At 39.4% G+C, this 123,507-nt stretch overlaps 3 protein-coding genes across 6 annotated transcripts; 2 read left to right on the forward strand and 1 right to left on the reverse strand.

The window, feature by feature from the left end:
* Positions 1–1,608: 1,608 nt before the first annotated feature.
* LOC124070394 (roundabout homolog 1-like) lies at positions 1,609–86,194 on the reverse strand. Of its 4 annotated transcripts, XM_046410271.1 has the most exons (33): positions 86,009–86,194; positions 81,199–81,341; positions 76,429–76,544; positions 74,774–74,866; positions 52,751–53,077; positions 21,647–21,804; positions 18,236–18,356; positions 17,356–17,494; positions 17,127–17,254; positions 14,793–14,801; positions 14,379–14,503; positions 14,109–14,277; positions 11,416–11,621; positions 11,232–11,313; positions 10,979–11,147; positions 10,702–10,868; positions 10,467–10,588; positions 9,609–9,843; positions 9,270–9,391; positions 8,926–9,097; positions 8,488–8,685; positions 7,736–7,762; positions 6,874–6,913; positions 6,515–6,669; positions 5,990–6,355; positions 5,793–5,912; positions 5,564–5,699; positions 4,804–4,956; positions 4,252–4,712; positions 3,562–3,702; positions 3,259–3,480; positions 3,025–3,179; positions 1,609–2,877 (listed from the first exon to the last, which is right to left on the reverse strand). In XM_046410271.1, the coding sequence occupies exons 3-33, from the start codon at positions 76,517–76,519 to the stop codon at positions 2,863–2,865; spliced, it is 4,824 nt and encodes a 1,607-aa protein (XP_046266227.1). In that variant the 5' UTR covers positions 76,520–76,544; positions 81,199–81,341; positions 86,009–86,194; the 3' UTR covers positions 1,609–2,862. The 4 variants fall into 4 exon arrangements, with proteins under 4 accessions (XP_046266227.1, XP_046266228.1, XP_046266231.1 ...); XM_046410272.1 differs by lacking the exon at positions 14,793–14,801; XM_046410275.1 differs by lacking the exons at positions 74,774–74,866; positions 76,429–76,544; positions 81,199–81,341; positions 86,009–86,194 and adding exons at positions 70,430–70,617; positions 70,908–71,105 and having other exon boundaries at positions 1,610–2,877.
* Positions 86,195–86,308: 114 nt separating this feature from the next.
* On the forward strand, positions 86,309–92,863 carry LOC124070395 (protein phosphatase 1D-like). Its single transcript, XM_046410276.1, has 7 exons — positions 86,309–86,963; positions 88,288–88,516; positions 88,704–88,828; positions 88,917–89,098; positions 89,258–89,485; positions 89,862–89,949; positions 90,900–92,863. The coding sequence occupies exons 1-6, from the start codon at positions 86,447–86,449 to the stop codon at positions 89,943–89,945; spliced, it is 1,365 nt and encodes a 454-aa protein (XP_046266232.1). The 5' UTR covers positions 86,309–86,446; the 3' UTR covers positions 89,946–89,949; positions 90,900–92,863.
* Positions 92,864–108,397: 15,534 nt separating this feature from the next.
* LOC124071248 (T-box transcription factor TBX2b-like) lies at positions 108,398–113,595 on the forward strand. The gene is made up of 7 exons (XM_046411756.1): positions 108,398–108,864; positions 110,496–110,763; positions 110,980–111,126; positions 111,359–111,435; positions 111,517–111,677; positions 111,988–112,532; positions 113,034–113,595. Exons 1-7 carry the CDS (start codon positions 108,518–108,520, stop codon positions 113,388–113,390), a joined length of 1,902 nt encoding a protein of 633 aa, XP_046267712.1. The 5' UTR covers positions 108,398–108,517; the 3' UTR covers positions 113,391–113,595.
* The last annotated feature ends 9,912 nt before the right edge of the window (positions 113,596–123,507 follow it).

The following is a 123,507-nucleotide window of genomic DNA, read 5'->3' on the forward strand; positions in this document are numbered from 1 at the left end:
TTTTCAATATCGAGGTGCTAACTATGTCTGCTGTTTGGTGCTTGGCAGGTATAGCATACGGTGGGTTTTAGGGTTTTTGATGAAGATGAGAGTAGTCTAAGTAAACTAAACAACTTAAACAGCAATGTTGCAGGCTAAACAACCAAAACAAAGAGATAATAGAGCCTATATGCCTTTCTAGAGTTTTTGGGAATTTGTTAACTTGTGTATTTCTTTACTAAAAGCAAGCCTTTCACATACAAGTAGTCATGTGACCCATTTATAATCATCATCAGATAAAGCTAGCTGGTAAAATTAACATGAATTATCAATATTCTAATAGTTTTTCATTAAAATCTGAAACAAGTCAAACTAGAAACATAATTTTCATGGGACAAATAGCTACAAAAGTCAAATTTCAAGGTGTCAGGTTAAGGACAAAATGAACATTCTCTAACTAACCACTTTTTAAGGGAATCAGAGTCATTCTTGAGTTTGTCTTCTCAGGCAGTCACTGTCACTGTGACTCCACTGAAGGACACTGACGTAAAACAATCTGACATCAAGGACCACAGAGGCCAAAGCACACAGTCGCCTCGTTGATCACTGCCGAGTGGACTTTGTTCAACCTCGTTAATAAATAACAATGAGTTTTGTATAATTATAAAATCGCTATAATTATTTGTGGATGATGCATCACTTACTTCGAATCCCACCTGACACTTGCACACACACACACACACACACTCACTGTGAAAGACATGTGTGAAAGACTTTGTTTGAACAGCGCACAGCTGCTCTGTTGATGAACGTTCACAAGTGAGGTTAATTAAACAGCATGTCTCATCTCATCCTTGGTTTTCTTTTCTTCTGTCTTCTTCATTACCTCACAACCACAGAATTGAATGAGTTTACCCATGGGACAAACTGAAAAACTTTGCAAAACCTGGTGACAGTTCGGGAACAAATCAGGAACTGAACCAAATCTATTCAATGAGATTTTGTCACAGGGTCCCCCATCAAATAAGAATTTTGCTTTAAGATGTTTTATTATGCGTTGTAAGTGTATGACACCAGTGACCAAAATGGCTATATATGATGGATGGAATTACAGTGAAAATAAATTATTCCTCTTTTTGCCCAGGGAACCCATGTGGTTCCACCACTCTAAAATATGCAAATCTGCAAATAAAATCACTGTACGTCTGAATGCAGTTCCAAAAGTATTAGAATCATGTGAAAATACGTGTGTACCTGAAGTATCAGCATTACCTCTTAATCATCACTTATGATGCAGTGGTGCTGGAGAGGTTTCATCAGAAAAACAATGAAAACATTGTGGGTTTAATAACTGTCAGTGTTTCTGTGCTTCATATGAATTCAGAAAAAAGTACCGGGAAAGTGTGATGATGAAATACTCATCATATTTTTTTAGGTTTAGTTTTGCCAAAGTTCCAACTTGAAAAACCAGCTTTTATCAAGCCATTTGCATTTTTCATGGTCTTTGGTTGGCACCGCGGCTGTGAAGATTTTCAGTCGGTTTGATTATTTGTCAGTGTGGTTATTTGTGGTTGAAAATCAGTGTTTCATTTTAAACTGCACAGACGATAGGCAATAAATCATTATGTGAAAAGAGCAAGGAAAAAGATTGTGTGTTGTTGTTGCTTAGGGAACAGCAATATTTATTTAAACAGAGTATTTAAAGTGACATATTAGTTCCAAACATAACTTACAGAATAGGGCTGGGCAATATGACCAAAATGTAACCATAAATTTTATGTATGTATACATATATATGTATATATTCATACATTGGTGTACTATTCACTTTTTTTGTGCTAGCTTTGGACTTTGGGCAGATTGGCTGGCTGAACTTCAGAGTAGATGGTTATTGTAGGTATTCTCCGTTTAATTACATTCAGAGATTATTTATTGAAAATTGTGCCACGGGTGAATGTAGCTCTGTAAGAGATAATGACTAATTTGATAAATTAAGTGTATTGTCCAGCCTTACTCCTGAAGTTATGGCCAAGGTCAAGGGGAACACAGGACTAAATGAAATGGACTCTATGTAGAAAACAAGAAATGGAACCAGTCCATGAGTAGGTTTCATCATCCCAAAGGGAAAGCAGTAAAGATGTTCTGGAAAACCTCTCAAAGGTGAATCTGCATGCAATTCTCTCAGTACACAAAAGATAGTTCAAATTTGGATGAAAGCAGCTCGAATGTACACAACTAAATTCACAATCACAATTAACAATCATTTTCTCAGCCAGAAGTGAACTGCTGACATGAATAACAAGACTCCAAAGACTGATTTCCTTCAGACTGAAATTCATAAAATAATGACTTAGAATAAAATTAAGTGATTGTGCTTTTATAACCAAAGTAGGACAAATAATACAAAGACAAGATGTACATCACTTATAAAACATTAACACTGTTATATAAAATTTGAATCTGAAGCACTTCTGTGGCAGTAAACAATTTCAAGAATTTACAAGATGGCTGGTAATGACTGAATAACAATTACAGTAAAATAAGACAATTGACAAGCAAATATCATGTATGGACCACATCAAGCAGTCCTCATGGACAATATTTGTGTAGACACTCACGACCACCATAAAATGTGCATTCATCTTAGCAACCAGCAGTTCAGGCCCCTGGCAGCTGTTCACCCAAAAAGCAAACAATAAACAGTGCATCAAATTGAAGCACAGATTTAAACATGAGAGCACGTTTTTCTTTTTTCCAACACCTAATGAGAATTTAAAGTAGAAAACAATAGCATGTGTTGTGCAGTCTTTTTCCATATCATAAGTGTCATAGTCCTTCGTCTGAAGTAACTGTAGAAAGTTCCTTTTGTGCGCGCATTGCCTCTTAACTTTTCAGGAACTGTGAAAACAAAATAGTGTCATGTTTCTTTCTTTGCATTTAATGTACCTAAACTGTGACAGATGATAATAATGACAAACATATTTTGGCAAAAGAAACTGGCATTAAATGACTAACTGAGGATCTAGATTCCTGATTTGGATTTACCTCTTCCACCTGTCCTGTGGGTGCCGCCTGTCCTCTCTGTTTGGTCCTTGAGTCGCCACATGACATAAAGCTGGATGAATTAGCTCCATCGGCATCCCTCTGAGCTTGACCTGACGGGAAAGAGGGACGACTGTACAGGAAGATGTCCCCAGATTCTGAAAACACAAAGAAAGAAAACATTTCAGCTAGCTAGTTGCTCAGTCAGGTATCAAAGACTTGTGAACTATAACCCACCTGAGTGCTGTCGGCTTTTGCTGCTTCCTCTTGCACCTAGTGGAGTCTTGTGCTTGTCCTGGCTCTCTCTCTGCTCACTCGCAGCCTCCTTGATCCTGTGAGTCCCAGTGCTGCCTCGTCGACCTCTGGCCTCCCCAGAGCCCATCCGAGGCAGAGTGGCCCCTCTCACTTTGTAATCACCAGGGGACATCTGGCTGGAGAAACTCCGCGGCATGCAAGAGTCTGGGGACACAGTAGAGATCCAAATGTGAGTGTCATTAGAGGCAACCAGATACCCAATCTCATTCTTGGTTCAGTCTTTACCATCATTGAAGACATCTTTGGGTTGGTAGCCCTGTTCACCAGACTGGTTCTGTTTATGCCTCCTGGGCCTTTTGTGTGTAATTGCAGGACTCATGTTGCTGTCTGTGGACATGGGGCTGCTGGGTCGCTGATGCCGCCGGCCTGAAATCATCACAGAGATGAGATTATGGATTACTTTTGAATTATTCATTACAACTAAACTGACAAATATTATCTTTTAATTTAATAGTTATCAAGGTTCTTGGTATCATGGCTGATTTGAGAAGCCCATGGAAAGCAATCTTTTTTCAAACCTTTGGTTGATAGTGTATGGGGACACTAAATAAATATCATACGTCATTTTTGCCTTAATAAAATAGAACATTGATCAAGTTCTGGAAATACAAGTTGATTTTGCTTTAGGGGAATTTTTACACCTTTACTGGAATGAGGTGAAGAGGGAGATAGAGAGGCATGCCATGCAATAATTGTCAAGAGATTTTACTCAGACCCAAACGTGTCAGTCTCATGTTGTGCTACAGTAAGAGTTAAGGAATCACCATTTATTGCAGTCCATCCAGTAAAGTAGCTTGTAGTAGTCTTGATATTTCAGTCTGACCAAATGACAGAACTTCACTGCCATCCCTACACTGGTGTAGCTTATGTATCAATGTAGAAAATCAAACCCTTCTTCCCCAGAATCTTTCTTACCTGAATCCTCTGGGTATCTGCACATGCGCAGGCCTACAATATCCCGCGAAGAGGCTACTGCCTGGTTGAAATCTCCATCTGTAAAGAAGGATCCTTCCGAGGTGCTGACAACACTGGACCTGCCTGATGAGATGTTGTCCTCAGATGCTGAGCCCCAGCTGTTAACCATGGACCCCGTGACTGATCTGTCCAGATCCCCAGTGCTGGAGGCTGGCGTCTGCTCCAGCCCATGGAAGAGCAGCTTGTGTGAAGAGGGGTGGTGCAGCTGGTGTTTTTGCTTTTGTCGGTTGCATTGTTGGCTGTAGTGACTTTCAGCAAGCTCTGCATCTGTCTCCTCCTCGGCCTCCTCGTCGTCCTCCTCCTCTTCCTCCTCTTCCTGCCCATCAGTGTCCATGCAGAGAGGTATAGAACTGTAGGTGTGTGTTGGTGAAAGAGGACGAGGGTGGCTGGTGATGTGTTGGCTGGAAAATGCAATAAAAAAAATTGTCTAGTCCAAAGAAAATCATTTGAAAAATGGTTGAATGCAGTGTCAGGAAGGTTTAATCTGCTTACCTCAGGTGCTCGGCTCCATCTTGCAGGCCATTGCTCACGTCTCCCTGCGGTGGTGTGATCAGTGGGTGGCTAGAAGACACTTCAGTAGGGGGAGAGACTGCCCCTCTAACTGGTGGAGTAGGGCAGCCTTCTATTCTCTCCTCTGGATCAAAACTGATAAGAAAAAGACAATTGACATGAAATAATGACAGGAATGAGGGTCACTGCCCATTAGACCTCGATGCAAATCCTTCTGCCCTCCATCGAATCACAGATCTCTCATAGTAAAACCTACAAAGATGACCAATGAGCTTTCAGCGCCATATTTGTTTTTCATCTCTTAAATATGCTCCTTTCTGTTCTGTTCATTGCACATTTCATTAAGCAATCAATTACATACAACCTGTTATCATAGTACACTGACTGCCTTAAAAATCTAACTTGTATAAATATGCTGGTGTGCTAGCAGAGGGTTTGCAGGTAACAGCAGCATACCCCATATTAAGCCAATTTAGTTTAATATGGCATAAGAAACAACACAATACATGGTAGCTGTAATTTAACATGACACTGTCAGCAATATTGATCATTTTATGTACTGGATAGACAGTCGAGAAGAAATAAATCATGAATTTGGTACCCATTTTAGGCCATTTTGAGGTACACATGTGCAGCTATTTTTTCAAGCTCCAACTTCAGCACCACCAACTGGAGCTGTACATGCATGTGTATTAGCGTGTGCTGTACAGAAGTACAGCAAACCGTGTCTTCTTCCGCGTACCTCCTTTCCGTGGGTCGGCTATACTGATCGCAGTCACAGTTACTAGCATGTGGAGGAGACAGGGCTTCTCCCCAGGTCACTGCATTATGTTTTGGGATCTTTGGGAGTCGTGTTCCCTTCTTTTGATTTTGACTCCCTGAGCAATGAGAAGAAAACATCAAGGTAAAAACAGACTTATGTCTCGCATCATTAAATCTCACCGCTGCGTGGTGTAGCAGTTTGGCCTTACCTGAGGTGCTGTTGCTGCCTCTGTCTGAACTGTAGTGTGAGCCTCCTGTGCTGTGATCATGGGTTTGGTTGTAAGGGATAGTTTTAGGATGGATCATTCCTTCACTTCCTTGCACATGATCTGAAAACAAAGAAGCATGCAAATTTACTACATCTTTCTTATTTTAATGTAAATTATGAATTTCAACCAATTTTTACCTTTATTTAGCATGTTTTGCTCAATTATGTTGTACTGCATCTGTGCTGCCATCTCCTTTGGTATTGGAGGCAGGTTGGGGGGCTGTTTCCAGCAGGACATGTCCAGAGGCTCTGCTATAGTGCCACCAGTGGCTGCCTTATTCTTAATGCTGGCCTGAATGAGCTGTGTGGTGGCATATGGGATGGGTTCATATGTGGCGGATGAATCTCCGCCTGAACTTGCATAGCACAGGTTGGAGTTAGTGAACATTTTGATCTCACTGAGCTTGTTGGAGACATTAATGTCGCTGTAAATGGCTGTCTCAGAACCAAGCTGTCCCCCCTGTTTGTTTTCTGGATGGTTTCCATAGTTGGCTATACAGTCAGCTGAGGGGAACATGAAACACAGCACATCAGAGCAAAAAAACACAAATCACTAAGCTTCAGCATTGCTGGAAACTGTTTCATTTTTATCAGACACACGCTATATATGTCCAAAGCTGCTACATTATTCGAACTATGACATAAAGTCAGCAGTGCACTAACCTGGTCGGCTGTATGTTGTCATGTTACTGTCACTGGTGCCGTTGCCGTTATTGCAGCAGTTGATACTACAGTCCTTGTGATTGGCACATGCATTTGGCCAATTGTCTGGTAGCCACAGCTGGTTCAGAGGTTCACCCATACTGAGAAGGCCAGGTCTGCAACAAGGAGGACCACAGAGCTGTCAGTCAAAATCTGCTGTTCTCATATGTCTCTGATGAAAGAGCATGGGGTAGATTCATGAGGTATATATGAGGATATTGTTTAGAGCAGGGAGACACCTCCCCCTAGTGTTTCCACAATGTGAGTACGCTTCTCCTATTAGTCTTTATATAACACAAAGGAACAAAAATATCACTCACCTGCCAGCACTGCACACAGACTCGCCTCTTTGATACGCGACTGCAGAGAGGAACAGAAAAGCATTAAAGCTTGATGAGCTGTCAGAAAGAGGAAGCGCCAAAAGCTGAGGGAAAACCATGAAAGGCAGACACACATTCTAAGCAGATCTCTTAAGTCAAGTCTCGACTGACTTCAATACGTTTCCATCGATGGGGCACAAAGTCTGACTCTAAGGTTTAATGTGCATGAAGACAACACAAATAATTGCCTGTGCCTTTACTCATCTCAGCATAATTACAGACTGTTGAGACAGTTTCTCCTCCACCACCAGTAAAACATCAAATAAATTTGTCAGTAGAATACTTTCCACATTTTCCTTATTTAATTAAACAGACCTAAGTTGGGGAACAGGAGGGCTTGCAACACTCTCAGCATATAAATGTTTATTCAAAAACACAATGCTGCTTTATTAAAATCGGCAAATTCATTTCAGTTTCATTCAACAAATATATATTTACATGCCTATTTCAAATCACGCCCTGCAGTTTGATTTTAACATTGATTTAAGAAGATTATAATAATTTTCAGCTCATATTCTTGATATCTATATTATTTCAGTTCATTTCAGTTTTGTTTGTTGTAGTCTGCATTTATGTGTTTGTAAATGTTCTTTTAGAGAGAGATACCAACTGTTTCCATAGCTTTCCTATACTAAATATAAAAAATGTAATTGCACACAGGGATTCTTGACAGTCTTTCAAAAATCTGGGATGCAATTTCATCTTGGAATGTTTTAACTAAATAGTACAAAACAACTTTAATAATTTACTAGCCAAATACATAAAATATCAAACAACCACATATGAATCATACCATACATACCTGTAGGTGTGAATGTAAATGATGGGACTGTACAGAAAGACAAAGACAGGGAAGGAAAGTGAGATGAGCAAAGTGAAATAATTCTGATAAACTTTACAATCATAGTTGCTACTGTGTGTGCTTTTCACACTATGAGTTTTTGACATGTCTATGCATAAACTCTCTGCTGTGTGATGGACATCTTTTCGTGCGAAAAACTGATGTGTGCAAACATTTAAATAACCACATGCCATCTGCCTTACTGCTGCCTCTTTCACTCTGACATGAGTGTCCAGGTGGAGGTTAATGGGGGTGACAGACAACCAGAGAGAGAGGGGGGAAAATAACAGCAATGTTGCAGCAGACATGGTAATGGCAGGTTGACAGGTTTGTGCCTGTAAGAACTGTGCTGTGTAGAGGAAATAACACCCTACAAATGAGCGACTAAAGGTCAGCCTTTGACTGTCTGCATCGACGCAAATGCAAATTTGTTTCTGAGGAGTTTGTGTCAAAGGAAGATTAGACCAGAGTATTTTTCACCCTTTGATGTGACATGCTTATCACCTTCAGAAAATATTCCTGATCATCACTGAGATGAAGACTGAAATTCTCTTTAGTGTGGTGGCAACATGTCATGTTTGATCCCATCTATAATCATAATGACCTTCAAATTTACTCACAAAAATATATGTGTGGCCTGTGTGGTTAGCATCTTGAACATACATCTGTCTATCTACCTCTCTAAAATACAGAGACAACAGAGAAACACACACCCTTACGGATACCAGTGTATGTGCTGCTGAGGCCACTTCTCTTCTTGCGGTGACGGTACAGCCACACACTGAATATCATAAGGACCAACCAGCAGGTGGCGCCAATGCCAGCAATAAATGCCGGTTGCCTCACCACATCTGTGATCTGAGACAAAGTGTCTCTTTCTTCACTGATATCCATCATTTGGCCTGTTGAGTCTAGACAGTAAAAAAGACAGAAATGTATCACATGTGCATGAAAACAACAGCAATGATGGGCAGAAAGCCAAAGATTTCAGTGTGTACAAAAATGCTGATGTAGAAGCAAATGTACAAAATCATTGTTACATACTATGTGACAAGCACAATATGATGCTTTAATATTGAACACCATATTGAGTAAAAAAAAAGGCTAAGAAACATTATAGAAATTTTGTGATTCACCACCAGAACTCTCACCTAACTGAAAGAAGGTGACATCACTCTTGACCCCAGGTCCAGCACCATTGCTGGCTGCAACCTCTACACTGTAGCGAATTCCTGGAGCCAGACTGGGAATGAGCACAGAGAAGGTAGAGCCGTCGACCGACTGGTTTACATGGTACCGACTCTCATTACCCAGGCACCAGATCTGTCAAAAAAAGGTAAAAACAAAATGAGATACAGTAATTGCCTGAGGGGCATGTCTGACAAAACAAGAGGCGCCATCACAAAGCCCCACAAAGATGCCATTTATATTTTAATTGGGGTACACATGTTTCAGAAGATGACCACAGAAGAAGGTGGGAGCCTTCTTTTAGTACCTTGTACTCCTGGATGACTCCAGCCTCTTCCCGTTCTGGAGGGGGTTTCCAAGCAACAAGAATGGCGGTCCCATTGGCATCACTCTTTGTCACTGTAACACCCTGGGGTGCTCTACTAGGGGCTAAGACAATGAAGCATACAGTTAACCACACAGATATAAACACAATCTCAGGTATGGTCTCCATCTCCAACAGCATTGCACACGAGAAATGTAAATTGTATCAATATCCAAATACACAACAATTGGAAGAAAAAGACAGCGTTTCAGCAAAGTAATTCAGTTCCTCTCACCTATCTATAAATACATCCCATACAGTAGATAGTATAGTTTCAGTCACCTTCTTCCAACGTCCGGACCACCTTCACCTCACTGTCAGCTCCCTGGAACTCATCAAAGAAGGGGCGCACTTTGAACTCGTAGATGGATCCTCTCTTCAGCTGACCAATCACCACCCCGACCTCTCGTGGGGCGTGTATCTCCATGACATTCCACTGCCCCTCTGGCTGGCCGTGCTCAGCAGACACCCTGTAAAGCACCTTGTAACCCTGGATGTATGGTGAATGTTGCTCGACCTAGTGGAAATGCGCAGAAAAATGCCATAACATATGAAAGTGAGAGTTTTTGTAATCACGAACAGCTAAACGTCACTTTTTGAATCGGAGAAATGTGTGTATGCACTGTAGTTATTGTTGCTGGAACGCAAGTAAAGTCGACCTTCACAGTAACACCTGTATGTGAGCTAAAACAATATATACAGCTCAGAGCCTCATGTTGTGCTTGACTGAACATCCTGCAGGAATGATCTATTAAAACTCAGTTAATTCTTTTAGCCTTTAAAACCACATGGAATTTCAGTATGAAATAAAGCTGCTCTTCACTTTCACATAAGACAGTTTCAACCTAGATAATATGTTTGCTCTTTCATCAGAGTTCAACTTCATGTTGCTTGGAAGAATGAGGGAAAATATATCAGAAGGTTAAAGTCAGCTATTTAATAATTGCCAATAAAAAAACTCTTCTAGCTCCATTTCTTTCTCTTTCTTTCTATTCATAAACCCTGGGCTTTTATATCATTTGTCAATGATGATGTGTGTTTACTAGTAAAATTTGACCTTTTCCCATATTTACCCTAATTCTGACACAGAGCACAAAATGTTGACCATGACAGTCATCATGCGATGGTCAGTCCCCTTACCATCCACTGCACCCTGACAGCAGATGATGAAAGTACGGTTGGTGTGTGCAGGTGGATAACCACATCTCCCAGCTCCCTCTGGATGTGACGGTGATCCACTCCTTGCATGGTGGAAGTGCTGTCTGTGGATTGAAAAATGTAAAATAACAGCACTGATGCAGCTTGTCTGCAGTTTAAATGATATCTAAAGCAGTAAAGCTTTAAAAAAGGAAAAAAAACAAGCACCCACACTGACCCTGTGTTCTGACAGAATCGGAGATCGGACTAGGGTCACTGAGGCCATAAGCATTCACACCTCTGACCATGAACAGGTAGACAGTAGCAGGCTTCAGGTTCCTCAAGACAAAGTTCTGTGTCTTTATATTCTCAGCTAAGGTCACCCATCTGCTGCCTAATGTATAACTGCAAGGAGAGGTGGAGAAATGACAGCGCACATAAAATGGGGCATTTTGCCAGATGATAGATGTAATATTTAGTAAGTAGCTAGAACACGTTGGATACATGTGTCTAACCTGAATGCCTCAATTAGGTAGGATGTAGGTGTTGTGCCATCATTGGGGTTCAATCTCCATGAAAGAGTGACAGAGGTACGGCCGATGTCAGTCACCTCAGGTTTAGATGGAGCACTGGGAATCAGGTTAGGGTCTACAGGGTGACTGGACTGAACAACAACTCCAAACTCTGCCACAGAGATACCAAGAAATTCAGTAACACAAGTCTCCTCAGCATGTATTAATAACCTTTGTCTCAATTTGTGTAACCTACCCTCCACCTGTAGGTACGCTGTCCAGGAGGCCTCTCCATTGGGGTTAGACGCCACACAAGTGTAGAAGCCAGTGTCTCCCAGCTGAGGAGGGGAAGTACAGTGACAGACATTAATGGGCTTCCCTGACTCAGCGCAGTTGTATTAACTGCTAATTACAAACTGCTGTATTACTTCATCTCCCACCTTAGCGTAGCGAATCTCCAGTGATCCTGTGTCTGTTATAGAAAGGCGGGAGTCCACAGGAGACAACACCACACCATCCTTCTTCCAGTGGACTGTGGGGGGTGGAGAGCCAGTCGTCTGACAACCCAGGACCACTGTGCTGTCCACAGGCACAGTCTGATTGAGTGGACCCTGCCTAATCACAGGAGGAGGGTGGTCTGATCCAGCTAATAGATGAAAGAGAGAGAGGGTAAAATTAAGACAGGGAAAGACTAATAATGTTTTAAGTAGACTATCTGGTATTATGAGCAGACTATGCAGTGTGTTCACACTGGAAACTTCACAAAACAAAGCATGCTGAATATGACCAGAATGCATTTTAGAATTGCTTTTGAGTATGCTGATGGATGCCACAATGCAACACACAGCAGGATAAGAGCCAAACCCCTTCGAGAGATTACTGAAATAACTTTCAGTAAATGAAAAAAGCGGCAAAACAAAATTGAAAGTAGTTTGTATTTGTATTTGTGAAGCTTTCAAATTTAAGAATAGTGATGATGTCAAACAATCCAACATTGTCTGTGATAAATGTAGATAAAAATTTTCATTGGAAAACCTGCATAGCAACAACTAATGTTTTCATGGGAACTAATTTTTTTTAGTATAAATGAAATGAAGAGATCACTGTTTACTTTAAACACAAAGTCTTCGTATCGTACAATGAACAATTGCTTTTTAAATTGGTTTGCTGACAAAAACAATTCCAGCCAAAACAGGTCTCAGGTTTTTGTGGTCATGTTTCAGCAACTAAAAGCATCTGTTACAGATGGAGAAACATCGTGGTCATTTTAAGTACAACATGGGTAAAGTACGGTTTAATTTAAGCACCAAAAACACTCGGTGTCCACTGCACAAAGTTACAGAAAGATCACAGTCTCTGGTTCTGTGTTTGTGTTTTTTATGCCTAGAACAGAGGAAACAGGGTTTCTAATTGAAGTCCACCACAGGACTGTGGTTGAGGAGGAGTGTCTACCATCACCGGTTCCATTCTGGCTGGTGACCTTGGCACCTTTGCTGCATGCCATCGCTACTATCACTACTGAATGATGATAACATACAAAAATAAATAAATAAACTGTAAACAGTATATGAAGAAACTGGAAATTGGGAAATGATGATCACAAAAGATCAAATTTATGAGGAGACAGAAAATAAAAGTAAGAAAGATGAAAGTAGAGAAAATGAACATGAAATACTGCCAAAAAAAAAGAAAGACAGATAAGATGTGAAAGATATTGAGAGGCAAATTGGCAAAGCTGAACAATAGGTTTATGTGGCTGTGCAGGCAGTGAAGGAAAAAGAAATCAACTTTTCCCCTCCAGCGGAGAGCAACTAATCGTTCACTCGGCAGAAGGTTCTGCTGGAGTTGACTCCAATCACAACGGCAAAGCCCAACTAATAACAATCCCACTTAGATAACAGAGCTCTCTTTTCTCTCTCTCTCCCTGTCCCTCTCTCTCTCTCTCTTACATTTTAAAACCCAGTGGATGGGGGTAGGCCTTCTGGATAAATAAAAAAAATAGCCCCTTACAAAAAAAAAGGGGGGGCGGGGGGGTAGGTGATGGAAACTGCTGGAGGTAATATGGACTGGTTATTTCCATACAAATGCACCACTCCAAATGGGGAAGAGAGGAGTGTAGTGGGATGGAGAAAATTTAGGGGGAGGGGAGAGTAGAGAGAAACAGGTATTCACGAGAGTGCAGTGCCATAGACCAGTGAAAAGAGTTACATAAAACATGACCCCACCTTTTCTATTTCCATTACCTGTGATAGATTTTTCACTGAGTGAGTGCCTCAGGTGGCGGCAGAGCACAAATTATCATTTACAACCAGGAGGGCTGCACTGAACTCACTGTGTAGATGTAGTAAATCTATTTAATCCTAAAGCAAGTATCTTCATTCATTTAATATATGTACATGGTGTAAAGTTGCACAGACACATGTATTCATAATGATACAGGTCATTTAATTGGGAGCTTGCCGACTTTGCTCGCAGTGTCTAATTACTGCTATGGGCCTCCAAGCACATTTAAATTGCTTTTTTTTGTCCAAATAATTAACAGTTATTTTATCAAGTAGGATTTGGATGGCAGTTCCTCTGACCACGTTCCACATACAAGTGCATAAAAAAACACATCATATGTCAATCCTGCAGTCAATTCACAGCACAGTAGAGTAGAATAGAGCACAGATGGTGTTGTATTAATGGAAGCTAGAGGTACAGTGGATGAAGATTTATTTATTTATTTATTTCTTATTGGCTTTCCCCTAGCCCCCCTACTTAGAATGTTAGATATTATTAAACCATTAGTATTTTTAGAGGCAAGAAAGATCAGACCAGATATTCTTTACACACTATCACCATGGAAACCAAGCCCAACATGGAACAACATCTCCTGAAATCCCTTCCCTCCTAAAATCTCTCCCCTGACAGTTAGTAACCAAGGCCAGCTGCCACGCCTATAAGGGAGAGCAGCTCTCACTATTCTGCAACCAAGGCAAATTTGTAGCTCAACACACCTGCTCAACAAAGGAAAAATGCATCAGCAAAGCAGAAAGCTTAGCCAAAAGATAAAACACTCAAGCTAGAAATGGGCAAAATAAAAGCCCCCCGCCGCCCAATCAGCCCTTGATCACTCGTTGTGTTTACGCACAGTCTGTGACCTCCAGCAGAGCTTTGGTGATAACACTGCCTGCGATGTTGAGAGCCTGGCAGCTGTATAAGCCACCATCAGAGCGCTGAACATCTGTAATGGTCAAACTGCCCATCTGGGAGACAGAAAGACGTCGAGGGTGTGGAGGCTGGTAGGAGAAAAGGAGACTCTGGAGGGGAGACGGAGAACACAGAGTTAGAAACCCATTCGCTGGCCTTATTTACACTGAGTAGTGATTTAGTGTGATGACAGACTGAGGGTCACTCTCACCTCACTGCCCTCCTTCTGCCAAAAGATAGCAGGCTGTGGATTACCAGTGGCCTCACACTGGAAGGTGACCATCCTGCCCAGTGCCACCACCTGGTTCCTGGGGCGTATGGCAAATGCTGGGGGCACTGCAGAGGAAGAGCGGCCCTAATTACATGGCAGCCTGATACATTTCATCATTCCAAGGTTTAAATCACCTCAGTATAAAAAAAACTATGTGCATGTGTAGCAAGAAACATTCATTATTTACCTTTTTTTAGACAAAAAAAAAACAGTTAATTTCTATTGATTTATCAACACATAAATAAATTACATACTGTATTGGTGGATGGATTTACAGTGGCAGATAGGACAATAACAGTAGCTCATGATTTCCTTTTGCTGTCTGATGGTGGATGAGGGATGATGACAACTTACCAGTATTGACTACAAGGGAAAAGACACAAAAAAGAGCAGTGTAATGAGTAATAAAGACACATATAGGGATATGGAACTACAATGACAACCACAACAGTACTGCCATATGCTTGAATGAATGAGCACAACAGAATTAGTATGAAAGAACAGTAGACAGTCAGTAATTTATATGTTTCCAAGTACATAATTCAAGGATTCAAGGAACTTTATTGTCATACCAGCTCACATTCACATGTTTATGGTACGAAATTAGGACTCAGGTCCCGGGAGCAATAAGTAGAATATAAAAATATAAAAATGCGAGGTAAAAAGTCAAATAAAATAGAAATATAAGCTAAATAAAATTAGAATATAAAAAGAATATAAAACTAAATATTTAAATAAGCTAAACATTTAAATAAAGAAGCCCGTTTTAGCATATAGCAGCATAAATATGCATGTGTAAGTGTGTGCAAGTATGAGGTAGTCCAGAAAGTAGTCCTTAACATTGCACTTGTGGTATTGCACTTGTAGGATAAAGAAGTAGGATAATATTCATTATGATTGGGGGGGTAGAATATTTTTACATAGTTTCCTTTATTTTTATGATATTTCACCTATAAACTTGTGTTTAAAAGAATATGCAAGCTCCCTTTATGACTCTGTTTATGTATTTAATATGATTAGATAAATCTGATGTCCTCCTGGAGAAGTATGGTTAATGTAGATGATTAACTCTTTCATATACTTCCATACATTGTAAGTACATGAAAGGTTATTTAAAAAAGCTTAGCTATAAAAGGATAAGGCATGTTTTTTAGTCCCTATTAAACTCAGCAGACTAGACGACTGTGGGGTATGCAAAGTACATGTAATTGCTTACTTAAGTTATGAGGCAAGCCAGCCTTCAGGGGTATATGGACAAAGATAAAATAATCGCCTCATGACTACATAAACCTGTGGGGTGTAAAGAAGGATCTGTCCATTGTGAATTTGTATAGAAGGTAGAAGGTGGAGCTGCTGGTGCCGTGCAGGCATCTGCTCTGCTCAGTGTAACTACACAAACAAGCACACATTTTAAGATGGGAACTACTGTACACTTTGACATCTGCAAACTAGATTTACAGTGAAATGAATGGTTAGCTAACCAGCTGGTTTTGGAACTACTGTGAGGAGATGACAGCAGTTATTTCTCAACATTTCTGTATTCATGTCTTTTAAAAAGAAAAAGAAACACAGTAAAACACACAATTGTGTAGAAAAGCTAAGTTGAAGCACTCCACTTGAAAATATTTCTGTACAGACAACTTCATCTGAGTTATCATACAGTTTCTCCAGAGTTCATGTAATATTAATAGTATATTCGAACTCATACTTAGGGCCGGTACAAACTTTAATTCCTTGGCCTATGTGGGTTTCAAACTGTTTAATATCAACCAAACATTCCAACTCGGTAAAATGAATGTATATGAATGAATATGTGGCGTCTTTTGTTAACAGAGTATTATTTTTCAATTTAGTTATGAGACACACTGAGATAGCCTTCCAAAATTATAACTTATACTCATCTGTCAGTTATCCCTGCCCTTCTCCAGTCCCTGCCCAAATTAGCTATGGTCCCCCTTGATGCTTATTTTCTCAGGTTTTTGGAGAGAGAGAAACACGATGTAATTGGAACCATGTTATTTCCCAGCATGCAACCAGCTCTGCCTTATCTTTAATTAAGTCTTACTGTCCTCACAGTCCATGTCACCTACTGTGCCACTGCTGTGTGTGTATATGCATGTGTGATATATACATATATAAATATATAGTGTGTGTGACGATAAGATGTTTTACCACTCATTTCCTGCAACTGGTCTAAGGAACTAAAGGGTGTTGTTGTGCCAGGAGAGCCCAGAAAAAATGAATCCATTTTCTGTGGTCATGTAAACATTTACTTTGCATGCTCTTCTCAGTTTATACAGGACATTACTTCTACACTGTGCTGTAAACAAAATGCTTCATTCTCCTATATTGCTTGTTATTTAGAACTGGATCCTGTTGCAGACATTATAAGACCTAAACCTACAGTGAAAAGAGGAAAAAAGACAGGCACACAAAAATCTGAGTGATGATTGTTCCTGTCTGTACTATCTTGAGAGCAACAGCAGCCTGAGGCACAATAATGAAAACTAGATTTGGGAAAAAAGGCAAGGTAAAAGTCACTGCCTGCTAATTTGTGACACTACCAGACAGGATTAGTTCTCCAATTAAGCTAGAGCCAGGAAAATTTGAGGTTCTGAAAAAAAGAGACGAGAAGATACGAGAAGGTGGTGAAATCACATGTGAGGGATGGGTTGGGGTTGTACTGACCGTGTACAGTGAGCGTGGCAGATGCTTCAGACTTTCCAACCATGTTCTCCACCACACACGTATAGGAGCCCTCATCTGAAGAGGTCACTTGGCGAACAATCAAGGTATGGTCCTCTAGGATTTCAAACCTGTAGGCAGGATGGACACACACAATCAAGAGATGAAAGAAAAAGTTGAAATACTGTTTTTGAATGGTAGATGATGTGTATAGAGGGCCTTTGTGCATTACCTGCCCTTAGGCAGGTCAGAATCATCTCTCCTCCAGCGGACAGTGGGAACGGGGTCTCCTTGAACCAGACAGTGGAACTCCACGCTCTCGTCTGCCAACACCACAACACTGCTCGGCCGCTTCACGAAGGTCGGGCGCTCTGGACGGGCAGCACAGGAGCAACAAACAACAACATCAATACACCTACATTCCTCCGCTTCTCATGGATGACATTATTTACCATTGTTTGGAAAAAAAAAAAGAAAAAAAAGTAAATTTTTTAACTCTACCTTTGGGTAGTTACAGCAGCCTGTTCCAAGTGCAGTAATGGATTATTTATTCTCTTATGATTAGATTTTTCTTAAATCTCAATTACTGTGCATATGACGATTATCATAAATTTTGGAAATTCTATATTCCATTGATAATCATATCTTAAAGTAATTTATTATGTACAACCTGTTGAAAAACATCCAGCAAGATTATTCTTGTAACCTTAAATGGTTCTCGTAGAACCATATACACTATACCACATCAACCAAGGTCATCTAACCATGTGATGATAAGAGCTCTATTCCGGTGGGAAATGTTACATGGGGGATGGAGGAGAGAGGCGAAACAAGCATTTGGAGAGAGGGTGTTGGACGTAGCTCTCAAACTCTTGTACGGAAAGGGATTGAGGGGTATGTGATGGTAGATGTAGCAGTAGATGTTCAGATGTGCTTGGTGGGAAACCTCTCCAAAACTGACAGATGGTAAATGGGGTCATTATACCCCAAAGACAAAGACTTCACAGAGCAGACTGGCAAACTAGACCACAGTAAACTGAGAACTGAAAATGCGAAATAACGTTGAAGTGCTTCAACATTGCGAAATACAATAACAAAGCAGCAAATGTTACCTAGCACAGTGAGCTCAGCGATCTCGCTCTCCCTCTCTCCCACCATGTTCGTTCCAACGCAGATGTATTTCCCTGCATCGCTCTTCCTGGTGTTAGTGATCATCAGCTTGCCACTGCGAATCTAAAAGACAGCACAAAAACTATTTGCACAAAACTGTATCATTCATAAGAGTGCTGTGTTTGCGACTTCCATGATGCATATTATTATAATATGGCGATAATTTGTACACACATTTAAGTTTTGTCTCTGGATGTGATAGCTTTAGTGCACTTTGCAACCCACATACAGTATAATCACATCTTTGGTTCTCATATTTTTTTTTAAAATACACATTTTTATTTATTTAATGGCATGTCAGTAAGTAGTGTTCTGTGTGCTAGTGTGCATCTGTATGCATCTCTTTACCTAAGGAACCAAATTTGCACTGCCTTTCAAGCTACACAGAAGGTCATCCATTGTGAAATTACATAATTCATATCTAGTCTTACATTAGCACAGAACCCTGGGAACAAAGACACTGCCTCTTTGTAGAGACCTTCCTCAGATGTTCAGTCAGCCTACTTTGCCTTTCCCAAACTTTCTCTATAGATATCTGCACGCACATGCACACACACAGGCTCACTCCCACACACAACAAAGAGGTGGAAGATATATGCACCCCATACTGTTTTCCTCCTTTTCATTACCTCTCCACCATACGCCCCCACAGGTCCCGTAGCTGTCTTTATGGTGCTTTGAGTGTGAGGTGCTGTACAGATAGTCTGCAGCTCCCCATTGTGAGAGGTGATACCAGGGCAGTGTTGACCAGATATGAACTGCTGCTTTGGTAGAGGAATGCTGATTTGAAGACCTCAAAACAAACACACGACCATTCGGCACACCCAGACATCTGAAACATTCCTCCAGGCATCAACTTCAATTAAACTGTCGGCCTCTTTAGTATGTAGTAAGTTTTTTTCCGACTCACACTAAGCAGTCGAATGAATCTATTCATACATGCCACAGACACACAGCCTGTAATAGCACAGTCCAGTTATTTCTTAACAGAGGTCAGAGGTCAAGGCTGCCTACAGTGCTGTGCCCATGCAGCAGGGATTCAGCTTCATGCTACACAGCACCTGGCGTGGTGAACACTCTGCTTTTACCAGCTTACAGAGGGAATGCAACACTAAACTGATGCTGCAGGGATGAAACCAACAGTCTTTCATTTATTAGTCATCTTCCTCCAGGCTAAACCTTCCATCACAAACATGTCATAGTGCACACCAAATAAATAACAACCAAGAGTGGCCAAGCTATAGTTGACATTCCAAATCTGTTGCAAATTATGTGGTTTTAAGAGGAAGATCTAACAAACTGTGGTGTGACTTGTGGTTGTATGTGCTTTTCATAGACAATGCCAACTGTTCGCATTCAAAAGAAGCAAGTGATGCGCTGGTATTGCAAATTCAGCCATTCCTGTCAGCATTCAATATATTAGCTCTCAATTTGCAGACTCATATTACAGTCAATGCTAAATGTTGTATATATGAAAAAAACATAATTGCATGATTGCATACAGGAAAGGGGTGTTTATGCTGCCTTGAATGAGCCATGAACGACATCTGTCATCATTGTTGAAATATAGCAGCAAACACAGGCTGCATGGTTTGGAAGACAGTGAAGATACAGACAGCATTATATTGGACCACAACAAATGTAATGTAATTTAGTTATTTGTACATAACAGATAAAGAGAACTGTATGAAGTTAAAAAAATTACTTGAATGTCAGTGGGCGGATCTAGTATTGGTTCATAATCATTCCCAGACTGAAGTTTTCCATTTCAAAGAGTAAGCACTAATATTTTCATTAAATGCATGGCCTTATTATATCTGGTGATTGAGCTTGCCCAGTTGAACACTGGATAAAAAGATTTGTGTCTTCTGACTGCTGAGTCTATGTAATAACTCTCTTGATCAACCAGTGTCAATTCTTGTGGTAATGTAATGATGCCCGTAAGATATTCTTCAAGGTCTGTGAAGATGATCCTGCTCGAATGCCATTCACAAATGCTATAATTCTGCCCTGCAAATGTTTGCTGTACTGCTGCACTAGTAACTTTAGCAGCTGATTAAAGAGCAGACAAAGTGCTTTTTTATTTCCTGGAATTGACCGCTCCTCATTTTTAGCAACAATTCCATTGGTAAGAAATCCAAATGTGGTTTGTCTATCTTCCATCTCGGACACTGAAACCTCAGCTTTCGTTTCTGCTCTGTTTCAGCGTGTTCACTTTCTTCTTCACATAGCCTTAGATGCCCTACAAACACACACACACATTGAGGCTGCTTATAGTGCGATTGACGTGTTTTTTCTGTTTAAAGGAATGCTAGCTTTAATTAAAATCCCTAAATCACTTTTCCCATGTGTGAGTGTCTTTTAAAAATTATTATTAAGAATTAACTCACAACTTTATCTTGCATATCAGTATTAATAAATGATGACCTGGCCACAAGGGGACCACTAAGTGGAAGTAGCCATGAATAACTTGCTGGACTCTTTTGGTCTTTGTACAATAAGTGATGTCTTTGAAAAAACTCTCACGGCAAAGCCATATTTCCATATAGAGAAGATGATTAGGGAGGACAAAGACAGGCACGCAGAAAGTACAAAGCAAAAAGCAGCCTTTGTATTTCCCTCAGAGGAACCTCCCCCCTAGTTCTGATCCATGCCTCTCCTTAAATCAGAGATAGCTGCTCTGTCCATCACAGCCCCCCAGAGAGACTCTACCTGTCACTCCACACTAACATGAGCTTTGAATCTGCTCTTGTGTGTCCCCAGGAGCAAGCACAGACATTCAAATAAACACACACACACACACAAAATCATCAGAGTTGCTGAAACCTGGTCCTGTGCCAGCTGGCCTGACCCAGCCTGATGCATCATGATCTGGAATCAGTTCAGTGCGAACAACAAAAAGAATTGCTCTTGTGTACGATATGCAACATGAACTTAATATGTCAGATTAATAGCATACTGTAGCTCACATGAGGACACTTCCTAGTGACAGCTTGTGGTTGTTTCCTGGTAATGTTTATTTTTGCCATCAGGCAATCAAAAAGCAATATCTTTTGCATATGCACTGATCCTCTCCTGGCATTTTCAGCTCAGTGTGGGACCTTAGAGAAGACATGGGTACAGGTGATGTTATTATTTAGTGTCCACCAGGCAGTCATTTTGTCATTGGGCAGCTACATACCAAAGATTTACACAAAATACCCTAAGCGCAATCCACGTGTTATGAAGCCATGTGATAACAGAGCACTTGTTTTGTATCATGTGGATCAGTGTTTTGTCAAATTCTGCAAATGGTAAATTTTGTGTGAATTATTCCTTAAAGGTCAGTATTATGTGTAATATTCCTCTCTTACTGTGATGCGTTCATCTTTGTCGTCTATGTTGACACCGTCTTTCCTCCAGGAGATTGTGGGTTCAGGGTGCCCACGCGGTGGTTGGCACTCCAGCACTGCAGGCTCACCCACTGCCACCATAACGTCCACTGGGTTCTGTCTGAAGTCATCACGTAAAACTGAAAAACACACAGAAAAGCAGAAGACCGAGTATTCAACAGACTGGAATTTAATGATTCTCATGATTTGACATTGATAAATCACAATATTTGCTCTTATTGTTGGTGTCTGCGAATGGGGTTATAACAAGAATGCTTAATTTTAAATGACTGACTAATGCTTTGACATGTGGGAAATTTAAAGCTCAGAAATGAGATACTGCATGCTGGGGTTTTTTTTCTTTTCAATATCAGAGCCAGGAAATTTGCCTTTTTTATTTTTTTTATCTTTTTTCTTTTCTATTGTCTACCGATTTCCCGTTCCTATGATTGCACTCAAATGCACAAAACCCAAAAATTATCACCATTGCTGCAACAGGAACAAGGCCAATTTTATTGCCAGTCATTTAGCAACAGTGTACTTAAGATTTAAACCACTTGAACAGCAGAATGTTGTGTATTTGACCTGTGATGTCAAAAACACGACTTTAATTAATTTGGAGGCAGAATAAAAAAGGGATTTTTTTTCCTTGCTCTGTCCATCACATATTTCAAGAGCAGCACACCAGCTCCTGCCCACAACGTCTTCATCGTGATGAGCTGTTAATATGTCTATTATATCACATATACATGTATATCATTCATGTGAATCAGCGCTGCCGTTTAACCGACAAAGTCTGCCAGCATCCTTCATGTGGTTACACCTTCACTCAAGCAGTGGGACAACGTCTATTGAGATAAGCTGCTGAGAAAGCCGGTTGTCTGATTGGCTGACAGTAAGACAAGAAGATACAGTGCTACAGAGCAATGCGGAAAGGTGAGATCCAGACGGCTCCACTAGCAGACAGCGGAAAGCTACCACAGCAGTTCAACATCTTTTCACCACGAGTAGCCTGAGTACAGAGAGGGAGAGAGCCAAAGCAAACTTGCATCCACTCCAAGACGCCCAAGAGAAGAGTGTGATTTCTGGTGGCCACAGGCAGCTCCTTCTTGTCTCCAGCATAGACCGTATGTAAAGGTCTCCACCGTACAGCCTCAAGCTTCATCAGAAAATTTCTAAAAACTTAATAGTGTCAAAAAAGCAACATTACAGCAAGAAAGAAAAACAAATGCAACAGAACTGAGATGTGTAAAAGACAAAGTGGTGCATCATAGATGAAAACTACCTTCTGTTTTATATAACTGACAAAATTTCTGCTCCTGATGAAGTGAAAAACATTTGCTAATGTAGACGCCTGTGCATGAGTGACTGCTTTTAAGCATTCCCAGTCTTAAATTACAGGGAGAAGGGGTGGGGGTTAGAACCTGAACAAGCCAAGGGAGCTGAGCCAACATAGAGAGAATATAACAGCAGAACTCAGTAGAGCTGGTTTGGGGTGGAAAGACAGGAAACAACGGGGAAAAGGCATAATCACTCTCAGATGCTGGTAACTCTTTCACCTCTGCCGAAGGATTTGTACATTACACTGGACGAGGAGGTCTGAGACGCCTGAAGAGCATCATGGACATGGGAGAACAAATTGGGATGACCTTCTAATTGGAGGTATTTTGGCCCTTGCACTTCTTTGAGCTCCACTCTGCTGCACTGCCTCTGTGATCCCCCAAGCAGGGCTGCGACTGGCTGACTGCAGTTGACTGAGTGCTGATGGGAAACAGCTGTCTTTCGGCCCCCTCCCCACCAACACCACCACCATGTCACATGATAAAAGGCATTCCTCATGGGACACAAAAACATGGTTGAGGTTACTTCAGACAGGAAGAAAATGAGACCGTCACAACTGCACGTACAGTGTGTGTGTGTGTGCATGCGCATGTTGATTGATTGACTGATACTATCTTCTAATTCCAAAAACAATCACGTTACACATCTGTTTTAACTATCGTGTGAGGTCCAAATGTCTCTATAGGATCTGAAAGCCTGGACTATTTCCTCAACTCCATTTCTTAAAGACTTACTCATGGTGATAACACTAGTGTAAGAAATATGGAAAAGATAAGGGTTAAAAGCAGAGAGAGCTTATGACTGACGAATGTTCTCGCAAATGTGTATGTTTCTGTGAGTTCATGAAAAAGAAAAGTTGGCACATTTTTTGCTAGTTATACTATTGTGCCGGGTAAGCACACAAATAATCTAGAACATGTGTTGGTAAAACTGACTGTTTATATTCTCAGAAAGGAAAATGCAACCGCTTATTAAGTCATAATAAGAAATTATCCATGCTCAAGTAAAAACCATGCAAGCATACACAAACGTAAGCACTCCGATTCTCCAAACCTAAACTATTCTAAGACAGTTCTCAACAGCCTGGAAAGCTTTTTCTTTTCATCCATTAGCTCCACGCAGTTCATATAACTTCTGTTTAACTGCAAGCTTATCCTAACAATTTATACTCTGTAGGAGTGATGTTGCACTGTTTAAGATTTGTCCTAAATCCCTTAAGACATTGATGTTTGCAAAATCGGGCCTGACTGACAGAATTTTTTTTTTTTTTTTACACGTTGCAGGCTGACTGATTACATGAGGACATCATGCAATGACTGCTTTAATTTCAGAGGCGTTTGAAGAACTGTGCAGAGGACAATCAACACAAATTAAACCCTCATTCTAACTTCTGCTATAAAAACAAAACATATTTTTTTTCTCACTACGCTTTAATTGCAGAATCATTTTCTTGTATCTCCCTGTCAACTTCAACAACAAATCTGTTACTTAACTTTCAACTTGTTTTCCCTTCTTCTCTTTCACTCTTGCATCTGGATTTCAAGCATTTGTATGCTGGAATGTCTCTCTTGTTATTCTCACATCATGCTTGTTTATTTCACAAGTTGCACATGTGTGAGTTTGACAGATTTTGAAGCCATTCATGGCATGCAGACACTGGCTTCAAACAGTGAAACCCACCTCTATAGCTTCTGAAGCCAACCCAGCTTGCCTGTTTAGCTGGAGCTTTGCACCTCTCGCTGTCTTCTTTTCTCTCTCCATCTGATTCCACCAGATGAGAATTTCGTAGCCCACTTCAAAGCATCAGCCCTGGGCCTCACTACTCTGGATCTGACAGGGTCTGACTTGATGTTAGTCCTCTGGAGCCTGAGCCAGAGCTTGAAAAAGCCTACTGCAGCCGAGCTCCAATAATCCTCTCTTCAGAATCCAACTGGACCAAAAAGGAACACAATCTAACCCCAAGGACAAGGGCAGGACGGGGCACACACAGCAACCTTATCGCACTACATGACTCCATGAGACAGCCCGAGGCACCTTTTGTCACCGCAGTCAAAACTAACTCTCCCCTGTTACTCCATTTTGTATTCAAAGTGCTTTTACATACAGCATGTCCAGCTGTACAATCATTTTGGTTCAGCAATCACTTGCATGTCCCAAAGTCAACATCAACATTACTGCAAAGCACTGATGGCATTCTTCTGCTTCCAACTCATATTATAGTGGAGGAATACAATTAGCAATCAGCTTATCCAAATGGCCATTTAGAGACTACTGACAGATTTGAGGAAGAGGAGAGTAGAACACTTTGGCATTTTCACATCATTAGTTTGATGTGTTTTAAACTTTTGAATGTTTTGTAATGTATCAGAACCTTCACTTGACAAAAAGCAGAACACAAACGAGACTATAGAAACATGCCATGGTATGTAAGTCACTGCTGGCTTGGGGAGTTAAATACTGTGAATAGAACCATTTTTTTTTCCACTCAGCAGTGTCTGAGTTTGATAAGCACAATTAGCTGGATAATAAAAGCAGGGTTCTTTCTGACAAAAGTAGATGGAGGGACATGAAACTCAAACTTTTCAACAGCAGATTCAGATCCCGTAGAACAGTCTTCAATTGCACTGTACTTGTATTTTTTATATAACAAATTTAAAAGTAAAATAAAATCCTAGGTCATAAATAGAGGAGATAACAGGAAGCCAAATTGCTTTCACTGACTTAACAAGCGCAGCATCTGCACATTTGAAGTTGGTTTGCGATAGATGAGATACTTGAAACCACTGTCATGTCTGTAAACAAAATATACACTTAGCTTAAATTACAGTAGCAAAACTGGCAACAGAAGAAAAGACCTGGCTGCATTCAAAGGGAACCAAAATCCTTTTATCAGCGCCTCTAAAGCTCACCAATTAACACATCATATGTTGTTTGTTTAATCTCTAAAATGACATTCTTTTAAGGACAGCAATGACTTTCTGGTGTCTCTGCTGGTTGCCTAGCAACCTCACAGCGGCAAGGGATTCAAAAACTGTTGATCTGTTCCTTTAACCAAAATATAACTCCATTAAATGAAATAAATGCAAAAAATACAGTAATGATCCCTATCACAGGTTCAGACTTAAATTACAGCCAAAAGACTACCATAGTATCCAGTGTTTAGTTAAATAAAACAAATGAAATAGATTAATTAAAGAAAAAAAAACACAGTTTGAAAAACAAAACAAGCAACTGTTTGGTATTTACTTAATGTGAACTTCAATGGTGAGATGTGAACGTCATTGACTGACTGTCATTTAAAAGGCACTCTATTTGAGCATTATTCAAAAGCGTTCACTGAATACCATGATAGTCTTAATCCATTGGAAGGCCATACATTATTAATGAATACATGCATGATTTAATCAGTTACTTATCATACATGATGGCCTCTGAAACACAGTTCAATAGTGAGAGGAGAAAAGTGAAAAGTTCGATGAAATGCTCAAAATCAAGTTTAAAAAAAGGCAGAGCAATGATGCTTTCTCTAAAAATGACTGCCCATACTCTTGTTATTCCTTTCATGTTGTAGGTACAGTGTAACTATTTTTCTTGCATTTCATCATGCCATTTCAGTGATATGTAAATACCAAAATGGAAAAAACAGAGGCACATGCTGAAATTATGGTTCATTCTCTGTTCCATGGCACTATGGACTGAGACCGCACTAAAACACATTATTCCAACAGTAAGCAATAATAAGTAAAAATAAGTACTGGCATCCATTACGCTGTCCTCATGCCTTAATGTTTCTCAGTTCTTCAAAACATTCATTTCAGGTCAAATACAAACTAGCCTTCTTTGACTAAAATATCCAGGAGCAGCTTGAAAAAGTATAAATATGATTAATACCTAAAGTCAGTTCTAAAAATATAGCAATCATCCAACCCCAGCAGAGGTGAAATCTTTGACTTTTCTCACAATCTATCTCGTAAACTCTCCCTACCCCCCACCTCTCTGCCTCTATCCACCCCACACTCAGCCCCCCAGCCCCATTCCTTCTCCTCTGCCACTACCTCCTCCTCGCTTTTGCTCCTCCTTGCTCTTACAGAGCTGCAGTCTGGAGAGACAGACAGCTGCAGGAGAAACAGCTGCTCCACAGAAAAACCGATATGTGTTGTTGACTGTATAGCTGGTCGGATAGATCGGAAAAAGAGACAGATACACACGCACACACTCACACACAGGAGGTCCAGTGGGTTCTGCAGCCCTTTGCAAGCCCATACGAAAGCCAATAACATAATATGAACTGCAACCAAGCAAATCCAATAAAAATTGAAGGTCCTCCACATACAAATTAGGATACATGCATTAGCTCAGTCTCATAACTGTGCCACATGAGATTTGTAGGATAACACAGTAGAACCCAAAAGACACCGCGCACTGCTTATAAAGGCAACAAAAATCCTTGTCTGTCCTCCCCAAACTCCTATTGAATTTCATTTTCTGAAGAGAAATCATTACTCACAAGTCCCAAGGCAAACAGATTTTTTTTAGGGAGGGGGGGGCATTCAAGGCTATAAATCTATCTTAGGTTTGGTGAGCCAATTAACTCAGCATACGGACTCACTTCTCAGGATAAAGCTCCCGGTCGTATTTGTCGGTCAAAATTTAAATTTAAATTTAAATTTTAAGAAGTCACACCGGTGTACAGCAATGTCATTCCAAGGCATTAGCTTCACAGACTATACATCTTTAAGGAAGATGTGTTGGAAATGTTTATCCTAAAGTTGACCTGTGCTATGTGGATTTGTATCAGATGTTTCCTTACTTTTATTTTGTAAATATCATTATTTTTATGCCATTATCTTGTGATATTTTTTCACTACTCCTTTGTTCTCTTCTTCAATCCTTACACACATCAGCATATACACTGCATTAACCCTGCTATACATGCTCACGATGTTTACCACAGCCACCCTGCTCATATTTACACTATTAGATATCTGTCTCATTTGTTTTTTTTTTTATTGATGTTTTTTTGTGTAACAGACATGCACACCGTCTATTAAGAGGCACTGCATTCTGTTCTGACAGGGGTTTTATGTGCCCCATGATGCTGTGTGAGTGTGTTTGTAAGAATAGATGCACTGGTTCATCAGTTCTTGGATGTTCTGACACCCTAATCCTGTTGATGTACGTGCAGAACATATCACTCATGAGGGGCAGACATTAAAACCAGCTAAAAGGATTGTGTAACCTCCATTTTAATCTCTTCCACTCATCCTATCCCTCTACAAGAAAAAAGACCGGGGAAAGAGAAAGAGGAGAAGCATTTCTGAGAATAAGAAGACCGCAGATACACAGAGACAGACGGACATGAAGCAGATTAGGAGAATTAGTGAAATGGCAGAAGAGCTGGGTGAAACCACCGGGATAAGGTTAGAAAAATTGTCAATCACAGAAAAGTGCAAAAGGTTGACTCACAGTTCCTGTTCTTGCCTATAAAGTCTTTATTTCTCTCATTTGCCATATGAAAATAAAGCAAACCACATCAGTTCCAACATGACCAGAGTTCACACTGGTGCTGCAGGTTCAGAGAGCAAGCAGCCAAGGAAGAGATCGCAAAAAAAAGGTCAAGAAGGGCACAAGACTAAATTTTTTTTTTTTACTCTCCTTTCTGTGTTTTATCTCACCAACAGTATTAACTGGAACACATGCTGGTACAGTAAAAATCAAGATCAATGTCAAATAATGAATCAAATAACAAAGGCTTAAGACTTCGTGAGGGGATAAAACTCAGGTCAAGTGTCAAGTTGTGACACATTATGATGATCCATGAGCCTTGGTCCTGTGTACTGTGTGTCAGTTTTATCCTTTGCAGGCCCTTGGCTGGGCAGGGCTGAGGTGCCATCAGGTTAACTGGGAACATCTAGCCAGTGTTTCCAGTCACTTAAGCCCACCTACCAAGGCAACAGTGCTGTTCCTTTCCTTTGCACAGAGCTTCGTGTGCACCTTTTGTTTGCGTTGCCTTATTTTGTTTTACATCTATAACACGCACCACATTGGCCACGGTATCCATGCAATTTACATATGCACCCGATACTACGACACCTCATTACAATGATTGCTGTTCTTCATTTGAATCACATTTCAGTTTCATATTGTTATCCAGTCACAACACACATACACTTGTTCTTTTGTGGGATACATACTGTTTTTATTGAAAACATTCCTACACAACTTTGGCTCATTTAGTCCGGAGCAGACAATATAAAGCAAGAGCACTCTTGGAGATCTGCCACTGAAATCAAATCAAACATTACACACACCTGTTTTATATCAGCCTGCCATTAATAGCCAAGACCATAATGGTACCAAAGTATAAAGCTACAACGAAAGTGTGGTATAAAATGTTAAAATGCTATGATTCAACATTGTTGTTGCCTCCTGCACAGTGTGCACAAACCCAGTGTGACAGATAATGATTGGACTGTGTGCACGATGAGATCAGATTATGTTTAAATATAAAGAGTTGTTCATGGCTGAATGTCAACCGCCCAACCAAACTGACCTAAATATGACTTCTGCAAATCTCACACATAAATTCCAAATCTCTATTCTTTAATATTTCATAATAAATAGCAATTAATAGATTTAAATAGTCTTTAACCAATTGAAAGTTTAGCTAACCATAACATCATGTGGAGTTTTATGCAAGTGTTTTATTGTATATGTATAACCTGGGTAAAGTTATCTGTATCTGTTCCTTCACTATTCTGATAGGATTCCATGCTGTACTTACTATATTTAGTTCTAATTTACTTGTAATATGTCATTGGAATGCAGAAGTAAACCCACAAGGGTCCTGCTTGATAAAGTTGGTGGTCTCAACTTGAATGGGATTAATTTCCAATAAAAATAAAAATAAATCAAAAATATTTGCTCTAATTACTATTTGTTTTAGGTTATTTCCTTGAGCATCAAGTGAGTTAACATAATCATTCAAGCAATCCAACACGTTTAATCACTTTCAAGCACATTTTCTAATTAATTTTCCCAAGGCTTCGCTGTTTCATTAAATCAAGCTTCTATTAAGCAAAATAAACGAACAGAAAGTAAATCAGACTCAAGGTGGCAGATTGGTCCATTCAATCAGTGCTTTCGAAAAAGTGACTATATCCTCAGGGCACTCAATGTGCTTGGAAAGACACGGTTCTCAGGAAAGCATCAGACAGGTTGCAGCCCTTTGTATTTTCTGTATACTTTTATGTTTGCAAGAACTGAGCATTCTCTCAGTGTTGTGACCATGCAAGCCTTTTATGACTGAACCTTTCTTAAGTTTAAATAAAATGTTTATATGTGGGGGTGGTGTCTTCTCTTGCCACCTGTTATTTTGTAGCCTACACTTTGTAGACCATGAGCTCTTTATTCCACTGCTATAAAATAATACAACCACTTCAGCTAAACTCTATATTGTAAACTAAACTCATTAAACTCATGTGCTTTACTTTAAGCACCTGTCACAAGCTTTAAATGAGTGCTATTGTGAAATGACCATAATCTCCAGGCACACAGAAACTGCCCTTTAATTATTCCAAGCAAAACTGGAATTCCTTCTGGTGTGAGTGATAATAGGAGACGAAAAAACAAACAACTCGGAATACTGGGTGCATGACACTAACGAGCGACAGGGAAGCGGACAAAGAGAGGTGTATGACAGGGTGTTGGCAGTAGCAGGTTAAAATGGCAATAGAGCACAGACAATACCTGGGGATTGTTGAACTCAAAGCACCATGACCTATATGCTGAGATCTGTACTAACAATACCTCCCCATTGGGACCTGACCTCCTGCATGGAGATAGCTAACAAGCCTGAGCTATCTGGTCCTCGTCCTGTATTACACAAGCATCGCTTTATTACATTTGAGGCCTATTCCAGGTGTGAGACCGTTCACAAATTCAATTGAGACAATCAAGACAGAAAATGATTTGTGATTCAAATCAGATAAAATCTCACAAAAAACAGGCTGTTTGCATTGTTAATTGGGACAGCAACAGCAGACACCTGAATCCTTTAGACAGCAGGAAGTACACACCAATGAGCATTAGAACAGCACAAAACCAAATCAAGTCCCCTTCTTCTGAATAATAGAGAGAGCTGGAGGCAAAAACGTGGCCCTTTTTCTCCAGGGCAAGAGTCCCTTGCATGAAAGCAGAGAAAAGCCACACACACACCACCCTTTAACCCTCTCATTAGTGTAATCCTGCATGAGAAGAGTAAATTGTCATGAATAAATCCACTTAGAAGCCAGTGAATGAAAGACTTTCACTTTGAGATGGTTGCATTACCATTTCAATAAGAATGCCATGCTGCAAAACGTTGGCAGTGTTTGACAGAGTAATTGGGAACATTAACGAGTAGATAAAATATGGTTAGCGGAGGGTAGCGTGTATGTAAGTGAGTGTGTGTCAATTAATTTTTTGCACTGACAAACACATTTCTAGATTTTTCCACTAATAAGGCCAACTAAAGGAAAGATATTGTTGAGCAAGTCTTTATGGGCTTTGTTCGACAAAACAAAAGAAGCGGAAAGCAGACAGCAGTCAGACCTTGAGACTAATGGATTCTCGTATGCTGGCCGAGAAACCTTGTAAGCATTATGACCTCAGCAATGGTGTTTGGAAAGTCTCCTTGGGCTACGCTGAGTTCTAAATAAGCACTTTCCATGAACTGTACACAAAAAGCAAAGAGGGGCAAACTTCAGGTTACATGCAATTACACACTACAGACAGAACATTAGTCTGAAGCTTAGTTGACTACTCTTTAAATGAGTATCCACACTAATTTCTACCTGGCCTTTCTTTGTGAAAGAAGACAGAATGGGTAGAGAAAGAAATAATAAAGAGCAACACCCAAGAGAGGCGCACCAAGAGAGGAGCACACCGAGGTCACAAAGACAGGTGTTGGAGAGGAGCAGGATGAGGAAGAGCTGGTGGTGGGGAGGGAGATGTAACAAAGAGAAAAGTGAGCAAGACAAAGACATACAAGCATGTGTAGGAGCAGAGTTGCAGACACAAAGAAACAAAGAGCTACAGCTAACACAACTGAACAAGACGACTAAACAGTCAATGAAATGTTGAGTTTCTGGTTTATATCGAGGCGGCTGCCAAAATAGACACACACACACACACATGTGCATGCAAATCACACACAACACACTCACAGTTACAGTTATGTTCTGCATCCTAATGCATCCTGAGGTGCCCTCGTCCTTTCCCTGTCATCAATCTGAGAGACAATTCAGGGCTCAGGAGAGAAAGAAGCTATATGGGCAGGTACATAACGCTCTCCAGAGTGACAGGAAAAAAAGGATCACATAAATCAAAGAAAAAGATACCAGACAGAATCATAAGCTGTTCTCACAAACAAATATCTGAGACTATGGCATTAAATTCCAAGCCATATTATGCTGACTGACAGATGTATATTCTGCACCGAGACACACAACAATGCTTTTATTCAACCAGTGAAAATTGCATTCACACGATGGGGAAAGATGCTGACTGTGCAGTTAGAGATAGCGGAATCACATGACCCCAAGATGTGTACAGAGGCTGTATTTGACACTATCCTATACACATCATTTCATCACAACTGATGGATTTATGAAGGGACGCAGCAGAGAGGTAAAAAAAAAAAAACATGAATGATTGGCTGATTTGGAGCCATTTGTTGCTATATGTCAGCTATATGTTGCTATGTCATATGTTTGATAGTGATAATGATGTGTGCAAGCACAGTGAAGTACATGTGGTAAGCACAGCACCACATTAACACCACTCACTCTAGAGCAGATGGTGCGAAACAACCATGGTTATCAAGCAGTTGCTCACATTATCAATCACTTACTACCACGCAAGAAGGCTTCTGGAAAATAATGATACGCACCATTTTATATTTACTTCAACTTTAGAAGGGCTTCATAATTAAAATAACCGATCATATGCAAAGATACGTTCATCCACATTTCAAATACCCTACAAACAGTAGTCATGGAAAGGCTAAAGACTGGCAATTTAGGAATGGGAAGAGAAATCAACTACAAGCTTGTTTGGCTTGGACCAAAGTGCACCAGAGAGGAATGACTGGAGAGAGAAATGAATGAGGGGTGAAAGACGAAACTTTAATTATCCCTCTGGGGAAATTGGGCCATTGCAGCAGCACAGAGAAGGGAATAGATAAGAACAGTACAAATGCAGGCAGTTGTAGATAATACAGTAAAGTAATTAAGACTATATAAACATATTAGGGGTTATTCCACAAATTCAGTGAGTGTTTTTCAAGAAATTTAAATGTCAACTGTATCTGTCAAATAAGTGAAAATGGCAGATGGGAGAACTTACAAGCTAAAAATGTGCAAAAGTACACCGTGAGATATTTAAATGATCAGAAATTGCAGATGGAGCACACATCGCAGAAGAAGGGAAGAAGAGAGTGAAGACAGATTGAGCAGAAGAGGGAGGGAGGCCAGGAGGCTTGTGCTGAAGCAGTCCCCCAGCCCCTTTAATTGGTAGGAAACAAGAGGTCTCTGAATAAACACCCGCCACAAGAGAGAGCCTGGCTCATTTTTCCCCTCCTCGTGCTATCCTTCTTTTCTCCTGAGCAGTTTAACTGAAGCTAACCCCGAGTCATGCTCCCCTCAAAGCTCTTCTTTCCTCCCTTCTCTCAGCGCTTCCCCTTCACTCGTCACCAGCACTAGGCTGTCTATCCTCCATCATCCCGTGTGTATCTGTCTGTTGCTGGGACGACACACCAAACACCATCTCAAGATTTCCAAATATAACAACAAACTGCTCTCAGAGTTAGCTCTGATCCCCCATCTCTGCATCTACCACTCCCTAGCTCTCGCACTCTCTCTCTCTCTCTCCCTTTTTTTGCTCTCACTGCTGGCCTGCAGTGTTTCCCTTATTTCTGCTTTTTTGGTCTTCTCCCTAATTATCTCACGGAGGACGAGGTAGCCCCTACCATCCCCCACACCTCTACAGCCCCGCTACTGAAAGACCCTGATGAATAATTTCACGTTTCTCTAGCCTTCTCTTTCTCTCGTCTTCAAATTGATTATTGTACAGAAAGCACAGCTAAAAGAGCAGCCCACTGGGTAATTTGTCTTTCTGACGAGGAGAGTTCATGGATAGGTATGGGGGAGGGAAGAGCAGAGAGCTTGAAATGATATGCAAAGGAAGAGAGAAAAACGTGATTATAGGAAAAAATTGGGTATTGGACGCCTTGCCCAGTCTTGTCTCTGATAGCTCATTCTGTTTGATGTTGTGGTCAGAGGCACAACTGTGGAGAGTGGACATTTGCATGTGAAAATGTTCCTATAAGAGTGAGCAAACTGTGAGAGGGGCATCACTGAGAAGCATCTGTAATTACATAAAGCCCATTGGAAAATAAAACTAATACAGCACCCTATCATCCCGGTTCTCCATCCCCTCTGTGTTATTCTGCAAATCCCTATCACAAACACTGCTGCAGTCCTGTGGCAACAAACATTCATCCGTCAATGTTTGATCCCACGTAAATAAGATTGAGTGATGCGCTGTTGGATGATGCCAGCCTCCAGGTGTTTTCAATCTCCTTGACAATGACACTCCCACTGGTTGGCGTGCAAGACTCAAGTGATGACAGATAGAGGGTATCATTTGGGGACCACAGGAAAGATCACTAAGTGTGTGTACAGACACCCTGCCTTATCATTAGTATGGGGTAATTTGTGAATAAGCTCTGTTGAAATACATGCACCTATCCTGACTCAGTGTTCTGCAACATTAGATGACTCACCTAACTGGATAGGAGCATATTAACAGGCCAAGATGAGGTCAATAGTGTGCATCATCGACAATTTTGGTTGAGGCAAGTGCACACCTGAATATTTTTTTAGTGACACCAAACACACAGTTCTACATTTTTGTGCAGGTTTCACCATGTGGCTTTGATTCTCCACCGGTGCAAAGTAAGCTGAATCAGCCCCCCACCAAGTTTCTTCTCATCTCTTTCTTTTCCTGCATGTGCACTACTGTACACCCTCATCGCTTTTGAGTCTCCCTTGAGTTTTCCTGTCTTCCAGCTTCAATCTCTGCTTACTCTCATCTCCTTTGTTTCCTCTAAGCTGTCTCACCATCTCTCAAGACTTTGCTCCTCCCTGTGTTCTTTTTCATTTTCTCTACTTTCAAACCTGCTAAAGTCTTCCAGCTACACTAAATTTCCCTCACTGATTTTTAAGGCTGTGCATGCTTCCCTCTTTTTCTCTCCCAATTCCTGTTGTGCATCTCCCCCCCCAAAACCCTCCTAATGGATCCCATGTCAGCAAAATACCAGAGTAAACCACACAACTGCCTTGTGGCTTCATGTCTGTCTCTGCCTCAAAGTCTCTCTTCTATCCAAAAGAAGAGAGAGAAAGGGAGAGAGAGGAAGAGAAATGAATAGAAAAAACTGCTGGCTAAAAAATACAGTAAGAGGACTCCAATTAGGTTCTGCTTACTTCATAAAGCTATTTCAAAAATAAATAGCCCTACAGGAGCACATTCACTTGTGAGATTCTGTGTTTCTTTATTTCTTTATTTGATTCTTTTGAGTCTTTAATTCATATTTGATAAGGGGTCAGTGTAAAGTGTTTTTACATTTCATTGGTTCACTTGATTGCTGAAGTTTCCGTTGCCTGTGTAGCCATGGAAGCTATCACTAAACAAGATGATCACCCAGTTCTTCCATGCTCCAAGAAACTGCTGTTGCTTTTGGTAAACTCAGCACTTACTGTGCATGAGAAGATTTTTCCCCATTTTATACCACAGCTTGTATCCCCGAGGAAATTATAGGGAAATCTGTTTAATAAACTATCCTGTCTCCTCAAACTGATGATTATATACCATATACTTCTAATTTGCAACAGCAAATGGGTTCGCTAGAAACATAATGCTGCTTGGGATACTTTTTTTTTTTAAATGAAAAAAAAAGTTAAAAAATGTAACAAGGTAAACTGCAAAACATTGGAACTGAATGTACTTGTAAAATGTGACAAGTTTGTCCTTAAATATTTGCCCTTGCAAAAGAATATCTGCTTGTGGTGAGTGAAGCCGGCTAAACTCATAGCACTTTTTCAAAGATCATATTCTGAGTGAAATATTTAAAAAGTCAACAGTGAACTTGAAGCACTTGACAGGACATGTTTACTTTATTAAGATTTAACTGAAACCAAAATTGTTCCCAAACATTAATCAAAGTGTTTTTGTTGAGTAAACCTAAACCTAACCACACAAGACACTCTGTATGCAAGTCCTGCTCGGCACAGCTTATTATTTTCAATGAGACATATTTAAGTGTTCCAACAATGTCAGTGTCGCTTTGTGTGTGTTTGTGTCTTCAGTGTCACATAATAATTTGAGTCATTTTGACAAACATAGGGCTTTTGCGTTTTGAAAAATAACAGACACGCTTAGATAAGTGTTTATTTTTGGATAATGCATTTCAGTGCATGATTCAATGAACATTCTCTGAAATTTGTGTCTTTTTGGAGGCTGAAATGCATGTTGTAAATGAAAATCATTACGCTTTGCAAACCAGTTTTATCAACAATGTGCTGCAGTCTTTAAGTGAAGTAAGATTAATTATAAATCATGCTGCTGAGTCCTGGTTAAAGACTGCAACTTATAATTTTCACATCAAGATTTCAGTGCTTCTTTTTGATTTTCAAGCATCATGTAGGTCTTTATTACAGCAACAAACTCAGAAGCTTTTTTGTATTTTTCTTTAAGGGTGTGCTCACAAACAGCAGGGAATCAAACAGAGGTACAGCTCTTTGCCTCGTTCTCTCCTTTGGTGCAGGAGTGAGCTAGCAGTAGCATGTGCAGGGGGCTGGAACAGGCTCACAGGGACACATGTGGCAGACTGCTGGACTCTGCACTCCACAGGTACGTGGCATCCCAGGCAAGCTTGGGCAGTGACAAATGGACCCAATTTCCATTTATTCATCTATCTGTTGTTTGGACCACAGAACACATGCTTGTGTGCCGCATAAATCTTTATCGTGTTAACACAACACCATTAGACCAACACATAAGCCCTCCCAAGCAGGAAAGACTAACCAAGCATGCCGTCACCCAGTCCGTGAACAACATCAGCACTGAAATTACTGGGAAACCCACGTCAGGCAGACAATTATAAAATCACTGCAGACAAGTGACCTAAGTCACGCACATCTGCACATAATGTAAAAGGGGGGGAAAAAAATCTTACTTAACAGTTCTGGAAAGGAAAATAGAAGGGATCCACTCAGAAAATAAATCTGGGGCTAAAGCCACCTCACATTTAACACAGTAATAAGTTTCTGCTGTGAAGATAGAAAGGGCTGGTGGAAACCCATGGAGAGTGATGGGGTCAAGGGCAAGGGGAAGCACACATTTATACCGTTTAGATTTGATAAGGCCTGGAAATTGCTGAGACAGGCAGCCACTTCTAGAGAGACAAGCAGCCTGCCAGTCTGTCTGTGACTCCAGCAGGGTTGGCTCAGTGAGGCCTCATATTATATGACGTACCCTCTGCTATTAACCTTGCTTTTGCCTTTTTTTTGCTTTTGCCTCTTACACAGTCATCTACACTGTCAACAGAAAATCTGACTGCCCCGTCTACAAACAATACACTAGAATTAATATTTCTCTCTCTGCAGGCAAGCTCGCTCCCTCTTGCTCTTGCACACAAACAAACTCATTTTATAGCCTCAATCACATCCCCTTCTCTGCCGCTGACATTAACGCACACCCACATAAACTCTCCCTGCTGATTTTGTCATATTACCTGACAGAACACCAACAGATTTTTTTGCTCAGTGCCAAGCAGCCAGTGGTGTGAATGGCTGAGCTGCTGGATTTAATTAGTGCTGCGCCCATATGGATTAGGAAAGAGACAGGCACACACACATGCAGAAAGTATGTCACATTCCCACCTGATCAGCTCTTAACATTGCCCTTGGTGGCATGCATACACAGATCCACACATGAATACACACACCAGAGGGAAGGGGTGCAGTGGGGTGGGGGGACTCCGCAGTTTTGTAATCAGTTGATGTTTTTTGCTGTAAATTTAATTGGTTTTAGCAGCAGTGCAAAGACAACGTTAAGGTTGGCTTGCTGCACCATGTGTACAGAGACAGCTGCTCTGATGGGCAGGAGGAAGGAGGAAGCAAAGTGAACATATTGCTAAATAGATTATTTTAAAAATCAGCGAGGCTGAGAGACAACATACTGTCACCCTGGCTACAGAGAGATGCAAATGGAGAGAAGGGCATGCTAGCACTTGGATATTCACTTTGTCTCTCATTCACTTTTGCTGAATCCCACGCAACTGACAAATTTCTTGTGTCTGGTGATGTCACCTTATTGCAGACTCACAGGTCAGAGATCGTTAAATTTGGACCAACAATTCTTAAATGTTTAGCCAACACTATTTTTGTGGTGTGTCACATACCATCTGTCCCTTTTACTCATTTATACTCTACTTGGACACTACAGTCTGAGACACGCTTGGGACTGGAATACACATTCCAAGAGTTATCACATGACAGAAGATCTAAGTTTTGTTAATTCAACATGCAAAATATGACTATGCACTTTTAGAATTATTATTATAAACTAGTTATAATTATTATTATAATTATTACTATCAGAAAGCATCAGATCACATCTGGTTTTAGTACAAAGTGCAAAAGAAAAAAAAGAGTTCCAAAATTATTTTTGAAACAGTGTTCTCTTAACCACATACTGTATACACACACTCTTACAGTATGAAAACGAAAAAAGACACTAGAAAAAGATACCCAGTTGTGATTGGTATTTGCTCAAATGATTTCCTCCAGTAAGGTAAGCCCAGAAGTCAAACCATGCACTCTTCCTGAAATTTATGCCACTGATTGATCTGCAACCTGAATAGATGAAGCCATTTCTTCATTTCTGCCCAACAATACTCTCAGTGCATGAGCCAAATGGAGTCATCAATGATGCATACATACTGAGAAAAGAGCTGTAACAGGGTCTATAGCACTACCAAGGCTATTTAAACTGAAATGTGGTATTTAGTTTCAGGTGCATAAGTAGTGAATAATAGTGATGTGTGCTATGTGATGTTATGGAGGTTAAGGCATTTTGTGCAGCTAAGCTCTGTATGAATAATAATGTAATCTACTGCAATTGTGGATAGATAGCTCATAATTAGCTCACTGTAATCCCTCCAGCTGTCTTCTTCTTGGTGGACTCAGCACTGTCTGGATCCAAATAGGAAGAAATGAGAAAAGAGGGCGGTTAGGAATAGGAATAACCTTTTCTGAGAAGACTGTTCTTGCCTTGTCGGCTCAAATGAAATGTTGTCCTTCACAGTCTGTGGAGAGAGTTGTTTTGTGTCTCTACAGGCTACACCAAGGATAAAAAAAATGATATATAGAGGATGGAATAATAGTTGAGTTGAGGTCAGTGTTAATTATAATTTCTGCTTCCATCTGTAGTGTTAGCATCTCCACCTCCCACACAACAAACCACGAAGCTCCACATTATAAGAAGGTTTTCTGTCTATCCATGGTTGATTTCCTTTTTCTTAATTTCAGTTCACCATCTCATATGGCGGCATGTGTCCAAATTAATTGGTTTGTTGTTGAGCACACTTTTTTCCACTCCGCTTGATATAAATATGCAACTGCTTGGGGGTTTGAATGAAAAGCAGGAGGTCAACATACATTTGCAGTAGTCTTACAACAATTTACAAGGAACAGTAAGACTAAAACCCGTGATTAGACCCAGTTGGTGTCCTTGCTGACGGTAGCCTGTATTTAATAGCATCCATTGAAGCGTACTGAATAACATGCATGAGCTTTTAAAGTTCTGGTGTTTGTGTGCCTGCCGTTCTGTTCAGAAACCAAATGGGAGCGACAGGGAGGCCTATTAAACATGGCAGACTGTGTATACTGTAAACAATGTACAGCACATACCCTGCAGTGTGTGTTCATGGGAGTGTGAAGCTTTGTGCATTTCTCCATTCCAGAAGTAATTTGGTACAGAAGTCATCTAGCTGTGTTATTGCTCCTCACTACACACATAGGAAGCATTAATATCTACTAATATCTATTAAGGTTATTTGTCTATTCCCAGTACATCAAGCAGCCATTGTCTGTTTTTACTTTTTCTTTCAATTAAATGGCCAATTAACTCAAATTATACATAAAAAACATAATCTCATTTAACTCTAGTGGTATTATGACCTGGAGATTTGAATTTACTTGCTCAAATTCGGAGGTATCTGACTCTAATACTTCTGCTGATACCTCCATACAATGGAGGTGGGAGGGGAACAGCATTTAAAACGACATAAACCACATCTTTCCAGAACAAGTGGTTCTATGGCAATGGAAAATCCACCAACATCACCTTGAACAGTTTTCAACAAACCACTTTCTAGTAAAATAATAGTCTCCATGGAAACCATTGACAGCATGTTGTGTATTTTCCAGAGTAACTAAACGTGATTTCTGGAAATAAATACTGCTACAGAAACTGGCTTTGTGTTACCTTCCAAAGCTGTGCTCACCAAAGTTACAAAATACAACAAACACTCAATTGTTGAGGCATCCTAAAAACAGACAACTAAAATAGAGTGTATAAAATAAAATGTATGTGCATGGCTAGATAGTATTGCAAATAAAGAAATAGCTATACTGTTTTGATTTTGGTCAACTAATCCTTTAATTCACAATGACTAAAGAAATCGTTGCAAACCTACCACTAACCTGGTCCATCACAAGCTTCTTTTGAGGAAAAATTACGCAGAATATACTATTCATTCAACACCAAATCTCCTGAAAAAACAATTCAATTAACTCAAACTAGGAGCGTTTGTGACAGAGCGGAGTCAAAGAGCTCATCAAACAGATTTCATTCATATCTACAAGTAAACGGTGAATACTCTCATCCTTTGCCCTCTTCCCTATTTCTTCCCCTCCACCCACCACCTCACTACTCAATGCTCCCTCCATCCCCCATGGCAATGTGAGGTGGGAAACAGTATCTGCTCTATTACAGGACCTCTAGGGATATCTGCCTTCTCAGCATGCAGCAGACCTAGAGACGGTGAAACAGATATGCGCACATACAGTACGTGCACACACGCACACACAATGGACACCTCAGGTCTGAGATAATCAATGCTAACGGAGCAGCAGATAGGGAGGGTGTAGAGAGGCAGACCCAAGGCCAAGTTCTTGTCAAATAAACAAATTCCAGAAAGAAAATAGAGGAGGAAATATGAGTGCTCTGACTGGAAATATTTACAATTCTTTTGTCTATGTACAGTATATTTCATGTGAATTCTTCAGACTTTATTTATTATTATTACATAGTTTATTTATTGTGCATCGGCTTATTAAAATGATACCACATGCAGGAAACGGCAGACATTTGAGATAAACAAAAACTAAGACGTGAAGGAAAAATAAGATGACAAAACTGCAAGTGAATATAAATATAATGTGCTTCAAAAATAAATACATGAAATGAATGTATGAAAAAACCTGTAATTAAATAAGATACATTGCTTGTTTTTTTTTAGAGGTACAAGAAATGTCGAGCTGAAAGAAATGCATGGCAGCAACAGCACATGTCTTCAGTTCTACTCTATTTATAAATGGCACTTTATGTGAGTGAGAGAGAATAGGTGACAGCAAGAATATAAGACATCAGACTGACAGCGCCCCTACATCACACTCGCTGTCTCTGCACATGCTGTCAACAAACCTTGAGGAAAAACTGACAAGGCACGCAGGTGTCCGATGGCTATTAGTGTAAAAACTTCCTCATCTGTCAGTGAGGGGACCCAGTTAGTGAAGCAGCTGTCAATTAAACAACCACTCATCTTGAGAGGATTTTCACACTCAAAATACAGAGCGGACGCAAGAATGCACATCTGTGTGTGGCAGGTGGGTGTGTATGTGTTACTGCCTGTCTACATTTCAGTGCAAGACCGCTGGCAACACATCTCATGGCATATATGACAAGCACAAATTTTGGTAGAAGGCCATGAGAATGAGGTTTTGTACAAAAAAAAATGTCAGCATGCAATATATCAGACAGCAGAGGTGTGCAGAAATCACAATTTAGCCAGTAGAAGCTATTTATTTTCAACTTTGACCAACAAACAATGACCTAACCATCACAAACACACTGAAAAACACACAAACTTTAAATTTGTTGAGGTAATAGTGTATTATTTTAAAGCTCCATAGTACCACATTAGAAGAGAGTGGTTGGAAAGGAATACCAGTACCTAATCAATCCAATTATCGGACCAGCTGCAGTTCACTTCACCCTCTCCAAATGAATTCAGTGAGCCCATAATTAGCCAGCTCTGCTTGGAGGCCACTGGGATAACATATCGGAAAGGGAAGCCCTTCTTATGTATATCTCTTAATCTTTTATGAGAAGATGCTAGAACAGAGATGAAGGAGTTTGCTCACGGTCAATAGTGAGATGAAAATCAGATGTTATATTGCGAGATAATTATTTTCATTATCGATTAATATGCTAATTATTTTCATCATTAAGAAATTAATTCTTATAAAATGTCAAAAAACTATGTCAGTGCTCATCACTATAACCCAAAGCTCAAGGTGACATTTCAAATAGCTTTATTTGTGCAACCAATTGTCCAAAACCCAAAGACCCTTCATTTAATATCATAAATGAGAATCAGCAAATCCTTACATTTCAGAAAGAGGAACCACAAGCGTCGAAATGGAGGGACAAAGCGGGACAGGTGTACCAAGGCATGAGGGGGCCCGGGGCTTTTGTAAAGTTTTGATTTTTTTTTTCTTTTATCTAAATATGCCAATTGTAAAAACAAAAGGACGTTATTAATATTAAAAGTTCAATAATCAGTTAGTTCATCAAATTAGGACTGTTTCAGACTACCTACACCCCCTGCAAAAATGCAATATGGTTCATTCCACCTGGTAGGACTCACTTCTATGTAACGAAGCAACATCGCTCTGAGATCTGAGCTGCGGCAGCATGTCTCTCTCTAAGATAAAGTCAGGCTACCAGAAAAGAAAGGAGAGAAGAGAGAAAGAAAGAAGGCAGAAAGCAGTCATCCAGATGCTTATGAAGTTTTGTTCGTGAAGTTTGTTCAGCCCTTAATGTTATAGCACATGATGAAAAATGAAATACCATGGTTTACACACACACTGCTTTGAACGCAGACAGTCCATTAAACGAACACATCCACGCTCACAATAATCAACCATAGCCAAACCTTAAGTGAAGGCTAAATAGTCTGCTATTTGAAACTTCCATTTGTAACTAATGCAGTTAGGGTAGCCATGTCCTGTCCGGCGTTTAGCACAGCCTGGAGGCAGGCGCACATTTGTCCTCCTTCTCGGGGTTTAGCTGGAAAAGCATCATAACGTCCACTGCGGTGATTAGACATCTTTGTTTGCGACTTAAAAAAACGCTTGGACGAAATGTATTAATTTCCTGATTATTGGATTGTTGACATAAATTTTGAAATCCAATTCTGATTCAAAAATATTGCAAATTTTAACATTGGGAAATGGGAAAAGAACTACATAAAAAGAAAAAGCCATGTAATTTACTCTCAAGCAGGCAGTAGTGTATGAATTACCAGACAGAAATATTCTATTCACAGAGTAACAGATGGTATTTGTCTCATCTTCCGTTCTTTTACTGACACTCATACACACACATTATTCTGGAGGCAGTCCCGTTGCTGACAGGCTGTCAAACAGTCAAATCAGCTGTTCATCCCTCTGACCTCAGAGACCTCTGACAGAGCTATGATTACAAGCCCTTAGAAGCACAACCAGGGCAGGGTGGCAATGGTAAAAGTCACACATGGCATTCATTGTAAAAGAAGTGCATTAGGCCACTAGAAAGCAGCTGATGAATCACTATGCCCAATATACAATACATAATATCAGTATACTATCATCCTCCTGCTATTCTTAACTATGAATATATATTATAATGACATTAATTAGATAGATGAGCTGTAAACTCTATTTCCATTTTGTGTGTGTGTGTGTGTGTGTGTGTAAGGGCAACACAACCACTTTCCAACAGGAACCAGTTTCATCAGTATGATGCACATATTTCAGAGTGACATTTAAAGCTAAAAATGTTATTGCATTGCTCTCCTGGAAAGAGAATCAGATGCACTGAAACAAAAAAAATATATTTCAGCGACATAACAGCATATTTTTCATGGCCGATTATGATAAATTGACAGTAGATTGATGTTATGAAAATGAGTTGAGTCCTGATGTGCTTTGAATAACTCCCATTAATGGATCAGGGAAGGAGGAGACATAAATTTATGTCTGAAATGTAGCATGAAAAATGTCAAAACACATCTTTGGGTTTAGGTGCATTATGCAGTTTTAATGTACATGCATGGAGGGGCATTTATATGTGTGTAAATGAATGAGTCCCAGTGCTAAGGGCTAGATCGCTTTGAAGATCCTTTTAATTATCTCCAGTCCCTCTTCAGTGTCTCTTCGTTTTCCTCTACCTTCAGCTCACGGTGCCTCATCTCATGCTGTCTGTATTTGTGCTTCTTTGTTATATCTCAGCAATAGCCTTGGGAAGTCTGGGAGAAACAGTAAGGGGAGTTTTCCACAGAGAAAAGCATGGATTGAATGTGGTTGGGCAAACAGAGAGGAGGGTTTTATTGGCAGAGGGAGCTGTGCATAATGAAATATCTTTTCATATTTTATAGCATTTGAAGATTATATACTTTCCTGTAAAGTCTACCTGTAAACATCTACTGTAATGGTGCTTGTAGATACTTGTACTAGATTTCTAGACAGTAGTAGCTTGAGGAAGGCTCTAAATTATTCTCTCACATTCCCTCTGTCACGCATAATAAAACTGAAACCCTGAAAATTGTCTTTGATGATGCAGAAAAATGGAATTTAGTTTCGGGGTGTGGAAGCTAACTGTCAACTAAATAAACATAGAAATTGTGAATATTAATTATACTACATCTACACACACAGTTAATTGGAAAAATATTGAAATTACCTTTTTCTACAATGTCAACTTAACAAAAGGCTGTTGATGTTTAAAAGACAAAGTGTATGAAAAAAGCACAGCCCTTCAGGCAGTGTGGCTCTACGTGTCAAGTTCAGACATTATGTTATTCAGTATTTAATTATTATTCGACCTTTTTTGACATGCTGTACAGCATCAACATTGAAAATAATAATAAAAAAAACAGCAGCAGTTTCTTATAGCACCTTATAGTTAGACTCACACATACAATTTGCACGTAGTGCATATGACAATTATGGAAAACACATTATCACTGGTCATCAAAGCTTTCAGCAAGCAGCTTCAACATCAGCAGCTCCAAACCTGTATGCACATTCCAAAGTATTCCCACAGGAGAGAGATGAAGCAAAGCTCCAGAAGGAGGAGTAGGAGGAGGAGGAAAATGGCAGAAAATAGGGGAAGCTGAACTGACAGCCAGGCAGGCACAGGAATGGTTGTAGTGTGTTGGAACTGTTCATCTCATTATTCAGTTTTTTATTGAAGAACCACTCCTCTCTCTCATTCTTTGTCCCCTATTTTGCTGCATGCCATAAATCATCACATTTGCAGCCTATTCGAGGAGATTCCAGGATCTTTGGTTGTAGTGGGGGAGCAGTAGGAAGAACACTGCATAAACAGTTTTTTCCTGTGCTTCTACACTAACAATTGTGTCACTGCTCTGTGGTGCAATGTCTGTGAAGTACTGTATTGAGATACAGTATAAATATTCAATAAAATATAGTATCTCTCAGATTGCCCTACATTATTGACTAATTTGTTTTTTTTCACTATTGAATGATTATGTGCTTTAATGTTCAATTTCAAATTATCCATAGTAATCCATATTATTCACAGTAGCATCTCAGTTCAATACTATGCAGATGATATTTAGCTTTATCTCTCAGGTAAACCAAACAATTATAGGTGGTTGGCTACACATCTGTTTACTTAATACTGATTGCACTTTATGTTTAGGTTTGGAAATAAACACATAATAATGGTAATAATGGGGTAACATTATGATAATAAAAAGGTAATAATGTGTAATAAATAATAACAAGACCATAGCTTGGTGTTAACAATGGATAAGCTTATCTTAGGTTAAAAGAAAGACAAATTATTATGATAACGTATAAATTCCAACAGGTTGCTAAGGATGAAATATTGTAAAATAGCTATATTTATATATTATAATAGTGTTTTGTTTTTGTTTTTTTTCAATATTAAAAGTAGGGAGAACAAGAGGAAAAAGGAAACCTGTGCTGTGTACTTTACAGGAGCTGGGCACACAGTGTGTTGTTAGTAATGGTAATAAAGTAAGGACTACACCAACATCTAAACAAACCAAATTGATATTTGCAGGTACCTAAAAATATATCCTGTTTGACGTTACAAAGAACAACATTCGGACAAATTATTACAAAGATAAGGCATGCCATTGTGAAACCCAAAAAGGTAACATGAATTTTTACCTTCCGTATTGGTTTGGTTTGGTTTGCAAGCTGTACCACAAAAACACTTGCAATCTTATTTTAGTGGGACATCTAACTGTAAAATAGATTGACTGCACAGAGCCAACCATTAAAATATAGCAGTCTACTTAACATTGTGATAGTAGCAATGATTGTTTCACAATGATTTTGAACTGTGGATATGAGAGCTTTTGTGCCATTGTGGAAAAGTAAGCAAGGCATCTAAAAATAATTACCTATTTAACTTTACTATTAGCTCTGCTACTACTACTGCTACTCCTTACGCAGAGGGCAAATAGTAATTAAAAAATCCTTTTAAGTCCTTTGAAAATCATGCAACAAGCACTGAGATGAAGTTCTGTGCGATTTGGCTGTTTGGTATTCATTCAGAATATTTGATTATAACTGGCAGTGACAAAGCAAAGCATCTGAGTGTTAGAATTTTGATTAGCTTAACAATAGTCTAAAAAGTTGGCATTTTAAACATAAACATTAACAAACAATCATCAAACCACTATTACATAGTGCACATCTGGATGAAAGTTCTTTTTTTTTTAATTTTAACGGCCACAAGGGACTCTTAGAGTATGGATTTCCTACCTGGTGATATGATATCACGAGGCAGACATTCAGGAAGAGCAGGCAGAAAACTCCGTCAAATGAAAACTGATATAAGGTTGAAATGAAAAAGTGACGCAACCTTTGACCCTTGCGAGGAAGATAGTATTAAACCTGAGAACAGACATGGCTGGAGGGTGCTGTTGACTATGGCGTTATGGAGTGACAGATAGAGGATGGATAAGGCTAATATCACAGCAAAAGCACAACCATCCCTCTTCTTTCAGTGACAGCAGGATTACTCAACCATGCTGTGAGCCTTAATACTTCCCCACTGACAAATTCACAAGTAAAATACAGAGAACACTAGTCATATTGTAGCTTATGTAAGTAGAGAGTTTGTTGCAAGGGGTGACTTGATGATGGGTTTTCACTGTTAATTAATTTCAGTTGTTATAAAAGTGCTAGTTATTTGGCTCTCTGGAAAATTTCTCTTGCCATGTTACAAAACAGCAAATGAGTGAATAAAATGCAAATGTCACCAGAGTAACCTGAACCAGCAAGCATGGAGTTTTATCGGAAATGGATTAAGTCTGGCCACATTACTGCTTCGAAACTGGAGTGAAATGCAACCAGCACTGAGGTTCAGTGCTGAGCAGGAAAGGAGGGGGAAAAGATTTTAGTGTCGAGGCCAAACCAAACAGTGTCTCTCCATCAACAACCAGAGCTGCATACATCACCCACAACAAGATGATATCCAGAAGAATTTGTAAGGTGTGTAAGGTGACATGCAGAAGAAATTGAGAGACACCCAAAGCATTTACTTAATGTCACCAACATATGGGCACACTGTAAAAGTTTGTTTTCAACAGACTCTGCACAGCTGCTTTTACCCCCAGTGGCAGGTCTGTCTGAAATAATGTACACTGAGACATGCACAAAAAGAACATTTTCACATTTTGATGATATCGCCACATACTCAGCAGCCATATGGACTTTGTCTAAAGCTCATGAGTACCTCCCCTCTGCTCCCTTCACCGTGCCGCTGCAAGCCAGACAAACTCTTTCCCTATGTCCTGACACTCTGGCACAAATCTGGCTCTCGGAAAGACTAAGCCCAAGGGAATATAGCAACTAAAACTGTTTAGACAATACTTCCAGTGCCCTCGTCCCAGTCTCCTGACTGTAAACATAAACCAGCTGTCCCCAGAGTGTGATACTTATTCACTGATGGATCTAACCATAGGCCAACTGGGAAAGAACAAGGAAGCGGATAACAGGATGAGGAACAAGAGGCTAGCACAGCACTCACACACTGTCACAGGCAATTGGAAATAAACACTGATATCTGACTTTGTGGCTGTGGATGAAGAGCATTTATGATGTGTCATTGTATCAAACAAAATCACTCCTAGTCCATATGGAGAGAAAATGACAACTATCCTCAGACACACTGCTCTGCTTCCAATTAGAATCTTTCAACAACAACAAGATGCTGTCAGTGACAGTGACAGCCATTTGAAATGAGAAGCCATTAGTTAACGGATAGGGGCAGGTAGCAGGTAAAATTGACCTCTGAGAATCAGCCTTTCTCTTCACTGCTGCGTACGTCTCCTGCACTCACTTGTTTTCAGCATAAGATTACAACAAAAGTGCAGCGGGCAGGAGGACAGACCAGGGGTCTCACCTTAAGCTGTCAATCTCACACTGTGACTGAGCTGTGCATATCCCATGATCTACTTCAGAGAGTATGGTGTTGCAGCGAACACGTCCGTCATGCATTCATATAATTACTACAAGCCATCACAACTCCCACTGTGTTATGCTTTTCAAGATATGAAAAGAAAACAAAAGTGCGCACTTTTAAGACAATGAAATGTGAATATATTGAGACATATGTATTATCTCAGATGCATGGATTCATATATGCCCAGATGAGATCAAATGATACTGTATATATCATGATTTTTCTTCAAAAACTGTAAGTTGTGTAAATAAAGGGAGCAGGTCCAGATGAATGGAAAGATGGTCTAAAGAATGTATGATTAAAAAACTATCAGCTAAAAGAGCTTTGCATGCAATATGTGGAGGTCCAAACAAAAATAAAGTTCATCAATCAAAATAGTTGGTCTCTTACACAAAGTGCCAGGCTTCAAACTAGGATCATAAGAAGAGAAAAATAACAGCCTCGCAACATGTGTTGGGGGGGAGGGGACAAATGCTATAAAATTTTGGATTCTGTTCATATCTGAATCATGTATTTGTTTACATCCTTAATACATACAGTATATCATGTTATGAATGATATCTTCCTTTGGCAGTTGTGTCTTGTAATCCCATGTGTGATAGGACAAATGTATTTGTGTCACATGTGCTGTAAATAAAAAAATGTATGTATCAACTGAGGAATCAGAGGGGACGTTTATGCCTTTCTCTTCATAAACTACAATGCGCGAAGTACTGCAGTTATATTGTTGTCTTTCACCATGACTCATTACTACATCACTGCATGACCGCCTAACCTTCAGCCTTGCCACGTGCCTCACTTTCCTCTAGCGAATGGCAGTGTCCAATTAGTTTAAGAATATCATTTATTCCTTTCCCTTACTGAACCTAAAAACAGGTCTACTATTCAATAACTTAGAGTACACAGGCTGTGACTTTGCCTTCACCTCAATAAAGTGCTCCATGATTGAATCAAGTGGCTGAGGTCAATAGGACATATGTTCATTTCCCCGGGTTCCACTAGGGTCCCTGTAGGCAGAAAAAAAATATGCTGAGTGTCTTCTGTGACATTTATTGGGCAGGAACTAAGTTATATGTCTTTTTTCCTTTTTTTCCCACATGTTATCTCTTTCGCTTTCAGAAAGGGTTCCTCTAATTTATGAGTGTGTGCGCATGTGCACATGTTTGTGAGCATGTTGTGTGTGCTTGCAGAGTACTTCAACCCTGTGGTCACGCTTCAGGCACCAGCACATACTACATCTGTCACTGTCTCTACCACGTCACCTCAATTTTCTGCAAACAAGTTTCATTTCTGTGCCTTGAAGGATGGACACTTCTTCCTCTCCCTCTCTTTTCTGTTCCCGTATGTTTCTGTCACTTCTTTCCTGCTCCCATCACTTTACATCTGTCAGCCTGTCTTTTGTCAGCCGTCTCCACACTTTTCATCAGCTGTGCCTTATTTCCCTTAAACCAAAGTGGCATTAGAAGAAGTCGTAATACAGCAGATTCATTTGGAATTGAGTTGAGGCTTTTCTAAGCAATTAATTTTACACTGCAGCTTTCACATTTACTTTGTTGATAAGAGATCAACTGACTAATGTACTGTGTGATTCTTGTCAGTGTGTTGCCGTGTGTTCTTTTTCTGAATAACCGACTCATCATTCAACTCAACTCACTATTTTAAAAAGTGTCAAACACAGGCAATCGCGTCAATTAACTATAAACTTTTGAACATTAATTTTAGGGACAGGTGCAGAATATAGAATATTACATACTTTACTATTATCACAGCATGCATCTATTATTGTTATTACCTCCATGACATAATAAATAGTAATTAATACTATTTTGTATCATCATAATTGGTTTTGCATCTGTTCCATGTGTCCTATATTGATCATGTCGCCTGTCACCTGTGGAGTATGTGTTGTTGTTTTTTCTTTTATGAAGCAGTTAATATTGCGCTCATGATGGCAGATGGTGTTACCATAATTGTATGGCTGTTCAGACTCTCTTCCAACTCTTCACACATCCATGATTCAGCTCTATTATTAGAACGTCTTCACACACAGTGTCATTGCCTCAGTGATTTTTGAGTGACAAACATGATAAGTGAAACGTGGTGGCAACATGATGGTGTGTGTGTGTGTGTGTGTGCATGTGGGTGTGTGTTTACAGACTTGTACAGACTGTGTCAGAGCAAATTACTCAAAAACACTAGTTTGCTCTGCATCACACCCTTGTGAATACAGTTCTCTTTGGTCAAAACAACCTCTAAGCAATTAAAACCCACACAAAATTAACAACTATTTCATTAACAAGACTAAACAAATGATGTGACATGTTGATCTATTGACAGAGTGAGTTCAAATTTCCCCTTAACACTCCCCAGCTTCTCAGTCCTCTTATAAACTCCCTAACTCAGCACCAATTGCCAAAGGGGGTTCTGTTTTACTACCCTGCCCTAGGGTGACCAATGAATCTGTGTGACCTCTGAAGGATGAAGCAGGGAGACATAACTCATCCGGGCAGCTTCAACAAGTGCTCTCTGTATTCCCCTCAACCTTAAAACCTGACAGTAAATTTAGTGAACTCTGAGTAATAAACTCTCCCCCTAGAGGGCTGAGCTTCTCAGGGTTGGAATGCTGATCTAGCATTACCGTGATACTGTTTGACCATCTCTTTCATTATAATTCAGGAGGTGAAACGGATACTGGGGGGATTATTATTCTAAAACCTTTGCGAAATATGCCCAGGAGACCGAGTCGGCGTAGAGCTCTGCTCGCTGACACAGCTGAGAGGAGCAGGGCAACTACTGTAAAGGATGGGAAGCTATGCAGTATGTGAGGGCATGGCTGCTGTTGTTAACCCTTGTCGACAACACTTTCTTCTATGAGTGTATTTTTTGTGCACTCAAAGAAGTGTTGTCCCCAGATTCATTGTTTCTTGACTTGCAGAACCTGTGCCCCATAGGGATTTGCATGCCATCTGCACTTACTCTACCCTGATGGTCAAAAGCTCTGACCTTTTACCCTCAGTCCTCTGTCTGCCTCTCCACAAGCTTCATTCCATCAGTCTAGCTAATGTATATCTACACACACAGAGATTGCTAAGAAAAACCTGACAGACACAGCAGTGAAAGGCTGTTTAACTGGCAACACCACACACTTCACACTTGCAACTGTATGATTCAGTGTGCTGACACTGTCACCTGTTATGAACACATTCACTCTGTTTAGACCTGGGGGACCAAAGCAGATACACAGCTGCTGCATGTCTGACAGGTGGCTTGCATTGTGAGCTTCCACCTGTCCCTCAACCGTAAAAAATGACCCAAATTGGCATAAAAGTGGCAAAATGGTTCAGGCTTTTGAATTTACATATTATGTATAATTAGATCAATGCCACTGGTACAGTCAGGACAAAGACACTCAGTGCAAAGCAAATATGACACAGATTGTGATAGATTTAAGTGAGAATGAAAGTATTTCTGCCAGATGTCAAGTTCTTGACTGTATACTGGAGATTAAGGTTATACTGAGGAAGTCTTTCCCATAATTTCATATTTTTAAAAAAGCTGCCTATCTTCTTAGAAGACAGATATTAAAATCCCTGCTTTCATCATGCACATTGAAAGAGAAATCAATTAAAATATTTGAGAGAACTCAGACAATTATTATCTGGATATCTGGGTATTGGAGATAGCTTCTTGGGTATCCTTTGTCTAGATTTAGAAATCTGGTAGACCTCTCTACTAATGTTTGACTGTAGTCATTTATATGTAGTTTATTAGAAAATATGTGTGCATGTGTGTTGCCTCACTTTAACAAAGCTCTCAGCGCTGTAATGTGTGAACACCAACAGAACTTACTGGCTACTTCCAGGGATGCATTGTGACTTATCGCCTGGCCAAGATAGTTTCGGGCCACACACACATAGCTGCCATCATCGGGCTTGCTCCGTCGTCCGTGAACGATACGTAGGAAGAAGAGGGAGCCGCTGGGCAGCAGCATGCGGTGGGAGCGGGGGTTGTCGCGGTCCGTCTCAACGCGCTCCCCATCTTTGTACCATTCCACTGTGGGGGTTGGACGGCCCTCTGCCTTACAGTTGAGAGTGGCTGGTTCCCCTTTGGACACAATGAGGTCAGAGGGGTGCTCCACAATGCGGGGAGGGAAGTCTTCCTGGCGAAGACGAGACCCTAGAAAGGAAGAAGGGTGCAAAGGTGACAAAACAAAGAAGAGAATTCGTTTTCAGGCATATACTTTACTGGCATATTAGGAATATGAGTGTTACTGTATGTCAATGGTATATAAAAAACACACAGCAAAGATCCATAGTAAAATGAATCAAATAATCCATCCATGCAAGACAAAAGGGTAGCACTAATCAAAACAGCAGCAGCTCTAAAGGAATTAGACACGGCACATTATTATTGCTGTGCAAGTGCCTTGTATTAACAGTAATCCAGTTTGACAATATAATTACCACACAATCGCATGTCGCTCATAAAGTGTTTTGCTTTTGTTTCAGCAGTTGGAACCCTATGAGGCATTACAAATTAAAAAAAAACAAAACAGTGGTGACATGTGAAATCCACAGGAAGGAATATCTTTCAAAAAAGTGGATAGCCTAAAATTTGTATTTGCAAAGAATTATATGTATATAGAAATATATATATATATATATCTATATAGATACATGTATGAAAAAAAGCTTCAAGGCTGAATTAAAATGGCATTATAGTGCGATATGTGATACAATTGACACCAACACAATCCTATAGACATGTTCATTTCACTGATTTAAATCTTCAGCAGTTCTAAATGTGTCTGAAACTTCTGTGATTAAAGCTAACAATAAAGGAAATGTATTATGACTGTTCACAATAACAGATATAGATAAGGTAGAATATCTAATTAAACATCTACATGTAGCAGCATCACGGTTCTGTTTTCAACAGACTGTCATATTCTGAGCAAAAGAGAATGGATACCCATATTCAACATTAGTCATCACCATCTCTCCATCACCCAGCTAGAGGATACAGTTATTTAGTTTCATGTTTACCTCTTGGAGCCAATTTTACCACAGCCTCTGAAATCATTAGACCAGCCAAAGAAATGTGAATCAATACCTCCAAACATACTCACTAACAACCACAAAATTACCTCTAATCCCTGATATACTGTTGAGATGTCAATCGTGCTGGCCTTCTCAAAGAAACTGTTTCACAATGAGTCCCGGTGAGGCAGAGGATAAAGCAAGCCTCCTTAATGAAATCCAGGTACACAACTCAAATGCCTCTGTACACCTTCCATACCCACCATCTCTTTCAATCCCCAGTGCAGTCAATACATCCCACCTCCAGCGCCGTACACACAGAGACACTCATTCATTCCCTCTCTGTTTTCCCTATTCCTCAGAATTGTGTGAATGCTGGAGATTCAGTGGTGGATACTATAAAACAGCTACAGGATTTATTGTTTAGATCAGATTTAAAGTAAACATTAATCCTAAAGCAAAAAGTAAATGTTCTAAAAGCTACCATCAACACAAGACAGAGATGATGGAGGAAAGGTGGCATTAAAGTCAGCCATGCAACCACTGTTTACCTGTGTTATTGCTGTGGGAACACTTTTCTGTTCTTTCACGGTGCTGCAAAGACTAGCTTACACAGCCTTGAGCAGGTCACGCTTTAATGTGCCAATGGCCCTGTAAAGCAGATAATCACCACCATGGTAGAGAGTGATGAGCTCCTACACTCCCGCTGCAACCAATAAATCCCACTGAGACAAGTGTTTGTTCAGATAGATAGCACCTCGAACATTGTGAAATGGGTGCGAATTTGATCCACTGCAGTGTGGTAGATATTTTGTAGGTTTGTGCAAATACGCATTTTACTGTCTTTTCCAAAAGCTTATAAAGAAAAAATGTGATATTATTTAAGAGGTGAGGCACAATGCCCTCTCTTGCACAAAAAGTCTGAAAGAACAGGCATTTGATAAGCGTGCAAGCTTATCATTAAAAACTGAAAGATGTGCTGACATTTGCGTGTTTTTTATCCAAAAGCTCCATATTACCTGGATGGTAGCAGTCTGACTAAATGGATGTGGACTGCTGAGATAAGCCCTCCCACTGCCGACTATTACATTGTTTTTGTCTTTTCTTCTGTTTGCTTCCTTTGTCTCCTTTACCTTAATGCTGTCAAGCTGTCGACCTAGCCAAAAGGCTACATGTTAATGAATGCAAAGATTGACAAAAGGTTGAATTGTACTAAAGGTGGGTTAATTACCCACTTATAAAACCTCAGTATCACACCCCAGCACATTTTTACAAGTGTTACAAGAGTAACAGCAGCACATTCCCTGCAATGGTAACACTAGAATATTCTGACCAAATCTGAGACGATTAACAATGTTGGAAACACCATCAACAGTCCTTTTTGGGGAAGTTCATACAAATTACAAGAAAACATTTTGTTACTTTCCCCTAGTCATGCAGATGGTTTGGGATTTATCCGACAAGGCTTTGAGACATCCTTGAGATTTCTCAAATTAATTAATTGAGACAAGTCTAAAGCTATTCTAGTAGCTTTCGAAGTAGAGCTATCATGATATCAGATTTTCACTGCACAGTTATCATGGCTAAGCAAATTCACAGTAATAATTTTCTCACAAACACACTCTAAGAGGTGGAGAAATTCTGTAACCACACTCAAAAGTGCACTAAAGGAACAATTATACTTAATGGATAGTGAAAAGGCTGAATAAAATTTTCAATGAACTAATAAAGAAAGGAAAGAAAGAAAAATTGGAGCTGGACTGAGTCTTGGCTTGATGTGTTTATTTGTGTAGCATTTTCCCAAAGTACTGCTAGATCCATGGTGTTGGAATTTCATTTAAAGTTATGGAAATGGAAATGTACAGAAATTCAGTGTTGCTCAGCTGTAATGACAGAAAATTTGCCAAAATAGCAACCTTTTCCTAAAAACTGCTGGTTCTGTGGTGTTGAAATTTAAAAATTTTAAATGATGCGTGTCAAATGACACAAGTCAATTATCTCTATCAGTGCATTTGGGCATTAAAGCACATAAAAACAAAAGATATTACTACTCAAACCCAAAAAAGGAAAGAGAGGCAAAACCGCACACAAGGCAGTGACCAAAACTTGTAGATATTTCATTTAAGCTCAATTTTACACACTGTCTAGACATTAAAAACCTGTAATAGAACAATATAAACAAGATTGCCACTGTGCACACATGCTGACTACCTTTCTTAACCCTCAGGAGTCGACAGACGCGCCGGCGCGTCCTTATCACAAGACCACTTTAAGACAACGTAGCTGCAAGACGCAGCCTCGCTGAATCTCAGTTTTTTTTGTGTCGAAAGTGGGCACTTCAAACTATATACCAGTTTTTAAATTTTGTTAATATGTCAAGTAAAACCCGAGTTATGATAAAAAATATACGCACTGTTTTTTTCATGACCATTGCCATCACGTTTGGTGCGCGTTTGGTGCGCGTTTGGGGGGCGCATTTTATGCAAGAAGACGCAGTAAACACCAGCGCATTGAGCGCACTTCATTCAGCGCACTTCAGCGCATTTTCCCCAGTCGGATTTTAGAGTTTTGTGTGATTTTAGGTCCAGTGTGTCAATACAGTATGTCAAAATGAAAAAAACAACAGTAAATCACACTTGTGAGGTTGTGCTGATGAAAAATGATTCCAAAATGGCAAGATAAAAAAAATTCTAAGTTGAAATATAAAATTAGAATCAAAAATAGTCAACAACTGACAATTACACATGACTTCAGAGGGTTAATTGTGTTGGGCTGACGCCTAAGGGTCCATGTAGCTCCCTAAGCTCCCTGGCATTACAGAAAGGCAATATCAGCCCGCCACAAGTGGGCCCCCAGAAGACCAGGCTTTATCTGCAAAGGGCCAGCAGCCAGCATACAATCAGTATGCAAAAACATGCACATAGACACACAATGGAGTACATACATACACAGCAAAGGTCATTTGTAGCACCTGAGCCCCTACAAATATGTTTTGTTTTATTTTTCTGTCAGTCATCCCTGAGGCTGTTCTGTTGTCTTGTAAGGATCTTGGGCCAGAAGGGGAACGAAGAGCAATAAACACAAAAGAGAAAGAAGCATGTGTGTGTAGTTTCGTCTCAGTGTGTGAGAAAGGTGGTGGGTAGAGAGTTTGTTTTCTCCTCAAGTGCGAGTCTCTCGAGAGAATCAACTAAAATGTGCAGAAAAAAATGAGACAGTATGTTGGAATAACAAGGTATTTTGTATTTTATTCAAGTAGGTTTGGTGAATATTCAGAAAAGAAGGCATGAGGGTATAAATTATAGGAGTAAAGATGAGGAAAGGAGGAGATGATAAAGGGGTGATGTAGTGGCTTTAAAACAATAAATCAGGAACACTGAGATTATAATACCAACATGTGACAAATATGAGTTCAATTTACCACAGTGTTGGTGGTCTTGAATTGACCCACCCATTACAATACTGCATGTATAGTGCCTGAAAGGAAGCTACTATGACTGGAACCAAACCATTTGGAACAATTCCAGAGAAATATACACAGAAAATATCAAATACCACAATCAAATTAGCTTGCTGAACTGAGGTTCCACTAGCTGTCAGCTCAGCATGAAAAATTACCCTTTCCAACATTCAGACAGGCTGACAGACAAACAGACACACACACTCATACACATCTCTATAGCATCATTTGGACTTAGGATACAGGTTTAAAATCAGATTCAAACTCAAAAACCTCCAAATTCACTTCTTCTTCCGCATAATTGTCCCGTCATGGTTTTCACAAATAGGCAAGTATTAGAAAAGCAGTGGGTGACATTTATCAGCGTAAAATGTCGTGGACTGCCACCCTTTGGTGCTGCTGACAGCTGTGTGAAACAATCAGCTTGTTCAGTGACTCTGACACCAAGCCTGCCAGAGCCACAGTGGTGGAAATGGTAAATCTCCACCTGCCATGCTGTGGGATTACCTGTGCTCCAATGCCAACGCCACTCGGGAAGAGTAGCAGTCAGGCACAGCTAACAATGGCAGGGAGATTTTGGGAGAGGCTTAAGAGTGTGCAGTAAATGGAACGGGCATGTCTTGTTAAGGAAATCACTTTATTTCACTCAGTAAAAGCCATTAAGTTCCATTTTTTCTCTCTGATCCATGGGCTAGATCGTGGATCAAAGTCCGCACTTTTAATGGTGAGACAGAGATTTCCAGAGGCTTCTGAGTTCACAGCAGTACTCTTGTAAGTCAAATGACACCACATTTGTTTGAACCGACAGCTATCCAAGACCAGATCAACAAGGCAGATGTCGGGAGAACAAAACTAAATGAGACAACAGAAAGATTTAAAGGCTTAAAAAGAATTCGAGAGACAGACATGACAAGTTACACAGAAACACAGCTACAATAAAGAGTACTGCAGTGAAAACCTCAAAGGCACTAAATAAACTACTGAGGTCTCATGCTTAGTGAGTAGTCAGAAATAAAAAATGTCATTTTGAATTAGACTGGCAGTAAATGTTGGATGTCAGATGTTTGTTGGCACTTCACCTTTGGCCTGGCATACAGTGCAAGTTTCAATTCGACAAAAACAGTGAATTAAGCAGGACTTTATAGTGAAGAATGAGTCTGAGTGCTGTCAGCATTTCCCTCTGAAAATACACTTCACAGACCTAGACTAGACAGCTTTCTGACTCACTTAACTCACAGCAGAAGTGTTTGTGTGACAAGAGGGTGATATTATGTGTTGGTTGCAAGTGTTTGCTGTGTATCACTGCACTGCCTTTGGTATTTTAAGCACATCTGATTATGCAGAAATGTCAGCAAAACCTCCAACAAATCCTGTCTCTAACACTAAGTTTTGACTAATTGGGATTTCAGTGCCACATCAAAGGGCACGCAGATTCTACAAAGGTTACAGACACACAACTGCACAGAAATTATGTTCAAGTAAATATTTTAAAAGCCATCCTCATGCTCAGCATCAACTAATTTTATATATCAAAGCATAGTTACCTATGAGCACACAAATTCACATCAACAAATGAGACATAGCATTAGTTCAGGCAGAACACTGAAGCTGTGCTTGTATTTGGCTTCTGTTGTTTGCAATATGCTTCACAATGATCACAGCTGTGTCACTAGTAGCATCTAGTCATATTCAGCCTGACAACCTGACACTGCAACCTTGCAACCTTAAACGTATCACCAATGATTATGCCAACACCATTTGCAGCCATAGCTCCCTCCAAAACCACAACCTCCCCCTCTTGTGTTGTATCTCAGATTCTGAAATTCAACGCTCATCTATGTGTTAATAAAGGGGGATTAGTTCTCTTAGCAGAATCCACTGAGACCTCCCTAAAACTGCAGAACTTTTTTGACCTTTTGCTATAGATAATGTGTCTCTGACTGAATTATCATTATCGTAAATGACACTGATGACCACTGATGACCACTGATCAAAAAAGAAAGGTCTTTATTATCAGAATTATGACAATTAAAACAGCGGTTTATAGCACAAAAAACATCATGCCACCAAAAATTTGAATGAAAAGCCTGATTAAGCAAATTACTTTTCACATCTCTGCACTGAAGGAATAGTTGGGAAATGTTGCTAACACATATTTGCTTTCTTGCTGAGAGTAAGATTGATGCCATTCTCACATCTATTTGCTAGCACATAACCTATAAAAACCACAATTGTCTTGCATGTTTTTATACAGCTCAGTTTTTGTAGGGATTAAACAATTAAGATTCAACATGATTATTGAGCTTTAAAGGTCCTGGTATGGTGTGCTTTTATACCTTTGGACAGAGCAAGGCTAAAGTCATGGTTTCCAGTTCCATATTTATCATAAAGATGCAAGAATGATGTTGTTCTTCTCATTTAATGCTCACCATGAAAGCAAATATGCAAGTTTCCCAAAACACTGGGCTGACTCACTGGAACATAAACCATTTATTTGTGTTGCTCATCTCTTGGAGACACGTATTCCAAACATACACACACACTCATTCATTTGTAAAGTAAAACACAGGCAACCAATAAATGCCAGACATTCTTTCTCAGACTGCATAAACTACAATTAAGTGGAACAGTTGAACACTGTCATTCACCCAAGTATGTGGGGGAAGGAATGTGAGCTGTGTTTCTAATGCCTGTGTGTGGCCAGGACAAGGTGTCTGCAACCACACTCTCTCTTACACCGTGCTGACACACTTGATCTTCATAAATGCGTTTTATACGGATCATTTTAATCACACGGAAGTTATGAGAAACTTTTCTAACAATACGGTAAATCAGAATATCTCTCTACTGTCACCCCTCTCACAACACAGTGTACAATGAAGCAGTCTGTCAAGGTCACAGATGTGATAACACCTCCCAACTGCAGCACCCAGATGTTCAGGGCAAGATACCAACCGAGTGGGAATGCATGAGGAATACAATAACACATGACCAGCTCGAGATTTTATATTGGAAGATGCAGAGAAAGATTGGCAGACCAATTACTTTCTATAATTAACTGACTCTTTGCTCAGTCTATACACTAGAAAATAGAGAAAAATGTGGACTTTTGCATATTTTGTATAATTTACAATTAAGAGATTATCAAAACTGTCAACCAAATAATTGAATTAAATGATGTCATCAAATATTTATTCATGTATTTGTTTCATTGTTTGTTTCAATACTATATCGTGGAAAAAAAAGACACAAATCAACTTTGGGTTGCCAGCTGTTAAATGCTCATTGGGAAAGTAGCAAGCAATGAAGTCCCCCCCAGGGCAGACTCAAACCAGAACACTGCTGGTACATGATAAACATCTGAGCTAACTGGGACACCAGGACACCTCAGCCAGCGAACAAATCCATCAGGTTCTCAGTGAAACACAAGCTGTGGTTCAGTTCAGTAAAATGCTTTGATTTGTCCATATGCCACATTAAATGATTTGCTCGTCAAGGGAACATTGCACAATCCTAGTTATGTAATGCTGTTAACTGGTTTTCTCCGATTATGTCAGATATTACAAGCATATCCAACATGTTTTGATGGTAGTGTATATTGCTTTAACATATGAAGAGCTGAGGTGTCCGACTGCAGGCAGATTACCTTCCATATAAGTGACGTGAAACACCTTAGGAACACAACTGCCTGGAAAGGCCAGCCACCCTTTCCGAGAGGCTTATCCTCACTCCATTAAATGTTCAGTGGACAGTAAAGTGGCTGTGCAGGCCATTGATTATCACTCAGGCAGAGCTTGAAAATCAGACTTACCATGAATAGAAACAGACTTTGAAGGCAGTTTGTTATTATTAAAGACAAAATCCACTTTGGCTTAATCTTACATATGCTGTCTTGCCTTATCATCAGTTCAAATGTCTATAGTATAGATGCTGCATAATGTTTAATGTTTGACCACTATTTCCTTCATCTCCTTTGAGGCTTGTGAGTTGCAAAACATTTTTGGTATACTAACACTACATTGAATTAATTTATTAATATTACATTAACTGCATGCTGTGTCATTGCATGTCAGAAGTGCATGCCTGCATGACCTACATTAATTTTCTGCCTTAATTGTGCCCCTGGTAGTGACAGCCCAGATGTGACTGGAGTGTCACAATGTGAAGAGAGGGAGACTTTGCCCTGAGCTCCAAACCCATCTACAAAACTGAAGCTCTCTCAGAGGAGTTATTCTTCTGACCAATGTCCCACATGCAGACACAGACACGTACTTTAAAGACAGTATCTCAATATCAACAGGTGCACATCAATTGAAACACAGAAACAAGCTCAGATTTGCTTCTAAACTGCTCTTGTTACTCTCATTAACTGTCTCTCTGTGATGAAGAGGCAGAACGACTGGACACAGCAAGGGATGTTTTTCAAATGAATGACACTAAAAGCAATCATAACATTAGCTTAATAGTCCAAGAGGACATTAACAGGAGGGTACATTCAACTACAGGAGATTATAGGTTGGTGCTGTGTAGATTCACTCACATTTTGTTAATAACCTGTGTAGCAGAAGTAGAGGATAGGTCTCACTTATCTCTGCTGTAAGCCCCACAGTGTGAGCTGGTAAAGACCCCCTCTATGGTATTAATGTCCTTGTAGTTGGATTACATTTACATCTGATTTGCAAAGAATAGTCCACACTTTGCAAAATATGCTTGCTGTCTTGTCAAGAGTTAAATGAGGAGATGGATACCACTCATTGTTAAGTAGGAAGCTAGAGCCAAGAGTCAATCAGCTTAGCTTAGCAAGTCCTCTGCCCAAGTTAAAAAAAAAATGGCACATTTCCCAAAATGTCATACTGTTCCTTTAAGATACATCTTTTTCTGGTTCAAAACACAGATTGCAAAGCAGATGAGACCCTGCTTCTTTGACACATCTGTGCACAAACATTTCATGCAGGATAAAGAATATTTATAAATTTATATACAAAAGCTTCAGAGGTAGTCTGACTGTCCTCATCTGCTTTGTGTGTGGTGACATGCAATCCTACATAAAATAATGTATTAACCAGATAGATGCATTACTTGTTCTTTTTCGCAAATGAACACAATAACCTGACACTGCTTAGCAAGAAAAACAACTCAAACATGCTTCCTTGTTCCTCAAAATGGTTTCAAATCTTAAGGCGGCCAACTGACAGCCTCGAAAACAGCAACTGGTTTTTGACACATTGGCAGCAGACAAGCCAAGGAACCAAATGGAAATCTTATCAAAACACAGCTGGTGCTGCTGTTGCTGCTGGGGCCCACTGCAACCTTGGTAAAAAATATACTACTCATTTTAAGCATCAGATCTTGTTGCATTTGATTTAAAAAATGAACATATCTTTGAAAGCTGACTAGATTTTTCAAAGATTCTGACACAAACTGCTACATGAAGCAAAGCAGCCACAAAACAAATAAAGAGTGTAGCTCTTGATACTTAAACTGATGAAGGAGGCATGGATAGCTAAATTACTACATAAAGGCAAGAGCTACATTTGCAAATGCAGTATATTAGAGTATATTTTTTCAGACACTAGTCTATCAAAAGTACCTGCAGGGAGCAGCAATACTACCAGTGCCAATAAAGCCCTGCAGTGGGAGTCAGAGTTCAGCATGGATGAAAACCAGCATCTGGGACTCCATAATATCCTGACCTCTTTTATTCACAGCAAACCTGCTTGTGTCAGTCACTGCCACTGGGCATATTTCGCTTTGACTGTGTTCCTCACAAATTGTTTTTCACGTTATTTTTTTTACTACGAAGGACTGAAGTGTTTATGAACAGAGTGCTACAAACAAAACTCCCAAATGTGAGAAAATGTAACAATGAAGAAAGGAAATATTAAAAAGTGTCAGGGGCTAAATCATTAAAAAAGCCACCATGTTTGGACCAGTGTTTAAGAACAGATTTAGTCCTTTTAATGACTCATTGTTATGAAGAGTTAAAAGCTTGCCCTCTGATGAGCATTTCCAACAGATTTTTAGAAGGTGATTAAAACTGCTCATCTGGTAGTAATTTGAGGATTTATCTGTATGAACAGCTTTTGATTTGGCTCCATTCGTGGTGCCGCTGCTGATCACAAATGTTGGCACAGGGCTCTGGGGTTGCTTGTTGACATAAGGCATATAGTTAAAGGCCAGATTTCCAGCTTGGTTTGCTATGTTGTGTGGATCAAGTTTGGAAATATGAGTCCAAATATCTCTCCGTGCTTTCATGATTATTGTGACAAAAATGTTTTAAGTGGTGTTTTCTGAGGTACACTGCTACTTTGCGAGTTCTAACAAATTACTTTAAGAGTGCAAAATTTGGGGAAAAGTTTGATTATCTACTGATTGAGGAGAGGCTAACTCGACTGTTAAACGTAACTGCAAGATTTGTGAAGCTAACAATTTATCATATGTTTCACTGCCAAACCAAAACTGTCTGCAATAAAGTAGTTTTAGAAATGTGGCTACAAGCCACAATGGATATCAATCTTGCATGTCACAATAAAGTAGTAGTTTGAAGTGAGCAGAACAGTGCAGGTACTTTGGCCGATTGTAAGTTAATTTTTAAGTGTGCTCACTTAGTTCGTACTGCAGCGGAAAATCACAGGCTAGGGGAACAAAATATCGGTGAGATTAATCACTGCCTGAAGTTTCCTCTAATCTCCGTGTTCATGCTTGCAGATTCTGGCTTAATTACTATATTTCGTAACATAGCCACTGCAGATGTCACAGTGCTTCCCCCTTCTAAACACCTTGATGCTATTCTGTCCACACTTTCTGTTCTTCTTACTCCCTTATTAACCTGTGTAATTGTTTTTCCAACATGATGTCACTGGTTACCACTGTATAACTCCTAAGCACTTGGTTACACTGTAACCCAGCACAGCATGAGAGAGATAAAATATTTTGTTGGATTGGATTGTTTGGTTTTTTGTTTGTTTGTTTGTTTTGTTTTGCTTTTTTTGACGATGCAAGTTTAAGTCTTATTTAAGCCGCAGAGCTGAATTAGATGATGCTATATCAAAAGTAGCAAGAAAACATGATAAAAGCACTATGATGCAATAGGTGGAATATATAGGTGGGATATCGCAAAGATTATTACAATGTGATACATAATGGCATGTCCTGATCCTATTACATGTGGTATGCGTAGCTCTCACAGCATATCACAGTACTTGTCAGATACTCTTAATTCCTCTAACAAACAAACTAATACAAAAATGCCTTTTACATTTCTCTTAAGTTACTCATGCTGAATGAGAGACATATATAGAGAGAGAGATAGATATATAGATACTAAGAATAGGCCAAGCTGAAATACACAGATTACAGGTATTTGTTGTAGACAACCCCTTTCTTAAAACTTCATTCATAGCAGGTGTTACATCATGCAATTTCTCCATAATACAAATATCTCCCAGTGGTTCTCCCACTAGCTAATGAGACTGCATGTCAAAATGCTCAGGATGTTTTGAGAGACTGCATTCCAACATCCACCTCTGCTTAATGAGGGCAACATTAGGAAGGTCCTCTCCCTGCAATAACAAGGTCAGTCCTGAGGGCTGCATGCTCATCCGGGCCCTCTGATCCACCCACTCTCTTCATCATCAGTGAAGAGTCCTGATCAAGGCTATCAGAATAAATTTTGATGTTAGAATTGCAAATAAATGTCATAAATCCATGAAACCCAAACAGTTGAAAACTTCAAAAAATGATTCATTACTTTAACAGCCAACTGAACTGAAAGCATCAGTTGCTCCCATTGACTTGGCTTATCGATTCTATAAGCCAAATCAATGGGAGCTTATGGATTCTATTGATTATCAACCACCTGAGTGGAGAGAAGATGACTCACACAGAGATAATCTTCAGAAGCCTCTCTGAGGTCATACTACTACTATGACCTTTAAAGCTGTCCTTTCAAAGTATTAATTCTCCCAGTTACTCTCAAACCCAAATCTTTGAGGAATAGCATACAGTCTCACTCTGAAAGCGTCACTGCAGAACTTCAGTTACTGCCAGCACTAAGGTAGAAGCACAGGTAGAAGGGTCATATACAGGTACAAGCTTTTGTTTCAGAGAAACAGTTTACCAAAGGAAGAAGATCTGACACAGATCTTTATTAGTATACTGTATGAAATGCATACATGAACACACACTTACGGCACAGGATATCCTCATAATTGCTTAGAACATCTGAAAACCATACACAGCAGTAATTATCCACAGTGTCTTAGTACACAGCCACAGCTGGACGCTGACCTCAGAACAGTAAACTAAGGCCAAAGGAGAACAAACAGCCTGGAGAAAACCACAAACCCACAAGAATTTCTGAGCATGTCTATCCAGATAAGCATGGCTATTGTTTCATTATTTAGGGCTCTTCTGACAAATGTTTTGAGAGGAATGTAAAGCAGCATCTCGGAATGACAAGCACAAGATCCTGAAAAGGCTTTTTTAAAAAATCAACTGGATCACCAGTAGTTCCATAAAAACATATTACCTTATGCTACCTTATATGAATGTGTAGACACAGCCCCATTTTCTCAGCCTAAATAACACATACTCAAACGACAGAGTATTGAGTTTGTGCAAATAGTGTCCTGCTTGATTTAATACATTACTGAGGTGGCAGTGACCATAAAACTTCAGGTTTATTACTTCAATTTTATGCTTCATGCTTTATCAAGTTGTTTTTATCCTTTAATTTCTATATCTCTTGTTTCAGCTCATGCTCGACTTGTTGCAGCTAAAAAAAAAACATGAATGTGCTTTGATAAGAGCTTGTCAGTGCAAGCAACTGAAATAGCTGACTATGGTGCGGTTCTATTTTCCAGAGATGAGTAAAAAAGGTTGAAGGAGGAAGCAGGCCTGTGGGGGGATCCCTCAGGCAAGAAACCTGCTACCTTTGTGGGGCACACAGATAGTAATCGATCCTCCTTAGAATAAGGAGTTATGTGTACATGTGTGTGCAGGAGTGCGTACCTATGTGTGAATCTGTGTGAAGGTGTGATGATCTGTGAACTCCAGACCCACAGGCACTTGCTAAAGCCGTCAGTAGCTTCCCTTTCCCAGTGCTGGCAACCACACTTGGCCTCACAGCACCGCAGGAAGCCAGTGAATAAACAAGGGGAGCAATCGTGAATCACAGCTTTCAGTACACAATCCCAAAACACACATTACGCTAACACCATTGCATATGCATTTATGCACATTCAGTCAGAACAATTACAGCAGCGTCTGCATTGGTTTGAGAGACAAGAGATATACAGTCTCACTAAGTCTGCCAGAAACAGTTCCTGGTGGACAATGTTCTCATGAGCATTTGTCAGGTAATAATAACCCCCCAAACAACATTCATTTGGCCTGACCTCATTTTTAGAAGGGCTCAGTCTACAGATGCGCTGTATGACAATGAAACCAATTTAAGGTTTAAAGTATTCAACTCAGTCCTTTCAAAATACAAACACAAAATCATCTTAGTCCATGTGCAAACCTATAACCAGGTTTGATGGATCCCAAGGCGTGTCAGAGTCGCTGACAGCAATAAAAAATTAAAGACCACATGTTAAATTAGCAAACAACCAGTACATCCTTCTTTAAAAATGGACTAATTTCAGCAGATTCTCCAGTCACTATGAATGAAACATGAGGAGCACATTTTTATTCTTATCTCAGACGTTGGCCTGCTCCAACAAAAAAACAACGTTAATGAAGATGCTTTTCCAACCAAACTGGTCTCCCCTTGAAGCTTATTGGTTCTATGGAAGAACAGAAGGAATTTGAAAATTTCATCCATCAAACAAAGGAATTCTCACACAAAGATGTCCTGTCAGCCCCATCATCCGTAGCGAAGAAGTCCTCATTAGTAGTGGGACTCAGCTCATCACTGTCACCATTACAAAGACTATAGGGAGTCTGGTTATCTTTGGGGTTATCTTTGCCCCCCCAACCAAGCCATCATTATTACTTAAAGTCCAATGTGCTGTGCAGTATTTTTTCCAAGTCAACCTCTTGCAGCAATGATTGTCAGTTACCAAAGCAGCCTGAATAAGTACATGTGACCAGTGCAATCCAACTCCAGAAGGTCAGCTACATGTCTCAGTCAAACTGTTCCTCATGGGGTTGCTGCACACACCAGTGATGGAATTAAATTGTGTTCTGCTGGTCTCTTGAGTGTATCTTGTACTTACTTCTGCACTGCTAACAGATGGGTGAGAGAGTCTATAAAGGTAAAATGTGCCTAAGAGGATCTTGGTCACTCATTGCTAAAGTAATTGCACTCATTATTAGCTCAGCTAGTAAAGTTATTATAAAGGTTATTATAAAGTTATTAATCATATGCTCTTTCAAATCTTGTACTCTATTTGAAACAACCATCAAAACAAAACATGATGGACCATTCTTTCATCACCCTTTGATTCCTTTATAGATGGTGGTTACGAAACAAAGCAGGTAGAATGGCGAAGCAAGTCACAGCATCACTCTGGGGATGCATAATTAGGATTGTTGGGATGAAAGGGACAAAGAAATCTCAGCACGAACATGTGCTTTTAATGGCCATCATTTAGATTATTATGTATCATCCAATTACAGATGGCAGATTTATTGCGCAGAGATTAAATTTTCAATGAAGGGGGGTTCCAGGTTTCCATTAGTTCTGGGTCCAGTGAAGTCACTTAACAGCGCAGCTTTAAGAGCTCAGTATTTTAATGACTATTGTACTATGGTCCAGACACCATACAAGGGTATGAGTCTGCACACATTGAAGAAAAGTACAGTGGTAGCTATCCCAGCTATGATTTCAAAAAATCCCTACAGTCTATGGTGGGATAGGCAAACACATACACACAGGTTCAAGGGGGGCACTGCCATATAAATTTATACCCTATCACCTCCTTCAAATCACAAATTTTGGTTAAATACTGTAGTGCTTGATCCATCTGTAACAACATGTCACTGCACTGTTCTTTTGGCAAAAAACAAATAACAAGAGAAAAGCCTGTGAAGGTTCCTCAAGTAAATAAAGCAATAGTTAGGAGCAAGTAAAAGAATTTACTGACTCTTGAAATCTATGTATGTGTGCTGAAAGAGCACGGGCTTTTCATAAAGATTATATAGGACATGTCTAACATAAGCACAAATCTCCTTTAAATTCTCTGGATTGCGTGGTTACCAAGTTTGTCAGTCTGGAAATTTAGAGACAACGAACTGGAAAATTGGTGTCATACGCATTTCTGTGCTCTTGAATGTGGATAAGCAAGCCTTAGTCTGTTTCCTTTTTTTGAGTCACCACTGAAATTTAAGAAAAGAGTTGGTAAAAGGCTGTATTATACCCACATGTTAAGACTGTACAGCTTCTGCTACAGTGTTAAGGTCAGAGAAGTGAAGAAGCAAGAAAGAACATTTGTTGCATTATCATAAGTTTGGAAAGTGTTACCTATGTAAAATAAAATATGAAATGTTCATCTTAAAGAATAGTATCACACCAAGAATAACATTAAACCCTCTATCCTAAAGTGACTTTAGCTTTCCCGAGAACAAAAACACTAGAAGAAATCTGTCTCTATACTGTCAAAGAACTGAAGTCCAGCACCATATAAAGCCATCACTCAGTGTCAGACACTTAAGAAAACTATAGTGCTGAAAACACATTGTTCTTTTTTCAGTCCGTGGCCACTGCTAATGTTTCTGACAGCTGTTTTTGTCTTCCACAGTGAACAGGAGTGGCACCAGCGGGGAATGTGAGGGACTCTTGAAATTTTGTAGGGTTACTGGTGAATATTATCACAAAAATTATTTTGCTTCCTACTTCAGACTGCAGCTTTACTCCAGCCAAAAATCTATTCAGCAGCTAAAAATATGCAAACATTCATAGATATTTATATCTATATATAGAGATATATATTGCATTAAAACTGTGTCTTTTTTTAGTCCTAGTGGTTGGAGGAGGTGACTTGATGCTCCTTCAATGGTTACACCTGCAAGGTCTACTGTTTGAAAGGAACACAGTGGCTAATGTCAGCTATGATGAAAGACAAAGAAAAATGTCAGTATGTTGTCAGCACTCCAACACTTTGCTGATATCCATCACCTCCCCTGCAATACCACTGCTATATCAGTGTTATGCTTGGTTTAATTCTCCCACATTGAACCTTGACCTTCCAACAGGGACACAGCAGCTATGGCTGTACACGACATCTGTTTGATTTCCCAACAGAAATATCACATTGGGTTGTATTTTGGAGCTACTTCATTAAAATACAAAGTAAATTAAAATGCCAGAGGGCGTAGAATTCCCTCTCCACAAAAATAAATATACTTAGCTACATTTCTTCCAGAATTATCTAGCAGTACATCTACCATCCATGCACTGTTAGTGCATTTAGCCTTTTTTTTCCCCATCCATCGGAAATATCACATCATCACTGGTCTGACTGGTGCAAAAGGACTGTGGTAGTGAAATCTCCGTGTTACTCATTAACCTGCAGCTCATATAATGCATGCACCCACTGGGGACTGAGGATGATACCTTACTATGTCCTACTTCGACTGCTCACATGCATTCAGACATGTCACTGATGATATTTGCATGAAACGAAATGCTCTCACATAAACCTGACTCTATCTCCCTTTTTTTCCCCTTCAGAATCTTATTGTGGCAATTAATTTCTACCGTTCTGATAAGAACTGAACGTAAAAGGCTGTGTTTAACTGTAGAAGGGTACACAGATAGATGGGTCACTTACAGCAACCAGGCAGCGAGCAGCATGGGTCAGGGGCCACATGCAGACGTTGCGAGGTACGCGGAGTAAAGGTGACCGAAATACCCGCAGGGTGTCATGACGGATCAGACTTCATTCATCATCACCCTCGCACTTCTCTTTAACTCCCTGTCTGTTCAGCTATTTAAATTAATTTATTCTATTTCTATAGATAAGCACATTAGCTATTATTTTGATCCCGAGAGTTAAAAAAGGAAAGCCAGCAATAAGCAACTAATACCTGAAGAAATCTGTAGAAATGCCAGCAGACAGTAAATCCCCGTCAAACAGGTAGGCATCATTCAGGCGCAGCTGGAAACGGTGTAAATCCAGTTAAAATGCACTTTGTTGGTTGTCTATTTCATCTAAAACACAACTTCTGCTGCAGAGCCGATGATGGGGGTCCGGGTGGAAGAGAGTTCCTGAACTCTGCAAACAATACAGAGAATAATGTTCAGAGTTGCTCTTCAGAGAGGGAATTTCTATTCGAATCAAAGTCCAGTTGAGTCGGAGACATCATTGCGGGTTACTCGAGAAGTAATCCACTCAACACCACTTGGATTTTCTCCGCTCCTGTCGAACTCTTCACTTCCAAATGGTGCTAACTTCGCGGAATTCATCGGTGATCAGATACGCTATTAGTTCTACTTTATAAGAAGATTACCGCGGCTGGATAGAGAGCAAGAATCCAGAGAGCAGACGCGTGTACTTGCACTCACTTTAGTGGTTTAAATGTGTAGTTTTACCCCGGTTTCGTGGGGTTGGCGCTGGTTGGATGAGGCGCCGTGCGTCTCTGCGCTCGGTGATGGTTTGGTTTTCCTACGCAGTCAGAGGCTTTTCTGTTGTGCACAGGAGATTCCTGCGAGTCAGGCACCATTTAACCGCATAGGGATACATTCACAGCACCAGGCTCCACTAGGCTTTGGATCAAACCCCTTTCGAAAAGGATCCAGACGGCAGCAGCAAGACAAACATAAAAAAAACACATTAAAATAACTGCGAACTATGGAATGTGTGTAGTTTTGATATCCAGTAAAAGTCCCATAATTCAACTTAAAGATTAAAATTCAACTTTTATCATTTGCAGAATTCCCAAAACAAAAATCTAATTACTGTAATATTTTCAAGTGTGCCTATAGTTAAAAATGAACATAATTTGACCTTGATGAATGATTTATACTATTTTCATGCTCTGAAAAGACAGAGGGACATGTACTTAATGCACTTTCCCTGTGTCGTTATTAGAATCTATGGGGACCAATGGTATAAGAATACTGTGTACGTAATGGGCCAGTAAGATGACAAAAATCATTTTATTTATTTATTTTTTTTGATCATCTGACCTCTCAACATATCACTGGGAAATGAAATGACGTTTTAAGCTCATTACAAACACAGTGCCAAACATATTATGTTTTGATATCAAACAAGATGTAGTAGTCTAATACCCTGAGTAAAATTTTACTTCAATAAAACACATTTTGAGCTGAGAGCAATTGCCCCTTTGAAGTCAATGGTTACTGCAGTCTGTATCTCTCTGTGAACCTCAGAGTGTCTTTAGTTATTTAAGGAGGTCAGCACTCCCTCTGCTGGCTGCTTGCCTGCAGCACAGTTTTGGTGCAAGGGCAGAGTATCCAGACAGCCCCTTTTCTATTCCAGCATGACTGTGCCCCAATGCACAAAGCAAGGTCCATAAAGACATGGTTGGATGAGTTTGGTATGGAAGAACTTGACTTGGCATCAGTGCCTGACTATCGCTCTACTGCATCAATGGGCAAAAATTCTCACAGAAATACTCCAAAATATTGTGGAAAGTCTTTCCAGAAGATGAAGCTGTAAAGGAGACACCAACTCCACTTGTCTATGTATTTAGAATGTAATGTCATTAAAGTCCCTGCTCGTGTAATGATCAGGTGTAGTTCACTGTTGAATTTTGTATTCCCTACAACTGGATTTCTTGTAAGAAGGTCTGTTCATGGTATCTTCAGGACCATAACCACTGTAGTTAGAAACTGCCAGTTTTTAGAGGGTTTTAGTCTTTATCTTGAAATAAATTACGGATATTCAAGGTTAATATCGTCCCTCTCCACACTGAGGTCTCCAAAGCCACAGTGAAATAAGCAGACGAAGGAGATAAGAGTCAATAATTCTGCATTTATACAAAAGTCAGTCCCTCTCTCTCTCTCTCTCTCATTCATATGCGTACAGTGAATAGCAGTGATGCTTCCATATTTAGACTGAACAAAGTGTACAGTGACCTATCACCTCATAGTGTCTACTGTGGACCACTGGTCACTGTACTGAATGAAGCCTGGTCTCAAAGCTGAGCCATTACAGTTTGTAAACCAATAAAATCTATGAATTGCAGTTTCACCAGGAGCACATTTCTGTCTCATAAAACATTCACTCTGTTTTTTCCCCCGTTGAGAACACCTTCCACACTCCTTTCTTTGTTTTCTTGATTGATCTTCTTTTCTCTCCCATGTCACACTCAACATGTTTGTAACAACACAATGGCATTGAAATATATAGAGAGTACATCTGTGCTATTGCAGTTTCCACTATTATGCTACTGTGTTTCTGGTTCCCTGTGAGAGAATCAACAAGGGTCTCTGTTCACTTTCTCATATTTCCTCCAAGTATATTATTACCACTATATGGCCCTCTAGCAACTCACTTGGCAGAGAATGAATGACTGCAATGGTACCATATACTGTAGAGGACAAAATTATCTCAGTCGTGTAAAGACTGGACTGCGTAATTTGTTTAATTTCAATTTCAGGAATAATACTAGCTGTTTTCGCAGTAAAAAAGGACAAATGACGAGATGATAGTTTGACTGTGGAACTCTCGCTTTAGGCATGTGCATCCTCAACAATGCACACGGCTAAATGTGGAGCTTGTGAATTCTGTCGTGCATTTTACATTTGGTCACAATCCAAAGCCGTCTTCGACACCGAATATTTCCAGGAACAGATGGTGAAAAAATGGAAACAAAGACATGCACGTCTTGATGGCAACACAGCACATAAAATGGCAAGGATTTCAAGGAAACAGTGCCAAGTATAGAGACCTATTTTTTATTTTTTTATTTCACTCCAAAGTAGCTCTGCAGTTGGTTTGGAGCCAAGGAAGAAGATATCTCCAAAAGCACAAGGCCAAATCCAAAAAATATTTATGGAGGAATAAATAATTTGGACTCTCCATAGAGCAACAAACATGGCCCCAGTTAGTCCTCTTTAGTGAATGTTGGTTGTTTTTTGCTCATTCCTGACATGAGAAGTGAATTGCAGTGGACAGTGTGAGATGTGCGCATGCACGTATAACCATGTATGTAACACATCACTGCCTTTAGCCACACCTGTCACTGCATTATTTTTCAGCTCTTAATTTTTATGCTGATTCTCAACTCTCCCCACTGCCTATTATCTGTGACAGCACTTTGCCTATATATCAGCACCTCTTACTGTATATCACTACAGTTGCTCACGATCATACAAAGTGTCGAAGCGAAACGAGAGACAAGAGTCATATTCACCATCCACAGCACAGATGAAAGAGCTGATCCAACGGCCATGCCTTTGCTCTTCTTGATCTCACCGCAAATTAGAAAACTGGCAGTCACTTGTATCGTTAAAATTTGGGAATCCTTTCAATTTCTCACAGTCTCACTGTCATCTTTTTTTTTTATGCTGGGCCACAGAGATTTTAGGTATGAAAAAAAAAGGCTTCTTATCTTAAGAGAGGAAACAGACAGATAAAGAACCCCTCTCTCAACTGTTTGCTCCACATAAACTACATCAGAAGCCAGTAAAAGTTCCGCTTTAGATTCCATAAAAGAGGGGGAAAAAAACATTGGTATGGTTGCCATTAAAGGTAAAAGACCAAAAAATCTTATTTTAGCAGGTCATTTTCATCTGAAAACCTTAAAACTTTCATCAGGTGTCAGTAAGACTATGCAGCTTGTAAATCAGATTTTGTAATCTCCCTGAAACCATTGAGGCCATAGGGAGGGTAGGGAGGGAAGAACTCCTAAACATTTGGCTTTGTTCTAGCCTGCTGCATCCCATGTCAGGGCTCCTACCTTCAAATGTCAAAGCAAAGGGAGAGGGGATTGAATTGTGCTGGCTTTGGACCCAGTTCTTAAGGTTTACAGCTGCTGAACTGGCATTAAGTGGTTTTAGAGTCTTCTGTCAGCAAAAGGAAACATCGTCCTCTTCGTGGGAATTGGGTTCAACAGTGCATCTTTAAAAGGATAAAGACAAAATCAGCACAACCTGGGACACCACTTTACTGACTTCTACCTTTGTGCTAAAACATGAGAAGCCCTCTCCTGCAGCCTGGTGAATTCCATGAAAGAGGACCCTCTCACTCTATAGATATAAAAGGCTAAAAGGCTCATTCTGAGGCAATCAAAACACAATTCTCAGTTTCAGGCAATTATACACTAGAGAAAAGTTTGAATATATTTATATATGCCATTGAATTTTTCTTAAATCCTACGCACTGGACATTTAAAAGAAAGTAAGATTATTGTTCTAATGAACAGTAGGTCCACAAACGACATTTAGCACTGGGGCCATACCTTTGTATCCGAGGGTGTTGTCTTGTTCAGATGCCAGTTCAGCTGCAGGTGTTTGCACGATGGCCTCACGGTTCCCTCTGTGTTTCTCTGTATCTGAACAATTATAAACAAGATGTACAAAATTGCTTAACTTATCCATGTGCAACACGGATGTCTTTTATCTCCTGAGTTGAACAGGAGAGAATACATCTCACTGATGGATGAATGATGTGGAACTTTTAAAGAGGCAGCCACAATGACAACACTAGTTAGGCCTACATAAGTTTGCTGAACAAATTCTATTACTCTTCTGTGCATGATGTGTCAACAAAGCACTTTTATGTACCTTTTTTGACAATGTAATCAAAAATTACTCAGTTTAGACCAACTCATCAAGCTGAAGTCAGCTTGTGATTATTTTATATATACATGAAGGGAAAGAGACATTTCCCTTGACGCAAGATGAATAAATTTTGCTCTGGAAGCACATTTTAGGAGTGTCAGCGATGTGAGGTGGAATCAAATTTAATCGTGCAGTCACAGAAAGGTGAAGTGTATGAAAGCATCAAGACCTTAGCAGCAAGAGGATTACGATCTACTCTGTGTAAGCAGAAATCTAATGCAGCACACTTTTGAAACTACAGCTTGTTAGTGGAAAATTGGCTGAGCAGCGAGTAAATATTTTGCTCAGTTTTGAGTACTCAGATTGTCATTCCACTGATGAACACAGTCTGAATGATGTGAAATATACATAATACTCCTAAATCAAATGCCTACATTACAACCATAAAGTTTTCATAGATTTACACCCCTCCCCCTCTTCAGTGGCTGGGTGCTTGGATGTGGCTGTGGTTCATAGCCATGGATACAGTCTAAAGATAAATCACTAGAGGGTGCCACTACTTCATCACATCATTAGATTGAAGGTCAATAAACAGTAACTAATGCACGCATGTAACACACAGTGTTTGCTGTCATGTTGAAGTAATTACCGTATCTGTTATCAACATGTCCAGGAGAATGCCCCAAATTTACAATAAGTTAGTATAGTTGTAAATATTAATATCACCATAAAAATTAAACATTTAACTTTGACAAATCTATGACTGTGACCATGTCTATATGGAAGTTAATAATGTAACTTAAAACCAAACATGACGCGGTATATACGTAATCAGCTAAGTAAGTGAGACTTGGCCTTATCATCACACAAACTACTGTAACACTGAATAAATTAAAAACATAAACAACACTGCACTTAACTAAAGAAAAAAAGCAACTTTGGGATGTCCTGCTTTATGGACTTTTCAGAATAAATAAATAAATATGTATTGTAAGATCTGTGTCTCACAATGTTCTGCCACAAGAGGACAGCATAACAGCATCTAAAAAGTGCTGAAGTTGAAAGAGGTTTGGTAAATACATCTCTTTTTCTTTAGTCTTTAAACATACTTCATCATCATTTGTATTACTACAGAATTTTGAGCTGTACATGACTGTCTGAAGTGTGTAAATGGACACATAAGTTAATGCAATTATTTTAAAAATTATGTTTGCACCACAAGTTTCAAAGACAAATTAAGGGTCGAAGTCATTGTAATACAGTCTCATCTTAAAACAACAAATACATTAATATGACAACACATGGTTAATCAGGTTAATGAAGAGGATCTTACCTGAAGCATCCACAGCAAGGCCCTGCTGCAGCTGGCTGACACAGAGCAGGCTGGTGAGAAGGAATGTGATGGGTGATTGTAGAGACAGCATGGTCCCTTATGGTCTTCAAGAGGGCCTAAACAAACCTGGAACCAAAAGAAAGGTCAAACTTTCTAACTTACTCTGTGCTTTGAAATGTATGAGCTGAACTTGAGACTGTGCTGGAAGAATAAAGAGATCAGCATAGACTGTGCTGAAAAGTTAGTCAAATGACAGCAATCTTTGCTTTTATTTTGGCTTCCTGCTGATTATTTTGGGGTCTTCTGCTTCACAATAGGCGACATGTAACTCATTAAATACACACAGAATGTGTCATTCTACTGTGAGTGTTGCAAAGGAAAGAAAAGTAAAAAGTAACATTAGACTTTTAGAATACTTAATATAAAATCCTATTATGGTAAACATTTCCCTATTTGTTTTATACAGTTCCTCTCATGAAGTGAAATCACACAAACTCCTGGTGCACCATCTACCCTGCTGGCGAGCATTATGCACAACCACGTTCCTGTGTGAAATTCCACTATAAAGAAGAGAGGAAGACAGATGGACTTTCCTCTGAAACCCAACCAGAACGCAGCCAAACTCTGAGTCTGTCTGTTTCAGTCTGATCCAGTCCACACATAGTGAGGGAATGCAGATCACTATGGCTTCGGTGTTGTTTTTCCCTATCATATTCCAACACATGAATGAGCTTCTACAATACATCGCAAAAAATCCTCTCTGAATACGCACACACTTTGTGTTCAAGCATTCCATCAAAATTTCATGTGCGCATACATAATCCGAAGTCAAACACAATACAAACATGCTCACATTTACCTGCCACACATCCCAGCCTAAGTCCTCACAGACAAATACACACACACACACACACAACATAAAACACACCCTTGCTCTCAAGTGGGAATTTGTGATGAGACACAGTGACAGCACCAGGCGAGAGAAATAGGAAGTCAGTTGTACTGATCAGCCATCTGTGGTACAAACAGCTTTGCGACTCATCCTAGCTGTCTGATGGGCAGCCAGATTCCTGGGATGTCTTGGCAACCTGAGGCCACCGGCTCTATGCTCCATTTTAATTGTTCTGAGAAATGCAGGCAGCCAACTGTAAATATGCCAAAAACTTGAGTAAAAAGTGAATTACTGTGCACACATTGATGAGAAGGGATGAGACAGTAATAGTTTTAGTGAGAGCTAATATACTAACTCATGATTTTGTGAGTTACTGTACAAATCAAATGTTTTTATTTTTTGTCAAAAATGTGTCTATGTCTACATAAGCTAAAGAATCGGAATGGCTATTTAATCTTCAATTTAGCTAACTTTTTTATTTTTAAAACCTTGATAAAGAAGGCTACATAATAACATTCTACATTTTATTACACAGTTTATGATTCATTATCAACTCACTAAACTGGTATTGTGAACACGTTAAAGGCTGCACCTGGTAAATAATAGCAACTGTTAGCTTGCCGACATTAGCATTTAGCTCAAAGCACCACAGTGCCCAAGTCAGCCTGAAGGCATAGCTCATGTATCCAGGGCTCCATCTGATAGGTCAAGCGTTTGCAGGCTGAGCATGAATGTATGGTCTGTGTCAATAAAATGATTTTTCCTATATGTGGCATTCCAGGCAGTGTTTTCAAGAGTGTTTATTGTGCATGTTCATATCGCAGTAGAAAATACAGCACCACCTCTCAGAGCTGTCTGTATGGCTGTATAGGCTGATAGACATCTAGTATATGTCACATTATATGCTCTTCATTTTGGATTATGTTTATAATAACCTGTTTTCATTATTATTATTACTATACTAAAGAACTATCCTATTGTGAATGATTAGTAAAATAACTTTTACTGAAGATTTGCATCAAGTAAAAATGCTTATGTGAGACCCAGAACCAATAATATAACTTGTAATATTCAATATGAATGGTATTCATATTGAAATCTGCTGATACAAACATCTGCACATGGATATATTGCCAACAATGAGCAAGGAAGATTACATTTTGGAGAGAGCTGAATATTAAATGTGGATGGTAATAATAACACTGCATTGTTTAGTTTTATCTAAGATACTTCTATAGGGAATACAGAGAGGAGAACGGTAAAAGTGAGTGTAGATAGGAAAAAACCCTAATAAATCCAAGATGTAATTAAACAATATGCGACTGAGAGGAAGACCATATGAATGAAACAGAAAAGCACCTCTGTGTGTGTGTGTGTGTGTGTGTGTGTGTGAGGCACACTGATAACTAACTGATAACAAAAACCCCTAAAACCTGATATGAAACAGACTAAGAAAGCGATCAATCAAGAGAAAACAATAATAAAAAAAAAAAAACGGCAGTATATGCAGTCAACACATAGATTAGTTTACTATCTTCTGTGCCTTGTTGCATAAAGTTCAGCACTAAGAGCATTTTTTAAATTCGGCTTTGTGTTGGTCTGAATGGAAATAACACACCCTATTAGCACTGTATACAGCATAGGTGATGCCGTTGCGACTGTGCAAACGTGTGCACCTGCAAAGCTGCCCGTACTAAAAGAAATAACAATAAACTATCTATTAGAGACAGCTAATAGGGAGAGTGTGCAGATCAAAGCAGACAGGACTGCTGATTTCCCCTTCCATCTTCTGTCTGCTAGGGAATAATCACAGTTTACCATCTAACATATTGTCAATAAGACAGAACAGGAGCTCCCCCCATACCGCAGCAGACAGATCACATACTGTAGAGAGCACCGGAGCGTGAACAGAATCAGCTTTTAGCATCCCCCTCCCTCCTAAGTTCAATCTCCTGTACTCATAGAAACAGATGTGAGCAGTACAATATGTTACACCAGGCATGGCATGTCAAAAGGTGTAGGCAATATACTTAATTTCACCAGACATGTTTACAATGCACCTGTAGCATTTGCGGGAACATTATACTAGCTTTACCTTTTAAACAACATTAGAGGGATATTTTTTTTCATGTGTTAGGTGAATATTTCATGTCACAGCACAGTAAATGTAATATAGTGTTGGTCCTGTTTAAGGTTACACATATTTAAATCTGCTAACATTTCTATGCACATTTTTGACTCAGGTGTGATGGTTAATAGGCAGCTCTGTAGTACAACACAGACGGCGTGCTGCATGAAAGCAGGGGGTCAAGACCAGGAAGTATGATTCAGTGACTATTTTCTGCATAAGAACTGAGGTCTAAATCAAGGCAACAGTAGGAGGTATGTGGAGGCTCACACTACTGAGACAGATTCAGCTGCCTGATGTACTCGCAACCCATAAACAAACCGTTTACATCACTGTCAATCAAGTTAAGTCATACATCACATATTTAACATTATACAAGGCTTACTGTCTCCTGATGTAAGACTCAAGAGTTCCTATCAACAGCTTGCAGTTATTGCTGACATATGGCCATGTCTTTTGGGGAAATGGATGGTGAGGGACGAATACAGGCTTTCATCACTGCCAATATAATGCATGAAGGGAACTATCAGAGCAAGACAAAGGATATTAAAAGTATGAGAGGCAGTGTCTGGAGCTCTGTCAGGGCTCACAGTAACAAGTCATATCTACCTGAATAGGCATGGAGGATGGGAAGAACTAGCCTGAGGAGTAACAGATGAGCCCATGGACTATCTGTAAGGGGCAGCGACCCTTGACCCCAGAGATGAATGACCACGCATTTGTATATAATGAAGAAAATATATGTTTGGTAAAGTGCATTGACAACTGTTCAAATATTTGATAAAGAATTCCAGTGTTAGGTGGAATAGAGAAAGGTGCCTATTGCAGCACACCATTGTTTCATCCCTTGTTGATAAATACCTCAGACCAACTGAAGGGCATTTAGATTAAGGGATTTAAAAGGAATTGAACTGAACTCCATTCAACTTGACAAGGGATTCTTTTCAGCCAATGCCCTCAATCACAGTCCAGGACTATATGATCATCATATTACCTCACTGTTTGCTCAGGAGAATACTTCATATCTTCTCTATATTTGGTCATTTGTCAGCTAAGAGCAACTTCATATTTACAATGAAGGGAAAGCCAAATAAACTGAATCCACCTGTTTGAAGATATGAGTTTCGGTTTGTTTAAATGTAAGTCTAGCAACTGTTACACATCCATAGCTTAATCTCTTTAGGGTTTTCAAAACCACTGATGGGTTTTCAGAACCAGAAGCCAAAGAAACAAAACAAAAAACAGAGATCACAAAGAGAGAATTTAGCATGTATAATTCAGTCTGTGCATGTTACAACATTTCATTCATTACTTTCAGATAAATCAGCAGTATGGCTGACTGTGCTTTAATTCTGCAAGATGTTATTGTGAGATTCAGTTATAATCGAGCTTTTTTTAAAGTCTATTATAGTTTTTAAAAAAAATCTACAACAATTTTATGAAATAGACTTCTAACTCCACATCAGTCAAGGTAAATTTATTAAGAAATGTTAAAGAATAATGGGTACACTCGGTCATAATTGCTTGTTTGGCAACATGCATTCATCAAAATACAAATAAGATTCACCACAAATCTGCGTTTGCCACAAATAACTTTCAGCACCACAACACGTGGACAGCATCTGCTCCTGTATGACTCAATGGGCAGTTTCCCTCTGAAACCAAAACATGAGCCCTGACAATAGCAAAATTACTACAGATACTAACCAAGCTTGAGTAACATGAATACAAATACAACTTCACAACTTACCCCTCCAGGTTACTCCTTCAGCATGATCGTTCCATTTTCTCCAGTAAAGCCAAATCTCTGTCAGTGTGCGTGTGCTTTTGAGGCATCCAAGCACCAAACAATGAAAGCAGAAACAGAAAGAAAAAAGAAGACACAATGTGGACCTGTGAAAAAGGAGAAAAAAAAATCAAAAGAAGGAGCCTATGCTGAAGGAAAAGCCTAAATAATCCATCTGTGATCCAGGAGACGCTATCAGATGGGGTGCATACAAATTACAAACCTACCTCTGCAGCAACCTAGGTCCAATATCCTCAGGGTCCTAAGGCTGCTCTCCAACGATTTACTCTTACAAATTAAGCCCGGCACTACATGCACTCAAGGACATCAGAACGTAGTAAATTTCAACAATAATAATAAAAAACTATAATTTTTAATTTAACAGGTTTTTTTTCTCATTTCCAAATTTATCCTTTCATTATAAACTATATTAATACATGCCACATTGAAGGTTATCCTGAATGCTTTCATTAGGTGTACTTGTAAAAGAGTCTGGTAATGTACAATAAATTCTGAAGGGTGTATTTGAATATCTGAAGAGAAAATGCTATTTCAACATTTCCTACGACATTAAGATTTCTCAGTTATTTATGATAGCACATTGTATTGCAAAATGCTGGTATTACAAATGGCTTGACAATTTGGGGTCCAGCGTGCACATATATTCATACTGTATGTATTTTCATGGTTTTCCAGCAGTGGGTAGAGAATCACAGTATGTGTTGCTTCAGTGTGGGAAAACATGCCTGCACTTTGGTTCACAATATGCAGGAAAGCATCCCACGAGGTCTACATTCACCTGCAACAAAACCAGCCAGCCTCTGTTCCTTTCCCTGAGTGAAACTGAAATGTTTTTTATCCATTTATTGTTGCTACCTGCTCATTCTTATTCAGGTACATATAGTGAGTGTTCTGGAACCCAAGCATGCATGGGGCACAGGGCAAGAAAACACTAGTTTCATCAAGATAAACACATTTACAAATTTGGGATTTTTAAGTCCATCTGACTTGAATGTTTGTGGACTTCTGCCCTTTTCTTTAACTTCCCACCCCTCATAAAAAAAACAAATAAAAGTTTGAGTACAATATACTCATTCTTTTTGTTTTATTGGAAACAATGTCAACAATGACGGATAGATGCATTTTCTTCTGTGTAATGATGTGTGGAACAAAAGGAGTATTGACCCGCAACACTGCTCATCAGCTATTTATTCAATCTGCCATACAACCATGTAATGGGCTCAGTTGATTAGACAAATAAGGCAAATACGCAGGGCTTTAGGTAGAATTTTGTGTTACATTCTGTTCATCTAACTAGCTTGAGAATTTAGTTTCATCGCTGCTGTCATGAAATGGATAACACACATCTATGAGTTTAAGAGCTGTTTTTAATTCATAAAGGTGAACATTTAGCTCTGTGGCTCTTTAGGTATTCTCACCCATAATTTGTCTGTAGAAAAGAAGATGGAGAACTGTAAAGAGTCTGATATTGCAGTAAAGAGGCATGAGGGCATGTGACCCAAGACAATTTTCTTTTCAGCTACACTCTTATCAACTGCACTCTTATCAAAATCCTTCATCTAACTCAGCAGTGCAGTTCTGAATCAACCTCAAGTCAATATCATGGTCACCTATCATGCTGACAGGAGCAGAGTTGTGAGTGTGACATTGGAGAGATAATCATCTCTAGAGGAAAAGTGGTCTTCTCTAACAAGAAAGCTGCTTAACTGGTCAGGGTGAGCATGTCGCTTGAGGTTTGAACCTGGCGTGAGATACGAAAAGATTTGTGTGACAGCTAATCATAAAAAAAATTATATTTTGCTAGTTGGAGGATGCTGGATATCTCTTGAATCTTTTGAAGTAAACGACAACTTAATTCCTTTCTATGGACGTTTCTTTGACCCTGTTTCTGTACCATCAGTGTTTTGAGAAAGATATTTAGCCACAACTCTATCTTTGTATTTAATTTAATTTATTTCTGCTCAGTCTTACCTTTGGTATGTATGTTTTCATCTACACCTTCATTTATTTGATTTATTAACACTTCATCTCTATGCCTCATGAATGATAGCTACTACAAATATTAATATCAAGCTCTGGATGAGAACACTGTGTTAATGTAATTCACTGACATTATTAACTTGGGTATTAATTAAATGTCTTTAAATGTTTTTGATGCTATTGAGTTTTCACAGAAAACACAGGACCAATAACTCATGGGATATTCTATATTTCAGTAACCCTGCTACATCTCTAATTACAAAGCATTTTACATTAGTTCAGCTTTATTTGTTCTCAGCAAAATCGATCTCCCATGACCTTCCAAGAACATAAATAGCATCATTTCATACAGGAAGTGTGAAGTGAAGTAGATTCACATAGAGATCTTCTCCTCATTGAACTTACTTATACAGAGATACAAATGTCATGGTAAATGCAGCGCATGTTTGGTTAGTTTTATACCACTACCAGCTCATGAACACATGCTGAAATGTAGGGTTGAGTAATCCATCTATAGAATCTCACATTTATACATTTATTTCAATTCTCACAATCAAGTTACTTAAGGATTACACAGTAGCATTGGTTTCTATACTGCACTAACCTCTGTGAACATTTTGGCAGTGGACATTTTCCTGATGTTTCTTCTCTCGGTTTGAAAAAAAAACAAAACAAAACTTGAGGACTAATAACGGCCCTTTGTCCTAGCCTCCTTTTGCCCTTATCTTATAGATTCACCAATAAATCATTATTCTTTTACCTATAATGTTATTGATGAGGATTCTAATTCTTTGAACACAACTACTCTCTCTCTCTCTCATGCAGTGAGCATTTTTTTTCCAATCAAAAAATGACCAGTGGTTATATTACCATATATTTATATGGTAATGTTTGAGACCCTTTGCCTCTCATCTTTGGCTGGGCTGACTGACACTTCAGCATCTAGACAGTCAGGAAGCCAAACAAAGCTATTTTTATGGATGGACCATTATACAAGAGCTGCATGGGGAATCTGTGAGAATGCATTCCAGGTGTCATTGCCCGTTAGTAATCTCTCTTGTCTTCAGGAATTCATTTTCTCAGCAGCTTCACTTGAAAATGACATTCTGACACCATTTACATGGAAATCACTTTGCCTCTTCATCTGTAATAGTGGCCAGTGTGCAGACAGGACCTCTCTGAGGGCCAGACTATTAATGGACATTAAACAGCAAAGAAAGACAGACAGAAATAAAGAAAGAAAGATCGTGCTAAAATATCAAGTTTTCAGTTTTCAAGTGAAGGTCAGGGTTTTAGGTAATATGGGATGAAGAAGGTGTGAAACCACTAAGAGAAAGCATAATGAGGGCCATTCCTTTCTCCTATAATGAGGGCCATTCCTTTCCCCTTAAACATATGTACCCCCTCTCTCTCCCTCACTAGCTATGTCTTTTTTTTCTCATGCATAAAAGAGAGATGTAACATTTTTTTCTGAAAGTGGAAAGGAAATCCATCAGCAAATCACACTGGGCTGAGTAGGTGTTGAAAAGAATACATATAGGTTTCAGGATTTTTCACAATATTTGACTCCAGTTTTTTTCTCTCTTTTGGGAAGATGCATGCATTTTAACATCAGATGTTTTCTTGTTAATATTAATCATTTCTGTCCAAAAAGGTATGTAAGCAGAGCATTACACACATACTCTATGCATCTCCACATGCTACACAAAGGCATAAATACACAGACGTGAACAGTACACACATAAATATACACAACACCATAGGGTTACCCTTTCAAGTCATGAATCTGTGTGTGACGTGATATTGTTTGTGAAAAGTCGTTTCAAAAAAGTGCTTTTCAATATAAAGACCATGCAACACAATGATAAAATGCGTGTAGGTATCTCACATGAAATCCTTCGTAATGATAAAATAAACGCATGCGCTGTCATCATGCCTTTTGTGAAAATTACTGCTTGCTGAATTAATGTGAAAAACTGGGATAAAAGTGGAGACTTTATTTGACTGGATTAACACTGCCTCCACCTGGCATTACTGTAACACAACTTAATGAAGAGCTTATGAAAAACACACCAACGGTGTTAATTTTTTTATAGTGTCTTTTTTATGAAAACTGGTGGATTTGTTTAAATACTGAATAAAATTACCTGATCCATATTGTTCCTCTAAACATACACTGGACTACATTCTTGCAGCCTGCAAATCAAAGGTACAGTAGCTGGCACTGCATGCACTCACAATTTAAATCATATTCATAGACCAGCACCCCTCAACAGCCGGTGTGGAGGAGATTGCTATCGAGAAGCAGTTCCTTGATCTGAGCAGTGTAGGTCACAACAGAATTTTGACTTGGCAATGCAGGAAAAGAACAGGTGTTATTAATAACATAAACAATGACTTCATTCTTTTAAGTTGCCCAAATTCCCATTGCACTACGATTGGGAGAATATGGGAGATATGTTAAAATAAAATATGTTTATGGCAACCAAAACATTTCAATAAATTTCAACAATGAGGCAATAGGGTTTTAACCTGAACAAGTATTTATGCTTCTCTGTCAAACATCTGTTTAGTATTACAGTGGGTCTGAGTTCATAGGTTTAACTAAACTCAGCTTCTGCAAGTTATGGTTGATAGCATTTTTCTCAATACTTAAAAGCTGTATCCAAGATGCAATATTGCTTCTGAAAAATTGTGAATGATAAGCCAATCCATGTTACAACCTTACATTATATAGCCCCAACACAGAACTCTTTGGATATTGTTTACTTACCTATTTAGCTGTTGTTCCGCCGTACTGGAAATAATTATGCGCAACGTATGTTACATTAATGTCTCCTCGTCCATTCTGAAAAAGTTTCTGTCTCTTTCAAAGAGTTTTAAAGACAGAAAGTAGTACTGGTATGTCACAAAAGAGAGTAACGAAAAGATTCCCATACAGGACTATTTACATTTTTGCGATTACTACGTTCAATTTCAAAGTCTTCTCATGCCGTAAATGCGGCATTACAGAGGCGTGCCATACGTCGTTTCAAAGTTGCTCGATGCGAGAGTATAACGTCATTACGTAAACGATACGTCTAGGAGAAGATAAACAAAAAGCAAGGAAGACTTCGGCAAAATCGGTTTAAAATTTTAGCTTTCGGGCTAAAGATAGCAACTACATATGCACTATTACTGCTTAGGTTATTATCATTAGGCGTTCACAAGCATGGACGAAACACTAGTGTTTCGTATGAGTGCATTTTCGGAACAAGGGGGGAGAAAATACATGGAGGATGTTGTCGAGATAAGAATCGAGTATGAGCCGACGCCGTCTCCTGTCGAAGATTATCCAAAGTCGCAAAGACATGGAGGACAGGGAAAAGCCGAGAACGAACCTACCGAACAGACTGAAAACGAGACACGAGACCATAACGTTGCTGCCGAATCAGGACCAGTGTCTGCAATGTGGATACAGAGTATATCTAATGAGGACAGCGGCAACAACAGTACACCGGTACCGCACAAAAAAGTCGCAGAGCATGTAGTCAACACTCGAAAGTCTGTGGCGTTTTTCGCTGTGTTTGATGGCCACGGGGGTCGAGAAGCAGCACATTTCGCAAGAGAGAATCTGTGGGATTTGTTGAAGAGGCAACGGGGGTTTTGGTCGAAGGATCACAGTGAAGTGTGTGCTGCTCTGCGGAAAGGTTTTATCGCCTGCCACCATGCAATGTGGAAAGAGCTACGTAAGTCGCCCAAGTTAAGCTTGTTGTTTTCCCACAGATATAGTTTGTTCCTACATATATACTGCTGTCTGTGTTTATTTCCGCTTAATGCTCATACATTCGTGTTGTCACAGACTCATCAGCGTTTTGTAGCTAACTGTCACATGAGACATTGTCCTCCAGCTGGTGTGATGATGCCCAATCCTCCGCCGACTCGCCCTTCTAGTCATCTGACCGCAGCACAGCTTTCAGAGTTGCCATGGCTTCTGCCAGATAACTCAGAATGTTTTCATATTTTTGCTAACCTAAAATAGCAAATATTAAAAAAAATAATTTAAGTGAAACTGGACAAACTACTAATACCAAAAAGGCGTTTTGGAGAGTATGCAGTGTTTCAGTGTATTTGGTAGAACGTAAAACCGGGTAAGCTAGTCTAAAAACTAGCCTAAACACCATGTGAAACACCATGTGTACAGGGAAACATATCTGTGGCTACATGTGCCAGACTTATTTAACCCTGGTTTAAGAAACATAATTTCTCACAAATAAGCAAGCTTTATTCATGTTCTTTGACCGATGGCAAGCAGAATCTGAACAAAGAAGAAGAAGAACAAAGTCACTTGGCTTGCCTTCCATTTGTGTTTTGGTCTAAACAGCTAAGCTGCCAAATTAAGATGTAGAACAACTGTTTTACTTTTCTTAACTTCCTGTTGAATGCTGTTGGAAGTTCAGTATAATTCAGTAGAGTGTAGAGTCTGATCCAAACAGTTCCATATAGTTGTTGTATGTCTGCTCAAGTTAAGCAAGATCAAAAGTGAATATTTGACTGTGCCACACTCGCAGGATAATATAAATTTGACTTGTTTGTTCGTGTGTGCTAACCTATCTTGTTTATACAGTTTTAGAGATGATATTCACAGTATTTCTAAACATAATTTATGTCTCCATTGATGCACAGTGGAAAGCACATATATGTCCAGTAAAATCCTTCTACCTTCTGCTTTCCTTCAGTGGACCTCCACTAGTTGCTACCAAGAATACTTTTGTTAATTCTTAATTTGTTTTCTCTTGAATCTGAGAAACTATATGGTTTATCACAAAGATTTAAAAAGGAATCCAGCTCTTTATTAATCCTTCCTAGGGAAAGAGTGTGCAAGCTAATTCCCTAGTAACTGAGCTCCTAATCTACATTTAATAGCCTTTATGTTTATGTTTCAGTTTTAGTGCTGTGAAGTGCTGAATTGTTACTACTTCTTCATAACTGACTATTCAAACAATAATTTTATATTGTGCTCCCCTTACTTACTAATAAGTCTTACTTTTTATTTATCTTTTTCCCATACAGCGGAGTGGCCAAAGACTATCACTGGCTTGCCCAGTACATCAGGTACCACGGCCAGTGTGATTGTGATTCGTGGAGTTCACATGTATGTTGCCCATGTAGGAGATTCAGCAGTAGTGGTTGGAGTGAAAGAAAATGACTCTGATATCACACTTGAGGCGCTTGAAGTAACACAAGACCATAAACCTGAACTCCCTAAAGAAAAAGAGAGGATTGAGCGACTGGGTGGCAGGTGAGTTGGTGAACAGGACCTCATAGAAGACTTCTCCAGAGGCTTGTCTCAAGGTTGAATTATATAATAAGGTCAGGGGCCATGTTGAATAACAGAGGGCAGATATTTTTTTTGCACTTGTTCCTTACAGCGTTGCTGTGTTTTCTGTAAGGATTACAATCTTGCTGTGTTATTCTTGTGACTATAGTGTAATGAAGAAATCTGGCGTGAACCGTGTTGTGTGGAAGAGACCCCGATTGACCCATAACGGTCCTGTCAGGAGGAGTACAGTCATTGACCAGATCCCTTTCCTGGCTGTGGCCCGATCCCTTGGTAAAGATGACTCCCCATTTTGTCAAGATTAGTGTTCATAAAATTATAGTATATGTTGCTAATGAACCATTATTCTATCTGTTGAAAGGTGATCTGTGGAGCTACAATTTCTATAGCGGGGAGTTTGTGGTTTCTCCAGAGCCTGATACCACCGTGATGACCCTTGACCCCAAACGCCATCGCTATATCATCCTCGGCAGTGATGGACTATGGAATATGATGCCACCCAAGAATGCTGTCAATATGTGTTATAGCCATGACAAAATGGTGGTACGTAAGTATACAACTAATACATGTGATTATTTTTTTGCTTTCATTTTCACGTTTGTCGGAGCCTGGAAGCTATAGAATTTATATCCTTGTAATATGAGAAAATTTGATGAGATCTTTTGTTTCGTTTCTTCTTCTGCTGCTTCTTTTCGTGTCTAGGGACCAAAGGGAATGTCTTGCGCCCGCCGTCTTGGATGTACAGCCCTACTTTTTTGGAAAGAACGCATGCTCCGTGCAGACAACACAACAGTTATTGTCCTGGCCCTACAGGAGCGTGAAGGCCCCCCTATCCCTATGCATCGAGATGAAATCGTTGTTGACATGGCTATGGGAATTGACCATGTTCCATACCCAGGCACAACTTATAACACATGTGAAGTTCCAAAGGTCAGTTCCCAAAGCTTTATTGTACACCCGTTCATTTTTAATGTTTCATTAAGATGAACCACTTAAATCATACAGCAAAATTACAGATATTTTCCAAAGGCGAAGTGGGTTGCTGCTGGGGGAAAGTACCTCAGATCCACTCTGACAATGGAAAAATATACTGAATATTTTTGTGTGTTTGTTTGTTGTTTGCTATTCATTGTATTGTCTTCTATATATTCCAGTCCATTTTTATTGTCATTTTGTGTAATGCTTTCACAAGTTAAAATAATGAAGGTTTGCAGTCAACGTGGCTGTTGACTAAAGGTCATACCATATCATTTTATCAGAGGACTACTGGTTTCAACGAATCAATTTTTGTTTTCGGGGCCAACAGGAGGAGCATGAGGATGACATGTTTTATGAAGAAGATGAGATATATGGAGAAGAACATGAGGGATGGCCATGCCTGGAGTGGTAGCGAGGTGAATGCTCAGTTATAAAAATGTATCAAAGTGTTAGCAACGTGACCTGCCAATGATTTAATGTATTTATTAGCTAAATAGCCAGGCTTGTCTTGTTGAACATACTGGCAAATATTCATGTGTTTGGATATAAATATGGCAAACTGCCCTTGCAGCTGGTTAATTCTGTCTGTTTGTGAGCGTTGGTTAACTACAGTAGTATTGATACAGCACTGCCACATATGTTGCTTCAGTATTTACCAAAGTTATTCATGAAAGTGAGATAACCATTTAAGACACACTTAGTGACTATGTGTTGGTTACAATTACCAGTGCCACCTTGATTCATCTTTCCAGTTTAGCCAGTAGAGAGAGACTGAAATTACTGAGTTATCATTTTAAAAAAAAGTGGCCTGATCATATTCATTGATGCCAAACAGAAAACCGCATTATGCCCAGGTGTAGTAGCAATGTTAAGAAGCAATGTTATAGGCTTTCTGCCAAAGCTGGTGCCATTTCACAAAAGCACTAGTCTCCAGACACTATCTGAGAACCAGATACTACTTTCTTTAGCTAAGTTTAAGAGGGGGTTTCTTGTGAAAAAGGTGACAGTTTGATCTTCTGATCTACTTTGTTTCAATATTAATTTTGACCAGACCATTATATTAAAAAAGTGAATAGATATGAAACAGAGCATTGAGAATGTTTCTTCTCCTCTCCCTAATCACCCAGCTTCAGCCTTTCAACTCAAACTCCTGTAGCTGTATTTACAACCTGTGGTCTCTAAGATCCACGTTGTCATTCTGTCATTATCATTCGTCCATGTGTCTCATTTTCAGTTTAGATCAATGAATGACAAGTTGTGTTTCGTATTTTTTTCTTTTATTCTGACAGAGTTTGAATTTCAATTGATTTTATAAATTAACATGTATTATATGTACAAGTAATTTGTGTTATTTGTTTTGTTTCAGTGGAGTGATGCAGTGAATGCTCCCTCCCATTTCAAAGAAACAACTCTGGAGCAAGCATTTGGGCTGTATGAAGCAGCTTTCTGTACCACAGCACAACTCTTACCTGATGTTGACTCTGTTAGGGCCACAGTGCCCCCCTCAGATGGTTCTGTGAATGTTTTTGAAAAGCAAGACTCAACAACCCAAATGGATTGTGCTGTTCCTGCTCCTCCTTTAAAAAGGTCTCGCCGTTCTCTGCACACTCCCCCTGAACTCAGAGGCCCTCATCGTCAGCTTTGCCAGTGCTCCAACAAAAGATCCCCACAGGAGACGCCCCATAACAATGCACAAGGCGAACAAACCCGACAAACTCATGCTCAGACGGGAGAACAGAGCTCCTCTGAGGAACATGGTATCCTACCGCAGCGCCACAACTCTGCCTTGTGTGTGTGCTGAATCTTGCAGAAACTCTTTTTGCCCTCAAACTAGAAGAATAATCTGCATTGTTTGCTCATGTTTCAAGTGTTTAACAGGTCTATTCCTAGATGTATACTTTTTATACACAGTCTTTGTTTTTGTAAATATGTGAGAAATTTGAGACTGTAAATGTGTTGCTGTTTTGACCTTTTTTTTCATGCTCTTCTCCCCTCCTTAATTTTTTGTGCGACTAAATTTTACATCAGTTCAATCTACACAATCTATTTTCATATTTATGTATGTATAGTATAGCCAAAAGACATATTTTGAAGAAGATAGAACTCTACAATCTGATATAACATGAGTTTTGCAGAATTGTGAGGCATGCAATCTTCCAGTTTAGATATTTACTACTATTTTAGATTTTAGTTTGGACTTGTTGGATGCTATAACATGCCAGATTGGGATTAATACCTCAGACCAGTTGTTTAGAATCTTTCCTCTTAGAGGAAATGTGTTACAGGTGCAAAACATGAGTGTGCAAAACAATCAAAGCAATGGTCTGAAGTATTTATGAGGGTATGGATTTTAAGCCTTTTATTTGTTTTGAGTCTTTATTAGTGGTTAATTATGTTATGTCATGATCACAATTGCTAGTCAGCTAAATAGTGTATCTTTGGCATAGCTTTTGAGGCGGTGGCGATGGCTCCCAACCCAAATGATCTCAGACGATGCATTTGTGTAATGGTAGAATCATAAGTGCTGGGTGATGGTCCAATCCGTTGATGTAAAAGTCAAGATCACTACCTGCACATCACTGGAAGGTGGTGCGGAGTCTGCTTTGGCCTTGAGTTTTGTTTATATAAAGTCCATTTGAGATGAAGTGTCCACTAGGCACTGACACTTTAATCTGCACATGAAACTCCTTATGGTACGTGTTTTGAATACAGGATGTTCCAGATTCATGGTATGTAAAGTAGTGAACAAAGTTGCAAATTGTGTTAATATGGCAGCTCAGTTACTGTTCTAGCTGATTTATTTGCCTTCTTTTTACATAAAAGTTGCATGTTTGCCTTAGCACAAATAGGTCAGAGGTGCTTTTTCATGTTTTCATATTTGGGACTCAAGCAAGTGAGAAAGTCCAGGATACATCAATGTAAACTATATGTCATGCAACTTCAGTTCTACACCAGTGTCGTTTTACCATTCACACTGCAACGTACCAAACCTGCTCCGAAACCTGATTAGTGTTTTTAAGTTATACCACAGAGCAGTTTGATGGTTTTGTACAGTACATCAATATGCAATATATATTTGTACAGTACATTATTATGCAAAGTAATTGGGTTTTTCAGGAGTCTGGCCTGCTCAGATCTATTCTGTGTTGTGAGGTGTCCACAGGTAATGGATGTTAATGGGCATGTGGTTTGTTTTTGACAATTACAGTATTTGTGTCTGGCTTTGTATCCACTGCAGCCAGTTTTCAGGACTAACTGTATAAGTGACACACTTTGAAAGTGACTGTATATACAATGTTTGGGTGTTGTAATAAAGTTCTCTTTTTCCAATTGGTGCTATCACGTCTGGTGTGATATGTATGTTATTAAAACATCGAAATGTTATTGTGACTGTGATTAATGACTCTCTCTTCCATAAAACAACATGTTGATTGACTAAAAGTGTGTTCATATTGCCTAAAATTACTGTGTAGCTTAAAGAAGATAAGTATATATATTTTTACATACACACACTGAATTTGTCTTCTGCATTTAACCCATCCTTAGTTGAACACACACGTGCAACACCTGGCAAATTACATGCAGTGAAACACAGGAGCAGTGGGCAGCATCAAGCTCTCGGTGAGCAAATGGATGAGAGACACATTTGTTCAAGGTGCACTGGTAATTAATTTGTCTTCCAGTAGATGGTGGTAATGTAATGGAGTAAACAGTTTTTATACAGTAGCTTATCTCTTCCTTATCTTGTTACACAGTGTTTAGCTCATCAGAAAAACAAATGTTAACTGTTTAAATTCTTAATTCTAAGTCAGTAACATACATAGCAGTACATCTTGGCTTTTTACAAAAAATGTGGCTAAAAATGACAAATGGTTCTGTTGCCCGGCTCTTCACGAGCATGTTCCACTGGTCCTGTCACTGGCCTCCTGTATGTCAAAGGATAGATTTTAAAATCCTATTACTTGTCCGGAAAGTCCTAAATGGTTTTGGGCCTAAGTATATCTCTTATTTACATCACATCACAAGTAATAAGCTTGCTGTCGTGTCTTGCGGGACCCTTCCACCTTTCAACAACCTTACTCACCTTCAAGGCAGGGGGGAAAGAGAGGTCTAGTCAGGTCTGCCCCTCCTCCACCTCTGAAATTTCTAGATTCTCAGTTATCCAGATCATAGTTATCCACATAGAGCTCAGATAAAGGCAAGTGGACTTGGTCATAAATTTGTTTCACATTTCATCCAAGAGACTTCTTCAGTTTTAAACTGAAGAACTGTTCAACTCTGCTCCGCCAGCTAAGGACTTTGGAAAAGAAACAAACAAAAAACTCTCATTTTTTTCTCATGCGGACTTATAAAAGTTCACTCAGTTATCATGTCATGTCTAGATTATTGCAATGCCCTTTATTCTTAGTCAGCCACCTCTCTTCTCCAACCTGTTTACTTAACTCCAAAGAACACATGAGCTCGTAAGTGAGATCCTCATCCTACCATCCTGCCTTGTCACAACAGGTGACTGGGATTAATTGTAATAAGGGTCCCTCGGTTATGAAAGTCTCTACATGAGGATCCCAGGCTATCAACTTCAGTGTCCTCTTTTGTTCTCATCTGAAAACTGTTTATATATATATAGATATATATATATAAAATCCTTTTTATAGTGAGCCATTTTAAATTTCTACAAGGCTGTGTTTAATGCAGCTGCACTCTTGCCTGTTATACTGCAATATAAATGTACTGTGTAATCATGTGTTCTTGTACTATTTTAACCACCCACCTTGCTTGTAAAGCACTTTGTAATGATGTTTTGAAAGATTCTACAGAAATGGTCATTCTTTTTCTTACAACTGTACATAAAAAGAATAATAATAATATTCTACCATTTAGTGTGCCTTTCCAGTAAATAAGTTATCTAACTTCTATTTAGTCTGTAACTACTTGTTTCCTTGCTTTTGTTTTAACACTTATCTGCTTGTATTTAAATTTGTTTAATTATCTTTGAAACACAATTTAAAATTTCTTTAATGTCCTTCGCATTACATTTACCATTTCCATTACCTCAGTCATGATCTGTTTCTGAGACATTACAGAGATCAGATCCATGTTAACAGTGTCTTGACTTGAATATTTTATAGACTGTCAGCCCAGTGTCTGCTGACCTGTCTAACATGCAACATTCCCCTCTTACTGCAGAGAGTGTGTCACTATACATCAGCCAGTGAAGCATCAATGTCCACCATCTTTCCTTCTACTCCCCTGCTTTGTATTTCATACAAATAAGCAAAGTCACAGCAAACCAGGAGGGACTCAGAAAGCAAATACATACAGTTCATCTGGAAAGTATTCACACCGCTTTGCTTTTTCCACATTTTGATATGTTACAATTTCATTCCAAAATGGATTAAATTAAAAAAAAAAAAATTAAAATTAAATTTTAAAGAAATTAAAATAACTCATAATGACAAAGTGAAACAAGTCTGTTTGAATGTTTTTGCAAATTTATTTAAAATGAAAAACAACTAACTTGTACATCAGTATTCACACCCTTTGCCATGATACAAAACTGAGCTCAGGTGCATCCTGTTTCCACTGATCATCCTTCAGAGGTTTCTACATCTTGAGTTGAGTCCACCTGTGGTAAATTCAGTTGATTGGGCATGCTTTGGAAAGGCACACACCAGTCTATATAAGCCCTCACAGTTGGCAGCGCGTGTCACAGCACAAACCAAGCCATGAAGTCAAAGGAATTGTGTGTAGACCTCTGAGATGTGATTGTGTAGAGACACAGATCTGGGGAAGGGTACAGAAAGATTTCTGCTGCATTAAAGGTCCCAAAGAGCACAGTGGCCTCCATAATCCATAAGTGCAAGAAGTTGCCCAACTAAACTGAGTGATCTGGGTAGTCAGGGAGGTGACCAAGGGGAGAGGGGAGAACCTTCAAGAAAGACAACCAGTTCTGTAGCACTCCACCAGTCAGGCCTGTATGATAGAGTGGCCAGATGGGAGCCACTCCTCAGTAAAATGCATATGAAAGCCTGCCTGGAGTTTGCCAAAAGGCACCTGAAATATTCTCGAGCAGTAAAAAGCGAAGCGGTGTGAATATTTTCCAGATGCACTGTAGCCTGCAATACTGACACCTTATTCCTTACATTGCCAAACAGTAAAAAACATTAATTCTTCCTATATTCATGACACTATGGATTTAGTTGGAAAACTATGTCAACATAAACCTATCAGCAAAAACATTAAAACCACATGAAGTTGATGTAAATAACACAGATCATCTCTTTACAATGCAAAAACTTGAGCTCTGCATTTATGTGGATTTGACTTTGACACCCACCCACCTGACACTCCTACAGACTGAGTCCACCCCTCCATGATATTCACTGACGGCAGTGAAGAACTCAAAGTGATGACCTGCCTCCCAGATTCCTCAGGGCTCTGGTGCTGGAGCAAGTCCATGGAGGCACCACCTCACAACCCACAGGAAGCTGACTGATCTGTGTTAGTGATTTTATTGCTGTGGTTGATTTGGGTCTTCGGAGTTCTATTTACACTCATTCTTCTGTCTCTATAACATATATGACCCTCTCTCTGACTGCATCTGTGGTGTTTAATGGCTTGCCCTCTGCCACTCTTGGGAGGCACTAGCATAAGTGCTATGAGGAGAGAGATCTCTCCAGATGATGTGAGATGACATGCCCTCCTTTTCTCCCCTCGTTATGATTCAAAGAAGATAGATGGGATGATGATCAAATTATTTTCACAATAAAAATGGTTAGTTTTTAAGATTTGACTCTTGTAAAAGATTACACTCTTTCCCAGCCTGAGTTTTCTTCTTCCATCATTATTTATATGTCTTTATGTCGGCCCTTGTGGTCCTGCTTTATGTCACTGGTTTACAGGCAGTTAACTGGCATATTATGATGAATCAGAATGTTTCTGGTTATGCTTGTTAGATGATCTTAATGATAATCAGTGAATAGGGGGATGTTTTATAACACACTGTAGACACAGTAGGCATTTCCATGAAGTGCACTTTTGATCTGACAAGAGTCACTCATTTAGATGGATAGCACCTTCACCCCTACTACAGTCAACACTCACTTTCTGCTTCAATGCTTGCTGAAGTCCACTGCCTCCCTCCACAAGTTTTCTCTAACCTTAATATCTTAGTTTGCTTATTTATGCACTATTTTGCTCATAGACAAAAAAATTACAGAGACAACCCAATTTTCTTGAGCTGAAAGTTATGTTTATTTCTGTTTACTGTGGTGTAAGTACACACCTGTGAAAGAGTCATGGAATAAACTTATTGTAAACCTTATGTCCAACAAAAAAGACCTGAATTTTATTATTTTGTGTTGCATTTACAGTCACATGTTATTAGTCACAGTCACTTGTTATTAAGCCATGTTTATATTGCATTTTGATAAACAAATATAATATTTAAAGGCCCTGCACCCATGCAGGTGTTTTTAGGGTTTTTTATGAGACAGAATGTATATATACTGTAGTTATTCTTTATAGGTACCTCTTGTATCAGGGTATGACCTACTGAGCAAGAGTGCAAATGTTAAAGAGTTTTACACTCTTTACTGGTTCACTGTAGTGAGGCTACACAGAGGAAGTCTACTTACTTTTTAAGTGACAGCAAATACTGTAAAGTAACAGTACATAGACTTGTTCTAATGCTTAGCACAAGTGACTTTTTTGTTAAAAGGTTATTTGTGGGCAAAGACAATCCACAACAATCTGGCTGGGTGATCCGTATTCTGGAATACTATAATAAGTTAATTGCACTAGGGCTCTGGAGGTGATTATTCCCACTAAGTCCCTCTACTGGCAGTGATTCAATCTTGTTAAAAATGGCAATGCTGTACACTTTGGTGTTAAATGATTTTGTTATAATCTCTCTAATATCTCTTTCCCTGTTTTGTATCTTGCTCAGTTGTTTATAACCTCAGCTACTAAAAACATTGAGAATACACTTGAAGAGATATTTCATGTTTTTTGGGTCTGTATGACTTCACACAGTTTAAAGGATTAGTCCATCACTAAGACAAAATGAAACCTCTTCACTTACATGGCAATAAAGATAATTCTGATTCTGATTCAGAGTCATCAAAGTCACACAATAATACAAAGAAAATAATTGATCAAGGCAACAGTTTAGCAACAGTTTGGCTTTAGAGAGGCATGTTATAATCGTTTCTGTTTCACGTTAAAAAGAGCTGTCTGATGGCAAGGTTAAACAAAGAAAATAATCTATATAGCATAAATTTAACTAATATTTTTTAAGTGGGGCTTTTTTCTGTGGCTAAAATATGTTCTGAGGTTGCCCGTTACCACAACTGTGCATTGATTAGCTTCTCAACTAGCTCCCCTGCAGCTTCTCAAAACTTGAGACATGCTGACTGTCATTTATTGCAGGGAAGTATCACTATAGAAATAATTAGTTTCACACCAATTACTGAGTGCCAGTTCTACTGTGAAACCATTTTGCTAAAGGCACCACACAGAAAATATTTGTAAGGGTTAGCACTGACTGAAATTTGTTCATCATCATGCCAAAATCATCCATCCAACCATCATCATGGTTCAGAATATCTGCATGACATGCCACATATATTTGAGAAAAAAGTATCTTGTGTGGTGGCCAAGATGACCAGCTGTCACAGGATTCTGATTAGCAATTATGGGAATGTATTTTTGACATGCAAAGGACATACTGAATGAACTGACAAAATTTCCTTTTATAAAATGGGCCGTACTGATTCATCTCTTGCAGCTGATATCAGAAGCTAATTCTTTGCTGATCTTAGGTGAGACACCCAGAAAACAGGATACAGATGGCTTCAAGTGGCTTATTCATAATACTCTGGCTTGCAAGACATAGCACCTTTTTCCAGGAACAGTGAATGACTGTTTGAGAACAAGTGTGCTGATTACTAAATCCATTTAATTCTGAGCTTGGTCACCTCCCTGAGCTAGGTGTCAGTGTGATCTCAAAGCCATGGTGTCACACTACCACCACTAATGCCTTTCATCACATTATGGTCAGATGGGCTTTGGCTGAAATCAACAATGGACTACTCCAGTGAATACTGGATACTAAGAGAGATTTACTACACCTTACAATTTTACTTGTAATACCTCTATTTAGTAGTGACTTCATCTATTCATAGACTAAGTTGGACATTCTCATGTTGATTTCTCAAACACAAGTAACAACGCAGTGACATTCCATTTATAGAGTGAGAGATGTGACCCAAGATTGTGTGTTCTCATCTTGGAGCTGGATTTAGAGGTTTGTTGAGGTTAAGATTCTTAGCTGTCTTTAAGTCTTTCGGTTGTTTTGTAGTAAAATCTAATTCACCTCAGAGACATAAGCGCAGGTTTGAGACAGACTGACATTTTTTATTTTTTAACGATCTGCAGTGCGTCTAGGAGAATGTTTGATCGCACAAAAATTACTTATTTGGTTGTTGGCTAATTGAGGCAAGAAACCAGGATGACCCATTAAAGTTTGGTTTATCTGTAAATACTGTGACAGTTTTATCTAACAAAATCAATCAAAAAGTTAGGCTTCTTTTCTTCTTTTTCTTTTACTTGCCCCTACAGGGGCCAAGATGCTTGCATATTTTGAAGAAATGCAGTAAAAATGTAGGAAAAACCCTGACCTAAGCTTTACGTGGGGCATAGTTTTGTATAGCTATCAAACCTAAGAAGATCTAATGAGGAATTGTGTGACACGATGATTAGCTAGCCAAGGTAACCTGCTTAAAAGTTCAGTAAAAGATCATGTTGTGTGAGGGGTATACTACTCTTCTTTTTTTTTAAGCAGTTTTGCTGATCATGGCAAAAGACCATGTTTAATCCTCTGCTAATGTGTCCTTTCGGGCCATGACTGCTTTCAGACATCCAGTTGACCTCCCATAGCTTATAAGACTGTTACTCTGAACAAACCTCTGAAGCCTCTATTTTAACACTTTAGAGGGTCATCAGCGTGAACCACAGGAGAGAGATGATCTGCCTGACACCCGGCATTCACACAACAGGGCTCAGTATGTTTTGTGAAAAGATTTATCAGTAATTAAACAGTGTGAGGAACTTAATCTCATAAATCATTGGAAATGTATTTTCTCTCATAGAAAATCTGTTTCAAGAATAAATAACAAGGTACTATGAATTATAAATCAGTTTTCATGTAAATTCAAGCTGACTCTCAGCCTTACAACTAGTAGTTTCCCTGTCAAAATGTTGGCAGGATGTTAAAACCTGATCTGAACAGGATTTCTATCAGGACTGCTGTTGCCACAGTCAGTCAGTTGTTATACCTCACAAACAAGCCATTATATGACCAGGGATCAAGTCAGCTTCAGCTCAGTAAGTTGAAATGTTCTGGTTTAATCACTACATGACCATAACCACTTTGATGTAAACATCAAAATATTTCTTATCATGTCTCCACATTTTCCATAGCAGTCAATCAGTTCAAACAGTCCAGACTTACCTAAAATACACACTAGCAATTATTCAGAACCAAAATGAACAATCAGATGTGGATTGTTAAATATACGATCCCTCCACTCTAAATCCCTCCTAGTTAATGATTTTAATTATTGATCATCATGTATTTTGTCTGACTGAGATTTGGCTACTGCATGAAGAGCATGTTAGTTTAAATCAGTGCTTCTCAAATAGTGGGGCGCGCCCCCCTGGGGGGGCGCGGGGCGATGCCAGGGGGGGCGCGTGTGACCCTGGGGAAGATGCTTTTTTTGCCGTACTAGAATAAAGTGTAATTGCACATCCACTACAGTAGTTGGCAGTGGCGCTCTCATTGTCAGAGTGTGCGCTGGGAGTATTAGCTCTATGGTGTAGCGGCTTTTTTGCACCGAGCAGGCGATAAGAAGTGCAGTAAGCGAACCCTTAAGAGACAACATGAAGAAATTTTTAACAGGGATGAGAAGAAAGGCTGAGAGACGAAGATAATGAGACAAAAGTAACTCACCCGAAAGCTAAGACGAGGAAATATGACGAAGCATATGTAGCGCTTGGCTTCACTGTGACTACAGTGGGAGACGAAAGACCGGTGTGTTTACTGTGTCTAAAAATGCTGGCAGCGGACAGCATGAAGCCAAATAAATTAAGGCGCCACTTGAAGACATTACATCCCAATCATGCTCATAAGCCGCTGGAGTTTTTTCAGCGAAAACGTGCCGAACATTTACAACAATCATCCCGCTTTGTGAATGCTACTTCAGTAAACCAGCGAGAATTGTTAGCATCCTATTATTACATATTATTAAATATTATTACATATTATTATTACTATTATTTATAGTCGCGGCGGAGAGTGGGGGGGGGGGGGCGCGAATTGTTTTCTACTTGCTGGGGGGGGGCGCAACAGAAAATAATTGAGAAGCACTGGTTTAAATGAATCAACTCTGTCTAGTTATATTAACTTTCATGTTCCTGGTCTGGGCCCTTCTATGTGGAGTTTGCATGTTCTCCCTGTGCCTGTGTGGGTTTTCTCCGGGTACTCCGGCTTCCTCCCACAATACCAAAAACATGCACATTAGGTTAATTGGCTACTCTACATTGCCCCTAGGTGTGAGTGTGAGAGTGTGTGGTTGTTTGTCTTTGTGTGTCAGCCCTGCGATTGGCTGGCGACCAGTCCAGGGTGTACCCCGCCTCTCGCCCGTAGTCAGCTGGGATAGGCTCCAGCTCCCCCGCAACCCTGACGGATAAGCAGTATAGAAAATGGATGGATGGATGTTCCTCGAGACACAGGCCGAGGAGGAGTGGCAGCAATCACTCCCACCACTCCAGTCTTCAGATTAATCCCAAACCTAAATTTATCCATAGTTCATTTGAGAGTCTCACTCTCAGCCTGTCTCACCAAAACTGGAAGTCAGAAAAGCCAGTTTTATTAGTTGTTGTGTATCGCCCACCGGCTGCTGCTGCTGCTACTTACCCTGTCTGAGTTCTCAGACTTCTTATCTAGTTAAGTGCTCAGTACAGATAAAGTCATTATAGTGGGTGACTTTAACATTCATATGGACGTTAACTCTGACAGTCTTAAGACAGCCTTCAGTTCGCTCTTAGATTAAATAGGTTTCCTTCAGATAGTAAATGCACCAACGTACTCTCATAATCACACCCTCGATCTGGTTCTCACCTACACCCGAGAAACTGAGAACCTGTTAGTTGTCCCTTAAAACCCTCTCCTTTCAGACCATTCACTTTTAACTTTTGAGCTAACTCTAACAGACCTTACAGCAAAGAACAAAAAGGTTTACTATACCAGATGCCTCTCTGAGAATGCTAGAAAGATAGATAGATAGATAGATAGATAGATAGATAGTAGATAGATTTAGGGATGTAGTCCCATCATAGCTCCCTTCAGCACCATGTACCAGTACAACAGAGAGTGCTGATTCAAATATTACTCCTTAAGAAATTGATTGCTTTGTCAACAAAACTGCAGCCACATTACACACAGTTTTAGATATGGTTGCCCCACTGAAAAAGAAGGTTATAAAACATTGGAGGCTAGTTCTGTGGTATAATTCAAATATCCGAACACTGAAGCAGGCATCAAGACGGATGAAGAGGAAGTGGTACTCTTCCAAATCAGTTGAATTCATACAATACATACAATACATAGTTTTTCAGAATTCCAATTATAACAATCTGTCATTTGTCCTTTGTAATGTATGATGTTTATTGCATGTATGTTTCTCTCTCTCTCTTTCATCCTCTCTGTCCTGTCTACCTCTTCTTCCCCCCTTCACCCAGCCGACTAGCAGCAGGATAGTTCTCCATTGCAAGCCGGGTCCTGCTCAAGGTTTCTTCCTGTTAAAAGGGAGTTTTTCTTTGCCACTGTCTGCTTGCTTGGGGGTTCAGGCTCTGGGTCTCTGTAAAGCACAGAGAGACAATTTTGATTGTAAAAGGTGCTATATAAATAACAAAAAAAAAAAAAAATTACTTAAAAATTTGATAATTGATAATAATTATCCCCAATTATCTTACTAACCATATTGTTTCTTGCATGCAAATAAGTTTATAGCATGCAGGATTACTTCACAAAGGTAAACTGTGACAACTCCTCTGAGCAGGCGTCTCCCTCTAAGAGCCTGATGGGTGGAGCCAGGTCGTCAGGGAGTTTCATCCCACCTGGTCTGGGGCCAAGACAATTCAAATTGGTGGCAGTCGACCAGTCTCCTTCCCCTGGCATGCCCATTGTTTTATTTTGTTGTATTTTGTATGACTTTATCTTAATTTCTATTTTTTTTTTTTTTTTTTACCAATCCAGAATTTGGCTTATAACAAAATAAGCACTTTTGATTGCCTGATACTTGATGATGATCATGGCCAACATGTTTATATCACTAATAATTCAATAAAAATAAAATAAAACAAAATTAAAAAAAGTTACAAACCAAATAACAAAAACTTTTGCGGTTGTAGCTTTAGCAACTTTTAGGTAAGTTGGTTTCTCATATGTTTGCGCACTACCAGTGTCAAACATCCATCCATCCATCCATTTTCTATACCACTTATCCTTCAGGGTTGCGGGGGGGCTGGAGCCTATCCCAGCCGACTATGGGTGAGAGGCGGGGAAAAAAAGAACAAAATTATTGTGTTCAAACAAACTGCAGCCAGATTCTCCAATGTAAAAATACAAGCTGCATTACAAATCTAAATGAAAAAACCTGAATGAAAATGAGAGCAAATTTGATTTGGATTGAAATTCCTACTGTAAATCTGGCAAGAAAGAGACAGATGCACATATCCAAATTCTTAAAAGCCATACTTAATAATAAGATAAGTCAAGAGTGTTTGCTTTTTGTCCAAAATGCACAAATGCACAGATGCTTGCAGATGCAAAAACACAGGTAGGAGAAGTAAAAAGAAACAGTTGACTCAACCTATTCCTAATTCCCTGCTGGTGATGGAGGCAGCTCTCAAGTCATTGCATTTGTATTCCTAGAAAGCATTGTCTTTTCAGTTTGGATTAAGGTCAGAGTGAGGGCAGAAAGACATACTGGAGCTTAGGAGCTGTCCAATGCCTTGTCTCCCGATGCCAGTGCATCTGCTGCTTTTAACACTTTCACATGCTCTACACAACCACCTGTAAAGGAAAGCAGACTGCTGTACTGAGCCAAGCAACTCACATGCACAAACACACAGCTCCAGCTAATCTGCAAAGACCTTAAAGCTGTTTGCTTTGGCACAGCCTTCTGTAGAGTAGGCAAAGAGTTGAGGAGAGGGTGCAACTGAAGAAAAACTGCAGTCTGGTGCTGCCCTGCCTTCAGACATGATCTTGGCACACTGGTAGACAATACTAGATGACAAGGACGTTGGATTGTGTACATGTGTACACTGCTTTCTTGTGACAATTAGGTTCCCCACTGTTGCATGGCAATAATGAATGATGACTTGAATGAGACTGAACATGACCTTCATGTACATGAATTACAGCAGGATTCCTGTGAAGCTCTTTGGAGTGCACCTAAGCCACACCACATGCTGGGAATACTGGAAGCGAAGGTGTAGCGGTAGTGTGCAACAGGTGAGCGTTTAAGTGACAGCTGAAAGCAACCCAGAAAGTAAACAATTTAAAGGTTGACAACAGCACAAAAATTTAATGGACATTGCTCAAAAGATGTGAAGAAATCCGATTGGATGGGGGAGAGCAAGACGCAGAAAAGTACCTTGTTAATTTTAGAAAAATCTTCCCAAGGGTCTCAGCAAGGATCATCAAGGGTCAGTCCCTATGGCACAGATGCAGCCTGAGTTGTAAAGCAACATTAAGAAGGGTCATCACGGGGCAGTCCGGTCTGACAACACGGAAGTCACCTTATGAAAGATTTACAAGTCGGTCTTCAACTAAATAAAACAGTCAGATTCCCTTAAGACCAGGGAAAATAATCCATTTATAGTCTACTTCACCTCAAATGACTTGTAGACATCAGTTTAACTCTAAGATTTCAGATCACTGAGCTCTTCATCCTGTAATAGACCAGGAGCTCCAGCACTTTAGACAGACACCTAATAGAATAGAACAGAATAGAATAGAACAGAACAGAACAGAACAGAACAGAACAGAATAGAACAGAATAATCTTTATTGTCATTGTACGTGTATAATGAAATTGGAACGCAATCATTGTCAAGTGTCAAAAGTGAATACAACTATATAAAAAAGAAAATAATAAAATTATATAAACTGTGAAACACATAAAACCACAAAGACATACATTCCACATTCTGCTGCCATTGTCTAATATTGCACATAATGCATTTTGCACAAAAAATGCCCGTGTCACAGAGGCAGGTCCAGCCTAGGGTGAATGCAGCATATCATCATACATTACCTGTCTGGGCATCACAACTGATGTCATTAGGAATGGATACCATTCATACTCTGAGGAATGAACATGGCAGGCAAAGATGCCAGATGGAAACGATGCCATTGCATTCAATGTCAATAAAAAGTATACCTGAAAAATAAAACCAGTACTAATAGTAATAGTGACAATAGCAACTTCATGGCTGTGCTCATCCTCTCAGGTCAAATCAACAGATGTGTCAGGCTTATTTCGCTATGAAAGGACCCTTCTGAAAAAAAGAACATAGGAAGTTATATGCACAGTGGACACTTAAGGTCCTCATAATATCACTGGTACTTCCAAATAAACTGAAAGATGAGGCCAAATTACAGGGGAGAGATGTGTTAAAAGGCAGATTTACAAAAGCCATGTACCAGCTGTCTTTGTCTCTCTAACACAGTTTCTGACACTTTTAAACAGAATAAAATGCACAGGAGTGGCAGGCTTCAAAAGACAAAGAGTTAATTATTTACTAGCAACCCTGAAGCAACAAGAGATGCAGCATCTTACTGCATAAAAGCCCTTGTTACAAATCATGTTCTGACCTGTTATTGCATTTGATTTAACAAAAAAACAAGAAAGTTGTGTAAACTTTATGTTTGAAGCTTTCAAAATTGAAAGCCACACACATAAACCTTAATTTTAAAAGAAATATTCCTACTGAAATTCAAAATCTCTTTTACAATGTAAAAAATTAAAAACAAGGAAGAAACTTAAAACAAACAGCAAGTTAGATCCAATCATGAATTCACCGGTGTTCAGTAACAGGTCAAGTGCATTAAGTGTTAACTGAACTTCTTAATCCTATTTTCATAATCTTTGATGCTTATCAGATAATCTAATTTAAGGTGATTCCATTCCTCACACCAACATAAGGGTGCAAAAGCTTTAAAAGCACATTGTTGGTTAGGCCGTCAGTCCCTCTGAACGTCTGACAAATGGATTTGTTGGAAAATACATCCTCCTGTAAATCCAATAAATCTAAACAAACATAGTCATGGTGTTGCAACAGTGCCTAAACAGGGAGTCAGCTCTACGCATTAGGCCTATTTCCAAAATAAGAAGTCTGTCTGCCAGTCGAATGTTTAACTTGTTTAGGAAGAAAAAATATTTCCATTAGTGAGCAAAAGCTTCTTTCTTTCCAAAGGCCATGACCCAATGCCACTTTGCACCAAGAATTCACAAGGGTAAAATTGGCTGGCGTCTCTTGCAGTGTGTCAGTTAGGCCCTGATTAAATTTGAGACCAAATATTTATAGTCCCAGCAGTAAGAACAATGACTTGGCCCTCTCTTTATGATTAGTCGTGTCTCTTCCCCTCGCTCATTAGATTAGGCCAGAATCCCAGATGCTTGCAGTCTGTGTTTGCCACACCACCACAAATGAATTAATGCAACCCAAAAATCATTACTGCAGCATTAGGTTTATCTTGTAAAGAACATGTCTCTCTCAGACATCTGTGTTTGAACAAAAAGGCTATTCACACTAAATTACACACAAATTCAAAGGCTTGAAAAGCCATCTAGGTCTCTGTCTTAACCTCTGAGTTCACAACTGTCTTTCCTTTTTACAACAAAATGATGGAATGTTTTGCTTTTTGATGCTTTTTAATGGAACTCACCATCTCCCATAATTTGTCATAATATCATAAACCACATTCACACTCCATTTTGTTGGAGCTCAGAAAGTATGAAGTCTGAGCTCTGGCTAACTCTGGCCATCATGAATCACTTCTGACAAGCATGGACAGACATCTTCATGTAGCAACACATATATATAGCATGTTGTCGTAATGTACATAAGATTGTTATGTTGTAATGAAAAAATAAAAGGATTAGAATATCTTTGCGTAATGGAAAACTCATAACTGAATACATAAAAAAGCCTTTTTATGGTAAAGCAGTTCAATTCTTTTGGAGCTACACTAATCCCAGTTCCTGGATTTTACAGTCAAGCTAAACAGATCCATGTGTTTTGTCTGTTATGTTACTAATATTATGTCATGTTTAAAACCAGACCATACAGAGCCTGGACAACACTGGGCAGAGAGAGATCTCTCCACACTTAAGTTATCTTCATGTCCTCTTCCTCCCATTTGTCACTGAAGAGTGCTCCCCAACCTTCACATCTGATACATTCTTTACTGGCTTCTTTGGATGACTTGCCAGGAACCCTCAGTGTCCTAACATTCTTCTGAATTTGTCCCAGGTGTGGACTGTGACCAGAGAGGTGAAATTCATACACCATCACTCAGAATCATTGCCTTCTTCCTGGTGCTTCACTGGAGCCAAACCAGAAAAGAAAGGTGGGATGTCAACCATCCATCACAGTAGCGATGGGTGAGGAAAGACAGATCACCACCATCACTCCCCTCTTCAACCCCAAACTTTTAGTTGTTGTCAGTGGCTCTGTTCGACAGACAACCTTGTGCCTGTCATTTTAGTTAAGTTATATATATGTATATATATCCTGTCTGAGGCCTTGTAACTGTCAAGCACCACTCTGCTTCTGTACTTGTACTTGTACAAGTACTTATTATAGTTCAGCTTTTGGTAAAGCAAGGAGAAAAGCAGCAGACTAGCAGAACTTTTTTAATCATTATCATTATCATTATTATTGTTATCATCATTAGTATTTCTAGTATACCAAGGGTACAGAATTGTTTAAAAGTTAAAAATAAAATACTGATTTTAAAATCCAATAATTAGTGCAAAATTATCATTCTGCAAGTCCTAAGAAGTTGTCCAAGCCACAGAAAGCATTTCAACATGATATTAGAATATCCAAACCATAATGCAATCTAAATGATTGCATTATGGTTTGTGTGTTTGTGTGTGTGTGTGTGTGTGTGTGAGAGAGAGAGAGAGAGAGAGAGAGAGAGAGAGAGAAATATTAACCCCATCACTGGACAAACGTTCTATTCTTTTCTTCAATTAACAAGGACAAAAATGTGAGTTAAAATATTATATACAAAATATACAAATATTATATTATTACAAAATAATATATATACAAAATACAGAATGTTTAAATTTAAAATACAAATGTTTAAATGTAAGACATAAATTCAACGAAAAGTCCATATCATCTTGTTGTCGGCATTACCAACGGACACAGTGGCGTAAGTGGTGTTCTAGTTGTGCTGATATTGATATCCTGTGATCTTAGGATGGTGATGGACTTGATGGAAATGAGCTCTCGTCCGGCGCTTGAAACCACGCCCAGCAATCTGTAGGCCTCCTGAGCACGGACAGGACGTAGCAACGTGAACATTTTTAGCTCGTTAGTGTGGCACATGTCCGAGAGGCCAGGCGTGTGCTGGTGTAAACAGTTCTCTTTCCTCACTTCTTCTGCAGCTTTTAGACCAGGTTTTGCTCATGGTCCCAAAGTGCGCTGCCCTCTCCAACGGACACTGAGTACCATCCTTGCCTTTGGCTCAGTATCTGGATCCTTGTGGAAATTTTCTCTTAGCCATGCTTGAAAATTTAAAAACTTTTCAAAGGTTGCAGTTTGGATGTAGACGTCCGTGCGCCTGCAACAGCGAGCGGGCTTCCACTTTGCCCATCAACCTGTCAGATCGGATGTCCTGATGAGAGATCCGGTTGAAACGTCAACTGCCATGGCTTACCATCCTTTCCAATCTCACTGTCGAGGTGCCTCGTCGTTGTCAAACTTCTTTGCCTCTCAGCCCCCGTTTTTCCCTGCGCACACTTTCCCAAACGCCGCCTCTCTGTCCGAGCCTCAGTCGGAGCAGGCTGCCACTGACGCGGGGCTGCACGCAGGGCTCGGACTTCAGCCGGTTCACTCGCTGTCATTGGAGGACCTGCGGCCAGAGGAAGGGCCGGCTGATGACCCAAAAGTCACACTGGACGCGCAGAATTTATGGCGTGAATTCCACAATCTGGGAACTGAAATGGTTATTACAAAATCAGGAAGGTACGTGAACTATAATGTGCATGTTTGTTGCTCAATAAATCCATAAACTTGACCGTAATCGGATGATTCTTATTCTTATTCGGATTCTATTCTTATTCCAGCGCATAAAAGTGTATTTAAGTATTATTAGCAAGCTGCGCTTAAATTTTGAAACGTAAAGTGCTTGTTATGCTGAATGGAAATTAAAGTGTTTATCTGTGGTGCAAAAGATCGAACTGATGGCAAATTGATCCCCCTCAGTGTTTGACAGACTGCTCCTCTTACGACATGCCATAGCCTAACTTACAAAGGATATTGTCGAGCCCTGACATAACTGACATCATTTATACTGTCCTGCTGTTAGAAGGTGCTCCATTAACACTAAGTTGTAGTCGAAGAGACAGCATCTCTGTCACTGTCTGTATCCTCTCCGATTAGGGGACGGAACGGGTGCGACATTTCTCTTTTTTTTCCCTCTCAGGATGGCAAAGGCATAATCCGCCCTACTCATGCCATCGCGGCCCTAGGAAAAAAAAAGCCTGCTGTAGCATTGCTGTAACAAGGGCATCAGTGTGGATTAAATTAATACGGTCACTGTTTTTACCACATACGCATCACAACTTTCTGCTTGTTGGTGCAACTCAAGGAGATGAGGAAAGAGGAAGCTTCTGGAGGAACTCAGAGCGAGGAAACATGGGTGTATTATCCTACTCAGAAGGTTTTTTTCTTTGTTTTGTTCTTCCTGGCCTAAGTGGTCAGGCTGTTGATGTTGTGCAGGAGGAATGGAAACACCAACAGCAATAGTTGGTATTTATTTATAAAATAAAAAGCACCCTACTGAATCAATCATAACCATTACAAACTATTATTTTATTCAGAAGCCAAAAGGCTTCTCCTTTTTTCATTTCTTTTTCAAGTAGGTTTGCTAAATGTCATGATATGAACTATATGAGATGCAATAACAATATTATTATTATTATTATTGCTATTATTATTATTATTATCCTATGTAATTAGAATAGGATAATTTAAATGTAAAGTGTTGTGGCATCATACAGTAGTTTTTCTTTTATTTTACAATACAATCAACATACACACAGATTACACTGTATTATTTTGCAGGTGACAATTAAGCAAGTAAAGAAATAACCTGAGCAATCATAGCAAATAACACCGATATGTATAGAAATTAGAAGATAGTAACAATAAAACAAAAAAATTAGCTATGTTAGACTAAAGGTCTCTGGGATATGTTAGACTTCTGTAGAGCTAGAAGTGATTTTCATATCTATCTATCTATCTATCACATCTATGCTGGGAGGAGCTAAGACATATGGAAAAGAAAGAAGAAAAGAATCAGGGAAACAAGGAGGCACATAATATAATCAATTAATCTGTCATTTTTCAACATTCAACATAATTTCTCAAAAATATAGGTCAGAGATGCCAAGCGCTTTTACTTAACAATTCTGTTACATTCTTGCTCAGTTTATATAAGTTATATAAAAATTATACTTTTTCAGTCTTATCAGTGGTTTAACTCCTCCAGCATCCTCTTTTTTATAAATGAAAAAAATGTTCCTTTCTTGACAAAAGTTGAAGTTAAAGATTTTAACGTAACTGAATCACTTTTCATTAATACTCTGCTACAGGAGGATGTTTCCACCTTTCAAAGTGCAGGTAAAGGGGTTGGATGAAACAGCAAAGTATATCCTGCTGATGGACATTGTTGCTGTCGATGACTGCCGCTATAAATTTCACAACTCCAGCTGGATGGTGGCAGGGAAGGCTGACCCAGAGATGCCAAAGCGCATGTATATCCACCCGGACAGCCCATCCAAAGGAGGGCAGTGGATGAGCAAGCCTGTTGCTTTTCATAAACTCAAGCTCACCAATAATGTTTCAGATAAACATGGATTTGTAAGTAGCAATATTCTCAATGTTAACTGTAGCACAATGGACTTGTTATTGGTCTCCCATTTTTAAACTGGCTGCAATTGGTATTATCACAGACCATGTCAATATGAGTTCACAGTGACATTGTTTATTTTTCATCAAATATAACAAAATAATTTAAGCCAATTATCATTTACCTATCAGCAATATTCATTTTTGATGGTCTCTTTATTTTTCTAGACAATTCTGAATTCAATGCATAAATACCAACCCAGATTTCATGTTGTGAGAGCCAATGACATAATGAAGCTTCCATACAGCACCTTCCGGACTTATGTTTTCCCAGAGACAGAGTTCATTGCTGTCACTGCGTATCAGAATGAAAAGGTAACCATCATATATTACACCCAATTCTCAGTTTCAACCACACTCACACACAGAACCAACCTAGTGTGACTTTAATTTGCATTTAAATACATATATCTACTGTATGTTACAGGTACATTTTAGGATAAGAGGGCCTAAAAAAGATGTTCTACTGATGTTGTATCAGGTACTGTGCAAGAACCTGTATTTTTGCAATGACTAACCTTGCTGATTTTTTATTTTTCTCCATAAGATTACTCAGCTAAAAATTGACAACAATCCTTTTGCCAAAGCATTCAGAGACACTGGAAATGGGAGACGAGAAAAGAGGTATTTCTTATACCATTTGAGTTTATCATAATATGAAAGGAAATGTCTGTACTTAACTAATCTCTGTTTTGTGATTCATAGGAATAATCAGGTAACCATTTCTTTGCTGCATGAGAACCAAAGCAAGGCAGACCAGGACTGTGCTGATTCTGATGACTCATACGAGCAACCAAGTACTGGTGATCCCTTTTATTCCACTCGGGAGCTGGTGAGCAGCCCTCTGATGTCCATACCCTGTCAAGGTGAGTTAACTTAATGTATATTATGCAGTCTTTATGACAATGTTTCTATGAAACCAGGTGAATTCAGCATCAGGATTTTCCAGGATCTAGTCCATCAGCCTATCCACCCATCCATATATTCATCATTACCATATCAGATTGTGCAGCAGACATCTAAACTTGACAGTGCTGTTCTGTTAAAGCATTAAGTCATCTGTCACGTCTGTCCCCACTCTGTTCTAATAAGAAACAGCATTAACAAAGCAGAAAGTATTCTCTTTTTGCTTTTTGCTCCAAAGACATATAACAACTGTAATTATTTTTCCCACAGATGAAAACAATACTGGAAGTGATTCAGATATTGATCTACAAGATGAGGACATTGCTGAAGCCAGCTCTTCCAGGCCAGAACATATGTGTATTTTGAGTCAGAAGAGTGAGGAGACACTGTGGAACAAGTCTGTTCTCCGTAAGAGCAATGACAATCAGGACACAACAAAACAAAGTACAATGTTGAGAATGTCACATGACATGTGCTCTGTGGAGATTGACTTTTCGAAACAGCACCCGAGTGAAATCAATGATGAGGTCCAGCCTGTGTCGTTGCAAAGTCAAAACTCATCATCCCTCAGTGTTGGACACCATCGGACTTTGGATTTCTCAAGTGTGCCCAGCCAAAAGTTTTGTAAGCTCGAGACATCCTTGTTTCATCCTGGAGAGTTGCCAGTGAAGCCAGAGGCTTTTTCCACCATGGGACATCTGTTTTCTTCATTGTCTCATGTAAATAACCAAGAAAATGGGGGTCTCTCCTCCCAAAGCATCACCTCTCCATCTCCCTTCAGGTTTCACTTGTCCCAGAACATGCTGGCATCTCAGGTACGTGATGAGAGGACACAAACAAACATAACTTTGAATTTAAGGAGCACAAGTAGATGCAAATTTCTTCTCTGTGTGCTTCAAACTGACATCATCTTGGATTCCAAATAATTATTGGTGGCATATCATTATCACTTTTCCCTATAATTTACCCAATGGGGAAAATTGGTATCTTCATTACTCACAACCGTTTTCTGCAAATAAGAACATGACACTTTTATGTGTAGGACCTTTGCAGAAGGCAGGTCTATATCACTGTAACCTTTTGTTTGATAGAATAAGATCAGCAACCCTTATTGATGTCATTTGCTAACATTTGGAATTCTAGGACAAAATTATTTTGAAATTCAAATCACAAAAACATGCCTTGTGTTCTAACTTTTTTTAATTAATGCTATTGTGTCTCTACGTTTAATATTTAAACTGATTCTGAAAATACAGGAAGATCACAAAATAAATGGTGTATCATTAAGAATATTAACTGATTTTTTGTTCCTACAGGGAATTTCACTGTCACCTTTCAGAGGAATGTTGTATCCATACCGCTACACGGCTGCACCAACTGCAATTTCTACAGCTTTCCCCACCTGTTCTTCAACCTCTGCACTGTCCAGAAAACACTCTTTCCGCAGCCTTCAGCCTTGGTTGCGATTCAGCCCTTACCTGATCCCCACCTCTTTCACCTCAAGACAAAACATACTTAGATCTGGATTGCCTGTCAACTCAAAATCACATTCTGAACTGTCTAAATCAGGAAGCAGAGAATCGAGTCCAGTGTTTGACAGTTACAGTCACAAAATCAAGGCCAAACAGAAGACTGCTCCACCAAAAAACATTCTTAACGGTTCCATAAATTAACTGCAAAATATGCATTATCTGATGCAAGGACTTGATTACCTACAGCCTCCACAACAGACTTTCTTATATGCCTACATGTAAGGAACAATGGGTGATGGACCGATGATTTTATGAAGCTGCACGTAATAATCATTTAGAATAAATATTCTGTCAGAAACTGTATGTATTGCTGCTATTTAACATGCCATTACCGTATCTCATCAATAAATATGCCTAATAAACATGTAAACCTACATGAAATTACATGACATCAACATATCAAAACTGAGCTTCAGTACATTTTTTTAATATGGTATATATGGTAGTAGTATTGTTGCAGTTAAATATTCAGATGTCTGTTGTCAGAAACACATTACATATAACATCACTTCCATCCATCCATTTTCTATACCGCTTATCCGTCAGGGTCGCGGGGGAGCTGGAGCCTATCCCAGCTGACTACGGGCGAGAGGCAGGGTACACCCTGGACTGGTCGCCAGTCAATCGCAGGGCCAACACACAAAGACAAACAACCACACACTCTCACACTCACACCTAGGGGCAATTTAGAGTAGCCAGTCAACCTAATGTGCATGTTTTTGGTATTGTGGGAGGAAGCCGGAGTACCCGGAGAAAACCCACGCAGGCACAGGGAGAACATGCAAACTCCACATAGAAGGGCCCAGACCGGGATTCGAACCTGGAACCCTCTTGCTATGAGGCGACAGTGCTAACCACTGCACCACCGTGCCGCCCTATATAACATCACTTTGCAATCTAAAACATGCTTAATACTTAAATACCTGCTGTGTTCTCTACTGCTCTCAGACTCCAGAATTGACAATTGCCTGCTGTTATTTGCAGACTACACCAAAAAAAAGTAAGATCCTTGATAACTTTATATAAGTCTGAAAAATACTTTAGTTCATCAGTGGTCATTTGTAACTTTTTTCTGTTATAGACCATCAACTTCAGCAGTTATACATGTAGATGTCTCGAGAGCAAGAGCCTGATTAAATTATCCGGTGCGGATCAGGATATCTGGATGTTAGGTGTAATCCTTTAAAGTAATTTTCTGATTACCATTTCTGTCCTGCCCTAATTCTCTATGCGTATGAAGTACTGTGCCTTTTTATCCGCAGTATTCCCTCTTCCCATCTTAAAATTGTATTGTGAGGCAAAAACAACTATGAACTTAATGATCATAATTCTGAGGCAGTGGTTTTGGACAGCAACCTTAGAATACATCTTGTCACCGCTGCTCCATTTTTTTCTCCAAGAATCAATAATGACTTTACTTTTTTTTTAAGACTGTTTTTAAACTGGCAAATTAAAAAACTGTAACATTCAATTACTACTTACTTCAAATACTTAATGTTTGTGTATGCTTGTTGAAACTTCACCATGGCAAGCTAAAAATGGTGCCATGAAACAGTTGCTGGTACCATAACCTTGGCCATAGCAATAATGGCTTAGCGTAAATTTGTTGGCACCCTCTCCTGAACCCAGCAAGCCTAAGAGTTCTCAGCTTCTTGGTGAGGAGTTAAATTTAACCGGGATTCCCTCAGAGTACCGCGGCTCTCAGTTTGCCTCCTCAGAGGCCTTATGATCGTAGTATTGAGCCGCTTGGTGCACCTGTTGAATTTTTTGGGTTTGTTATCCTCAATACCTGCTTGAACTCGACCTGGCACAGATGACAACAGAGGACGTTGTACAGCGCCACTCATTTTCTTTCTTTATTTGAGTGTTAGCAGGTTGATAACCTTAAACAAAGGGATAAACACTAGATATACCAGTTATCCATGTAATTCCAGTGACTCTGGAAAACAATCTTATTCAAACCAATATTAAAAGAATTTTGATTCAGTCACATTGAAAACTGTAATTGTAATTATATAATTGCTAATTTTAATATTATTTCCATAAGAACCCTTCTTACATTGAAGCCACCAAGAGATTGAACTTTCGTCAAGCTAGGTGGTCATTGTTCTTTGGCCAATTTAATTTTTACCTACAGGCCTGGGACCCGCCATGTGAAGCCTGAAGCCTCCTGCTAGTTTTCTGACTCTGATTCTGACAGGTCACCAGAGTCCATCTTGCCCTCTAGTGTGGTAGTTGGAGAGGGATACCAGGAGTACATCTTGTGGCAAGGCCTCCTAACTACCACCGGCAGGGCTGCTACATCCTTTGACTCTATCATCCAGACCCTGGTCTCATATTTCCAACATTTTGTCACTCGACTACCCCCGTCAAGAGGTAACACCATTATCTTAACAGTACTTGACACATTTTTGACATCTGCACATTTCATTGCACTTGCCAAATTACCTTCTGCTTCTGACACTGCTAACCTGCTTGAACAGATGTTTCAACTTCATGGAATTCCCTTAGACATTGTTTCTGACTGAGTCCTCCAGTTTACCTCCCAACTGTGGTGGGCTTTTTGCTTGGCATTAGGTGCCTTGGTCAGTCTCTCCTCTGGTCTCCACCCACAGACCAATGGACAAACCGAACACACCAATCAAGATCTGGAAGCAGCCCTGCGATGTGTGGCAGCTTCAAACCACTCTACATGGAGTGAACGTTTTACCCTGGATTGAGTATGCCGACAACTCCCTTTCAAATTAAAGTGTGTTTTAGTGTCATTTCATAGCTAAAATTTGAAATAAACAAATTTTTATTTTCCCTGTCCTAATACATTTAGCGTTTGTGAAAAGCATTGGTATTGGAATCAGCAATACCACCTTTTCCCTTGGTATCAGATCAGAAAGAAAATCTGTGGTATCGCATATCACTAATATGCACATTGTACCAGACCATTGGTGGTGAAGAGGGAGCTAAGCAAGAAAGCAGAGTTTTCAATTCACCAGTCAATCTACATTTCAACCCTCACCTATTGTTATGAGTTCTGGGCAGTACTCTGGATAAAGATACCATCGTTTTGCAAAGTGTTTTTGCAAGACCATATCTCATTCTAATTAAAATATTGACCAGTTTTGTCTTTGCAATTAGAGTGTTACTTCAAAATAAAACTACAACTGCAATGCTTGACTCATCAATTCAGAACAGTGATATGATAGATCTGTGACAGAATGATAAATCTACTAATAAATGGGTGGGGGTACAATGGAACTGGTTTGATGGCCTGATTTGGCTTACCAGTTAGCTGACAGCTAGTACAGTTTTTAATGTGCTCAGAAACATCTTTTTTTTTCGATCATCAAAAATAAGTGGCACAAAATCTTACATACCAAGTGACTTGATTCATTGTGAGCAAGCTTTAAAACATGACTACGACCTTTGGATGAAACTACAACCTGACAAATGGGATACGCAATAAAACCCTCACCATGGGTTACCCACTTCTTCACCAAAATGTCATCCTGAAGAAAGTAGCCACTGCGAAACAGCCCTTCTATGGAAGGATCAGCTCTCTGTTCACTCCACAGCTCACAATGAGACACAGATAAAGGAAAATCTGGTAAACATGGCAAAGACTCAACCTCCAACAACACAGCAACACAGTCAAGCATGTGCCACACCCACATGCTTTGCATAAGGACTTTATCCCCTGTAACCAACTTCTCATAAAATGGCAAAACAGACTCCACAACATAGGAGTCAAGGGCAGCAGTATCTGGAAGCTTAGTGTTGGAACCAACCCATGTTAAATAAATTAAAAAACAAAAACAAAACAAACAAACAAAAAAACACTCCTGATGAAAAGCAAAAAGAACCCATCAAGGCTACCAATTGCACCAGATTCTGCATGACCACCTTGCAACACTCCCACAAGATCAGGAATGCTAATGAAAAAAAAAACTTCAAACTTTATTGTCAGTATATTTTTACATACACCGAAATTCTTCTCTGCATTTAACCCATCACTGACTGAACTCACACATGCAACATGCAGTGAAACACACAGGAGCAGTGGGCTGCTATTGTCAGGCGCCCGGGGAACAATTGGGGGTTAAGTGCCTTGCTCAAGGGCACATCAGCCGACTAATGGAGGGGGGGGGGCACTGATTAATCACTCCACCACACCCAAATCACTGCTGGAATTCTGCTGGAATGCTGTTCAACATTACCTGATCATCAAGGACCAGGCCCTTACAGTGTAAAACTGGGGTGGGAGGGTGTGTTCCCACTATCAAGGGATCACACTATTCAACCTCCCCAGGAAAGTTTATGCCAGGGATCAGTGCCAGAATTAAGTGTTCTGCAGTGGAATCTTGTATTCTGGAATTGAATGTTCCAGGATTCTGGTATGGAATTCTTAATCCAACGAATGAATGTTCTGTTCCTGAATGGAATATTATATTTTGGAATGGAATGCTTCACTTTCCAGAATGAAATCATTAGTCCCAGAATCCAATGTTCTGGAATGGAATGGAATGTAGTATTCTGGAATGGAATGTTCCATGATTCCGGGATGGAACCCTCACTCCAAGGATTAAATGTTCTGTTCTGAAATGAAATGTTATTTTTTGGAGTGGAATCCTTCACATTCTAGAATGGAGTCATCTGTGCCAGATGTTGTGAGGCTGTCATGGCTGACACACCTCTGCAACATTACCTGATCACTGGGGACAGTACCCTTGGAGTGGCATACAGGGGAGGGTGATTTGCAACTATGGGGGGATCACACTCCTCAGCCTCTCTGGGAACGTTTATGTCAAAGATCATTCCAGAATCCTATGTTCTGGAATGGAATGAGATGTTGAATTCTGGAATGGAATGTTCCAGGATACAACGGAATCCTCTGTCCACTTATTAAATATCATGTTCCGAAACAGAATGTTATGTTTTGGAATGCACTGCTTCACATCCTTGAATGAAGTCATCAGTCCTGGAATTCAATGTTCTGGAATGGAATGGAATATTGTATTCTGAAATGTAATGTTCCAGGATCACAGGTTGGAAGCCTCAGTCCAAGGATTAATTGTTCTGTTCCAGAATGGAATGTTATATATTGGAATGGCACGCTTAACATTCTATGCTATATTTTCTATATAATTTTTACCGAAAGGTTTCAGATATTCTGCGACTGTCATGGCTGAGACGCCTCTGCAACATTACCTGATCATCGAGGACCAAGCCCTTAAAGTGTCAAAGTGGGGTGGGAGGGTGTGTTCCCACTATCAAGGGATCACACTCCTCAGTCTCCCCAGGAAAATCTATGCCAGGGATCAGTGCCAGAATTAAGTGTTCTGCAGTGGAATCTTGTATTCTGGAATTGAATGTTCCAGGATTCTGATATGGAATTCTTAATCCAATGAATGAATGTTCTGTTCCTGAATGGAATGTTATATTTTGGAATGGAATGCTTCACTTTCCAGAATGAAATCATTAGTCCCAGAATTCAGTGTTCTGGAATGGAATGGAATGTAGTATTCTGGAATGGAATGTTCCAGGATTTCGGGATGGAATCTTCAGTCCAAGGATTAACTGTTCTGATCCAGAAAGGAATGTTATGTTTTGGAATAGAACACTTCACATTCTAGAATTTAATCCTCCTTGCCAGAATCCAATGTTCTGTTCTGGAATGGAATATTACATTTTGGAATATTCTTCACATTCTAGAATAGTGTCATCAGTACCAGAATTCAGTGTTCTGGAATGGAATGGAATGTTGTATTTTGGAATGGAATGTTCCAGGATACCAGAATGGAATCCTCAGTTCAAGGATTAAATGTTCTGTTCCAAAATGGAATATATTATTTTGGAATGGTGTTCTTCCCATTCTAGAATGGAGTCATCTGTGCTGGAATTCAGTGTTCTAGAATGGAATGTTATATTTTACCTCAAGGCTCCGGAGTCCGTGAGACTGTGATGGATGACACGCCTCTGCAACATCGTGTGATAATCAGGGACAATGCCCTTGGAGTGGCATACTGGGGTAGGAGGGTGTTTTGCACGTGTGGTGGGGGTTCACACTCCTCATCCTCCCTGGTAAAGTCTCCACCAGGGATCAGTCCCTGAATTCAATGTTCTGGATTGGAATGTTGTATTCTTGAATGGAATGTTCCAGGATTCCAGGATGGAATCCTCAATCCAAATGTTTTGTTCCTGAATGGAATATTCTATTTTGTTAAATTGTTATATTTTAGAATGGAATGCTTCACAATTGAGAATGAAATCACCAGTCCTGGAATTCAGTGTTCTGGAATGGAATGGAATGTTATATTCTGGAATGGAATGTTCTGGGATTCCGAGGTGGAATCCTCATTTCAAGGATTAAATGTTCTATTCCCAAATGGAATGTTATATTTTGAAATGGAATGCTTCACATTCTACAATAAAGTTAAAATGCAGGAATTCAGTGTTCTAGAAAGACTCAGGATATTGTGGGGATGTCATGGGTCACACGCCTCTTCAACATTGTGTGATAATTGGGCACCTTGCCCTTGGAGTGCCGTACTGGGAAGGAAAGGTGTTTTGCAGCTATGGAGGGATTACACTCGTCAGCCTCCCAAAGAAACTCTATGCCAGTTACCTTAGCGGAATTCAATGTTCTGGAATGGAATGGAATGTCGAATTCTGGAATGGAATGTTCCAGCATTCTAGGTTGGAATCCTCATTCCAAGGATTAAATATTGTAAATATTAAATATCAAGGATTAAATGTTCCTTTCTGGAATGAAAAGTTATATTTTAAAATGATGTGCTTCACATTCTAGAATGGAGTTATCTGTGCCGGATTTCAGCGTTCTCGTATGGAATATTATATTATATAATATATATATATATATATATATATAATATATATTATATTTTCGTCCCAGTTGCGGAACACTGGACCAGCTCTCTAGCCTCACAATGGTGTTGGAGGGCATGTGGGAATTTGTCCACCCAGTTCACATGTGTTTTGTCGACTTGGAAAAGGCTTACAGCCAAGTTTCTTGCAGTATCCGGTAGGAGGTTTTCTGGGAATATGGTGTGGTTGGTCGTGGGGGCAGCGAGATGGTGGACGTGGCTGGGAGAGGAATGTTCTATTCTTCAGTGGAATCTTTCAACAGTCTGGAATGGAATGCTCTGTGAGGAATGTTCCAGGATTCCAGAATAAAATCACTAGCTCAAGAATTCAGGGTTCTGTTTTCTTCTGGAAAGTGCTATCGTGGGACAGAATGTTTCAATACTCTGAAATTTAAGGTTCTGGAATGGAATGGCATGCTTCAACATTCAACGACTACATTCTAAAATGTTGCAGCATTCGATTCTAAAACAGAATGATGGATTTGAGAATGCCAAAATTCCTTCCCAGACTAAAACTTTTGTTGAAACATTCCCCTCCAGATCAGGACTTTTTTAAGCATTCCATTACTGTACAAATGCTAAAATTATTCCATTCTAGAATGGTGGAACATTCCACTGGAAATAGAGAATTCCAATTTAGTAGAGGACATGGTATTCTAGAATTTTGGAACATTCTATTTCAGAGCAGGACATTGCTTTTTAGAATGTCACAGCATTCCACTCTGTGCTCAAATTCTCCTGTTCTAGAAAGGTGGAACATTCCATTCTAGAATAGAACATTTCATTTTGGAGCAGAACATTGCTTTCTGGAACAGAACATTCAATTCTTGAATGTCTGAATCTTCTATTCTGGTAGGCATATTCCATTATCTTTTCCATTCATTCTATTCTATTCCATTCCATCCAAAACAGAAGACTGCATTCTAAAATTTTGGAACATTACATTCAAGAAAAGAATGCTTAAATCTTTTCATTCTAGACTGGTGGAACATTTCATTCCAGAACAGAACATTCCATTTCAAAATATAAGAACATTCCATTTTTGAATGTAAATTAGAATTGTCTCTCGGCTCGGCTCGTCTTCCTCCAGCAGGGAAGCCCAGACTGTCCTCTCCCCGGCCACTTCCATCAACTCGTCTGGGGGGATAAAAGGTGTTCCCAGGCCAGACGAGAGATGTAATCTCTCCATCATGTCCCAGGGTCTCCTCCCGGATGGACATACCCGAAACAGCTCCCTAGAGATGACGTCCAGGAGGCACCCTAACCAGGTGCCTGAACCACCTCAATTGGGCCCTCTCGATGAGAAGGAGCAGCAGCTCTACTCGATTCTCTCCTGGATGTCCAGGCTCTTAACCCTATCTCTAAGGCTGAGCCTGGCCACCCTGCGGACGAAATTAATTTCAGCCGCTTATATCCACCATCTTGTTCTCTCAGTCACTACCCACCCATGACCATAGGTGAGGGTTGGAACATAGATTGACCGGTAAATCGAGACCTTAGAATTGTAAAATGGAAATTATAATTTTATTTTATTCTCTCAGCAAATGCATTCAAATGGTTAAAGTCTCAGAACACCCAAAAACAAAATACAAATCGATTTTAATGAAGCATGATTTTATCACAATTTTCTTCCCTTGTATGTATAGAGGCATGTGTTATACAAAAATATGCCTTGTTGTTGGCTGCAAGATCCAAGTAAATGAAATATAGAAGCATATAAATGTGACCTAATCACCATTTGAGTAGCAATATAAAGACATGCAACCACAAATGTATTCTTATTTAATCATGTTAAATTCTATAACTGGTTTTGGAAGATGCAATACTAATTCAATACAGTTCATATGTCATTGAAAGTGAATTCACATTGAAGCCGTAATCAGGCCTATTACTGTGTAATCACTGCTAGATATTTCTACCGCAAACACACAAAAGGACATCACACCTTACAGACAAAAAAAATATGTAATATTTTAATTGTTTAATGATAATAATATAATCTGGAGCAATCCACAGGGCTACTATTTCTACAAAAAAATTGCTTCTCCAAGTGACCTTTGCCATTGTCCAAAACACATTATACTGTACTTAAAGAGGGCAAACTGTTGGACTCTGACATCATCTAGTGGATCAGTGTAGTAATAACACTGCTGACTATTCAAAGACAGTATAGTACAAAAAAAATTGAAAATTTAATAGATCTTCTGTTCTGCTGGGTTGAAAATGTATGTAAAGCACACATCTTCATCCCACCTTTTTGAACCACCTTACTGAATTTGTAGCATCTTTGCAAACACTGTAGTCTGTAGCACAAGCTCATTGGTTATGCTACTGAGCTTCAGGTAATTCTTGCTGTGCCATGTGGGAAAGGTCTCTATCAGTCCCCTGTACGCCTCTCTAAAAATAGTCTCTAAATTAAGACACCGTGTTTCACATTAGAAATTATACATTGGAATCATACATATCAGCATAGTGATAACTTTAGAATACAATTAATCCTGTTATATTAAATTCTTTCAAAGTTTTCACTACATATATATATATATATATGTATGTATCTTTTACCTTCCCAGCCAGCTCAAACAAGAAACGTTAAGAAATGATTTCATTGTTCTTTTTGAAGTGCTCAAGCATCAGCTCAATAAAAAGTGTCTGCACTGCAGAACCTTTGATGTATTAAGATGATGGGGATGTCTAAACTCCTGCTACCTACATAATTGCCTACGTAAAAAAGTTTCATTTTGGGTTGGTGACATATCTCATTGTTCTGCTTTATTGCTGCGGGATGAGTAGTTTTGTAATTCTATCTAAGGTCTGTCCTTTGAGACCTGAGACCTGAAAATATAAAAGATTCTTCTAATAAAACATGAGAAGTGTAGGCCCCGTGCCGGACATCAGCACCATTACACTGCAGACGGCATACAGTGTAGAGCACATGGATGGCGATACCGCAGGTCCTGCCCCTCCTATAATCTCACGAAACCCGCCCACTAAATTCGCTCTGGAATCTGACTGGTTCTCCGCAAATGCAACCTTCCTAGATCTATGTGAAAGAGATAAAAGAGTTCGAAACAGTGAATCCTTGCTGTCAGTACACGCAAGATGTACATTTGTTGTTAATAACGTAACAACTGATGATGTCCCTGTGAAAACAATAACATTTACATAATAACTGAATAGAGTTGTCTAATTCGGTCTGCCTTTTGTTCCTTTTAATAATTTTATTTAACTCAAATACAGGGAATTTTTTTTATGGATGATTAGATGTACATACCTCTACTTATTTTTTGGGCAAAAACAAATAGATAAGCTAATTTTAAAGGAACGTAAGCATTTTAATTTTGTTTCAGCTAGAGAGGTATTTTCTCAACTATCATCTT

This window comes from Scatophagus argus, chromosome 14 (assembly GCF_020382885.2).
Source record: "Scatophagus argus isolate fScaArg1 chromosome 14, fScaArg1.pri, whole genome shotgun sequence".
NCBI lineage: Eukaryota > Metazoa > Chordata > Actinopteri > Scatophagidae > Scatophagus > Scatophagus argus.

Coding starts and splice junctions, on each gene's coding strand:
- LOC124070394 (XM_046410271.1), bottom strand. CDS start 76,519: ATGCTGTCTCTACAATCACCCATCACATTCCTTCTCACCAGCCTGCTC. Junction 21,805..52,750: donor TGCATCCCTGGAAGTAGCCA/GTAAGTTCTGTT, acceptor TGTGTTTTTCAG/TTTTACGTGATGACTTCAGA. Junction 11,622..14,108: donor TCTGCTGGAGGTCACAGACT/GTGCGTAAACAC, acceptor TTCATCTATTAG/CTGGATCAGACCACCCTCCT.
- LOC124070395 (XM_046410276.1), top strand. CDS start 86,447: ATGGACGAAACACTAGTGTTTCGTATGAGTGCATTTTCGGAACAAGGG. Junction 86,964..88,287: donor TGCAATGTGGAAAGAGCTAC/GTAAGTCGCCCA, acceptor TTTCCCATACAG/CGGAGTGGCCAAAGACTATC. Junction 89,486..89,861: donor ACACATGTGAAGTTCCAAAG/GTCAGTTCCCAA, acceptor CGGGGCCAACAG/GAGGAGCATGAGGATGACAT.
- LOC124071248 (XM_046411756.1), top strand. CDS start 108,518: ATGAGAGATCCGGTTGAAACGTCAACTGCCATGGCTTACCATCCTTTC. Junction 111,436..111,516: donor AATGGGAGACGAGAAAAGAG/GTATTTCTTATA, acceptor TGTGATTCATAG/GAATAATCAGGTAACCATTT. Junction 111,678..111,987: donor GATGTCCATACCCTGTCAAG/GTGAGTTAACTT, acceptor TTTTTCCCACAG/ATGAAAACAATACTGGAAGT.